This window comes from Cnephaeus nilssonii, assembly GCF_951640355.1.
Source record: "Cnephaeus nilssonii genome assembly, chromosome: 3".
NCBI lineage: Eukaryota > Metazoa > Chordata > Mammalia > Chiroptera > Vespertilionidae > Cnephaeus > Cnephaeus nilssonii.
The window spans coordinates 84,599,658-84,743,836 of record NC_137074.1 but is presented as its reverse complement, the minus strand read 5'-3'; the positions used below and the strand labels follow the sequence as shown (position 1 = coordinate 84,743,836).

The 144,179-nt window shown below is 38.9% G+C and overlaps 1 pseudogene across 1 annotated transcript; it reads left to right on the top strand.

The window, feature by feature from the left end:
• Positions 1 to 30,923: 30,923 nt before the first annotated feature.
• Positions 30,924 to 124,037, top strand: LOC307096753 (60 kDa heat shock protein, mitochondrial-like; annotated as a pseudogene). Its single transcript has 2 exons — positions 30,924 to 31,092; positions 122,212 to 124,037. The product of its transcript is annotated as a 60 kDa heat shock protein, mitochondrial-like (transcript).
• Positions 124,038 to 144,179: the final 20,142 nt, after the last annotated feature.

Genomic DNA, 144,179 nt, shown 5'->3' with positions numbered 1-144,179 from the left:
TGTCCAACTGCCAGTTTAGGCCCAATTTCTGCGGGATCAGGCCTAAACCAGCAGTCAGACATCCATCCCTCTTGCAATCTGGGACCGCTGGCTCCTAACCGCTCACCTGCCTACCTGCCTGCCTGATTTCCCCTAACTGCTCTGCCTACCTGCCTGATCTCCCCTAACTGCTCTCCCCTCCTGGCCTGATTGCCCCTAACTGCCTCTGCCTTGGTCCCTGCGACCGTGGCTTTGTCTGGAAGGACGTCCAGAAGACATTTGGTCTAATTAGCATATTACCCTTTTATTAGTATAAATAATGTTAGCTATGGGTTTCTCATTTATGACCTTTATTATGTTGATATATGTTCCTCCATCACCCAATTTTTTAAAGCTTTTATCATAAAAGGATGTTGTATTTTGTCAAAGGTTTTATTTCTCCAAACACTGAGATTATCATAGTATTATGTTTTAATCTATTAATGTGGTGTATCACATTTATTGATTTGTGTATTTTGAACCATCCATGCATCACAGGGATAAATCACACTTGATGATGCTGCCTGATGCTTTTAATATGCTATTGAATTTGGCTTCCTAATATTTCATTGAGGATTTTTACATCTAAAGTCATTAGGGATATTGGCCTGAAATTTTTTTCTATTATCCTTATCTGGCTTTGGTATCAAGATAATGCTGACCTCATAAATGAGTTCAGGAGTGTCCTCTAATTTTCAGTTGTTTTGAAAAAGTTCCATTCTTCTTTAAAAGGTTGGTAAAATTCAGCAGGGAAACCATCTGTTCTTGGACTTTGCTTTTTGAGGATTCTTTTGATTACTGATTCAACCTCCCTACTCATTGTTTATTTGTTCAGATTTTCTATTCCTTCATGATTTAATCTGGGTAGGTTCTTCGTTTCTAGATATTTATCCATTTTTCCAGATTAATTTATATGCACACAATTATTCATAGTCTCTTATGAATGGAACGTCTCTGTTGAACTCCTGATTTTCCAAAAAAGTTCTCTTAATCATTGGTGATTATCTAAGAGAGTGTTCTCCATGGCCTCTCAGACCATGGCTGAGAGTGGCTGAAACCAGTACAGAGGTCACTGCAAGGTCAACAGTCGGCACTAAGGTTTCCATGTCCATTAGTCAAGGCACAGGTGGACGAGACTCTACTTAGTACCTTGGCATTTGGTGCTGGCTTCCACAGCTCCCACAAAGACACTTTTGTCTGTGAATAGAAGCCAAATTGTTGTTGTGGGGGAGGGGATATATGAATGAGATGTCTTATTCAGCCATCTTGCTGATGTCATTTTTCAAAAATAATATATTAAAACGTGCTTATTAATTTGCAAACTTAATGTTTTCTCTAAAAAAGATAGGTAACCAAAATCCAAAATTTTTCTAAATAAAAATAAAGCCAAGCATTATGTAAGCGCCTTTCTATATTCTATTTAAGATGAGTTTTAAGATAATTATGTGAGGTAGAAGATAATATCTGATTTTACATAAGAGAAAAAAATGCCCTTCAGAAAAGTTAACTAACTTGGCTAAAAGCACCTCTGTGTAAGTGGAAAAGTCAACAAATGAAAACCATGATGATAAGAAAATTAAGAGGTCTTGATTTTCTTATTACCAAGAAAGAAATGTACATACATTGTTTACATATCTCAAATAATGTGTTCACTTCATCTTCTATATCATGTTGCCATGTTGATAATATACTAAAAAATGTAAACTCTTTTTTGCTGAATAGGTAAAACACATCAAACTAGTGAAAGAAACTCTAAAGAGCAAAAGTCAGCTCAATTTATTCAAGAAATAATTGAAAGATTAACAGAACATTCATTTCCCTCAGTTTGGCATGATTTCACCTCTGCTTTTTATTTCTATTCTCATCCTGATGATCAATCATGTTATGCACAGCAACCTGTCAAAATGTGCTATATTAGCAAATATGAATGCTTTGCTCATCTTTCCCCTCAAAGCTCACACATTTTAAAAAAACAAGTGAACTAAAGTTAGAATTTGGAATGAAGTAAAAGCAGAGAATAAATCAAGATTATCTTGCTTTGATATTCTTTATGGTTTTTTTCTATTGGTTAAAGAAGTGTCGGTGATCATGGTAAATTCTCTGTTCAATCAGAAAATTTTTGCATTCTGTATAAAATCATATGTTATAATTTCAACCAAAATAAGGGAAAACATGCATCTTTTATTATGTAAATCCTATAATGACTCACAGCACTCTGTAATAAACAACTGATGTAAACTCCTCTTTAGTTAGAAATAAATAGTCTTGCCCACTTGACATTTGTTCTGTCTATAAACTCTTTCAAGTTAATTTCTTTCATACTAACAATTTATTTTACTCAAGGATTAGTAACTTTTGTCAACTAATGAAAGAATGGCACATACAAACTCTCAAAATGGCAATGATTTACTATACATCTGAAAGTAATAACACCAAAATATTTTCTAATAATATATAACATCATATTAGTTTCAGGTGTACAACATAATGATTCAATAGCAGTAAATATTGGGAAGTGATCACCCCAATAAGTCTAGTTAACATTTGTCACCCTACACATTTAAAAATAGTTTTTTCTTCATATGAGAACTTTTAAATTTAAGCTGTACTCTCTTAATAATTCTCCAGTATGCAATACTATATTATTAACTATAGTCATGTCAACCAATGGTCTTTGGCACCAATTCAATACCACAAGAATCCCCAATTTGGGGTGCAGCAAAGTAAGATATTTTATTCAGTGAGAAACAGATCAATTAGTCTAGTTAGCATGGCTGTGGAAACAGCAGGACTGTGAGTCAGGTCTGGGGCCATGCTGCCCTTGTGCCAGGCCCCTCTCTGGCTAAATAGCTCTGTTGTGTCCCTCCATGGTCAGCTCTGCTATGCACCATGCCAGTCTGCTTTGCACTATACTGTTCTGCTCTGGTCTGCTCTGGTCTAGTGAGACATCTGTGTTTTAGCCCAGCCAGGAAGAGGCAGTCTTCTGTGGAAAGGAAAGGTGCACCCTGAGAGCCAGAGGGGAGCTGGCTTACATGAACAGAAGTCCATACCCCTGATCTCTGATTAGTCTGTCCTCATGCAAATGAGGACTCCGAATTCTCTCAGTTTGATTGGTCTAAAAGGCACTGTGATGTTTGATTGGAGCTGCACAGCTCTGATTGGATGGGGAAGCCTCAGTCCTACTGGTTGACATAGGATTCGAGGAACTCCTTTTTAAGGGATGGCTCAGATGGCAGAAATACAGTGCAGACAGGCAGTTCAGTGCAGGCTTCTCCCTGAAGTTCAGTTTGCATGAGAGTCCTCTGTGTGGAAATGTTTGTTAGGCTCGTATTTTTTTTAATATTTGAGCTCAGTTTACCACCAGGAGCTTAATAGAATAACACCCAGAGGATATAAATAAAAATATATGCTTCCCTATGCACAGGTGACAATGGGGAACAAAAAAGAGCTCTCAATTTTGTTCCAATGCTAGGTTTACTAATTTATTTATTCACTAGAGGCCCAGTGCACAAAATTCGTGCACGGGGCGGGGGGGGGGGGGAGGGGGGAGGCAGTCCATCAGCCCGGCCTGCACCCTCTCACAATCCGGGACCCCTTGGGGGATGTATGACTGCCGATTTAAGTAGGACATCCCTCATCCCTCTCACAATCTGGGACCACTGGCTCCTAACTGCTAGCCTGCCTGCCTGCCTGATCGCCCCTAACACCTCTGCCTGCCTGCCTGATCACCCTTAACCACTTGCCTGCCTGCCTGATTGCCCCTACCCACTCGCCTTCCTGCCTGATCACCCTCAACCACTCGCCTGATTAGCCCTGATCACTCGTCTTCCTGCCTGATTGCCCCTAACTTCTCTGCCTCCCTGCTTGATCACCACAACCACCTCTGCCTTTGCCCCTGCCACCACAGCTTCATCTGGATGGATGTCTGGAATGATGTTCAGAAGGTCATTTAGCTGTCCAGTCTAATTAGAATATTACACTTTTATTATTATAGATTTTGACTTTGGGTAAGCTACTTAACTCCTCTATGTTATCACCTGTAAAGTGAGAATAATATTCACACCTATTGCCCATGATTATTATAGCACAATGAGCAAAAACATGTTAAAAATTTTTGTATAAATCTTCAGCTATTAATAGGTGATTAATATACACTAGTGTGTTTTAGTAATAATACTACCAATTATGTCCTGTGGCAAGCAAGCTTGTTAGATAGATAAATAGATAGATGAAAGATAGATAGATAGATAGATAGATAGATAGATAGATAGATAGATAAATTTATAGATAGCTCTAGATAAACAACTTTGAATATTTCTTGGCACATGGAATTAAAAATGTATTAATAATGTTGAGACTTAAAGGACTTACTAGTAACTGCCTCAAATTGAAAATTAATGAGCTGAAATCTTTACAACAAGAAATCCTTCTTTGTGGTAGTATATTTTATAAGAGTGACCATTTTGTGATAAGTTTAAAGTTTACATAAAATATTAATATATTTTTATGAAAATACTAGAGGCCTGGTGCATGAATTCGTGCACTGGTGGGGTCCCTCAGCGTGGCCTGTAGGCATTGGTCCAAAACTGGCATTCCAATGTCATCTGCCGCTCCTGCTCATCCCAGCCCCACTGCACCTGCCACGGGCTCATGCCCAGTCAGTCCTGATCAGGAGAGGCTCGTGCTGCCACAGTGGTGCTTGCCAGCTATGAGCCCTGTGTCTGGCACCCATCCCTAGGGGACTGGGGGGAGCAGGATGCAATTGGCCCTCCGGGCAGGCGGTGGGATACCTTTGCCAGCCCGGAGTCCGGATCCATCCCACTGACATTTGCGCAGGTTATCAGGAGCCACCTGATGGCTGCTTTTATATTGTTTCTTCCTTGCAGAGCATCTAGGGAGGGCAAGTGGCCGCGGTGCTCAAGGCTGACTTCCAGGAGGTTGGCGGAACTATCAGGATCATGCTGGCGGTGCCGGTCTGTCAGAGCCTGACCCATTATCCAGAGATTGGACCTGCAGGACTACTTAGGGAGTGAGTGGCTGCCGCCGGGCTAGTGGGCCACTGGGACGGATTGGTCAGCTGAGTAACCCTCCCACTGTGGGAACGCTCTGACCACCAGGGGGCAGCTCCTGTGTTGAGCATTTTCCCCCTGATGGTCAGTGCGCGTCATAGCGATAGGTCGACCAGTCGTTTGGTTGTTTGGTCACTTAGGCTTTTATATATATAAATGTGGACTAACACCATTTAAAAATTTGTAGTATTAGTAAAACATAATATTTTGTGAAGTCTCAATTGTCTGCACATGTTTGGAGCTAATAAGTCATTTTTTATTGTAATGCATTTATCCTGATGGTTTTTTTCAGTATTGTTAAAACTACATTTAAAGAATTAATTTAAGAATGGTTGGAAATAAAGAGCAGATGACTCATGTGTAAAGAACCCACCAAGATACTGATGTGTGCCGTAAGATTTTGAGTCTGAGTGTAGTAGCACTGAAGTCAGTTTCAGAAATCGCTGAATCAAGAGCAAGTCTGCATGACTGCTTATGATTAACTCATACCTGTTAATAAACAAGCAGCTCAGCCTGCTGTGCGATGATGATGCGTTTCCTCCAGATCTACAGACTCATGTTCTACATATCAGCATTCAAGTGTAAACCAGAAAGGGCCACCCAAATTCTTTGGAAACTGAAGAGCTGTTAAAAATAAATAAAAGTGCATCCAACATGACAGTCTTGTGTGGATTACTTTTAAGTTTATTGCCTTGAGTGACATTACCTCACCAGATAAACTTTGTGTTGCTCTAATTTCCAGTTGCATATTTATATTCAGGGTCCCCCTGACTTCATCTATTTTGATTTCATTTATACGTGTGTTAAGTGACTTTAAAACTCTATATGCACCTAATGATTTAAGTCCCTCTCCTCCACAAAAATGCCAATTTATTCTCAAATATCTATGGAGTTTGCCTAAGAACAATTGCAAAAACATTTTTTCTCAATATTTCATTCTTTCCCCCCTATAACATAAGTAAATAAAAATGATTTTCTAGGTAGAAACAGTGAATGTTTAATACTTATAATGAAAACAAAAGTTAACCCTTATCCTCACCAGAAAAATAGAAAAAAAAAATCCAGTTGAAAGGTCAAATTATCAGGTTGTCTATTTCCCTAAACAGATGTCTGTTTTTCTACAGAGCATACCTTGTTATTTCTACTTGTATACTTTTATAAGTCCAATGTGGCATGTTACAAATATGTTTTACTTCATTCATTAAGTACTTATTGGGAATTTATTAAGTGCCAGGCACTGGGTTAAGCTCTAGACATACAATAGAATCCCAAATAATAAACAAACTAGCTAGTGTGAGAAATAAATAATATAATTAATTACTAATTAGGCATCTATTGATTGGCAAAAATAAAAGTACATTCAGGAAAACTGCAATGTATCCTATCTAATAAAATAATAATATGTAAGTCGACCACACCTTCACTACACCCACAAAACATGCCCACTAGCCAATCAGGAGCGAGTATGCAAATTAACCCAACCAAGATGGCTGTGGCCACAGAGTGAGCAGGAGGCTTGGGTGGTTTCCCCGGCAATGGAGGAAGCCAAGCTCCCGCAGCCCTGGCCTCCGCTCAAAGCTACAAAGTTTCAATTATAGAAGATAAATAAATCCCAGATACCAGGGCATCCGCTTGGGTCGCTGGCTGGCGTGGTCGGCCTGCAAACCACCACAGGCCCTTCGCCGAGGCCGCCCCACGCCCCAAGGGAACCCCCACCCTGATCCGGGACACCCTTCAGGGAAAACCAGCCGGCCCCCACCTGTGCACCAGGCCTCTATTCTATCTAATAAAAGAGTAATATGCAAATTGACCATCACTCCAACACAACAAGATGGCTGCACCCATGTGGACACAAGATGGCTGCCACAAGATGGCCAGCAGGGGAGGGTAGTTGGAAGGGACCAGGTCTGCAAGGGAGAGCAGTTGTGGGTGATCAGGCCAGCACGGGAGGGCGGTTGGGAGGGACCAGGCCTGCAAGGGAGGGCAGTTGGGGGCGATCAAGCCTTCAGGGGAGGACAGTTAGGGGTGACCAGACTGGCAGAGGAGGGAAGTTGGGGGACACCCAGGCATGCAGGGAAGGGCAGTTGGGGGGGACCAGGCCTGCAGGGGAGGGAAGTTAGGGGAAATCAGGCTGGCAGGGGAGCAGTTAGGCATCAATCACGCTGGAAGGGGAGTGGTTAGGGGGTGATGAGGCTGGCAGTCAGAAGCAGTTAGGGCAATCAGGAAGGCAGGCAGGCGAGCAGTTGGGAGCTAGCAGTCCTGGATTGTGAGAGGGATGTCCAACTGCCCGTTTAGGCCCAATCCTAGGATCGGGCCTAAACGGGCAGTTGGACATCCCTCGAGTGGTCCCAGTTTGGAGAGGGTGCAGGCTGGGCTGAGGGACACAACCCCCCACCCCCCACCCCGGACCTCTAGTACACATATAAAATTGTGCACTGGGCCTCTAGTACACATATAAAATCTTTCTTGTTCTCTTTTTCTTTGTTTAGTACTTATCACTGATTGTAAAATGGGAATTACTGGGTATAAGTTTCAGAGAATTTGTTAGTCTATAAAGGTCAAAGGGGAAAAATTTGTAGGAAACAAATTTAATTAAAGAAGATGACTCTTAGGACAGACTTTTTGGCAGAAAAAAGCCTACATGTTGGGCCCAACTCCAATATGTCATTGCTCCAAAATGTCTGGGGCTTTCCTCTTCATTTTAGTAGTCTGCCAAACACAGTAATTCAGATGAACACATATCTTTTAAAATTAGAAATACTCTTGGCATAATTTTTAATCCCATTAGGGTAAAAAAATTTAAGCTGCATTGTTTTCTTATTAAACTTAGATCAGTAACATCAAAAGATGGAACACGTTGGTGGGAAAGGGGAGTTGCACAATTTTGGAAGTGTGTTAATTCTGCCAAGCATGGGTCAAACCCAAGTTGTAATACTCCAGGGTGTTTTGGGGTATATGAGGTCTCATGAGAAAGCCTAAGAAAATCAGTGCTGGAAAGAGGAAGAAGTTATCACCAGTGGAATCAAAACAAAACAAAAAACTGGCCAGGAAAGAAAGAGGCCATTTTCTCCTCAAATTCTTTCTCCAGAGACAGATATAGTCAGCCAAATAATGAGATAAAGCAGCGATTGGAAAACACTAACATTTAACCTAGTGTATACAATAAAATATGTTCTTAGTCCCAAACAACTGACTTACAAATGCACTTTTGGAATACAATCCATTCATAAATTGTGGTCTCCTCCTATAATTACATTCAGACAAAAATCCTGTGACTCATAAACAAATTAAACAAATAATTTCCTTCCCAAACATCTGTTAGTGTGAATTGCAGTCTTGTACATCAGCCACAAAATGCCTTATAATAACATGTGTGGTACAACCTTAATATACGAACAACATGAAGTCATGAGTTCTTAGTACCTGGTGAGTCAGGATTAACCATTTATTCATGCCTTTTTTCCAAAGATTTTAGTCAGTAGAAGGTAACATCATTTCTTTCTAGGATAATCTGGAGAAAACATTATTTTTGAGGATAATAAACTCTGGGACTATTACTAATGACCTAATCTTTCATTTTATAATATTCTCCCAAAATCCATTTACATTTTTATAGTTGCAATTAATTAAACCAACTTGACTCCAGTGGAAATCGTGATTTTACTGCAGAGAATAAGTCCAATAGTTAATTATTGCCACAGATTTAGGAGGTAGTTGATTACAGATAACCTAGATATAAAGTAGACAAAGGATGTCATTAGATGAAATGTTTAACTAAATTGGTTGATAAAAAGCCAGCCCTTCTCTAAAATTATTTGCCAAACTTAATATTTTAAAATGATAATGAGAAAAAACAGATAATATATCATATGATAATACTTGTTAAAGTTATTCAGTGCTTATGATATTCTAGATCCTGTTCCATGACGATATGGAAATATGATACCATTAATTCTAACAAAAATCTGTAAGATAGGCACCAGATTTATGACAGTTTTAAAATGAAGAAAATGAAGTGGGAAAAGATGAAGCATCTGGTTCAAGGTTACACAGCTAAGTGGCTTAAGTTTACACAGTTCAGTGGTAGAATATATGCATAACATTAACATGAAGAAAAATGCTTAGTGTAATTAATTGTTAAATAAGTTAGATGCTACATTAAAGCATATGTTAGGCAGTTTAGAAGCTTAACTGAGGACTTTAGGATTTTACTTTGTTCCTTTATGTCTAGGAGCTTCTAACTCCAAAGACTATATTGTAGACTGAGATTATTTTTCTATACTCTTATTTTTGAGAGAGTTATTATTTCAAATAAAATTTATTTGGTTCTCTTCAATAAAATGTACTTTTGCAGATACGTAGAAATCCTGTAGAAATTCAGGAAAAGAAAGGGAAAAAAGGTGGAAAGGTAGAAGAGAGGGTGGGAGGGGGAGAGGGGCTGCATAGGAAGGAGGAAAGAATGGATGGAGACCTAGTGAAAGAAAATCATTCAAATTGTTTCATAATAACCATGTCTCTTGCAATGCCATACCCACTCAGGAAATTAAACCAATATACAAATGGCTGTAATGCAATGCGGTATATAATAATTGTCACAGAAAGGATATAAATAAAGGCAGTATAAAAGTACATGCATACAATAATCCAGGGGAAAAAATACTTTAAAGGGTGAATCTATTTAGTTAGTTAAGACATAGAGATGGGAAAGTGGAAACTATATTTAGGGTATAGAACATTCCTTAGCTTATCTAATGTAAACATGAAACCATATAGAGGAAAAACAAAAGCAGGATTTTCAAAAAGGTGTTTGGGGTCTCAATCAGTTATCAATTTCTTTTAATAAATTACCTCAAAAATTACTGACATATGATCAGTCATTTCCTATGTCTCATGAACCATGGGTTGACAATCTGGGTGTAGTTAGCTGGGCATTTGTTCTGCTGGAGTAACTCATCCAGCTGAGTCAAATGGAGACTTTAATGCAGTTGGGTTGTCCAAGACAGCCTCACACACAGGTCCAGTGGTCCCTGCTGGCAGTTGGCTGGACCGCCTAGTTCTCCTCCAAATCTCTTCTCTTTTACCATTAGATGAGATCAGAGTTTTTCAAGTAATGGAGCGTGCTCCAAGAGAGCAGGAGCTCCAAAGTTTCTTAAAGTCTAGTCTTAGGAGGCATACAATGACACTTCTGCAGAATTCTTGTTGGTCAAAGTAAGTCACAAGGTCAATCTAAAGGCAAGAGCTGCGGAAACAGACTCCTCCTCTTGATAGGAGCAAAGTCATATTGCCCAGAGGACGGGAAACAGGTGCATGAAGAGCCATTATTATAACAGGGCCATTACGTGTTTGGGCTTATTACTGAAGTTTTTCCACCAGAATACAAACATGCTACTAAATTCTTCCATTTTCAAAAGGAAAAAAACTTTTGCTTGAACCTCCTTCCCACTCAGATAGCTTATCATTTCTTTTTTGTTTTTTTCTTTATAACAAACCATTTTCAAAGAGTAGCTTGTTCTCACAGTCTTATTTCTTTTCTCCCATTCACTATTAAACCAAATCAAATCAGGCTTTAGTCCTCACCACTCCACAAAAGCTATCCTTGTTAAATCCATCCACATGCTCTACATTGTTAAATCCAGTAGTCACTTCTTGGTCCTCCACGTCTTTGACCTATTACCGACACTTCACATAATTTAACACTTCCTCCTTCTTATTCTTCACTTGCTTTCTAGGACATCATGCTGGTGCCCATGAAAATACACCATTCCTTTATCCTGCTGCAGAGAGCATAATCAGAGCACTGCTTGCCTCAGGATTCCTGGATCTACCCCTGTGTTTGTGGAGTCCATGTTTGCAACAGGTTCCTCCCAACCAATGGCATCAGCAGTAATGAAGGCCTGAGACATGCACAACTCAAATGAAGACTTTGGCTTTAGGGTTTGCTACCACCCAGTTGAAAGGTTCTCAGAACTGCACTGCAGTTTAAGACTCCTCCTTTTAATCCCTTCCTTCCCCACTTTTTTCATGACTTTCAGACCAGCATCAAATCAGAAAATTCTCTTCAGTTCCTTTGAACCCCCATCCTTTTTTCCTTAAAAAAAAATGTTCCTCCAAAATGTCTCTTGTGCATCTAATCCTTTTTTAAAAATCTACTTTTCTGTGGTCCTGAATTAACACACACTCTATGGGGTTTTCCCCTTCTTCACTAGTTGACTCATCTTAGCATATTTTGATGATTCCTTCCTCTTTTGTACTACATGCTGAATGTTGAAATACACCAGAGCTCATTTGGGTCCTGAACTCCACAATCTCTATTCACTCCCTCAGTGATTTCACTTTAGATCTATGACTTCAAGCACCATCTCTATACTAACTACTATCAAGTATATATCTCTAGTCCAGAACCCTCATACAAAATCCACTTTAGTATATCCACTACCTGCTTATCTGAGATTTCCACTTGGGTTTATAATAAATATTTCACTCTCAAAATATCAAGATAAAGTCCAGATCAACTCCTTTCATGAAACAAAAATAAGAACAACTTTCTTTATATCCGTCCCCATCTCTGTTCAACACTCAAAAAACTTGAGGTTATACTTTACTTTGTTTGTTTGTTTGTTTGTTTACCTCTTGTAGCCCATTTCCAACCCCTAGTAAATTCTATTGGCTCTACCTTGAAACATTTTAAAACTCCCATAAAGATTCATATCTTCACTGGTGCCATCCTGGACTGAGGCATTACTATGTCTTGTTTGAATTACTACAATAACCTTGTAGCTTGTCTTTCTGATTCTACAGTTGCTTAATTACAGTTTATTCTCATTATAGTAGCCAAAATGAGTATTTTAAAACCTAAATCTGATCATGCCACTTCTCAAAAATCTGCATTGGCTTCTCATTTCACTCAGAGTAAAAGACAAAGTCTTTAAAATAGTTTTCCAGTCCCTACAAAATGTGCACCATTTTTACCTCTCTGAACTCTTCCACCACTCTCACTTTTAATTCTCCATCTTCATTGACATTGCTATTTCTAGAACATACCAAACCTACTCTATCTCAAGTTATCCTGCCTGGAATGACCTCCAGTTATCTATGGAGGTACACAATTGTATGCATAGCTAACTCTCTTCAAGAATTTGTTCCAACTCCATCTTCTCACAAGTATTGACCTGACCACCATCTATACTAATAAAAGGGTAATATGCTAATTAGACTGGACATCTTCCAGACATCTTCCAAACGTCCTTCCAGACAAAGCCATGGTGGCTGGGGCCGAGGCAGAGGCAGTTAGGGGCGATCAGGCCAGCATGGGGGAGCAGTTAGGGGGCGATCAGGCCAGCAGGAGGGATCAGTTAGGGGGCAATCAGGTTGGCAGGGGAGGGCAGTTAGGGGTGATCAGGCTGGCAGGGGAGGGCAGTTAGGGGGAGATCAGGCTGGCAGGAGAGGGCAGTTAGGGAGCAATCAGGCCGGCAAGGGAGGGAAATTAGGGGAATCAGGCTGGCAGGCAGAGGTGTTTTGGGGTGATCAGGTAGGCAGGCAGGCAAACAGTTAGGAACTAGTGGTATCGGATTGCGAGAGGGATATCCGACTGCCGGTTTAGGCCCAATCCAGGAATCGGGCCTAAACCAGCAGTCGGACATCCTCCGAGGGGTCCTGGATTGGAGAGGGTGCAGGCTGGGCTGAGGGACCCTCCTCTCCCCCCATGCACGAATTTCATGCAACGGGCCTCTAGTATTTAATACTGAAATCTGCCTCTGCCTGCAATAACTACTCATCAACAGGGCACTTCACATTCTATTTAATATACTCCACTTTGAAAAGTAGACATTTTCCATATCCCTAATCACCTTCACACATATTGCATATTGAATAATTTAGTAATTTTAATATCTTTTGTTTATTAACTGTCTCCCTCTTCCAAGAATATAGGTTCTCTGAATAGGAATTTTATCCAATTTGTTCACAGATGTATCTCAAGCATGTGAATGTTGCCTAGCACCTAGTAGTTTAATAAATATTGACTAATGAATGATTATTTATTATATGAATAATATATGATATTATATATAATATATAGAGTTTGTTATTGATAAAATGAAACTTTTAATTAGTCTTTGTCAAATATATGTTTCTCAGGCTAAAATGGCCATGTTTAGTAAAATGTCAAAGCTTACATTATGCAGCATTGACTTATTAGAGTTTAATACAAATCGTTACTTTAACATTTCCCCAATAATTCTAGAACTTTAAGACTCTATAACTTCATTTACATCTTTCCAGAGTTTTTATTGTTTTTGTGATGCATTTTAGCTCACCTATATTTTACAGCACACAAAATATTACTATTCAATATTAGCCAATATTCAGTTAATTTTCACATAAATATTTACCAACATATTTGTCCTTTTCAATATTATTTCTCCTTTCTTGGTATAGTCATATGATGGAATATAATATAATAATCATAATGAGAAAATTATAGCTACACTCAGCAACATTAATGAATCTCACAAACATAGCATTAATCATAAGGAACCTGACCCAAAAGAGAATATACTATATATTTCCATGTACATACAGTTAAAGAGCCAAACTAAACTATGATGTTAGAAGTCAGGATAGTTGTTGTCTGAGGCATAGGTATGAGGGGTTGTGACTAGAATAGAGCATAGAGGGCTTTTGAGATTGTGGATAACCGGTTGGATTCACTTTTTAACCCTTTGCACTCGCTTGCTTTTTTCTCGATTCCTTTATTCTACTCGGGATTTAATTTTTTAAATACCCCAGATTTTACAAAGCGTGGCAGTAGAATAAAAAACTGGAGTTTCTTTTCATACAAACTTATTTATTTGGATTTTTTTATATTTCAAGTTATTGATACATTCAATACAATTCGACATACGAGCTGCTACCGATGCTAACCATGTCAAGTCACACTCGACATCCGAGTGCAAAAGGTTAAAATAAGCATCAAACTGTACATTTATTATTTTACTAAATTTTTGTAGTTATACTTCAGTACAAAGTGCATATTTTAAAAATGAAATTTGAAATACTGTACAACATTTCTATTTGTTAAGTCTTGTTCACAGCTATACAACACAGATGCTAACATTGTCCTTACAAAATTATTGTGAGGAACTATTAAGACAGTGTATAAGGAACACTTTAAAAGTGACAAATGCTATGATTATAAAATAGTATTATATATAACAATAAGCTTATATCTCACTAGAAAAATGATTAATTTGCTTTAATATTCTGCATTCTCTAAGAAACTTCAAATATTCAAATGTATTATATTCTAAATTTATGTACAGAATCATAAATAAATCAAGGGGACAAATTAAAGATTCTCTAACCCCAAACTACTTTAAAACACTTCATATTACACTAATGATTACACAGTCAGAGATGGCTATTTCCTCAATGCTTCTGATTACAAATAAAAAGATAAAGAAAACTAGCCTAGTGTAGATATAAAAAATTAAAAAGTAGACAATTATATAGCTGTTAAAATATTCACATTGTATTTTTATTACAATACTAGAGGCCCAATGCACGAAATTTGTGCAAGAGTAAGTCTTTCTTCCCCTTGCTGCCGGCACCGGCTTCCCTCTGGCCCTGGCTTCATTCGGAAGGACGTCTGGTCTAATTAGCATATTACCCTTTTATTATTATAGATTGGCTTGACATTACTTGAGGTTTTTATTTCATTTCCATAAAGCCATCCTAAAATGCCTCAATGATTATTTAGTAAATATTTATTTAGCTTTATTGATGGAGACTACATATTTCCTGGGTTCTATGTTATGCTGTAAATAGGATTTTAATGGCATGTTAAATTAGAAATTTAGACTGAGATTCTACTGTGATAATGACAACATTCCAATTACTGATTAACACATGAAATTATCAAAAATTGAATACCCAAAACCAGTCTCGTGATATTTAATCCTCTTTCCCACAGCTAGCATATAACGGTTGGGATTTGGAGAAGGACTTAGACAGGTATTATTGTGTTCTGGAGTGTTACCTCTTTGTTCATGGGGGAGGAATAAGGGGCGCCTTTTCCTCTCCTGAGCCTAATGAGGGGGTGTTTCAGTGGGCCTCCTGGAGAGCAAGACACGGGTCCCTGCCATTGGGGGCATGTTGCACTGGTATATAACTCCTGCTGGAAAAATCTAATGCAGCTTCATGCTAACAATATACAAGTCTGGAAGAGACAGTTTAAAGAATGTATACATTTATGCATATTTTCATTTATATATTTTATTTATATATCTCATTTTAAATAATCAATCTACCTTTCTTAGGGAGATACCTGAAAACTGGTATTATATTTTACCTCATTGTAATTGTTATATAAAAGCAAAGCAAATGGGAGAGGGTGTGGAGGGAGAGAAAAGAACAATATAATTAGTATTTTACTAATAAATTGTAGATTTACTAACAAATGTTGAATTTTAAAAATAGTCAATTAAGAGGATAAAGCAAATGAACTCTGTAAACCTCAGAGAGATAAAAAGTCACACTGAGGAACCACTTTAGTTAAAGGAAATTATTTTCCCCAGAATCCTTCACTTGGAATTCTAATGTTCTAATTGAAACAAACAAAAGGCAGTGGGGTCTGTAATCAGCTAGCAGTGGCTGGAGAAATCACCCACATGATCAACCCCACAGAAGACAGAGAGACAGGGGCAAGTGAAGCCTTTATTTTACTTATTTCTATGCTTACAAAAGCCCAAAAGAGAAGAAATTATGGTGCTTGATTTTGAATATTAGCTAGAAAAAATATTACAACACAACAGAAGGAGCTTGTGACAAGTGATGAGTGCATTTCAAATATCTAGAGGGTTTCATTTCTTCAAATAAAAATAGATTCATCAAAGAAAAAAGAGAAAGAACTCGTGGACATGGACAACAGTGTGTTGATTGCAGGGTGTGTGTGGTAGGAGTATGGGGAGGTAGAGGCGGGTATAAGGGCCATAAATGGTGATGGAAAAAACATCTGCTTAAAATATAGATTCATCTGAGTTTCTCTGTGGTAGAAATATCACGTTAACAGTTTTTATTTAATTTTACAGATAATTTTCCAGTTCAACTCTGGCCTGTTGCAACTAAAACTAAATGCAATAGCTATCTCAAACAAACACACACACACATACACACACACACACACACACACACACACACGCACGCACGCGCGCATGCATACATACATAAAAATTACAAAAAGTGAACACATCAAATAAAATTTTGAGATTTTTTAAAACATAGGAATCAACAACAACAAAAATACCTAAGCTATTCCTCACATACCTTTATTTTAAAAATTGTTTAATTTGCACAATATGTCATGCTGAGAGACAGACTTAGACATCAGAATGTCTGAGTAGCAGAGAATCTAGGAGATCGTGAAATCCTACCTCCAACTGTGTTTACCTTATGGTTGGAGGAGATGCGGATGGTTGTGTTTGATGTCTAATGCCATATAGTTAGTTGTAAGAAGAATCATGCTCTGTTGGTTTTGAGATGGTTCTGTCTGTCTCAAGTGTAGGGGAAGGGAGGAAGGGGTGGGGAGGGACAGAGACAGAGAGAGGAATTGTGTTTTATATTTTAGGTCACAGTTTTACATTCATCTTCACATTTTCACTGTATCCCGTTAAACTAGATTTAAAATGAATAAATCATGACTCAAAGTATTTAAGTAAATTTCCATAATTACACAGGCAGAAACTGGTGTTATAAGACTTGCTTCCTGGTTTTCCTATACTGGAAGCCAAGCTCTTTACCCATAGTGCTTTCTAACCCACTTCTTAGAATTCTGTTTTTGTTTTTTTGTTTTTCATTTGTGAGCTTCAGGGAAATCTGATTTGTTTTAGATACTTATAGCACTTAGAATCTTATAAATAGGTGAATACTAGCTAATATGTGGAAGATGGTGTGTCTCTAAAGGGGTTGCATGTGGGAGATCTTTGTGGTGATGGTGTAGTTATATCTTGATTGCACTGGTGGTTATAGGATTCTACACATGAAGGTTTAGAACTTTGCACATATTGTACCAATATTGATTTCCTAGTTTTGACATAATCCTTTAATTAGGTACAATGTATCCATTGGGGAAACTGGGTAAAAGGTAAGGAAGATCTCTCTGTATGATTTTTAAAAATTCCTGTGAATCTGTAGTTGTTTCCCAAAAGGTATTTAAAAAATTATTCTCTACATCTTAAAATCCTGGCAATTGAGGTGACTGCTGACCTCCAAGCCTCATGCTAACCACAGCTCATTTTGACCTTTATCTTACAGACTTTGCTAGGGAGCTTTCACTGTCTACCTAAGATTTGAGGCAAACTAGAAGCATTCTACATTCTGATGTTGATTGCGATGGAACTATTAGCACTACAACTGGCATTCCATATATTCAACATGATAAATATTGTTCTAGGTTGAATTTTGTCCCCAAAATGATATATGGATGTCTTAACTCCCTGTGCTTATGAATGTGACCTAATTTGGAAATTGGATCCTTGCAGATGTAATAAAGTTAAGATGAGGTCATACTTGATTAGGGAGGGCCTAATCCAGTATAAGTGTTGTCCTCATCAGAAGAGGAGAAAAGACAAAATGACATAGAAAGCTAACACCACATGATAACAGAGATGGACACTGGAGTGGTACTGCTACGAACACCAAGGACTAATGGGGGTCACCCAAAGCTAGGAAGAGGTAAGGAAGGATTATTCCCTAAAACCAGCAGAGAAGCATGACCATGCCTACATGTAAACTTTGAACTTCTGGTCCCTGTAACTATGAGTCAATATATTTCTGTTCTTTTAAGGTACCCAGTTCATGGTAGTGTGTCATGGCAGTCCTAGCAACTTAATATATACAAGAGGCCCATGACTGTTCCCCAAAGTACCATATTACTGTGTAAAAGAAAAACGTTCATTTTAGAGGAAATAAAAAGGAGTAAAAGTAGTGGATTCTTAAGATTTTCTGTAAAGCAAATCCTTTAAATATGGCTGTAAGAAGATATTTAAGTATAATTAACATGTGCTTTTTTCATGTAGGGAAAAATGCAAAATAGAAGCTATATCTTTCATAATATTATATATTTCATAATACCTGTTTAGCTGGGTTCACATTTTTTCTAACAATGCAAATCATAGAACAAATATATTTTTTAAACCTGAAACAATATATTTAGTTTATGAAATGCTAGTTTTTCAATCAAGACCTCTAGTTGAATATTTTTTCTTCTACTCACACAGAAGAAAACTATAGACAACTGTAACAATAAAATCAGAGCAATTTTTATATTGTGAGAATGTGTTTGTTAATCAAAGAAAACATCAAGTTAATGTATTGTGTTGTGTTAATGTTTTGCTAATGGGCACAGTCTTGATTATGTGAGCATCTGTTGTGATAAAAAAAAAAAAAACTTTTTCAAAGAATTACTGATTAAAATTACAGCCATTGGATTTGCTAGTTTCATGCAAATCTCTTAAAGGAAAAGGGCCAGGGTTTATATATAAAGAGCCAGGGTTGTAACATCCACAACGACCAGAGGGCAACTGAACACCAGGCAGCACGCACAGCAGGCGATTGGGCTGAACTGCTGACCTCTTGGAGAGAGAGAGACAGGGCTGATCAGCAGCAGCAGCAGCTGCTGGCGAGTCTAAGAGAGAAGAAGGGTAATCAGACCCTGCTTCTCTCTCCAGGCTTCACCAGCAGCCAAGCCTTTCTCTCTCTCCCAGAGGTCAGCAGTTCAGCCCACTGGCCAGCAGCCTGGGGAGGCTGCTGATCAGCCCCACCTCTATGATCAGGCCCGGAGATGCTGACTGGCATAGAAACTGACCAATCAGAACCAAATCTGGGTGAATTGCGAGGAGCCAATGGCTGCCTAGGAGGTGGGGCTTTTAACACTGTCATAGAAACTGACCAATCAGAACCAAATCTGGGTGAAGTGAGAGGAGGCAATGGCTGCCTAGGAGGCGGAGCTTTTACACTGACTGACATAGAAACCGACTAATCAGAACCTACTCTGGGTGAACTGCAAAGGCAGAACCTAAGGTGGGGGCTGAAGAGGGGTTTTAAGGACAACAGTTGTTTGGTGTAAGGTGTAATAAAGTGATTCATTTTTTTAATGACTGGTTTGGCAATATAGTGCATATGGCTGGCTATCAGTCCAGATATAGAGATTATGTGTTTTTGTCTGCCAAGAGCATCTCCTTCTCCTGAAAAAGGCTTCCCACCCCTCATTTAAGCAATCCTATCCTATATAATCTATCTATACTAATAAAAGGGTAATATGCTAATTAGACCGGGTCGACTGGCCATCTTCCAGACATTCGACTTCCTTCTGGACAAAGCCATGGTGGTGGAGGCTGGGCAGAGGCAGTTGGGGGCGAGACCAGGTCAGCAGGGGAGGGCAGTTTGGGGTGAAGATCAGGCTGGCAGGGGAGGGCAGTTAGGGGTGATCAGACAGGCAGGCAGGCAAGTGGTTAAGAGCCAGTCGTCCCAGATTGCGAGAAGGATGTCTGACTGCCGGTTTAGGGATCAGGCCTAATTTGGCAGTCAGACATCCCCCAAGGGGTCCCAGATTGGAGAGGGTGCAGGCCGGGCTAAGGAACCCCCCTCCATGCACAAATTTTATGCACCTGGCCTCTAGTGAAATGTAAATCCCTTCTTTGATTCGCTCAATAAAGGAATGAATCTCTGACAAATATTTGTGTCATATACATTTTGATGGACATTTAAGTACACTTCAAAACTAACCTTTAAGAAATGTTTACCTAAATCATTTGATTCATATCATAAATAATTATTAAAAGTAATGCTGGCCTTGTGATGGCAAAAAAACACCTGTTGATAATTTCTTATAATTACATAAAGTTTAAAGGATTACCAAATGTTTTTGTGTAAATTATTTCAATCATAGTCACCAAGATGGGAATTAGTGGATATTTTTTCCTATGGCAGATGAAACTGCATTAGAATAATAATGTAACTTTAAAAAATGATTTTTTATTGATTTTAGAGAGAGAGGAAGGGAGAAGGAGGAAGAGATAAAAACATTGATGAGAGAGAAACACTAATGAGCTGCCTCCTGCATGCTCCCTACTGAGGATCAAGCCCAAAACCTGGCCATGTGCCCTGACCAGGAATCGAACCACTGATCTCTTTGTGCATAGGAGGACACTCAACCAACTGAGCCACACCAGCCAGGTGTGACTTTTTAAGATAACTAAAATAGTGAAAGACAGAGAATTTAATTCCATTGCTGGTGCTGTTTGACAGTCTTATACTCTAATATGCTGCTATCTGACCAAAATGCCTCTAACTTTCTCTCTTTCTCCAATTATACTTGCTTTCTAGGGACATGTAAACAACACCCTTTATTTCATCATTGTTGCATTGTTTCAGTTATTCCACTGGCTAAATCCCTCCCTAAACACCCCAAAATTCTTTCAACTGGGTAAATTGTTCATTTTACTCTATTATTCTATCTAGACAGCTAATCCCTTAAAACAGAACTTTAAATCTAGAATCACTACAAATTATAGATTTCTAATCTCAGTTGTATCTATCATGCCACTTGTCAATTTGTCTTTTGAGTTGGCCTTCCCTCACAGTCTCTTCCAAAGTTTCTCCTTTTTCAAATGTTTCTGTCCATATGTGTCTTGTTTGTCTATTTGTTTGTGGTTTTTAGGAAAAGAGTGGGAATGGGGAACAGGGCTGGTTTAGGTTTTTTCTTCCTTGAGGTATAATTTACACATAGTAAAAAGCACAAATCTCAAGTATTCAGTTCAATGAGTTTGAACAATTGTATACATGGAACACAAAACAATATATAGAATCTCTCTATTCCTCCAGAAATTTTCTTTATATCATTTTCTAGTAAACACATGCCTTTCATAATTTGATTGAAATGAGGTCAGGAGAGAATGGAAGAAATTATTTGAGACAGAAATTTTACACAACTATTTCGTTAATGATGTTATGCTTGCAATTGGGTAGCCAATGCAGAATAATGAATATTCAAGACAATTTATTTTAAGACGGGCAAAATAACTATGTATATAGCTGACAATGGTCACTAAAGAGAGAAATATTAGTGCAGACTACAGTTGGGGTTATTGAAGAACTGGAATGTATTAAAAGGCAAGAATAGACACATGGATAGACTAGCTTATGTAGGAGTACAAACATTAGGGTCATGGTGGCAAGATGTAAATCAGAGAATGTGGGTATAGATGGAATTAAGTTGGTAGATCCTTCAGAAAAAAATATATGGTATTTCTTTTTTGTTTTTGTTTTTTCTTTCAATGACTTTTAATAATGAAATTAGAAGCATTTCCATCAGCAGAAAATGGGAAGGGAATTATTTGGCATTTGAGAAAAAAAGTTTTCTTGTAGGGGAGTAAATATAACAAAAATGTTTATCAGGATTGTTCATGTTGCACTAAAGACTCATTTTGTGTAATGGGTCATAAATATAAAGAAAACAAGTCAGTATGGTTGTGTTTTACTTCAACAATGTTATGCTGGAAAGATAACGGGTCAATATATGTAGAGAGTTTTATGCAGCTAGCATTGATATTTTCCAGATGGGCATAATAAAAGGTGAGGTCAGAGAATTAAGAAACTGAGGCAAAGGACTGATTACAATGACAAACCATAGGCCTAAATTGGATAAAAGAGAAATAAGGATATTATGTGAGGGGAAGTGAGATGATGGTTGAATCAATGTATGCTTGTAACTTGTAAATGCTTTCAAATAGTCACACTTTGTGTTTCTGTATTTTTATTATAAATAAACATAATCATTTTCCAATTATCAGAGGGTATCTGCTAAGTGACAAAATTCAGGAATTTAGGAAACCCTATAAATTTTATTTTTTAATTGAATATCTTCAAATATTAGACATTTTTGTCTTCATCATTTTAGACTAAGTTATTATAATCTTAACCTACCATAAACGGTCTTGATTGTTTAGCTGTCCATGTGCTCCCCCTTCAATAATATGTTTTGTTAGTGGAAGAACCGCTACATTGTATTTCTTTATGTTAACTTTTTCAGAGTTTGTTTGTTGCTTTATTTCTATCAACAACATAAGCAAAAACAATTTAAAATATAAAACTTCGATTGAACATAAACAAAAAATAGTTTATCCCACCAATGCAAAAATCTTCACTTTTCAATTTAAACTAAACTGAGCTGTTGTCAAGGTCAAAAGTGACTTCCACTTTGCTAAATGCAGTGGTCAATTCTCAGGAGAATATATTGAATCATTTCAAGCTATTAATACAGTTAATCATGCATCATTTTTTATACATTTTTTAAATGTTTTTATTGATTTCAGAGAGAGGAAGGGAGAGGGACAGAGAGATAGAAACATCACTGATGAGAGAGAGTCATTGATCACCTGCCTCTTACATACCCCTTACTGGGGATTGAGCCTGCAAACTGGGCATGTGCACTATCAAGGAACCCAACCGTGACCTCCTGGTTCACAGGTCAACATTCAACCACTGAGCCACACTGGCCAGCCAATCATTCATTATTTTTGAAATGCTTTCTTTCCATGGCTTTTTTTATCCTTCTCTTACTTAGCAGGACACACTTTTCTCAAGAGGTATAGACCCTTTGTTTGAGGGTTACTCAGGACTTATTCTCTTCTTTATTTTTTTTTTGTGTGCATGATAATTTTATTTATTTTTTAAATTTTATTTTATTGTTTAAAGTATTACATATAGTAGTACATATATTTATTCTATAGGTGATTCATCCATTGTCATGTTTTTTTTAAATATATTTTATTGATTTTTCACAGAGAGGAAGAGAGAGAGATAGACAATCAGAAACATTGATGAGAGAGAAACAAACATCAATCAGCTGCCTCTTGCACACCCTCCACCGGGGATGTGCCCGCAACCAAGGTATATGCCCTGGACGGGAATCAAACCTGGGACACTTCAGTCTGCAGGCTGACACTCTATCCACTGAGCCAAACCGGTTAAGGCCATTGTCATGGTTTTAAGTATAATTTATATGATGATGATTCCCCAATTTACTTCTCTCACTCAGACCTATTCCTGTGAACTCTAGATTTATATATTTAAGGTCATATTCAACATCTCCATTTAGATATCCAATTAATGATTCAAAATTAACATGCCCAAAAACAAATTTCTCATTTTCCCTCTCAGAATTGTTCAGTCCAGTCTTCCTTATCTCTGTTACTGACAACTCCATTCTTCCAGGTATTCAAACATCTTGAAGATGTCTAATCTATCAGCATTTTCTATTACTTCCACCATCAAACTATAATCATAATCCAATTACTTAATCCAAAGCCAGCATTACCAACTATTAGTATCCCCCAATATTTATATGTTAAGATCCTAACCTCCAAAGGTCATGGATTAGTAGGCGGGGCTTTTGAGAGGTGGCTATGTTATGAGGCTGGAGCCTTCTTGAATGGGGTTAATGATCTTATAAAAGAAACTAGAGGCCCAGTGCACGGGATTTGTGCACTGGTGGGGGTTTGGCCTGTGGGGATTGGCCCGCTGTGGGAGCGCTGCTCATCCCAGGCTGTGGACCCGCCCCCTGAGCTGCTGCTCCCTGGTCTGGCATCTTCTGTGGAGCCCGAGCACTCGCCTCTCCAGGGGACCCAGTTGGGGCCAGACCCAGGGACAATAGCACTGAGAGGTGACAGAGTAGGCCTCAGTCCTGCGCAGCCACGAACCTGCCTCCCAGCCGCCAGGGTCAGCTCTGCGAGCCCTGTGGCAGTGCTGCACAGCCTGAGGGCATCTGGAGGAGGTAGCAGGGAGCGAGGAGGCGGAGCCTGGGGCGAGGAGGTAATGATCGCAGCCCAGGTTCCTGTCTGTCCTCTGGGGGTTCGCAGCGGGAGCAGCCGCTCATCCCAGTCAGCCAAGCAGCACTCCCACTGTGGTAGCGCACTGACCACCAGGGGGGCAGCTCCTGTGTTGAGCATCTGCCCCCTGGTGGTCAGTGTGCATCATAGCAACTGGTCAACTGGTCGTTCTGCCATTTGGTCGCTGGGCTTTTATTATATAGGATTCCACAGAGCTCCCTAGCCCATTCTGCCATGTAAGGATACAAGAAATCTGAAGCTTGGAAGAGAGCCCTCACCCAAATATGCTGGCAAGTTGATTTTGGATTTCCAGCCTCCAGAACTGAGAGAAATAAACGTTTGTTGTTTATAAGGTATCCAGTGAGTGGCATTTTATTCTATTGGTTTAAATGGGTTAAGACAGAAAATATTCCCAGCCCACAATAATCCTTTATCTGGATTTTGCTATGGCCTTTATGTTCTTGCTTTTTCCCTTACTCCTCTAGAGTCCATTGTCATGCTCCACAATGTAATTCTTTTAAAATATAATTCAGATCATATCACCACTCTGTTAAAAAGCTTCTGTTAGCTTCCCTTCTCACTCAGAGTGGGAAGGAATATCCTTACTTGGGCTCTATACAATGTGGCCCTATCTCCCTTATTTCACTATCTCATCTCCTACTACTCTCTCACTCATTCAGGACTAATATATTAGCCTTCTTGTACCTGAAATACCCCAGTATAATTCTACCTCAAAAACTCTGCTCTTGTTGGTCCTTTTGACTGGGGTGATTTCCCTCATATTATTCACATAGCTAATCCAGACTTCACTCAGGTCTCTGCTCAAATGTCACTTTTCTAAAAAATGCCTCCCTGAAAAACAATTGGTAACCCTTGATCATATGCCCCTGTCCTTCCAAAGCTTATTTAATGTGCTGTACTCAGCTTTTCTCTTTTTTGTGAATTTCTTTATTGATTAAGGTGTTACATATGTGTCCTTATTCCCCCATTACTTCCCCTCACCCCCACTCATGCCCTCACCGCCTGGTGTCTGTGTCCATTGGTTAGGCTTATATGCATGCATACAAGTCCTTTGGTTGATCTCTCCCCCTTCAGCCCACCCTCCCCTGCCTTCCCTCTGAGGTTTGAGGGTCTGATCAATGTTTCTCTGTCTCTGGATCTGTTTTTGTTCATCAGTTTATGTTGTTCATTATATTCCATAAATGAGTGCGATCATGTGATATTTATCTTGCTCTGACTGGCTTATTTCACTTAGCATAATGCTCTCCAGTTCCATCCATGCTATTGCAAATGGTAAGAACTCCTACTTTTTTACTGCAGTGTAGTATTCCATTGTGTAGATGTACCATAGTTTTTTAATCCACTCATCTGCTGATGGGCACTTAGGCTGTTTCCCAATCTTAGCTATGGTGAATTGTGCCACTATGAACATAGGGGTGCATATATCCTTTCTAATTGGTGTTTCTAATCCTTGGGATATATTCCCAGAAGTGGGATCACTGGGTCAAATGAGAGTTTCATTTTTAGTTTTTTGTGGAAACGCCATATTGTTCTGCACAGTGGCTGCACCAGTCTGCATTCCCTCCAGCAGTGCGGGAGGGTTCCTTTTTCTCCGCATCCTCACCAGCTCTTGTCATTTGTCGATTTGTTTATGATAGCCATTCTGACAGGTATGAGATGGTATCACATTGTCATTTTGATTTGCATCTCTCTGATGATTAGTGACTTTGAGGATGTTTTCATATGCCTCTTGGCCTTCCTTCTGTTTTCTTTCGAAAAGTATCTATTGTACTCGGATTTTCTTATCCTGGGTTGTACCCTTGGTTCATTTCTAAAAGAGGAGTTAACTAGCACTCTGGTCCAAGGGACTAACCTAAACTTGGCCTTGAGTCAGACATAGAATATTATGTAAGGTAGGCTTCTGATTCAAGAACTTGAGTCTGACAATACTCTATGGTCAAAGTCAGCAGGTAGCCAGGGGTAGTACTGGCGATCCCAGGAGTGTAGAGGTTCCAATCAGTGGCCAGGGTCCAAGGACACTGGTACCACATTAGCTGTACCTCTCGATACACAACACTGCCATTGCTAGCCAAGGAGCCTAGCCAATTACTCATCATTCAATTCAGCACTCCCATCCTCATGGAGGAATTAAAATGCTAATCACTATGTAATCAAAATACACAGATTATAAAAACATTTGGGGAATTATGTTAAGGCTATGGATCTGAATAATCCTGTGAGTTGAGGGTTCAATCCAGGCATACAGAATGTTGGACTAACAACAGTATGATTAGTTTTAAGCTCCATAGGGCAGGGAATTTGAATTTATATATACACTGCTAATATTGGTCAAGATTATCTGAGCCTGTCAAAGCAAAGTCTGTAAAACAGAGGCCCAGAGTAGGTCTGGATTCTTAAAATCCCTTGTTTCTTTGGGCAGGGTTTACATTTTGGGGGAGGGAAAGACAACTTTAAAAGCCTAATATAATGTGATCAGTACAACAGGAATAAGAAAATATATAAGGATTAAGGGCAAAGACAGTGCATTTAATGTTCCCTAGCAGTAATATAATCAAAATAGATATACTCAAATCTATTTTGATTATATTACTGCTAGGCACTTATAAGTCATACCACAATTATGTGTTAAATTGAAGGTATGATATCTAGGTTAATATTTGTCAGAAATAGTTTTTAAGCATATTAGCAAAATATTAATCTAAAATGTAAAAATAAAAAGTTTCATTTGACTACTTACACATGAAACTCCAGCATGTAAAAAATAATCTCATTTCATTATCAATGATAAACTAGAAAAAAAATATAATGCACGTGGCAAACAAATAGCACTATTAATCTTTTATGATAACATAAATCTTTAACATGAAAACACATGTGCCACAGGAAAATGTACAAAGAGCTTTACAAAGAAATTTAGAAAAGAATAGATATAAATGACCCATGAACATATGAAATGTTTCTAATCTCATGAGTATTCAAAAATGCATGCTAGGCCCAGCCGGTATGGCTCAGTGGTTCAGCATTGACCTATGAACCAGGACGTCACATAGATTCCTGGTCAGGGCACATGCCAGGATTGGGAACTCAATCCCTAGTGTGGGCATGAGGGAGGCAGCCAATCAATGATTTTCTCTCATCATTGATATATATATCTCTCTCTTTCTCCCATCTTTTCTGAAATCAATAAAAATATGGTTTTTAAAGAAATGGATGGTAGAATGATATAAAAACATTTTTTTTTCTTCTACAGCTATTGGTGTCCAAAGGTGACTAGTTAGGGATAATTTTTATTCTCTGCCCCAGTGGCGTAAATTGATACAACTTTCCAGAATTTCCTTTGACAAAATTATCAAGGTATTATGGAAAAGTATTTAAGATGGACACATTTTATCAATCACTAACCAAATTCTTGCTCATTTAATCACTAAGACTAGTGAGAGTGGGTACTAGTCTGTCTTGTTCATCCTTCTCCTCATTGACTAGTATGTTATCTAAAACAGACAGGTACATAGTAAAGATTTGTGGATTAGTTGAATTAATAAAGAAATATTCATTTATTTAAAAACTGTTATAATTGGTGCTAAGGAAAATCAAGAAAGCATGTGTTGCTTTCAAAGATTGTGCAATATCAAGGAAAGGATTATAATGTTTGAAGTCTGACAACAAAGCCATATTGCAAACTTAAATGCTATCAAGGGTTAGGCAAGTAATTTAAATGTGTGAAGCAGCAACGAGTAAGAAAATAACCAATGATGTAACCTTACATAAACTAGAAAAATCAATGCTAAACCTAATCAAATCATACTTTCTTAAAACAACCACAATACTGTGCTACCAAACAAAATATATGTGAAGGTTTATTCTAAGACCACAGGGTATCAGATCTCAACTGATGTTTAGGATATGTTGTTGCATTATTTATAACTTATAAAAATAATTAAAAATCAAACAGTCAATGAATAGTATAGATTCTGAAATATACATGGTAGGCACTTATAGAACTGAGAAAGCACTATTAACCTTATAGTGAAATTTATACTCCAAACGATTGCCAGACAGGAATATAATCTAGGAAATCTCTAAATTTCTTCACTTGTTTGAAGCATATAAGTAATTCGATGTAAAAGTCTTTACTAATTTATGGACTGTATTAACTAATAAAAGTAAACCTAATTTTCCCAATTATAATAATCTATGTGTCCTTGAATCTATATGATAGATTAATTTTATTTGGTTTTTACCCAATGTTTAAAATGTTTGGTTGTTCTTCAGAGGCTTATAGATTATTTACAAGTTTCTATGTTTTAAAAAATCACTTTGGATCCATTCCCATTAACTAATGTTATGTCTTGTTTTGTTATAGCCACTATCAGTTTCCTCTCTATTAGCTATTTGTGTGTCTCAAGTAAAGGAGTACATTTATCGAATATTGAATGAATTCCTTTACCATATTCTTTCAAAGAGAGAAAATAAATGATGAGTATTTTATATTATACATTAAGCCCAGAGCTTGATTTAACTTAGGGCTATATGTACATATAAATTTTCATAGACAAAGTTAATATGTTTCCATTTTTATAGCCCTCTCAAACTTTACAGATAGACGTGAAGGGCTGTTTAATCCCTTCTCTTTGATAGATTTATGAACAGAATATATGTGTACAAAGTCTGACTTGCTGGCTCTACAGTTGGCTTCTTTTTGAATCAGATATTAATTTGAGGAGACATTTTAAGATTTTCAATAAATATTGCACGTTGCTGTTTAACACAAGAGGGATTTCCCTCTCTGAATGAATTTAGTATTTCTGAAAGGTTTCAGATGGTAGAGCATTTATTGGGATGCAAAATTACAAGATGCAGCCAAAAGCAATGGAAACTTCTCTAAAACACTCTGTTGAGGACCCTGCTGAGCTAAAATGTATCCACACGTTTTCCTTCTCATACATAGAAGAACTGCAAATTGCTGGAAACAGCTACTTTATTTCTGTTCTCTGACCAGTGCTTGAATCCCAGAAGACATTCCGGGGGATATGGGCTTGATGGCTTCAGCACACCCTCTGGAGGACTCCACATACAAACCACAGCTGCACCAGGGCCTTTGGTAAGGGATGTTTCCAACCAGAAACACTACTGCTTTCTCCCTTCTACCTGAAGAGAAAGATCCCTTTTGATCAGGTTTGTAGTCACCTCAGGGTCAGAGGGAGAACCTCGCATTAGTCTCGCGCTGGCTCTTCCCCAGGCCTGAGTGGAGTCCATCTGCTTCCCTGCCAGTACTTGTTGAGCAGCAGCATTCACAAGTGAAGGGTCAGGGGAGCGAACAATATAAAGAAATCCAGGTATGACTTGGTGACCAGATGTTTCTGTTGGAGGAGGTAATCTCCCAATCAATTGTTGGAAAGCCCTATATTTGTGTTGCTGAATTAGATCAGTTTTTAGTACCTCAATTTTTCATGCTTGCTCAGATTTGGGTTTATCAATGTCCATGCTTTAGAAGCACATTTGTGGGAGAACAGGTGAACAGAGGGTTCCTGCCTGACCTGAGTAGTTTTCTTCCACAGAAGTTCATCCATGTATTAAAATAAATTTTAAAGGGGAAATTTGAATTTAAATATCTTTAAAAGGAAAAAAATACAGGATTTTATTTTATAGTTATCTTCCTAATATTATGAAACTATGTTCTATGAGCACTTACTTTATCTATAGAAATTTGTTACATGTACATTTCCAAAGGTTTAATAAGTCACCACACACACACACACACACATACACACACACACACACACACACACACAGTATTAGTAACAAAAATCCAAAACATTATCCAAAATGGGTTTCATAACTTTATTTGGCGAAATTTTCCTTTGGTAAGTAACAGAAAATTTCTCTAAATTCCAAAAAGAGGAGTAAACATTACTGATGTTTGAAGATTTACTTGAGGCAAATACTGCTGACTGTGGTACAAAGCACAGTGGATTGAGAGTCAGGAAAAGTAATTCTAATCCAGATGCTGTCACTAATTTAACACAAAGGCAACACCAAATACATCACCTTATACCAAATAAATGTCTCTGACTTCTTTCCTTCAACTGTACTCTGAGGGAATTGCCTAGACTAGAACTTTGTTTTTCAAAACCTGGTTGGGCCCTAGCTGGTTGGGCCCTAGCCGGTTTGGCTCAGTGGATAGAGTGTTGGCCTGCAGACTGAAGTGTCCCAGGTTCGATTCCAGCCAAGGGCACATGCCCAGGTTGAGGGCTCAGTCCCCAGTGGGGGACATGCAGGAGGTAGCTGATCAATGATTCTCTCTCATCCTTGATGTTTCTATCACCCTATTCCTCCCTGAAATCAATTAAAATATATATATATATATTTTTAAATAATGAAAAAGATAAATAAATAAAACATGGGTGGTAGACCAGCAGCCTCTAAACCACTCTGCAGCTTGTTTAGAAATGCAGGCTCAGAGCCCCAGTCCTCAGAACCACTGATGCAGGACCACTGCATTTTAACAGGACTCCCTGTGATTCCTAGACACATTAGAGTTTGATAAAAGCTATATAGAGTAACTTCAAGGACTTCTTCTCCTTCTCCTTCTTCAATAATCCATGATTGCGTGGAATAAAAGCCCATAAAATATTGTTACTTCAGCAAGATGTCCCAATTTAGCTCAAAAGAAGATTTGTGTACTTGCTACTGCAGAACTGGAAGGTAGGTGACCACTGTGGACCTTTGTTTTATCACATGAACATATTTGCATGATGTGTTTATCTTTTAGTCTGGGGAAAAAGAAAGTCACCAGGGGAAGAGATGGAGATGGCAAGAACATGGAGGGAGGTAGATGGCCTTCATTCTCAGTCTACCTTTATGAACTCGTTTGAAATGCTAAGAAAGAGGGCATGCAATCAGAAGTTGAAGACTATCATTATAACCCATGATGCTGTGGCCTTCGGCAATAATTCAGAGCCAGAAGCACCCTCCCCAGTTTCTTCAGGAAGAACCACCAGCAGCAGCAGCAACAGTGGGTGTTGTGGAGCAGCAGAAGGATCTGCTGTGCCCAGAAGACTACCAGGGAGCCAGCATGGCTAGGGAGCGTGGTGCTGGCAGTGAGTCTCCCTCAGATTGCCTTTAATTATTGCACTTGCAGGATGTTACTGGAGCAGAAGAAAATGCATGGAACGGTTTGGGAACACAGAGGCACACTGGGGATGCTGAGAAATAACTGCCCTGTAGTCAAGCACAAAGAGTGAATCCATCTTTCCCTTTCTCACCTGAAAATACTTTAGTGAATGGCACTACCTCTCCAATCAATTGTCCAAGCCTAGAACTAGGGAATAATCTTTGACTTCCTTTTTCTCCACCATTCTCACATAGAGTCAATGAAAAATCGGATCAATTAAAACTCCTAAATATCCTTTATCTTCATGAGGTTACCTCTAATTGTCACTGTCACTTCCCCAATCAGTAACATCATGTCCCATGAGCAACCTTCCAACTGGCCACCTTGAAGCTGGTTTTGTTTTCCTCTAATCAACTTGTCATGGTTTGAAAGCTCATTTTTAATCTTCCCCCTGCATAACTCGTTAGTTTCATTTCCCACTCCCTCACAGATTAGGTGACATTAATGTGTATGAATTTTAGTTTTCAAATGTATTATACTTTTGTTTCAACTCTGAGTATTTCTACATTTTTTCCTGGTCTGGTGGGCTATTCCTTCTCAATTTAGCCAAAATATTACTCATCCTTAAATCTTAACTTAAATGAAGTTGAAATAAACTAGATAAGTTGGACTTCACCAAAAATGTAGATTGTTATGGAGCATATAACAGGCGGAGGTTGCCTCCTTTCAGGGATCCCAGGGTCTCCTAGAGCTTTGCTGGGACCTCAATTAGCACTCCCACTTTAACAATAAACTAGCTAATGGATTTTAAAGTCGACACTGTTTTATCAGAACTTTAATAGGTGGATGATACATTTCCTTCATAGTACAGTTCCTTAATAGAATCATCTCAAACCACTTTTGTTCTGTCAAGCACATGAAACATAAGCTGGGACTAATTATAAGTAATACTGAGTGACTAACCAGATGGAGTACACTAGTACATATTTCTAGCTAATCATACTCCCGGTGTTAATTGTTTGTACATGGCTTTGAGCATGCAATATCAGAGAAGAATAATCAGTTAAGAGTTATCAGAATGGCTTTGTAATAGCTCATCATTTCTGGTTCTTAGCAGACAGCCTTGTTACATAGAAAATTACAGCAGCCCTGTTCTCCAAGCTGATCCTCTTTACCTCCAGTTACATAAACAAGTCTCGCAAGTGGCTTGTAGGCTACTCTCTTCCTCCTGTTTCAAACTTTTTCCCAAAAGCGTCATTTTTTAACACCCCAAACTAGAGCCCTGCACAGATCCATGTTTTCACCTCACATAAGTTTCATGTTTATCTGATGTTTATCACATAATTTTGTACATAAACTTTCCTCAAGATCCAAAATAACATCAAAACCAAATAAATCAATCTCTGGTAGCTGAAATTCTCAGATTTCCCCACCCAAGGTAAATTTTTTGTTAATTTTGCTCTTTTTAGGAATAAAATTATACTATGCGGTACACAGTCAATTTAGAAGAAAAATGACTCACAGTCCTGCACATATCCTCTCTCTCAGGGGACTCACAATTCAAATTTTCTTAAGAGAGACAGAAAGAAACAAAAAAAGGCAGTGCAAAATTTCAGAGTACTGCATCTGTGTCTTTTTGGGGTGCAGGGGAAGCAGGTCTTTACTGACTCCCAGGTGTGTTTTTACCACAAATGGGTATTAGTTCTAACCCCTCCAACATTCACACAGTTTTCAATATGCAGACACATCTGAAGCCAAGTGAGCTTTCCTTGGTCTCTCTTTATCCTGATGAACATTTTACTTAGATTTGCAAGATGGCGTCTTCAGAAATTCCTCTCTTTGAGAGTCCTTTTATTGGACATAATATCCCTCCCAACTTGGAAATGCGAGCAGGCCTATATATTTCCCATTTTTGACTGTTCTGGCAGTTTTCCCTGAGAGGGAGGAAAAACCCTATAACATTTCTTTTGGCCCCCCAAAGCAGAAACATCTGCTGGAGTCATGAGCAGCGTGTTGGCGCTGCTGCATGGTCCCGGCCTGGAGTTGATTATCTCCCAGCTTCACCAGTGTCCGTGCACTCAGCGAGGAACGCACTGAAAGGTTTCTGGGAAGACTCATTATAAATAATGAGAACATGGAAGAAAGGAAAAGGGAAAAGGTTCAAGCTACTTTGGCCCATGCATTTTATGAGTTTCACAAACTAAAATCATTAGACCACCAAACTGCTCAATTAGAAATCAAGATAAAAAAAAAATCAGGCCATTGCTTTCTGTAAATACAGCTGTTTGGCAGACACAAATAAAAAGAATTACAGATTGCTGGGTTGTGCTATTTTCCCATCAGAAAAAAAAAAAGTTAGTTATTTTAAGGAATATTTTGGAGAAAGGGATGGTTGCTGACCTGTCTGTAAGTTGCCAGTGGAATCGTATCTCACAGTGGAGCTGGCAATGAGTAGCTTTTTCTGGCTTGAATGCACAGGCTTTGCTTTTTCTTCGAAATAGTTTAACAGGTGCAAGTCATGTCCTACTAGGAATACTTCTGTATGACAATGTAGTGAACTCTTTCCTAAACTAATTCACTCCACCCAATGTATAAAACTGTTGCACAATTTGGGGTGTGCTGTCAATTCAATCAGTTACTTAACAGATGAAAATAACCCTAGTTCTTTGCATCATCCTGAAACTCTGACAATTTTATTATTTTTCTACCATCGGTTTTTCTAATGTTAACAACTGACAGGGTCAAAATGCTCAGTCATTCTGATAGGATTTGCAGGGGAAAACATGAGCAGATTAGATTTTAAAAGGCCTGATATAAAAATTTCAATTATAATTTCAATCTAAATATAATAGGTACAAAAGGAACGGTTAAAAACTAGTGATCTGTGAGAGTGATCTCTGGAAAAACGCCAGTCTAAGTGGAGGTGACATTCTCTGAGACATGAATTCTCAGGCTTGACTGCATCAGAAACCCCTGGAGAGCTTGTTAAACACATATTGCCGGGCTCCACACTAGAGTTTCTGGTCCCATAAGTCTGGGGTGATGCATTTCTTAACAAGTTTCCAGTTGTAGGTTATGGACCTGGCTTGGGGACCATACTTTGCCAACCAATGTTCTAAGAGAGAGTAGGAAGAGCCAAGTCAAAATCCCGGAATGGCTATCTCTCAGAGGGAGGCTCTTCAGATTTCAAAGTTAATGGACTACTAACCAGCTTTCAGTGAGATCACAAGCTCTCTTTTAACCCTGAATGAAAAAAGATATCTGCAACTGATACCTCCAATAAGGAGGTAATATCAAAAATATATAAAGAACTCATACAACACAACATTGCAAAAAAACAAAACAAAATCCAATTGAAAAATTGGCAGAGGATCTGGACACTTTTCCCAAGAAGCCAGCAGATGTATGAAAAGGTGCTCAACTTCACTAGCTGAAGGGAAATGCAAGTCATAACTACAATGAGTTATCACTTCACACATGTTAGAATGGCTATATCAACAAGACAAGTAAAACAAGTGTTGAAGGGGTTGTGGAGAAAAAGGAACCCTTGTACACTGCTGATGGGGATGTAAACTGGTACAACCACTATGGAAAACAGTATTAAGGTTCCTCAAAAAATTAAAAATAAATCTACCATATAACCCAGTGATCCCTCCTCTGGGTATACCAGAAACATTTAAAAACATTTATTAGTAAATATATATGTATACCTATGTTCATTGCAGTGTTATTCACAATAGCCAAGACATGGAAACAACCCAAGTGTCCTTCAAATGGATGATTGGATAACGATATAGTACATATATGCAATGGAATACCACTCAGCCATAAAATAAGAGGAAAAACTGCTGAGTGAAATAAGTAAGATGGAAAAGGGCAAGAACCATATGAGCTACTCAAATGTGGGATATAAAACAGAAAATAACAAACTCAGACACAGACAGCAATATGGTGGTTACCAGAAGTGGAAGGGAGTGGGGGGAGGATGAGAAGAGTAAGGGGGTCAAATATATGGTGATGGAAGGAGACTAGACTTTGGGTGGTGAGCATACAATGCAATATATAGATAATGTATTATAGAACTGTACACTTAAAACTTATAAAATGTTATTAACTAACATTACCCCCAATGCATTTAATTTTTTCAGTGAGGGAGAGAACTTTATCATCCAGTGTAGCATGAGAGCCCTTACAATGCTCATTGCCCATATCTATCTGAGGGGTCCATTGAGGACAGGTAGCTCTGCTTTGCAAGCACAAGGCTTCAGCACAGCAATCTTTGTGGAGTCTGGGGGCATCAGCAAACTATGTCCAGTCTCCTTACATGAATCTTATAGCTATTGCTCTCAAAGTCTGTCACCTCTCACCTGGGTGCCACGAGGTGGTGGGTGAAAACCCTGACATGAGCTTACTAAATTCATGTGTACTTCCCTTAGGGCCAGCCACACTCACCTCTACTTCTACAATTACCCGCTTCCTCCTCTTCACAATATATCATCCATCTTAAATCTCCACTGAGAGCTTTTCTCTAAATAAACTAAAACATAAAAAGCTGTTCTCTCATTTCCAGGGTTCAGTTGGAGAATCTTAACTAATAAAAGGGTAATATGCTAATTAGACCAGATAGACCGGACATCTACTGGACGTCCTTCCAGACAAAGCCATGGTGGTGGGGGCCAAGGCAGAGGCAGTTAGGGGTGATCAGGACAGCAGGGGAGAGCAGTTAGGGGTGATCAGGCAGGCAGGCAGAGGTTGTAAGGGGCAATCAGGCAGGAAGGCAGGTGAGCAGTTAGGAGCCAGCAGTCCCGGATTGCGAGAAGGATGTCCGACTGCCGGTTTAGGCCCGATCCCTAAACCAGCAGTCGGACACCCCCCAAAGGGTCCCAGATTGAAGAGGGTGCAGGCCGGACTGAGGGATCCCCCCATGCATGAATTTCGTGCACCAGGCATCTAGTTATATAACAAACTCAACCCATTTTTCCTCATAACATACTCTATAATGCATGTATTTTCAAAGCTTCTATTACGTTACTAGGAACATTAAGTTTGTTAAATTATATTATTTATTTAAAAAAAAAAAACTTTATTTATAAAATACTACATATGTTCCCCTTTTACCACCCATTGACCCATTCTAGCCTGCCCCCACCAACCTATTGTCTGTATCCATGGGTTATGCATATATGCATACAAGTTTTTTGGTTGATCTGTTCCCACCAAGCGTCCCACCCCTGCCTTCCCTCTGAGATTCAAGAGTCTATTCCATGCTTCCATGTCTCTGTATTTATTTTGTTCAGCAATTTATTTTGTTCATTAGATTCCACAATGAGTGAGAGCATGTGATGCCTGTCTTTCTCTGACTGGTTTACTTTTCTTAGCATAATACTCTCCGGGTCCCTTCATGCTGTCTCAAAGGTTAAGAGATCCTTCTTTTTTACTGCTGCTACATAGTATTCCATGGTGTAAATGTACTACAGCTTTTTTATCCACTCATCTACTGATGGGCATTTGCGCTATTTCCAGATCTTAGCTATTGTAAACTGTGCTGCTATGAATACAGGCTTGCATACATTCTTTCTGATTGGTGTTTCGGATCTCTTAGGATATATTCCTAGAAGTGGGATAACTGGGTCAAATGGGAGTTACATATTTAATTTTTTGAGGAAACCATAATGTTTTCCATAATGGCTGCACTATTCTGCATTTCCACTAGCAGTGTACTAGGGTTGCCTTTTCTCCACATCCTAGCCAGCACTTGTCATTTGTTGATTTGTTGATGGTAGCCATTCTGACAGATGTGAGTTGTTACCCCATTGTCATTTTAATTGTCATCTATCTGATGATCAGTAACTTTGAGCATTTTTTCAGATGTCTCATGGCCATCTGTATGTTCACTTTGGAGAAGTGTCAATTTAGGTCCCTTGCCCATTTTTTCATTGCATTATTTGCCTTCTTTTTCTTAAGTTCTATGAGTTCCTTATATATTTTGGATATTAACCCTTCATCAGATGTATCATTGGCAAATATGTTCTCCCATGCAGTGGGCTCTCTTGTTGTTTTGTTGATGGTTTCTTTTGCTGTGTAGAAGCTTTTTATTTTGATACTAGAGGCCCAGTGCATGAAAAATCATGCACTGGAGGGGGAAGGTCCCTTAGCCTGGCCTGCCCCCTCTCACAGTCCAGGAACCCTCAGGGGGGGGAAGGCGACCTGGCAATCAGGGAAAGGCAACACCCCATCACACCTCTGTTGCTGCCACTGCCAGCAGCGCAAGCCTCGGCCAGCCCTGGTTACCTGAGCCTCAGGTGGCCCTGGGTGACTGGGCAGCCACCATCCAAGGCTTGCCTGCACCTTGGGCTGGCCCTGGGCGGCTGGGGGGCTGAGGGGACAGGGGGACTCCAGAGGCAGGTGCACAGGGCCCCAGATTGGAGAGGCTGGGTTGAGGGACACCCCACCCCTGTGCACGAATTTCATGCACTGGGCCTCTAGTCCTATATAATAAAAGGCCAATATGCAAATCATGATGCACACTGACCACCAGGGGGCAGATGCTCAACGCAGGATTTGGCCCCTGGTGGTCAGTGCGCTCCCACAGGGGAAGCACTGCTCAGCCAGTGGCCGGGCTCACAGCTGGTGAGCGCAGCATCTGTGGTGGGAGCCTCTCCCACCTCTGCGGCAGCGCTAAGGATGTCCAGCTGATGGGTTAGGCCCACTCCCTGGAGCGGGCCTAGGCTGTCAGTTGGACATCCCCCAAGGGCTCCCAGACTGAAAGAGGGTGCAGGCTAGGCTGAGGGACCTCCACCCCCTCTGCTTGAGTGCATGAATTTTGTGCACCAGGCCTCTACTTGGTGTATAAAAAAGCCATAGATTTCTGGTTGTTAATTTTGTATCCTGCTACATTGCCAACTTCATTTATTACATCTAGTAGTGTTTGGTGGAGTCCTTAGACTTTTCTATGTACAATATCGTGTCATCTGCGAATAATGAGAATTTTACTTCCTCCTTTACAATTTAGATGCTTTTTATGTCTTCTTCTTTTCTGATTGCTGTGGCTAGGACTTCCAGTACTATGTTAATAAGAGTGGTGAAAGTGGACATCCCTGTTTTGTTCCTGTTCTTAGGGGATATGGTTTTAGTTTTTGACCATTGAGTATGATGTTGGCTGTAGCTTTGTCATAGATGGCCTTTATTATGTTGAGATATGATCCCTCTATTCCCACTTTGCTGAGAGTTTTTATGAAAAATGGGTGTTGGGTTTTGTTGAATGCTTTTTCCGTGTCTATTGATATGATCATGTGATTATTTGTCTTTTGATTTGTTTATGTGATGTATCACATTTATTGATTTGCAACTATTATCTCAGCCTTGCATCCCTGGAATAAATCCCACTTGGACATGGTGTATGATCTTTTTAATATATTACTGGATCTGATTTGCTAATACTTTGTTTAGGATTTTAGCATCTATGTTCTTTTTCTTTGTAGTGACTTTATCTGGTTTTGGAATTAGGATAACTGTGGCCTCATAAAAAGAAGTTGAAAGTGTTCATTCCTCTTGGATTTTTAGAATAGTTTGAGGAGAATAGGTGTTAGTTCTTCTTTGAATGTTTGGTAAAACTCCCCTGTGAAGCCATCCAGACTAGTGCTTTTGTTTGCTGGGAGTTTTTTATTTACTGCTTCAATTTCATCAATTATTATTGGTCTATTCAGGACTTCTGATTCTTCCTGAAATACAGGCAAAATGGACAAATACCTAGAAAAAAATTTTAGTTCTTGATAGATCCCATAAACAATTTGTTTTGTTTTTTAAGTTCTAAGTTTTAAACCTCCAAAACTATACAGAAAAAATAATAATGCTAATTAAAGTTTTAAACTTTGGAGACAAAGGAAGAAAGAAAAAAAACAAACATGATTTTATACTGAGGGAAGTTAATAGGCATATTATTATTGTAGAAAACATTAAATATTTTTAAAAAACTAATTCTTCCAAATTTCTAAAGAGCCCTGGCTGGTTTGGCTCAAGGGCACATACCTCAGTTGCAAGTTGCACATTCCTTGTGGGAGGCAACCAACTGATGTGTCTCTCTCACATCGTTTTTTGGTTTTTTTTCTCTCTCTCTCCACCCCCTCCCTTCCACTCTCTCTAGAAATCAATAGAAAAAAATTCACAGGTGAGAATTGTAAAAAATCTCTATAAGAAAAAGTTTTCGTCCTAACTGGTTTGGCTCAGTGGATAGAGCATCAGCGTGCGGACTCAAGGGTCCCAGGTTCGATTCTGGTCAAGGGCATGTACCTTGGTTGCGGGTACATCCCCAGTAGGGGGTGTGCAGGAGGCAGCTGATTGATGTTTCTCTCTCATTGATGTTTCTAACTCTCTCTCCCCCTCCCTTCCTCTCTGTAAAAAATCAATAAAATATATTTTTTTTAAAAAGAAAAAGTTTTCCCAGACTGCATGTGGTTGTATGTTAATATTTAATGTTTAATTTTATAAACAAGACAGACACTCATTTATTAATTTCAGATTTGGCAAACATTTGGAACATTTGCAACCATGCTATATTCACTTGTCATTATTATGATGCTGCTGATCACAGCAATCCTAGTGCTGAATCTTAAAGAGTTCTCAAAATTTTTTAGCACAATGCTCCAAACACCCACCATTTCTGGATTGGAGTTAATAATGTTTGTCTTGAGAAAGGCTTCACCATTTTCAGTCTGTATTTCATACATTGACATTGTTTTACTTAGGCTAAATTAAGATACTATAATAAATATGATATATAACCTTATCCTATATAATAAAACCCTAATATGCAAATCCACTGAATGTCAGAATGATTGGTGGAACGACCGGTCACTATGATGCACACTGACCACCAGGGGGCAGATGCTCAATGCAGGAGCTGCCCCCTGATGGTCAGTGTGCTCCCACAGGGGGAGCATTGCTCAACCAGAAGCCAGGCTCATGGCTAGCAAGTACAGCAGTGGTGGCAGAAGCCTCTCCTGCTTCCACTGCAGGTGAGTGGTTAGGAGCAAGGAGTTCTGGATGCAAGAGGGATATTTGACTGCCAGCTTAGTCCTGATCCCCCAAGCTAAGCCTAAGCCAGCAGGTGGACATCGCCGAAGGGGTTCTGGACTCTGAGAGGGCACAGACTGGGCTGAGAGACCCTTTGCCCCAGTGCATGAATTTTGTGCACCAGTCCTCTAGTCCTAGCTAATAAAGAGAGAATATGCTAATTGACCATCACAACCTCGCAAGATGGCAGAGCCCACAGCCACAAGATGGCAGCACTCAGTCCCCTCAACCCCACCTCATCCAGCCGGAGTCCCCCAGTCCCCTCAGCCCTGCAGGGGAAGGCAGTTAGGGGCAATCGGGCCCGGCAGGGGAAGGCAGTTAGAGGCAATTGGGCCAGCAGGGGAGGGCAGTTGGGAAAGATCATGCCAGCAGGGAGCAGTTAGGCATCAATCAGGTTGGCAGGGGAGTGGTTAGGGAGCTATCAGGCTAGCAGGCAGAGTAGGTAGGGGCAATCAAGCAGGCAGGCAGGTGAATGGTTAGGAGCCAGCGGTCCCAGATTGCAAGAGGGATGTCCGACTGCCAGTTTAGGCCCGATCCTGCAGGGATCAAGCCTAAACTGGCAGTCAGACATCCCCCGAGGGGTCCCAGATTGGAGAGGATGCAGGCTGGGCTGAGGGACACCCCCCATGCATGAATTTCATGCATCGGGCCTCTAGTATGTTATATAATATAATAAATATATTCAGTAATATATATTGCTAGAATGTAATAGGTATTCCTTTCCTTTCAGGTAACAGTCCGAGGTGTTTATTTCTAGTTGACAAGAGGTTCATTAATATTAATATTCAGTCACTCAGGCTCCTTATACCATGTGTCTCCCCTCTAATTGCTATTGACACATTGTCATCTCCATCTAGTCAGCAAAGAGGAGAGAGAACATGGAGAAGGCAATTATCTATCTTAAAAACTCTCTCTTAGAGATGAGTCACTCACTTACTCTCATATTTTATTGATGAGATCTAGTCCTGTGGACTCAACTACAAGAGAGCCTAGAAAATATATGTTAACTATGATCCCAGCAACAATAAGATTACTATAGAAGGAGAAGGTAGATTTGTGTGGAGGACCAATAACCTTTCTGTCCTCTGATGGCAATTTCTGGAATTGTAAGTTTTCATTTCAAAAGACAGCAGTACATTTCCATATTTTTGCACATGTTATTGGAGTATAATTGTGATGCAAGGATTTGGTCAGTTAAAAAGCAAGCATGAGGACATATTTGGAGATATTAAAAAAGATAAAGATGAATAAAAATTTTACAAGCAAATCCTATCTAATAAAGACAGAATATGCAAATTGACCGTAACTCCATGGCAAAGATGGGGGTGCCCACAGCCAATAAGGAGGGAATATGCAAATTGACGCAACAAGGCGCGAGTCGGAAGGCAGCTCTGGCCGGAACAAAGGTGGAAAGGTGGCTCCGAGCTGAAGCGAAGGCGGTGCCGGCAGCCAGGAGAAGGAAGGCCTATTCTTGCACGAATCTTCATGCATTGGGCCTCTTGTATACTAATATTTAGGGTCAAAATTTTACTTCTGAATATATGGGAGCAACAATTACTAATTTCCTAAAATTTATACTGAAATTCAGTTACCAAATTTGCACTGACCATTTAGACATTTAAAAATAATAGAAAGAGTAATGTTTTTTATCCTATCTAATAAAAGAGTAATATGCAAATTGACCATCACTCCAAGGCACAGGATGGCCACCACAAGATGGCCTTCAGGGGAGGGCAGGTGTGGGCAGTTAGGAGTGACCAGGCCAGCAGAAGAGGACAGTTGTGGGTGACCAGGCAGGCAGAGGAGGGCAATTGGGGGATACCAGGCCAACAAGGGAGGCAGTTGGGGGGGGACAAGGCCTGCACTGGAGGACAGTTGGGGGGGACCCAGGCCTGCAGGGGAGGGCAGTTGGGGGGGGACCAGGCCTGCAGGGGAGGGAAGTTTGGGCAATCAGGCCAGCAGGGGAGGATAGTTAGGGGTGACCGGGCTGGCAGAGGAGGGCAGTTGGGGGAGACCAGGTCTGCTGGGGAGGGCAGTTGCGGGGGACTGGGACAGCAGGGGAGGGCAGTTAGGGGTGACCAGGCCAGCAGGGGAGGGCAGTTGGGGGTGATCAGGCCAGCAGGGGAGGGCAGTTTGGAGCGACCAGGCTGGCAAGGGAGGCAGTTAGGGGTTACTGGGCCAACAGGGGAAGGCCGTTGGGGGCGACCAAGCCTGCAGGGAAGGACAGTTATGGGCAACCAGGCTGGTGGGGAGGGCAGTTAGGGGTGACCAGGCTGGCAGGGGAGTGCAGTTAGGGGCAATTGGGCCGGCAGGGCAGCAGTTAGGCATCAATCAGACTGGCAGGGGAGTGGTTGTGGGTTATCAGGTTGGCAGGCAGAAGCGGTTAGATGCAATCAAGCAGGCAGGCAGGTGAGCCATTGTGAGCCAGCAGTCCTGGATTGTGAGAGGGATGTCCTACTGCCCGTTTAGGCCCGATCCCATTGGAATCGGGCCTAAACAGGCAGTCGGACATCCTTTGAGGGATCCCAGATTGGAGAGGGTGCAGGCTGGGCTGAGGGACACACACACATCCCCCATGTATGAATTTTGTGCACCCGGCCTCTAGTATATATATAAAAGCCTAAGCGACTGTTACAACTGAACAATCAGAACTACCGGTCGACCAGTCACTATGATGCACACTGACCACCAGGGGCCAGATGCTCAATGCATGAGCACCCCCCTGGTGGTCAGTGCACTCCCAAAGCCAACCTCCCATTGCCCCTCCTCCCATCTGGCCCCCCTGATGGCTCCAATCACCAGTCAGGCTGAGGGACCCCACTTGTGCATGAATTTGTACACCAAGCCTCTAGTATGTATATAAAAGCCTAGATCAATATCTGGCTAACATACAGAAGGCTTTTGATAAATGTCAACAACTATTAAATAAGAGGAAATAGTTATAAAAATTGGATGAAAATATTAGTTTTATTTTTAAGCACATATTAATGATGTAAAGGCAAATGCTAATATTTGATCATGGAAGAAAAGCAACATGAATGAAAACTCTCAAGTGGTTTTCTATATCTGTTTGCTACACCAGTGACTCATTAGGAAATGAAACATACCCACACCCTACATGTAACACTCTGCCAGCATGGAACATATTAAGCCTCATCAAAATGCTTTTGGAGTCCGTGAAATGCTCTGCTACAGGGAAGGCACACCAGAAACAATTATTAAGTGACTGGGGAGATAAATGCAGCTATTAATACTGTACACCTGCTGTTCTTCCCTCTGCACTTTGATCTAACAGATGATGATTTGTAATGGCACAACCTCAACACCCACCCACCTGTAGTTTATTAGGAAATCAGCCAAATAAGAGTATTGCTTAGCTACCAGCAGCAGGGAGGTAGGCATGCAGAGTCAATCTTTGTTATTTCACGGGTGACACCTTCAACCAGAAATCACCCTTAGCACCTGTGCTGCCCAAGCCAGTGATATGCAAATTAAACATCCCTGTGGACCTCTACCTATTCAAAAACTCTGGATTTTTGGAGTATTTGTATTATTTTTTAAAGATATATAAGTATGTATTATTTTGCACAGTTTATGCCTCACGAAGGTAAACGACATTATGTATTTTCCCTTGGTTCGTATTTTATACACATTATTTAAACTTCATCTACAGGTGGAGCCTTCTGAGATATTTTAACACATTAGAATAAATACATAAGTGCTTCTTCAGCTACAAAAGAGAGGCTGTTAAGTAGTTTTTGTGTCGAACAATGTGGAAAAATCATGGCACGACAAAAATTTCAGTTTTCATAAAGCCTTTGCATTAACTTGGCAGTTTAATTTATTTGATTTTAATAAAGCTTTATTTGCCATCAAATATCTGCACCATAAATTAGCACTGTAGAAGCAGAGACAGTTTTCTGGTTATATGTTCAATATTTTATCATGGAATGAGTGTAGAATCTAGAAACAATGGACAAGGAAACACCAGAAAAAGCACAAATATCAGTCATTTCAAACCAAAACTAGACTTCAAAGTCCAGTGTGCCTGCTAATATTGTTACAGGATAAGAGGGGTCCTCTTCTCTGCTTTATTGCTCATGGAAGTGGGGTTCGTGAGGTATGCATTTGTGGAATATGCATTTCTGGAGATCCCCACAGGACGAACCACAGGTAGAAAGCTTTATTTCCATGTAATTACACCTTGGGTTTCCAAAATCCCATTTCCCTTAGTCCAATTATAGAAGTGTAGCTGGGGCTTCAATAGAGCTAAAATCAGAGCCTGTGCCCAAAGTTTCCTTTCCATATCTGCAGTCCAATACAGCATCAGGATAGCTGCAGCCCATTACTGCATGTGGGGGTTCACATGGCCATGGGCCACACGGGTGAATGTAAGGAATCAGGAATGGGAGAGCCCCACGAGCCAAGAGTCATAGGCTAAGAGCAACAAGAGAGCAAACTCCTTTGTTTAGGGGATTATGTATTCCCAAATTTCCCCACGCTTTCAGTTGGCCACATCCATTCTGGCCAATGCCTTATGTTCCCAGGTGTGACTGACAGCCACGTATCTTCCCTATGTCACCTCAGCTTTACTGGGCACACTTCTATCTCTCCTTTGTTGGATGCCTTCCCCCAATGTTTTGCAGGGAGTAGTCTGGTGGTTCTCTGGGGAATGCAAAGTTGCAGTTTCCAGGTGAAGCTGCCAAAATGGCATGCTTATAGTGTCTAGTCTTCCCCTTGGCTTTTTTCCTATTATTAATAACTAGTGGCCCAGTGCACAAAATTCTTGCACTGGGGGGGCGGGGCTGTCCCCCAGCCTGGCCTGCACCATCTCTAATCTGGGAACCTTCAGGGGAGGTCTGACCCCACAGGGATCAGGCCTAAACCGGCAGTCAGACAACCCTCTCATAATCTGGGATGGCTGGCTCCTAACCGCTCACCTGCCTGCCTGCTTGATTGCCCCTAACCACTCTACCTGCCAACCTGCTCACCCCCAACTTCCCCCCCCCGCCAACCTGATTGCCCCCAACTGCCCCCTCTGCCAGCCTGTTCACCCCCAACTGCCCCCCTGCTGGCCTGCTTACCCCCAACTGCCCCCCTGCCAGCCTGATCACCCCCAACTGCCCTCCCCTCCTGGCCTGATCACCCCTAACCACCTCTGCCTTGGCCCTGCCACCATGGCTTTGCCCAGAAGGACATCCGGAAAGTCTCATGGTCTAATTAGCATGTTACCCTTTTATTAGTATAGATAGGATCTGACATACCACCAGCTTCTTGGGCATCTTCTCCTTCACCTTCACCTCTTTCTTCCTCCTTTGCATCCTCGTATTCTTCCTTGGCACCTTCTTCCTCTTCCTCTCCTTCTTTTTCCTCAGCCTCTTCCTTCTCCTTCTCCTCTTCAGCTTCTCCTTCAGAGGGGGGTTCATCCTTAGCTTCCTCGGCTTTTGCAGCCTCAGTGGTCTCCTTCACCTCAATCTGCTCCTCCTGGACATGGTTGGTGTATTAAGAAGGGAAGGAGCAAGTGGACATCAAGTAGGAACTAGTCTGTAAACCACCTTAGGCAGATCGGCCAAAGACCTGGGAACTCTGGGAGTAGCCGCTGGCTATGCTTCCCATGCTGGTGAAACTGAGCCGCGTCTCCTCACCTTCCAAGAGTTTCCTGTAAACTGCAGCTGCAATGTCAATGTCCAAAGCCATCTTCACATTGAGGAGGTCCTGGTATTCTTTTAAATATCCTGCCATTTCACTCTTTGTAGTTCTGAACTCATTTTCTAATTTGTTGATTGTGTCCTACAAAGCACTAATGTCGACGTTCTGCTTATCCTCCAGCTCTCGCAGCTGCTTCCCAGAGCTTAGTTCATGCCCTGGCATGCTTCTATCTCCAGGGTCTTGGCCTTGAGCAGGCGGCAGCTCTCGGACACCTCGTCCTTGGCAGCGCGTCAGGCCAGCAGGGGGGGCAGTTGGGGGCAATCAGGTTAGCGGGGGGGGGGGGGGGGGGGCAGTTGGGGGTGAGCAGTTCGGCAGGTAGAGTGGTTAGGGACAATCAAATAGATATAAACCAATGGCAAATAAAATAGATATAAACCAAGTGATTTTTTTTTAAGAATCTAAAATAATGTATGATTAATTTCTCCTTTTGAAACCTGTTTTCATTCATAGACAATACTCTCTTCATTATAATTAGAATCCCAAAATCATGTAGTGAGATAATTTGTATCTTTGTGTATGTGTTTTTGAAAGATATATTACCCAGATTCATTGCCAGCGTCACTTATAAACATTTAATACTTCTACATTTTTCTTCTCAAGCTATTTTGCTCTTCTCATAAGAAAAAATTGAATTATTCTTGAATTCACTTTATGATGATTTATCTGGTCATTTCCCTCTTAACTCTGAAATCACTATAGTGGCAAGTTCTTTATAACTTGGTATTCACATGCTTACATGGACATTTCAGTAGTGTCATGAAAAAAAAAATACAGTGATTTAAATCTGATAAACTTCAAATAAGAAACAAACCTACATAGTCTAAATGAAGTTTGTGAGAGCAGTTTTTGATACATATCCACATATGTTAGTCATTGGAGGCTGAGTTCTGCTGTGGAAACAGAAACTGCTCTATTATAGTGTCTAAAGTAACATAGAGATTGATCTCTACATGTCCATCAGAGGATAGCTCATACTGTGCTCCCAGCAATGTTCCTGTCAGTGGCTGAACCATAAGGATTGGGAGTTCTGTCTCTCAGGAAAGGTCTGTAATAATGACAACCTTTATTAAGTTTACTCTACTTTTGCTACAATTTCATTTAAAAATCCTATATAATTACGAGGGAATATGCAAATTGACCATCACTCTGCCACAAAGATGGCGGCACCCACAGCGGAGGTGGGGGGGGTTCTGTAACACAAGATGGCTGAACCCACAGCAGAGGCTGAGTTCCCGTAACATGCCTTAATGAGCAAATCAGCAGGGACCTCAGGCTGCTCCCCCTGCTCAGCAGGGCTTGACGGGGGACCACAGGCCATGCCGCCTTGCCCAGCACCAGGCAGGGGGACTTCAGGCCATGCCCCCACCCTTAGCGCCAGGCCGGGGAACCTGAGACCGTGCCTCCCGCCTGGTGGGGCTTGACGGGGGACTTCAAAGTGAGCCCCCCACTCCAGTGCTGGGCCGGGGGACCTCAGGCTGCTCCCCTCACCCCGGGCCGGGGGACCTCATGCTGCTCCCCGCCACAGGACTTGACAGGGGACCTGAGGCTGCGCCCCCCCACCCAGTGGGGCTTGACAGGGGACCTCAAACCACGATCCCCACCCGGCGGGGCTTGACGGAGCATCTCAGGCCACGTCCCCCACCCAGCAGGGCTTGACAGGGTCCTCAAGGAATGCCCCCTACCCCAGCCTGGGCTGGGGGACCTCAGCCCATGCTCCCCACCCTGGCACCATGCCAGGGGACCTGAGGCTGTGCCCCTCACCCAGCGGGACTTGACAAAGGTGGGACCAGCCGGGTCTGGACCTAGCCCAATGGAGGGGTGCCCACCGGATCTGGGTCTTGTGCGATTTTGAGGTGCACATGGGTCGGCGGGGACTTGACTCTGGGTCCTGTAGTGCGCCCCAAACTCTGACAGGAGGAAGATTTTCATATACATTTTACTAATTTTCTTTCATCTCTGACACTTCTATTATAGAAAAAGGGCAAATAGCAATATTAAAATATTTCCTCTAATTAATCCCCTTTTAATGTGCATGAATTTCATGCACCAGGCCACTAATATTCTGTATATAAAAAGAAGATTATAAATTATTCTTATTTGAGGAACTCAGTTGATCATTTAAAATTTTATCTAAAATTACCTATAGAAAATGTACAAAGAATGCAGTGCTGACATACGTACCATATAGATATAGTATATGAAAGGCAGAGCAGTATGCATTAGACATTTTGAGAAGAACAGAAAAGTTTATCTATCTATCTATATCTATATCTATATCTATCTATCTATCTATCTATCTATCTATCTATCTATCTATCTATATAAAAGCCTAAGTGACTGTTATGACCGAACAAACAGAAAGACCAGTTGACCAGTCGCTATGACATGCACTGACCACCAGGGGGCATATGCTCAACGCAGAAGCTGCCCCCTGGTGGTCAGTGTGCTCCCACAGCAGGAGCGCCGTTCAGCTGACCGTCCTGGCAGCCCACCAGCCCAGTGGCAGCCACTCACTTCCTCAGTAGTCCTGCAGGTCCAATCTCTGGAGACTAGGCCAAGCACCGACGAACCTGGAAGTTGGCCTTGGGCACCACAGCTGCTTCCCTTCCCTAGATGCTCCACAAGAAAGAAACAATATAAAAGCGGCCTCCAGGTGGCTCCCAACAACCAATGAGAATGTCAGCGAGATGGATCTGGATCCCGGGCTGGCAAGGGCATCTCACTGCCCGCCTGGAGGGCCAATCGCATCCTAGCCCCCCACCCCCAACCAACCTTGGGACCTCACCCGTGCATGAATTCATGCACCAGGCCTCTAGTGTTTATATAAATATGTGAAATAATAGATTTAAATTAAAACAGCAATGCAAGAACTAAATTCCAGTTTCAAATTAATGTTTTTAAAATTCCAACAATCAGCAGTTTTCAATTCAGTATGTAAGGAACTTGGAAATTGTCACTCCATCCTAATAACAAATAAAAAGCTGAAAAATCAACAACTCTTCTTAGATCTGTCAGAGAGGTGAGGTCACAGAGCAAAGCACTGCCCTAAAATTGGAGAGACAAAATCATGGATACAGAGAACCAGGATCTGAGCAGAACTGAGGTAGCAAAACCTGAATTATAACAGACAAATGGATGGAGGTTCAGTGTAGACATATTTAAGAGATAAAAACTCCCAAGGCACCCAAACACAGAAGGATGCTCACATTCTTGTGAGATTTTACCTCCAGGAGTTGCAACAGGTACTCATAGTGAAAATCAGAGAAAAACCCTTTCCTGCTGCCACTAAGGGGTGAGGGAAGAACTATTTTGAAGTACTCCAGACCATTCTGTTCTTATTAAGAACACCTTCAATGAAACTAGTTTACCAGAGAGAAAATTACTGGGTTCTATCATAGCCTACCTGACGTGGAAAGGAAAATACCCACTTGAGCCCACTCTAGTCATCCTGTCCCACCTGAAGGGGTGGGAGGGGTCTAAGAAGCACTTGTGAAGCTCACAGTTCAGAGACATGTGTTCACTAAAAGACGCATCATAGTTTTTTTCACAGGACTAGAGAATGCTTCTCCTCCCTCTACACCTCACCACCACATTATTAAAGAAGCATTTACCTCAATACTTTTATCCCATTACGTCATGACAAGCTATCACACAAAAAATTACAAGGCACACTAAAAGGCAAACAACAATTTGAAGAGACATGATAGTGATGTTGGAATATTCAGACTAGAAATTTAATGTAACTATGGTTAATATGGTAAGGGTTCTAGTGGACAAAGTAGACAGAAAGCAAGAAAAGATGGGCAATGTAAGCAGAGAGGTATAAATACTAAGGGAGGATAAAAACATATTAAACATCAAAAACACTGTAACGGAAATTTTAAAATGCTTTTAATGGGCTCATTAGTAGACTGAACACTGCTGAGAAAAGAATCTCTGAGAGTGAGGATATGTCAATAGAAACTTCCAAACTAAAAATACAAAGAGATCAAAGACTGAAAGAAACAGAAAAGAATATACAAAGACTATGGGATAACTGCAAAAAGTATAACCTACATGAAATGAAAATACCAAAAGGAGATGAAAGAGAAAAAGGAACAACAACAAAAAGAATTTGAGATAATAATGATGAAGATCCCCTCAATTAATGTCAGACACTAGAGCACAGTTCCAGGCAGCTCAGAAAGCACCAAGTAGGATAATGGCCCAAACATCTACATCTAGTCATATCACATGCAAACTGCAGAAAATCAAAGATTTAAAAAAGAGGGGGGGAACACCTTACCTATAGAGGATTAAATAATTACATCCTACCTCTCCTCCCTAACCATACAATAAGAAGTGAGTGGAGTAAAAATTTAGTGTTGAGAGGAGACAAAACACAAACACACACAAAACAAACAAACAAACAAAAAAAAAAAAAAACAACAACACCTACCTAGAATTCTGTATCCTGGAAAATTATCTTTGAAAAGTGAAGAAAAAAAATAATTTCTCAGACAAACAAAAATTATAAGAATTTATTGTCAGTAGATCTTCCTTGCAAGAAATGTTAAAAGAAGTTCTTTAGGGAGATGAAGAAGAATATAGGTTAAAAAATGCAGGTGTTAGTAAAAAAAGAAAAAGCACTGAAGAATAAATGAGTAAAGGTAAAATAAAAACTTTTATTCTTATGCTTAATTGATCTAACATACAAGAGTTCATATAAAATAATGATACTAACAATGCATTTGATTATGTATGCTTATATATAAGTAAGGTGAATGACAGTGATGATATCAAAAATTGGGAAGGACAAATTAGGATTACATTGTTATTATAAGGCATCACACTATTTAGGAAATGGTATATACTGTCACTTGAAAGCGGACTCAGGTTAGCTGTAAATTTATATTGCAAACTCTAAGGCAACCACTGAAAAAAAAGTTTAAAAGCACTATAACTAATATGCTAAGAAAGGAGAGAAATGTAATCATATAAAATACTTAATACAACCACAAAAGGCAGAGTAGGTAAACACTGTGCTGGCCTCCTCCCACAACCACATCAAATTTACAACTAGGCTACAGAACAGCCATCATTGAGAACCACCTGAAGTCTACCTGAACAGTAATCTTATAACTAAGGACATACAGAAGAAGCCATATGAAGACTGATAAAAGCGGTGGATCCACAGAAGGGTGGTCCCACACCCTCATGTGGCAGGTCATGACCTATACCATGCCCCCACAGCCCTGGAGTCTGATGCCAGGAAGAGAAGTCCCCATAATGTCTGGATGTAAAAACCAGCAGGTATTGTGGCTGAGTAAGACAAAGGGGTGCTGGACCCAGATGACCATATTTAAAAAAAATGTTTTTATTGATTTTAGAGAAAGAGGAAGGGAAAGGAATAGTATATCTAGTATATAAAGTAACTCTACCAAGATGTAATACATAGAAACAAACACAAGGAGGTATAAAAATGAGAACACAAAAAAGTATGTCCAAATGAAAGAACAAAATAAAGATCCAGAAAAAAATATACAAAACAGAGATAAAAAATATACCAGATGCAGATTGCAAAACACTGGTTATGAGCATGCTCAATGATTAATATTTGTAAAAACTTGAACAAAGATAGAGGAAACATGAAAATGGAGACAGCATAAAAGAGAACCAGCCAGAAATAAAGACTATAATAACTAAAATGAAGAATACATTACAAAAAATCAACAGTGGAGTAGATGAAGCAGAGGAGCAGATCAGTGATTTAGAAGATAAAGAAGAATAAAACACCCAATTAAAGCAGCAAAAGAAAAAGAATCCAAAAAACTGAGGATTATGCAAGGGGATTCTGGGCAAGTTTCAACCATACCAACATTTGCATCATGGGAGTGCCAAAAAGAAAAAATGGAGAGCAAAGAATCTATTTGAAAAAAAAAAACACATAATAATAACAGAAAACTTCCCTAACCTGGTAAAGGAAGCTGGCATACAAGCCCAGGAAGCACAGAGTCCCCAAGCAAGATGATCCCAAAGAGGTCCACACCAAGACACATCATATTTAAAATGCCAAATGTTAAAGACAGAGAGAATCTTAAAAGCAGCATGAGAAAAACAGTTAATTATCTACAAGAGAGCACCCATAAGATTGTAAGATGACTTATCAATGGAAAATTTGCAGGTCAGAAAGGAGTGCAAGAAGTATTCAAAGTGATGGAAAGCAAGGACCTACAACCAAGATTACTCCATCCAGCAAAGCTGTTATTTAAAATTGAAGGAAAGATAAAGAGCTTCTCAGGCAAGAAAAAGCTAAATGAGTTCATACCCATCAAACCAGTATTACAAAAAACAAATTAAAGGGTCTTTTTTAAGAATAAGGAAATAAAACTCAAAAGTCTAAATAATAAAATAGCAATAAATACATATCTATCAACAAGAAATTTAAATGCAAATGGATTAAATGCTTCAATGAAAAGACATATGGTGGCTGAATGAATATCAAAACAAGATCCTTACATATGGTGTATACAAGAGACTAACTTCAGATCAAAAGACACACACAGACTGAAAGTAAAGAGATAAAAAAAGATATTTCATTACAATGAAAGAAATCTGGGGTAGTAATACTTATACCAGACAAAATGGACTTTCAAACAAAGGCTATAACAAGAGACAAAGACACAAAAATTTCAGTTCTGGGTATTTATACAAAGAAACCCAAAACACTGCATTGAAAAGATGTTAGCATCCCTATGTTCAATGAAGCATTATTTACAACAGCCAGAACATAGAAGTAACTTAAATGTCATTAATAGATAAATGGATAAAGAAGAAGTACTGTGTATATATACAATGAAATATGACTGGGCCATAAAAAAGAGTGAGATCTTGTCATCTGCAACAACATGGATGAACCTAGAGGGTATTGTTCTGTGTGAAATAAGACAGAGAAAGACAAATGCTGGATGATTTCACTTATATGTGGAATAAAAATAAATAAACAGAACAGAAACAAACTCATAAGAGAGAACACTTTGATAGTTGCAAGATGGGAGAGGAGGGGAGAGGATGGATGAAAAATGTGAAGGAATTAGGAAGTGCAAATTGTTACAGAATTGTCTTGGGGATATAAAGTACAGCATAGAGGATATAGTCAATAATCTACAATAAAAATTAAATATGTAAATAAACCAAACAGCTGAACAGTGGAATGACCATCCAGACAACCACGCTATGACACCCACTGGCTCCAGGCAAGCCAAGGCAGGTGCGATGCAATTGGTGGCAGGCGCCATCATCACCCCATGATCGTCCCGCAGAGGGAAGCTCAGGCCACTGACTGGTGGGTGGTGGCAGGTGGGCAGGGCTTCCCTCTGCGTGAGCGATCCATCATGGAGCCCTGTGATCGATTGCCCCAAAGAGGGAGGCCCAGGCTTCCTGACCGGCAGCTCTGCAGTGGGTGGGCGGGGCCTCCCTCTGCAGGTGATCGATCTTGGGGCTCATGGACTGCGAGAGAGCACAGGCCGGGCTGAGGGACACCCCCCCCCCCACAGTGCACGAATTTCGTGCACCAGGCCTCTAATATTGTAATAACTATGTAAGGTGTTGGATGGGTACTAGATTTATCAAGGTAATCACAAGTTATGTAAATGTCTAATCACTGTGTTGTACACCTGAAAGTAAAAAAAAAAATAAGTTAAGATGGCAGCATAGGTAAATGTGATACTCTAATTGTCCCAAGACCTCATCAAAATTACAAATAAACCACAGACTAACCATCATTCAGAACTGCCTGAAATCTATATGAATGGAAGACCTACAACTAAGAATATAAAGAAAAAGTCACATGAATACTGCTAGGAGGGATGGAGATGAGGAACTGGCTGGTCCCACACCTATGTGTGGCAGATAAAACTAGGGAGAGATATCTTGGCTCAGAGATTGCCTCTGAGGACCGAGGGTTCACAGATCCACACCAGCCCTTCCCCACCAAGGTTCTAGTGCCAGGGAGAAAAGTCCCTGTTTTTCTGCCTGTAAATACCAGCAGAGATTGTGGCTGAGTAAGATGGAGGCTTCTGGAGTCCCAGGCAGTTCTTCCTAAAGGGCCTATGCACAGACTTATTTGGACTTGGTCCCTCTGAACTCCAGCACCGAGGCAGTTGCTCAGGGAGCACCAGGGAAATGCAGGGAGGAACTGAATTCCCTGGCACCATGGGGAGGACTTGGGGGATAGCTTTCTCTCAGCAGGGGTGCTGGTGGAGGCCATTGTTCCTTTTCTGAGACACACACACACACACACACACACACACACACACACACATGGCCAGCAGGTGGGAGCCATATCTCAGTCTCTACCAAAATGGCTATTACCCCCACCTTGGTGATTCCCAAAAACCCTTCCCCACCCAACTTGTGGGCCAATCCAAGGTGTTTCCAGTGGCTTTTCCATACAAATGGCCTGTCTTGGCTTCTGCTTCAGACTGAACTAAAAACTCAAATAAGCAGCATCTGGCCTCAGCATTCTCCATACCTCTCACTAAGTGGCCACCATATCCAGCACTAGTGGCAGCTGGCTTTGGTTTACAACTTGGCCTCACCTGGCATCTCCAAGCCCAGTACACAGGTAGCAGCCATCTGCAGATTGTGTTGTAGCTCATACTCAGTGGCCCCAGGCAGAACACAAGCAGCAGCTGATGTTTGCCTGTACCTCCTGGGAGGCCTCAGAGACAGAAGGCCCAGTGGACAGCTTCAGACAACATAAAGCACCACCCAACCACCTCAAGCAACATGCTCAAGGGTTAAATTCAGCTGGCACCAGAGCTCCGCGGAAGTCACAACATAAGGCCACTCCACCAAACCCTGGAGATATAGCATTTCTACCTAATACATAGAAATAAACATAGGGATGTTGCCAAAATGAGGAGAAAAACGAACATGTCCCAAATGAAAGGACTTAACAAAACTCCAGAAAAAGAACTGAACAAAATAGAGACAAGTGAACTTAGTGAGAACCTCAACAGCATAAAAAAGGGTATAGAAACCATAAAAATGAACCAGCCAGAAATGAAGAATATACTAACTGAAAAAAAGAAGAATTTATAGGGACTCAACAGTAGAGTAGATAAAGTTGAGAATAAAATCAGTGATTTGGAATATAAGGAAGCAAAAAACACTCAATCAGAACAGCAAAAAAAGAAAAGAGAAAAAAAATGAGGACAAAGTAAGGCGCCTCTGGGACAACTGCAATCATACCAACATATGCATCATGGGCATGCTAGAAGAAAAAGAGAGAGAGCAAGGAATTTAAAAACTATTTGAAAAAAGTAATGGCAGAAAACTTCCCTAACCTGGTATAGAAAATAGACATACAAGTCCAGGAAGCACAGAGATTCCCAAGCAAGATGAACGTAAAGAGGACCACACCAAGACACTTCATAATTAAAATGCCAAAGGTTAAAGATAAAGAGAGAATCTTAAAAGCAGCAAGAGTAAAGCAGTTAGTTACCTACAAGGGAGCTACTGTAACACTGTCAGCTGATTTTTCAACAGAAACTTTGCAGGCCAGAATGGATTGGCAAAAAATAGAGTGATGAAAAGCAAGGACCTAAAACCAAGATTACTCTACTGAGCAAGGCTATCATTTAATATCAGAGGACAGATAAAGAGCTTCTCTGATAAGAAAAAGCTACAGGAATTCATCACCACCAAACCAGTATTACAATATTTGTTTAAGGCACTTCTTTAAGAAAAAGAAACATAAAAAATATGAATAACAAAATGACAATAAATATATATCAATCAACAATTGAATCTAAAAAAAAAAAAACCCACAAAATAAATGAACAAGTAGAACAGAAACAAATTTATAGAATAGTGAACATTTTGAAAATTGCCAGAAGAGAGGGGAATTGGATGATGGGTGAAAAAGGTGAAGGGATTAAGAAGTACAAATTGGTAGGTACAGAATAGTTTTGGGGATGTAAAGTACAGCATAGGGAATATTCTAATAACTAGAAAAAGAATAAGTTAAATCCAAAATAATCTGTTGTCAGATGGGTAGGAGATTTATTCAGATAATCATTTAGTAAGATATATAATGTCTATTCACTGGGGTGTGCACCTGAAACTAATACAATATTGTATGTCAACTGTAATTGAAAAATAAAAACTGATTTTAAAAATTATTGTAAAATAAACATAAAAGGCAGAAAAAAATATCAAAAGGCCAAAATAGGAACAAAGAACAAGGTCAACAAAATAGACAACAGCAATAAATATGGTAGAGATATTAATCCAACTATATCAATAATTACTTTGAACATTAATGGTCTAAATGCACCAATTAAAAGAGAGAAATTGTCAGAATGTGTCAAAAAACATGACCCAGCTATATGTATCTAAAAGAAATCCATTTTTAAACATAAAAACATATACAGGGGTTGGCAAAAATAGATTTACTGTGTGAGTATATAAAATACAAATTTATTCCTGTATTATCATTTATTTATTATTGTATTATTTATTATTATTGACCTACTTTTGCCACCCCTGTATAGATTAAACATAAATAAATGAAGAAAAATATGCCATGCTAAAATTAACCAAAAGGAAAAAGGAATTGCTACATTAAATTCAGAGAAAGAAGACATCTTCAGATATGAAGAGGGGCACTTACATAATTATAAATGGCTCAGTTCTCCAAGAAGACATAAGAATATTTAACATGTATGTTTTTAATAGCAAAGCCTCTAACTAGGTTAGGCAAAAACTGATAGAACTGCAAGGAGAAATATATGAACTTACTACCATTATTGAAAACTTCCACATTCCTTTATCAAAAATGGACAGATCCAGGAAATAGAAAATCAGAAAGGCATAATTGACTTCAACAACACCATCAATCAACTTGATATAATTAATATCTGTAGACTACTTCATGCAACAGCAGAAATACACATTTTCTCAAGTTCACATAGAATAGTCACCCAGATAGACCACATTCTGGGCCATGAAACATATTAAGGTATGTTATTTTAGAAAAATAGAAATTATATAATGATTGCTCTCAGACTACAATGAAATTAAATTAGAAATCAATTTAATTTACAAAAAGATAGATGAAAACATTTCAAAATACATGGAGATTAAAAATCACATTTCTAAATAACACATAGGTCAAAGATTTTGAGAAAATATTTTGAATTAAACAAAAATAAAAACATAACTTATCAAAATTTGTGGGATGCAGTGAAAGCAATTCCTAGAAGAAATTTATAGCATTGAATGCATATATTAGAAAAAAATAAAGATATCAGTCAATAATCTGAATTTCCACCTATATAACTAGAAAAAGAATAAGTTAAATCCAAAATAAGTAGAATAAAAGAAATAATAAAAATAAGTCAATAAAATTGACTGAAAAATAAAGTCTATTTTAAAAAGTAATGGTCACATATGATTGCTTTTTAAAGAATTTCTAAAGATATTTCTAAAAAAAGGCAAGATTCTCTTTTTGTCTCACATAAAAAAATTATTTGAAAATCTAGACTTTTCATTTAAATATTAAATTTCATGTGTAAGTACTTAATTTAATTTTTACTAATACAGGCACTATACAATCTGTAAAATCTCCTCCTAACAAATTAAACCCCTTCAATATGCACTTGCTTTAACACCTACCATTTTCTTGCTCACAAATTTAAGGGTAAAGAATTAGAACAGGGCTCAGTAAGGACAGCTTTTCTCCATCCCACCTATCAGCTCTTATGGTTCAGTTACAGGTTGAGGATTCAAGGCCTTATTCACATGCCTAGAGCCTTGGTGTTGGTTCAGCCTGGGTTCTTTGGTTTTTCTCCATGTGATCTTCTCTCTCTCTCTCTCCTCTGTCCTCTGTCCTCTGTCCTCTCTCCTCTCTCATTCTCTAAGAGGTTTGCCTGCAACTCTCTACATGGAAACTCTAAGAAGCAAGTAAGTAGAAGTGGAAGCCACCAGTTCTTGTCAATGAAACTGGAACAATGTCACTTCCTCTAAATTTTATTGCCAAAGCAAGTTTTAAGCCCAGTTCCAAATAGTGTGGAGGGGAAACAGCCCACTTAATGAGGAAAAAGGCATGCATATGCAGGGAGAAAATGAATTGTTAACAAGTACTGTATACCACAGTATTGCCATACAATTGGATTTCAGACTATCTTTGCTTTACTCAAAGGACTCCTCACCTTAGCCAAGATAAGGATGAGATGTACTAGATAGTGATTTACAGTGTGCTTCTTCAAATTAGAAACTCTTCTGGCAGTATGTGGGATTAAATTGTCTATAATGTTTTTTAATCTAAGCACAGATAGTTTATACCCAGTTAAACCTGTTGCACAACCTGGTGAGGCTACGTGACTGGTGGGGGGTAAAAGATCCTGCTGGTGATACGGAATTTTTGGACTGGAACACATGGTGTTCTCCTGGACTGGAATCCAGATTCTTTATCCACAGGAGTCTAGGAATGAATCCACAGACAGAAGATGGTATAGCAAAGATGGCAACTTATTAAATAACAAGTACAGACTCCCATGCGGGGAGAGGGAAAGAGTCACACAGAATGGACTCCCATGTATGGAGGGGGAAAGGGTCCCACTGACTTCCTGTTTCCATGGTTTATAAAGGCTACAGTTCCTGATATATGGTCTGATTGGTCAATATTCCCTTTCTAATTGGTTACTATAGTGATTCCTGAGGCCCTCCTCGTTCATTGTCCTCCTATTCCTTCTGGGCTTTCTTCTTTCTTCTTTATTTTGTAAATATAGACCGTTTTTGGCTACCTCCAGTTCCTTTGTCTTATGGAAATATACCTGTTGCTGCTTCCTTGTCTTATGTAAATGCAACTGTTGTTGTGCCCTTATCTTATGGAGATATAACTGCACCTGTCTTCCTTGTGCTATGGAAATGTACCTTTCCCAGTCTTCAGCCCTGTGTGTTTTTTGTTTTTGTTTTTGTTTTCCCATGGACCCCAATTCTAAAAATTCCCTAAAACTACCTATATTTCCCCAAAATTTCTGTTTCACTGGAAACTTTCCCCCAAGCTATCCTGAAACTAAGATTTCTAAGACATACCTCCATGGCTCACAATGCAGAGACAAAAATACACCCCGTGTGACAAAGAAAGGAACTGGAGAACTGCACCTGGAACTTTCTAGGGCCCTTGATGCTCTCCTGCATATTCTTTCTCCTTTACAGTATCATTCGTTTTTATAAAAGCCTTATATTAGCACTAGAGAACCGGTGCATGAAATTCATGCACTTGGGGGGGGGTGTCCCTCAGCCTAGCCTGCACCCCCTCTAATCTGGGACCCCTGAGGGGATGTCTGACTTCCGGTCTAAACCGGAAGTCAGACATCCCTCTCATAATCCAGAACTGCTGGCTCCTAACCACTCGCCTGTTTGCCTGCCTGATTGCCACTAACCGCTTCTGTCCGCCAGCCTGATCACCCCCTAACTGCTCCCCTGCTGGCCTGATTGACGCCTAACTGCTTCCCTGCCAGCCCAATCGCCCCCAACTGCCCTCCCCTGCCAGCCAATTGCCCCCAACTGTCCTCCCCCGCTGGCCCGACCTCCCCCAACTGCCCTCCCCTGCTGGCCTGATCACACCAAAATGCCTTCCCTTGCCGGCTCGATCGCCCCCAACTGCTCTCCCTTGCCGGCCTGATCTCCCCCAACTGCCCTCCCCTGCCAGCCCAGTCACCCCAACTGCCCTCTCCTGCTGGCCTGATGGCCCCCAACTTCCCTACCCTGCTGGCCCGGTTGCCTCTAACTGCCTTCCCCTGCTGGCCTTTTCACCCCCAACTGCCCTCCCTGCCAACCATCTTGTGGTGGCCATCCTGTGACAACATGGGGCGGCCATCTTGTGACGATCTGGGGGTGGCCATCTTGTGGTGGCCATCAAGTGGCAACCATCTTGTAGTGACGTGAGGGCATCGCGCAAGGGTGTGATGCCACCTAAGCTTTTATTATATAGGATACTCAGTGGAGTTTTGTAAATTCCTTCAGTTATCCTACCCTATGTAATTGATGCCACCATCATTTTAGACAATTCATTACTCCCTAAAAAAAAAAAAATGAAATTATGTGATTTCTTCATTTATAACAGTCATACACAATTGTCAGTGTGTAGTAAACCACCTATAATCTAACTACAAACTTTTGGTTTAAAACTAAACTTTTCATTTTCTTTCAAATGAAAGGGTCAGAAGTAACAATTTTTATATGAATATTAATTTTACCACAGTTGATACTACAAATAATAATTGCCAAAGTTTATTGAATGTTTACCACAGTCCCAGCATTTAAATCCATTATATAATTTCTTTGGCACCAAATATTATGATATAAATAATGCTGTCATTTATACAGTAAGTTATTTACATTAAACACACAAGGATTTTGCATATACATTTTACAGTGTTACTGTGTATGCTAAGTATAGTATCTCTCCACTGTTTTTGGTAGCTTTTATATTTATCAACATAAGAGACTTTGTAAACTTCTCTTTTCCAAACCATGTTACAATGGGAGAGTTCAAAAACATGTCTCCTTCTTAACAGTTTGATAAGGATAACAAAATTGTTCCTTTAGAATATGCTTCTGCTTTAATAATTTTGCTTTTTCAAGACATATTTTATCCAAAGTATTTTCTTCCCCATATACCATAATGGAGTATTCATTACATTATTAATATTAATTTATCATCTGATTTAAATCCCTAATTTTATGACCACAAGAAAGGGTCCACAATGTCAGAAAATTGAACTCCTTTAGTCATCATCCTCTCTTTAAGTGTGCTCTCCTTTATAGTGTACTTAAATTAATATTTTGTTTTCTTTAAACACATCTTAAATGAAATATTGTCAAACAATTATCAACACATTTTGTTAAATCTCTGGGGAAAAAAATCACTTAGGATGGAATTTTAGTCTCTGCAAAATTTTCAGGCCCTCTGTTTTTGGAGAATGATTCATCATAGTTATGAAAGTTTCTCCTACATTCCTGGGAAATATTTGTGTTTCTTAAATTTTCTAATGAAATCTATTTAAGTCTGATGTTAGTACATGCAAAAAAATATACTACACATAAATACCTATTACAAATATTTGTGGTAAAATCCAAAAGTGAAATTCCATGCAATAATATCAGATTTTATATTCAAAATACAAAGATAATTTTATTAAATTATTAATAGATGATATTAAATTTGAAGTAAAAAATAAAAATGATCTGATCATTATAAATAAAAAATAAAAATTTCATGATTGTCTCATTGGATAATTCATGATTGTCTCATGAATAGAGCAGCCATGCAAGCAGCCACTGCCCAGGACCATGTGGGGAGCAAGCAGCCGCTGCCCCTGACCACACAGGGAGCAAGCAGCTACCACCTGCAACTGTGCAACCATTTGGGGAGCAAGCAGCACCTGCTCATGACCCCCCAAAGAGCTGCAGATGCCCACAACCATGCGAGGAGCAGCTGCCGTCCTGTGACTTCCCAGAGAGGAGCCACCCCATGATCGCCTGAGGAGCAGCCACCACCCGTGACCACACAACTCGCACCAGGCCTTTTGCCGCAGCGACAGGCCCCATGTGACTCAACACCTAGGTCCTTCAGTGAGAGTAAAAATGGGGAGACAAAAGAACACCCCTCAAAGAAAAGAAAAGGAGGAATTGCCAGAAAAGGAACTAAATGAAATGGAGGTATGCCATATGTCAGAAAAAGTATCATATAGTTCATAAACTGGATGGATGAGAAAATCAACAATCTATGTAAAAATCAGGAGGAAATAAAGAGTGACATAGAAGAAGTAGAGGACCAAATTAGCGAATTAGAAGACAGGGATGCAAAACACACCTAATCTGAATTGCAATTGGATAAAAAAAAATCAAAAGACAGGAGAGCCTGAGGGAGCTTTGGGACCACATGAAATGAAGCAACATGTAATAGGGGTGCCAGAGTGACAAGAAGAGCAGCAAGGGTTAGAAAACTTATTTGAAGAAATAATGTCAGAAAACTTCCCTGATTTGGGAAAGAAAAATCACTCAAGCACAGAGCTTCCCAAACAAGATAAACCCAAAAAGACCCACACCAAGACATTCCATAATTACAATGGCAAACATTAATGACAAAGAGATAATCTTAAAGGCTGCAAGAGAGAGACAGAAAGTTACCCACAAGGAACTAGATTATCAAATGATTTCTCAACAGAAACACATCAGGCCAGAAAGGAATGGCAGAAAGTATACAAAGTGATGCAAACCAGCCAAGAATACTCTAAATCCAAGAATACTCTATACAGCAAGGCTATCATTCAAAATTGATGGGGAAATCAGGAGCTTCACAAACAAAGAAAGGCTAAGGACTAAGACTAAGGCTAATAATACCAACCCAGCAGTGCAATAAATGCTAAAGGGACTGTTGTAAAAAGAAGGAAAAAAAAGGGAAAAAGGAACACAGGCAAAAACTGGCTACAAACAAATATCTATCTATATACACTGAGTGGCCAGATTATTATGATCTGTGAACGCATAACAATCTGGCCACTCAGTGTATATATATATATATATTAGAGGCCCGGTGCATGAATTCATGCATGGGTGGGGTCTGGCCAGCCTGGCCAGGGGGAGGGGACACAGGCGGTTGGCAGGCCTGCCTGCTGGTCAAACTCCTGGTCGAGGGGACAATTTGCATATTAGCCTTTTATTATATTGGATATACACCGAGTGGCCAGATTATTATGTGTTCAGAGATCATAATAATCTGGACACTCGGTGTATATAAAAGCATAATATGTTAAGTGCTCAACTGAGTGGTTGACTGACTGGTAGCTATGATGTGAACTGACCACCAGGGGGCAGATGCTCTGGCTGGTAGGTAGCTTTCTGCGGAGGTCTGGCCTATTGGGACTGGGCGAGATGGGCCCTGGAGCCCTCCCATGGCCCCTCACATCCACCAGCCCTGATCTGCCCCAATTAGGACTGGCAAGATTGCGGTGATCGGCCCCAAGTGCCATCCAGGCAGAGGGACCCCACCCAAGCATGCATTTTGTGCACCAGGCATCTAGTCAATAACAACTTTAAATGTAAATGGATTAAATGATCCAATAAAAAGACATCAAGTGGCTGGATGGATAAGAAAACATGATATATATATGCTGTCTACAAGAGACCCCCCACAGAACAAGGGACTCACACTGACTGATAAGTGAAAGGATGGAAAAATATTTTTCAGGCAAAGATATTTTGAAGATGGAAAAAAAAATGGATAGCAATATTTATATCTGACAAAATAGACCTCAAAGTGAAGGCCATAACAAGAAATAAGGAAGGCCACTTCATAATACTAAAGGGATGGATACAACAACAGGATATAACTTTGGTAAACATATATGTATCCAATGCAGGAGCACACAAATACATTAAAAAAAAACAAAAACTTCTGAAGATATCAAGGGAGAGATTGACAGCAATACAATCAGAGTAGGGGACTTTAATACCCAACTGACATCACTGGATAAATCATCTAGACAAAAAAATCAGCAAAGAAACAGCAATCCTAAATGACTCACTACATCAGATGGACTTAATTGACATCATCAGAACATTACACCCCAAAGCTGTGGAATATACATTCTTCTCAAGTGCACATGGGACATTTTCAAAAATAGACCACATATTGGTTCACAGGCAAAGTTTCTCCAAATTCAAGAAGATTGAAATCATACCAAGCATCTTCTCAGACCACAATGTCATAATATTAGAAATCAGCAACAATAAAAACAATAAAAAAATGCAAACACTTGAAGGCTGAATAGCATGATACTAAACAATGATTGGGTTACCAAACACATCAAAGAAGAAATTAAAAATATCCTGGAAACAAATGACAATGAAAACACAACAATCCATAACCTATGAAACACAGTGAAAGCAGTCTTGAGAGGAAAATTCATAGCACTACAAGCCCACCTCAAAAAAAAAAAAAAAAGAAAAACTGGTAATAAATTATCTAACTCTACAACTTAAAGAATTAGAAAGAGAGCAACAAGTAAAGCCCAGAGTAAGCAAAAGGAAAGATATAATAAAGGTAAGAACAGAAATAAATGAAATAGAGACAAAAAATATACAAAATATCAACAAAACCAAGAGCTGTTTTTTTGAAAGGATAAACAATATTGATGGACCTTTAGCTAGGCTCATCAAGAAGCAAAGAGAGAGGACCCAAATAAACAAAATCAGAAATGAAAGAGGTGAAATAACAACAGACCCCACAGAAATACAAAAGATTGTAAAAAAAAAAAAATACTATGAACAACTCCAACAAACTAATCAACTTGGGGAAATGGACATATTCCTAGAAAAATACAACCTTCCAAAACACAAGAATTAAAAAATCTCAACAGGCCAATTAAGTAAGGAGGAAATTGAAGCAGTTATCAAAAAGATTCCAGAAAACAAAAGCCCAGGGCCAGATGGCTTTAATGGATAGTTTTAACAAACATTCAAAGAAGAACTAAAACCTATCCTTCACAGACTATTTAAAAAAATTCAAGAGGAAGGTATACTTCCTAGCTGTTTCCATGAAGCCAGCATTAACCTAATCTGAGAACCAGATAAAGACACTACAAAGAAAGAGAATTACAGGCCAATATCCCTCATGAAAATAGATGTTAAAAACCTCAACAAAATTCTAGCAAACCAGATCCAGCATTACATTAGAAAGATCATAAACCATGACCAAGTAGGACTTATTCCGGGGATGCAACGATGGTACAATATCTACAAATCAATAAACGTGATACATCACATAAACAAATGGAGAAACAAAAATCACAATCATATCAATTGATGCAGAAAAGGCATTTGACAAAATCCAACACCCTTTCCTGATAAAAATTCTCAGCAAAGTGGGAATAAAGGGATCATACCTCAACATAATAAAAGCCTTATATGACAAACCTACAGCCAACATCATACTCAATAGGCAAAAACTAAAACCATTTCCCCTAAGGACAGGAACAAGACAGGGATGCCCATTTTCAACACTCCTGCTCTGCATAGTACTGGAAGTGCTAGCCATAGTGATCAGACAAGAAGAAGAAATAAAAGGCATCCAAATTGGAAAAGAAGAAGTAAAATAGTCATTATTCACAAATGACATGATATTGTACATTGAAAACCTTAAAGACTCCATCAAAAAATTACCAGATTTGAAAAATAAATTTGTCAATGTAGCTGGATACAAAATTAAAACCCAGAAATCTATGGCTTTTTTATACACCAATAATGAATTCACAGAAAGACAAACTTATAAAACAAAACAAAACAATCCCATTTACCATTGCAACAAAAAATTAAGGTACCTAGAAATAAATTTAACTAAGAAGTTAACAGACCTGTACTCAGAAAATTACAGGACACTGAAAAAAGAGATAGAGGAAGACATAAACAAATGGAAGAATATATTGTGTTCATGATTGGTAGATTCAACATCATTATAATATGCATACTACCCAAAGTAATCTATAGATTCAATGCAATCCTCAGTAAAATACCAACGGCATACTTCAAAGACCTAGAACAAACTCTCCAAAAATTCATCTGGAATAAAAAGACCCTGAGTATGTGCAGCAATCTTGAGAATGAAGAACAAAGTTGGAGGGATCACAATAACAGATATCAAGCTATATTAGAAAGCCACTGTTCTCAAAACTGCCTGATACTGGCACAAGAACAGACACATAGACCAATGGAACAAAACAGAGAATCGAGAAATCGACCCAAGCCATTATGCTCAATTAATATTTGACAAAGGATACTAGAGCTCACAATAGAGTCAAGAGAGTCTCTTCAATAAATGGTCTTGGGAAGATTATATAGATACATGCAAAAAAATGAAATTAGACCACCAATTTACACCATAAACAAAAATATACTCAAAATGGATAAAGACTTAAACATAAGGTGGGAAACCATAAACATCTTAGAAGCCATGGCAGCAAAATAGCAGACATTTATTGTAGCAATATCTTTACTGATACAGCTCCAAGGGCAATGGAAACTAAGAGGAAAATAAACAAATAGGTCTACATCAAAATAAAAAGCTTCTGCACAGCAAAAGAAACCATCAACAAAACAACAAGAAAGCCCACTGCATGGGAGAACATATTTGCCAATGACATTTCTGATGAGGGCTTAATCTCCAAAATTTATAGGGAACTCATACAGCTTAACAAAAGGAAGATAAACAATCTAATAAAAAAATGGGCAAAGTACCTGTATAGACACTTGTCGAAATAGGACATACAGAAGCCCTAGAGACATATGAAAACATGCTCTAAATCACTAATCATCTGAGAGATGCAAATCAAAACAACAGTGAGGTACCATCTCACACCTGTCAGAATGGCTATTATCAACAAATCAATAAACAACAAGTGCTAGCGAGTATGCGGAGAAAAAGGAACCCCCTGCACTGCTGGTGGGAATGCAGACTGGTGCAGCCACTGTGGAAAACAGTATGGAGTTTCCTCAAAAAATTAAAAACGTAACTTCCATTTGACCCGGTAATCCCACTTCTAGGAATATATCCCAAGAAACCAGAAACACCAATCAGAAAGGACATTTGCACACTGTGTTCATAGCAGCACAATTCACCATAGCTAAGATTTGAAAACAGCCTAAGTGCCCATCAGCAGATGAGTGGATTAGAAAACTGTGGTACATCTTCACAATGGAATACTACGTTGCTGTAAAAAAGAAGGAATGCTTGCCATTTGCAACCGTATTGATGGAACTGGAGAGCATTTTGCTAAGTGAAATAAGCCAGTCAGAGAAAGATATATATCACATGATCTCACTCATTTGTGGAATATATTGAACAATATAAACTGATGAACAAAAATAGAACCAGAGTCATAGAAACATCAAACAGACTGTCCAACCTATGAGGGAAGGAGGGAGGGAGGGGGTAAGAGATCAATCAAAGGCCTTTTATGCATGCATATGAGCATAAACAATGGAAAAAGATGGGAGGGGATGGTTTTGGAGGGCATGTGATGGGGGTTGGAGGCGGCCGGGGACAGGTCAATGGTGGAAAAAGGGAAACTTATGTAATACATTAAACAATAAAGAATTTAAATTAAAAAATAAAACTGAAAAAAATTTGTTATAAATATAACCCACAGAATTTACTTAGAGGATTTTTTTTAAGGATTATCGTCTTAGCAGGAATCTCTTTGTAATCAATAACATCATTCTTAGTATATATCTCCATAATAATGAAGATACATAACCAATGACTGCAGTTAACATTATTTAACATTATTCTATTAATTCTGATCAATGAATTAAGTCTCCAAATAAATATAAGAAATATGAGTATTAGAAGATTAGAGGAAATGTTATTGTTTGCAGATGCATTTTGACATTCCCCTCATAGAATTGTCATCTTAAAGTTAATGTCTCAAAAAGTTAAATCTCACCCAAAACACATATCAGATAGTATTTCTCTACCAGTCTTCCACATTTCAGAAAAATCACTTCACATCTAGCCACAAGTCCAAGCCAGAAAACAGGAAGACATTTTTATTCTTCCATTTCCTTTATCACCTCATCGAATACATGAGTAAGTCCTGGAGGACCTACCTGTCATACATTGGTCCATTATGATAATCTCCAAAATTGATCTACCCACTTTGACCCTAAAATTCTCCCTTACTTAGCAACTCTAGTGAATTTTATGTCAATTGTAAATCTCTCACTAACACTTTTCAAGTACATTATGTGATCGTGCCTCATTTAGCTCCACTGGACATTCAATCTAGAGAACCCTCTCAGTTATAAATTACTCTCTAAGCCAAAAATGTGTGGTTTTTTTGCTAATCCTCACCCAATGGGTATTTTTCCATTGATTCATAGAGAGAGTGAAAGAGAGGGGGAGAGACACAGAGAGAGAAACATGGATGTGAGAGAGACACATTGACTGGCTGCCTCCCACATGTACCCCAACCAGGGCCAGGATGGATCCTGCAACTGAGGTATGTGCCCTTGACCAGAGTGGAACCTGAGACCCTTCAGTCCATATGGCAATGCTCCATATACTGAGTAAAACCTGCCAGCGCTAAAACAAAAATTTGAAAGAATCCGTTGAAAAAGCAAGAACATCAATAAAATTGAGATAAAATTAATAACACAAAAATTTATTTATATAACAATAATGATTGAATTAGTATTATAAAAAAGGTATTGTGTTCTAAGAACAATTCCATTAGGGAAAGGTATTCTTAAAATTCAAATTGACTTAGAGACAAAAAAAGAATGTGAAAAATAAGAGTAATTATAAAATATAAACAAAAAATATATATAATATAAAAAAGTTTTTTCTAATATTCAATTACAAAATACTTAAGAAAAACCATATTATCTAACAACTGCAAGCAGCAGTTATAAGTTGATTTAACTATTTATTAAAGTAATATTTTAAATTACACTAAAGTCTCAGTGGGTCCATTTTAAAATACTGGCAGTTGCTTTTAGAGAACAATTCTTAGTAAATTGGAAAAAAGCTTTATGACATTCTTTTGAGGAACTTTTACTAATATAATATATAACAATATAAATATTTTATATAAATATATAATAATAAAATATTTTACAGCCCTGGTCAGGTGGCTCAGTTGGTTGGAGCGTCATCCTGTACACCAAAAGATTACAGGTTTGATTCTCAGTCAGAGCACTTACCTAGGTTGTGGGTTTTTTCCCAATCAGGGCACATACAGAAGGCAACCAATCAATGTTTCTCTCTAACATCAGTGTTCCTCTCTCTCTCTCTTCCCTCTTCCTCTCTCTTTAAAATCAATAAAAACATATCCTCAGATGAGAGTTAAAATATATTCTTTTCATAGTGTCAGGAAAGGAAAACTAAATCTAAAACTGTCATTGTTGAATGGCTATAAGGGTCTATTAACCCTATACATTTGAAAATGAAAGGCAACATCGAAAAATTAATATTTATTTTCTGCTGGAATTGTCTGCAATATATTTTAAATATCTTTCTGCTTCTCTGAAAACTCTTAATTTTTAACTGTTTATTTGTTATATTCATTTAAGAAAAATAAGCAATCTTTAAAATTAACAATATGACATAGTAGATTTTTATGAAAATAACATATAACAGTATATAAATTATTTAAGTGAGTTGTTCTAAAAACATAAAAGGAAATTTAAAAAGAAGAAGAAGCCAAATTGAAAGATCAAAGAGAAGAAATATTCTTCTAATTAAGATAATTGCTTTGGCTTTTTGTTTTTCACACATAAAACTTAAAAATATGAATGTAAGATTCCTAGTAAAAAAAACTACAAATGTTTTAGAAGCATTAAATGCTGAATATTTTTCCACTCTCCATGTCATATGCCAAAGAAAGGAAAAGAATGATGAAGTAAATACTGAAGACTAAAAAAGGAATAATCCAGACGGGCATTATTCCAATATCCTGATAGAACATAAGACTCAGGAGATTATTGTATAGAGTGAGGATGCACCTGAAAATACTTTTCAGAACAAATATATAGTGGGAATCAGTTAACAAGAAAATATATTTTCTAAGAATCATTTATAACTTGTCAAATACTCAAGCCAAATCTATATGTACATAAATGAAGCAATATGAACAAGCTACTTTCACTTCTAAAAGATCATTCGGATGGATGGATGGATGGATGGATGGATGGATGGATGGATGGATGGATGGATTTTGGGTAAATGGATAAAGGGATGGATGAAAATGGAAGGATGGAGATATAATCAGAATAAAAAGAAAACATTTATTAACATGAAAATGAGCAAGAGTTTCTTTTGAGAAAAAAGCTTATAACACTCATCTTAAGAACCACAAAAGTACATCCATTAAATAATGTAGTAAGCTACAAATAAATAACATTTTCTCTTTGAGTAAAATATAGAAAATTTAACAGATTCAGAAATAGAATTTTTTCTCTTGAGAAGTTGTGCATTGTTGTAACTTTACTTTTAAAACAACAGAATTTTTTTGCAAATTGTGGTATATATAAAAATGCTAATACAATAAGAAGTCTTATAGAAATTTTATATAGAATGTGCAAAAAAATGCAATTAGAGCCAAAGGGATAATAATGTGATGTTGTGCCAATAAGAATACATCAAGCCAGACTTGTACACCTGACTGTAATTACTTCACTAACACCCAAGGAAATGATTGGTGATTAATGAGAAACAGATGCTAATTTTAAAGCCTGTAAATTCAAATATGTTCAAAATGTGAAGATGTGGTATGCAAAAAAAAAGTACAGGATGCATCATATACCATAAATTATAAGAAAAGAAAAGAACTAAGATGTTTTACAGAATTTTGTGAAACATAACATGAATTGGAAAATGGAAAGCTAACATGAATTGAAATAGTAGTAGTTTGTTGTGTTTTTTTAGTTATTTGAATGAAATCCATTAAGGATAATAAAAACTAACAATTTCAAAGCTACAAGAAATGTTAATGTGGTTCATTTTTGTTATGCCAATTTTATGAATTATGTATTTGTTCAAAAACTAATCTCAACCTTAGTTTATAAGCAGTTGAAATAAATGAAAAATAAATATTTTTTAGAAAGTGCATATTCTGCATGTGACTGAAGTTCCAGTAAGCCATATCAACATTCATGTAAAAAACATGTAGTAGTAAATAATATAGTATAGTGAGAAATACCATTTAAATTGAGGATGGCATTATAAACTCTGATTTTTCTTATTTATTAATCACTTGACAAAATTGCTTTTTCTTAATTTGAGCAAGGTCCCTCCACTTCGCCAAGATCTTAAGGTAGATGACACTGACTTACTTTTTTACCTCAAATAATACCTCCAATTAAGATGCTACTCTGCATCATTTATATCATTAAATTATGCGGATGAGCTTTCAAAATGCTAAGATATTTTACTCCTTAAGTACCTGCACTATAATTATAGTCTTTGTATTAGTAATTGAAGCACCTGCACTATAGTGGACCGATAGTATTAGAAAGAAAGAAACAAACCTCTAATTGTAATAATTCAGAAAAATCATTGGAAAATTTTACTCACCAAAGATAGGAAATATTAAATCATAATTGAGTCAAATAAAGAAAAACAAGGTTTTGAAAATTTGTTCCTTTCTTCCAGTGCCCTGAATGGTCAACATCTATTAAAGAACCTGAGAATGTCCTTTAAATCAAGGTCCCTGCTTTCCTGGGGGCAATAAAATTCATGACATACAAAGAGTTATGAATTTCTAAAGATCCTGGAAAACATCAAGTCCTTGTAGTCTTTTCATATTTTGTCCTTTAAAATATTAGCTCTGCATTTTTATCAATTTCCTTAAAGTTTAGTGAAGTTAATAAAGAAAAAACCATATTTAATATGACTAAAATCATAAAATATATTTCCTAAAGAGACAATTTTAATGGCAACAAGTAAGACTATACCAATTAGGAATCTTTTATTACAATGATATTATTAGGGAAAAAATCATGCTATTTATTTGGAAGGAATACTTAAAAAAAATAATTGCTGTATCAATAAAATAATTGTTTCATCAGTTTCTTTGGCTATTTGATGTTTCATATATTTTGCCGATAGCAATAATATATGCCAAAAAATTTAAAAATTGAATCATAATACAACACACCAACCCAGTTCACTTTTACCAAAGGTAGTAAAATCAAAAGAAAACATAGATTCTCTTTTTTTCTAAACATAATAAAAATAATGCCATATATATTTAAACTGGTTTTTAAAATAGCAGGAGTCATTTTAAATAAATTTTCACTTTCAAAACAAAAAGAGGATTTTTTAAATTAAATGTATCATAAACAATTAGGGTAGAAGAAAATTGTTTGCAATTAAAATGACAATTTATATACTAAAGATAAGACATAAGAATTTTAAGTGCTATATAATACTGTTAGAATTACAATTGGAAGTGAGCAAACATTAAGGGATTTCACAGTTTATCTTAAGAAAATGTAAAATCTATCTGGTCTGAATATCAAAGCACAATTAATTTTAGGTGTCAATATTTATATTTTTGAAGTAATTTTTATTTTGCCAAAAACTTACACACAGATAATTGAAGTAAGTGCAATTTAATAAGACCTTGATGGTTTTGTAAGTTGATCATTTATCCTTTTGTAAATGACATAAGAAAGGCTTACTTTAAAGTTTTCCAACAAAGGCAGAAATATTTACCTCTCATGATTAGAATTAGTATTTCAAGTAAGTGCTAAAGCAAAATACACCTATTGCACAGGAACGAGATGACAATCTTAAATGTAAAAAAACAAAAATGCACCAATACACTAATGCTATCAATATTAACTCACATATCTCAGTTTTACTTGAACCAAGTGATGTGATTCCACATGGTAGCCGATGCACAATAAAACACAGAATTCTCCAGAGATTAATTAAAATTAACTGCCTACACATAAAGACTGGATTCTAGGAAATAAAGTTGCTGAAAAGAAGGCAATGAGACATTCTGTTTATTACGTGCAAAGAAAGTAAAACACTGGGAAACAGCCCAGATCCCTTGGGTGCACATCAGCGGGGTGCACATCATGAACCAAAAATGGGGGGGACTTGATGAGGATCAGGGGTTAGTTTCACCTTTCCTAAGATATTTGAGCCTTTGAGTCTCTAAAACCTCCCTTTTGCTTTATTTTCTAAGTAATTTGTATATATTAAATGATTCTTGTTCTCAGCACCATTTAGTTTTCAAGATTAAATCCATTGATTCTTGAACTCAGCCCTTGGCCAGCTTGAATTCAGATCTTTACTTTTAGCTGCATCATAAATAATATTAATTTTGTGCATAATTTTATTTGGTAAAATTGACAGGATGGCCTTAATGCTCCCCTCAGGTTGACTAAACTTTAGGCAGATTTATTCCTGACTGTGTTCCTGATCTCTCTACTGTTATAGCATTTACTTTATATTTTTATTTTTTTACCAGCAAAATTTGTGTTTTGTTTTGTTTTGTTTTCGGAATTGTAAGTCGTACAAGCAAGCTATGGTGAACCACAGACAAGTTTGAGGAGACAAAGGGAAGGTTGGCTTTTATTAGATTTTAGGATGAAATTGTGGAGCTTTGGCATTTACTTTAGAAAACTTGCAACTAGAAAATTCTCTATCCTTTTGAAATGTAAATTGCCTCCCAAATTCCTGCTTGTTTTACAACCCTGGATATCCTTCTCAAGGACCTAGGACACATCTTCTCAAATGCAGTTATCAAGTAAAATGAAAAGAAAAGCATCAGGAAAGATAGGGCCCCAACTCCCAGTCTCTGTGGAAGGGTAGGAGATTAACTTCAATAAATACCAATAAAGGAACATTGATACTCCAATCACATTGACCAACCTCACCCCAATGTCCCCCAGTATTTTTCCACATGCATTGTAAATGTTTTATATCTATTTAGTTGCCTACCCCAATGTTTATAATGTATGAACTGTACTTTTAAATTAAAATAAATATAAATCTTGACTCCTCAAAGAGTGGAGCAAAATGCAGATACATTCACAGATTTTGCAGATGTAAATAACTACAATACTATACTAAAGAAGCACTTAGAAAATAAGAGGTTTGTGAGTATGGATGTTTTTTATGAGAAAATGAGACATACAAAATGAAAATATTGTCTACTCTTTTTTTTAATATAGTTTATTGATTTTTTACAGAGAGGAAGGGAGAGGGATAGAGAGTCAGAAATATCGATGAGAAAGAAACATCGATCAGCTGCCTCCTGCACACCTCCTAATGGGGATGTGCCCGCAACCAAGGTACATGCCCTTGACCGGAATCGAACCTGGGACCTTTCAGTCCACAGGCCGACGCTCCATCCACTGAGCCAAACCGGTTAGGGATTGTCTACTCTTTTTTCCAAATATACACATGGGTTTTAAATCCCATTCTAGACCTGATGAGATATCATGGAATCCTATGTACACTGATATCAGAAAGGCTTATTTATCTAATCTAATAATAGACAAATATGCAAATTGACCGCACCTTCGCTACGCCCAAGCCACGCCCACCAGCCAAGCCACTCCCACCAGCCAATCAGGACGAATATGCAAATTATCCCAACAAAGATGGTGACTAATTTGCATATCGCGACAGCGTAGAAAGAAGCCAAGAGCTGCAGAAGGGAGCAAAGCTGCAGAGAAGCAAGCAAGCCGGGGGGAGGAGAAGGGAGGAGCGGAGGCGAGGCCGGGGGAGAAGGAAGTTGAGCAGGCGGGGCCAGGGGAGAAGGAAGGAGAGCGAGCTGGTGGAGAAGTTAGAAAAGAAGGGGGGCTGGTGGAGATCGCGGGGCGGGGGAGAAGGGAGGAGAGCAGGCAGGGTGGGGTAGAGTGCAGCAGGAAACCCTATTGCAGGATTTTTCCTGCAACGGGAACGCTAGTAGGTTATGAAATACTGAAAGAGATGTTCAAAACTATAAAATGTAGACAAAGAAGTGTGTGGTTTGAGTGATGCTTTCAGGAAACAATCTTTTAACGAGGCTAAAGCTTGGATATAGTTTCAACAAATAAAATATTGAACTAATTAGTGCTATGAAGCTCAGGTACAGAAAAAAAAAATCTGCTTTCATGCCTTGCATGAATATCTATAGAAAACAGATACTAGTATCTATGTATATGATTTCCCTGTTTTATTTATATAACTAGAGGCCTGGTGCACGAAATTCATGAAAGAGTAGGCCTTCCTTCCCCTGGCTGCCGGCTCCAGCTTCCCTCTGGCACCTGAGACCCGGGCTTCCCTCCGGCCACCCACAGGCACCTGGGATCCGGGCTTCCCTCACAGCCCTTGCTTCGTCTGGAAGGTTGTCCTGAAGGACGTCCAGTCTTATTAGCATATTACACTTTTATTATTATAAATTAGCTGTTTTAAAAAATGTTATACTTTGTCCAACCTTTTTCATTCCACATGGTTTTCATCATCATATTTTATATAATTTTCTTCTCTCTGGCTAGTATTATATTATACTAGAGGCCCAGCACACAAAATTTGTGCACAGGTACAGTCCCTAGGCCTGGCCTGCGATCAGGGCCATCTTCTCCGGCTGCCCGCAGCCAGACCCACCCCTCACTGCCACCACCCCCGATTCCCCATTTGCCATCGGGCGATGGGAGTCTGACGGCCTGGTGAAGGGACAGAGAGGTGGGCCATTCCTGCCCGCTCACTGGCCCCACCCCCACCATGGGTCGCCCTCTGGGTGTGGAGTGACCAGCGGGGCGAGGGGCCTTTGCCTGGCTCCACCCATGAACCTCGCCACCTACCTCTGGTTCCCTATTTGCCATCAGGCAATTGGAGCCTGCTGACCCAAAGGTAGTAAGTGAACCTCATAGTGACTGGTCAAGCAGTCATTCCGGTCATTCCGCTGTTAGGGTCAATTTGCATATTACCCTTGTATTATATAGGATACAGGCCATGTGCATGGGTAGGGGCTAGCCTGCCCTCATGGGGGCCCCCAATCAGGGTTGGGGTCCCCGCTGGAGGGCGGGGCTGGCTGTGGGGAGGGGCCACAGTCATTCTGGTCTCTGGTTGTTCTGGTCATTCCACCATTTCGATTGCTGGGCTTTTATTAGATAGGATTATGTTATGTTATATTATATTACTATACTATACTATACTATACTATACTATACTATACTATACTATATTGTTTATTATACTAGAGGCCCAGTACATGACATTCGTGCACTTGGGGGAGGGGTCCCTCAGCCCAGCCTGTGCCCTCTTGCAGTTGGACAACCTTGACACTGACTCAGAGGCCGGAAAGGCTTCCACCACCACTGCTGCGCTCACCAGCCATGAGCCCATCTCAGGGCTTCTGGCTGAGCAGCGCTCCCCCAGCTCCTGCATTAAGCATCTGCTCCCTGGTGGTCAGTGCGCATCATAGCGACCAGTAGTTGCGTTGTTCAGTTGATTGGCATATTACCCTTTTATTATATAGGAGTAGAGGCCCTGTGCATGAAATTCATGCACGGGGGTGGGGGTTGGTCCCCTCAGGCCAGCCTGCACCCTCTCCAATCTAAGACACCTTGGGGGGGATGTCTGACTGCTGCTTTAAGCCCAATCCCATGGACATTTGGGCCTAAACCGGCAGTAGGACATTCCTCTCACAATCCTGGACTGCTGGCTCCTAATCGCTCACTTGCCTGCCTGCCTGATCTGCCCTAACTGCCTCTGCCTGCTGGCCTGATTGCCCCCAACTGTTCTCCCTGCCATCCTGATCACCCCCAACTGCCCTCCCCTGCAGGCTTTTATTGGTGTAGATATGATCCTTCACAGAAAATTTCACTAACCCTGCTTTACAATAAGGCAGTGGTTCTCAACCTTCCTAATGCTGTAACCCTTTAATACAGTTCCTCATGTTGTGGTGACCCCCCAACCATAAAATTATTTTCATTGCTACTTCATAACTGCAATTTGCTACTGTTATGAATTATAATGTAAATATCTGTGTTTTCCAATGGTCTTAGGTGACCCTGCTAGCGGTTCTCAACCTGTGAGTCGTGACAGCAGGCACGCAGAGTGGCTGGTCCTGTCCCCCGGTGGGGTCGGCCACTCTGTGTGCCTGCCTCTGGTGTTCCCTCTGCCCCACCGGGGGGGGGGGGGCAGGTCCCTGCTGCTGCTCTGAGTGGTTTCCGCTGAAGTTCCCTCAGCCCCACCATGGGGTGGGTCCTGGCTGCTGCTCTGTGTGGCTTCCACCGGGGTGACCAGGCTGGCAGGGAAGGGCATTGGGGACCATCCGGCTGGCAGGATAGGGCAGTTGGGGGCGACCAGGATGGTAGGGCAATCGGGGTGGGGGCAATCGGGCTGGCCAAGGAGGGCAATTGGGGGCTATTGGCCAGTAAGGAAGCAGTTAGGTGTCAATCAAGCCTGCAGGGGAGCGGTTAGGGGGTGATCAGGCTGGCAGGCAGAAGTGGTTAAGGGCAATCAGGCAGACAGGCAGGCGAGAGGTTAGGAGCCAGCAGTCCTGGATTGTGAGAGGGAGTCTGACTGCTGGTTTAGGCCTGAATGTCCACAGATCGGGCCTAAACTGGCAGTCGGACATCCCCCAAGGGGTTCCAGGTTGGAGATGGTGCAGGCTGGGCTGAGGGACACTGCCCCCCCCCCCAGTGCACAAATTTCATGCACTGGGCATCTAGTATCTAAATAATAAAATAATATATATATGAGGGAAAAGATATCATGGTTGTATTGCTCCAAAGAAGAGAAAAGAAATTGGTTACTTTGAGATTCAATTAAACTTCGTTAAAATAAGTTTGAACATTAAAATTTATATATCCTAAAATAATATAAACTATATACAATATCCAAACCAGTAGAGAAAAAAACATTAAAATAAAGAATGAAATAATATAATTAATTGAAAATAATGCAAAAAAAGAAAAATATTCAAAATGTATAGAAAAAATTAACTGATAAACATGGATCAAATACTTTAGTAATTATAATGAATATAAATGAGTTATGTCTTCAATGAAGGTATGAGATGTAAAACTATAGTTTATAAAAATCAGAATATGTTCTTAAACATGCCTGCAATATAAAGATACAGGAAAACTTTTCAAGATGTGGGAATACATACATATTAAGTTTTAACCAAAATAACTCTGGTATAGTTATCTAAATGTCATACCAAATTGTCTTTTCTATTCATGAAGTCGCTACTTAATGACTTGTTATCAAAAAGTGAAGAACAAATAAAATTGGATTCCTATCCCACACTACACAAATTGTTCACGGATTAAGAATTTATGTGTAAAAATCAAAACCATTAAACTCTAATTAATAGGGAAATATAGTTATAAATTTTGGGGTAAGAAAGGTTTTCTACACAAAAAGTACAAAATATAGAGGAAGACATGAATATTAATTCATTAAAAGTAACAATTTCTGGCATGGCCAGCATGGCTAGGTGGTTGAGCAATGACCTATGAACCAGGAGGTCAGAGTTTGATTCTGGTTGGGGCATATGCCCTGGTTGCAAGTTCAATCTCCAGTGTGGGGTGTGCAGGAGGCAGCTGATCAATGATTTTCACTCAACACTGATGTTTATATCATTCTCTTCCTTCCTCTCTGAAATAAATTAAAAATATATTTAAAAAAAAACCACTAAGTTTATGTTTATTGAACAACAAGAAAAACCCAGAATAAGTAGAAGGAAGGAAATAAAAAAGATCAGAACGGAAATAATTGACCTAGAAGCAAACAAACAAACAAAAATAATACAAAAGATCAATAGAATCAAGAGCTGGTTCTGTGAAAGGATAAACAAGATTGATGAACCACCAGCCATCCTCACAAAGAGAGAGGACCCAAATAAACAAAATCAGAAATGAAAGAGATAAAGTAACAACCAACCCCACAGAGATACAAAGGATTGTTTTAAAAAAATACTAAAAAAATAATACAACTCCAACAAACTGGACAACCTAGTCGAAAAGGACATATTCCTAGAAAAATAGAATCCTCCGTAACTCAATCAGAAGAATCCGTAAACCTAAATAGGTTGATAACTATCAATGAAATTGAAGCAGTAATCAAAAAACTTCCAACAAACAAAAGCCCTGGGTCAGATGGTTTCACAGGGGAGTTTTAATAAGTATTCAAAGAACTGAAACCTACCCTCCTCAGACTCTTCCAAAAAATGCATGAGGAAGGCACACTTCCAAGCTCTTTCTGTGAAACCAGCATTACCCTAATCCCAAAACCAGATAAAGACACTACAAAGAAAGAGAATTACAGGACAATATCTCTGATGAACACAGATGCTAAAATGCTCAACAAAATCCTAGTAAATTAGATCCAGCATTACATTAGAAAGATCACACAGCATGACCAAGTAGAATTTATTCAGGGGATGCAAGGGTGGTACAATATCCGCAAATCAATAAATGGGATACATCACATAAACAAATTGGGAGATAAAAACCATATAATCATATCAATTGATGCAGAAAAAACATTTGACAAAATCCAACACCCTTTATTGATAAAAACTTTCAGTAAATTTGGAATAGAGGGATCATACCTCAACATAAAAGCCTTATATGACAAACCTACAGCCAACATCATACTCAATGGGCAAAAACTAAATCCATTTCCCCTAAGAACAGGAACAAGACAGGGATGCTCACTTTCAACACTCCTGTTCCGCATAGTACTGGAAGTGCTAGCCATAGTGATCAGACAAAAGCAGAAATAAAAGGCATCCAAATTGGAAAAGAAGAAGTAAAATAGTCATTATTCGTAGATGACATCATATTGTACATAGAAAACCCTACGGTCTCCATCAAAAAACTACTAGATTTAATAAATGAATTCAGCAATGTAGCAGGATACAAAATTAACACCCAGAAATCTATGGCTTTTTTATACACTAATGAACTCAGAGAAAGAGAATCAAACAAACAAACAAACAAAAAAACACTCCTATTTACCATTGCACCCAAAAAATTAAGATACCTAGGTATAAACTTAACTAAGGCGGTAAAAGACCTGTACTTAGAAAACTACAGGACATTTCAAGAAGAGATAGAGGAAGACATAAATAAATGTAAGAATATATCATGTTCATGGATTGGTAGAATCAACATCATTAAAATATCCATACTATCCAAAGCAATCTACAGATTCAATGCAATCCCCATTAAGATACCCATGGCATATTTCACAGACCTAGAACAAACTCTCCAAAAATTCATATGAAATAAAAAAAGACCTTGAATAGCCCAGCAATCTTGAGAAAGAAGAACAAAGATGGAGGGATCACAATCCCAGATATCAAACTATATTATGCTCAATTATTATTTGACAAAGGAGGCAAGACCTCACAATGGAGTCAAGAGAATCTCTTCAATAAGTGGTGTTGGGGAAATTTGTCAGATACATGCAAAAATGAAACTAGACCACCAACTTACACCATACAGAAAAATAAACTAAAAATAAACTAAAAATGGATAAAGGACTTAAATGTAAGGTTTTAAGAAACCATAAAAATCTTAGAAGAATCCATAGGCAGCAAAATAGACATATCTCGTAGCAGTATCTTTACTGATACAGCTCCTAGGACAATGGAAACTAAGGAGAAAATAAACAACTGGGACTACATCACACTATAAAGCTTCTGCACAGCTAAAGAAAACATTAACAAAACAAAAAGAAAGCCCACTGCATGGGAGAACATATTTGGCAATGTTATATCTGATTAGGTTGTAATCTCCAAAATTTATAGGGAACTCATACATGTTAACAAAAAGAAGATAAACAATTCAATCAAAAATGGCAAAGGACCTAAATAGATACCTTTTGAAAGTGGACATACAGAAGACTAAGAGACATATAAAAACATGCTCTAAATCACTAATCATCCGAGAGATACGAATCAAAACAACACTGAGGTACCATCTCACACCTGTCAGAATGGCTATGATCAACAAATTGACAAATGACAAGTGCTGGTGAGGATGTGGAGAAAAAGGAACTTTCCTGCACTGCTGGTGGGAATGCAGATTGGGCAGCCACTGTGGAGAATAGTATGGAGTTTCCGCAAAAAATTAAAAATGTAACTTCCATTTGACCCAGTAATCCCACTTCTAGGAATATATCCCAAGAAACCAGAAACACCAATCAGAAAGGACATTTGCACCCCTATGTGCATAGCAGCACAATTTACAATAGCTAAAATTTGGAAACAACCTAAGTTGAGTTGTTTAATCAGCAAATAGTGAATTAAAAAGCTATGGTACATGTACACAATGGAATACTATGCTGCTGTAAAAAAGAAAGAACTCTTTCCATTAACATCAGCATGGATGGACCTGGAGAGCATTATGCTAAGCAAAATAAGCCAATAGGAGAAAGATAAATACCACATTATCTCACTCATTTGTGGAATAAAATGAACAACATAAACTGATGAACAAAAATAGATACAGAGAAAGAGAAGCATCAGACAGACCATCAAACTTCAGTGGGAAGGCAGTGGATGGTGGGGGTAGGGGGATCAGGTAAGAGATCAACCAAAGGTCTTGTATGCATGCATATAAGTATAACCAATGGATACAGACACTAGGTGGGGTGAGGGCATGTGCCAGGGGTTGGGGTGGCCAGGGGGATGTCAATGGGGGAAAAAGGAGACATATGTAAGACTATATGTAATACTTTAAACAATAAAAAATTAAAATAAATAAATAAATAAACTGGAGCCAATTTATACTCCCATGGTGTATAAACATGTCTATTTATTTTATCTCATCCTTGACAACAGTATTGCTAAACTTTAATTACTTTTGCAAATTGATAGGGATGTAAAGTGATATCCCAATGTCGATGTAATGTGTCTTTTCTTAATTGTGGGTGTAATTGAGCATATTAAAATCAACCTATTGGACATTAGTATTTTAAAAATTAAAAAATAGTAATAAAATAAGAGGTTAAGTAATACAGATAAAGAAACTAGAGATTATCAAAAAGAAAACATTACACAAAAGAGTTTGTCAACAATGAGAGAAGTTTGAAGAAATGTATGCCTGAGAAAACAGATTGATACAGTTTGAAAAAAATATGCAAAGAGAATAGGGCTTTAAAAAAATGGATATAAAACATAAGAAACAGCATGAAGAAGCAAAGGCTAGCCTTATTTTTTCAAATATTTTTACTGTAAAATTAAGAATACATGTATGCTCACTCACCTTGCATGTGGTCTGTCTTATTTTCTGTGTCCAGAAGGGATCTCTGACCTTTGGCATTTGGCACTGGAAGAGCAATTCAAAAATTAATACTGGGATTTTCCATTTTTGATTAGTCATTTCATGTTTTTAATGGATTGAGCTGGAATAAAGCTAAATAATTTCCAAGTGAAGTTATTTCCCTAGAAGAAAAATAATTTACTCAGAGGGCAGGGTATAGCAACTATGAATCTTAACAGTAAAACTAGTGTTTTTTGGTATTGTTTTACTTTCAAAAGTTTTATCACTGAGAGGTTAATTTTCAGATTTTTAAAAAAGTAACACAGTAAAAAAATAATTTATATTGATGATTATAAAATATATAGAGATCACTATATACCCTAAAAATAAAGTATGCATAGAAAGTGTGTTGTGAACAGTTTTTTGTGCCTATCTTGATATTTAGGGGAATTTGAATTTTAAAAGATTTACATTTGCATCTGATAAGTATCAGACTTTACATCAAATCATTGACAATAAATTATTTAGCTGTCTTGGATTATGGAAGAAGTCATGTGCAAATTACTAGCAAATAAGTATATGGAAAAGTTGTAGAAGATCTTCTAAATTATTTTTCAGGTAGATGTTAGTACTACTGTAATTAACTTCAAGGTAATAGAAAGACCACGGTTCACTTATATTTCTTTTTTATAATTAACTAGAGGCCCGGTGCACGAAATTTGTGCACGGGGGGGGGTGGTGGAGGGTCCCTCAGCCCGGCCTGCACCCTCTCCATTCCAGGACACCTCAGGAGATGTCTGACTGCCGGTTTAGGCCCGATCCTGCAAAAATCGGGCCTAAACCGGCAGTCAGACCTCCCTCTCGCAATCCGGTACTGCTGGCTCCTAACCGCTCACCTAGCTAACTGCCTGATAACCCCTAACCACTCTGCCTGCCTGCCTGGTCGCCCCTAACTGCCCTCTCCTGCTGGCCTGGTTGCCCCTAACCACTTCTGCCTTGGCCCCCGCCACCATGGCTTTGTCTGGAAGGATGTCTGGAAGGATGTCTGGAAGATTACCAGTCTAATTAGCATATTACCCTTTTATTAGTATATATATATTTGACAGTATACTAATTTTTCTGGTTTATTTTCTTGACATAGCAAGGCACTTCAAAAAGGTCTGCTTCTCATAAGAATTTTTGTTTTATCTCACTTATGATTTACTAGAGGCCCAGTGCATGAAATTTGTGCATAGGTAGGGTCCCTAGGCCTGGCTGGCGATCAGGGCTGATCTGTGGGGTGACCAGTGCTGTGATCGGGGGGCCCCTGCTGACACCTGCCGTGGCCGACCTGGCACTGCCCGCTTGCTGACCCCGCCCCCTGCTAACGCCATCACCAGTTGTCTCCCTCTGTGGGGCAACTGGCAGGGCAATCCGGGGGCCCCTGCTGGTACCCACCTTGGCCAACCTAGCACCGCCCGCTCATCGTCCCCGCTCCCTTCCGCCGCTGCCAGTCGCCTCCCTCTGCAGGGTGATCAGGGGCCCCTGCTGGCACCTGCCTTGGCTGGCCTGGGGCCTGCAGGTGGGGGGAAGCTCCTGTGTTGAGCATCTGCCCCCTGGTGGTCTGTGTGCATCATAGCGACCAGTCATTCCACCAGTCGTTCCGCCGTTTGGTCAATTTGCATATTAAGCTTTTATTATATAGGATGATAGAAAAAGAATAGTTTCATACACATTAATGCCTTACTGTCCAGGTAAACCCTTTAACCAAGATCCATTGAAATGATTTTCATTTTTAAATTGCAAATCTGCACATGAAAAAATTAATAAAGTATAATATTCTGTACTGAACAAATGCAAAGAGCTCAGACTTCTTAATTTGTTCTACTTTCAAAGCAAATGGCCTTTAATCAATAATCACCAAATATATTATTTAATGCCAACAAGTAGTTAAAACCCAGTTAAGTTACCACATTCAAAGTTCAGACACTTCTTTTTCTTTTCTTTTGTTTTATATTCTTTTATGACCAACCAAGGATCCACAACTTTACTTTGTGCTAAACTCTCCAATATCTAATTAAACTTTTGACCATTGTTTAGGAAATAGGCATAAAAGTGTTAAATATTATATTCAGACCATATCATTTTCATTTTTTCCTACACAAGCGATAGCAAGGAGGTTTATGAATGCATACATTTTCAAACATTGTTTCAGAAGATGCAACACAATTGCTTTGCATAGAGAAGCATTCACTGGTTTGCTTTCATTTTTGTATGAAAGCCAGTTTTACTTTTTCCCTGCAAAATTTATAGACCCAAAATAATTACGAAATGCTCCTTTGAGATTGGTCAGAATTCTGAACTAAAGTAAATTCTTCTGTGAAAAGAAAGAAAAACTCTAAGATAATTTCTGAAATTTCTCTGCTTGACTGTGTCCATATTTCAAATTCTATTAAACTCCTAATGATATTTTTGAGAGAAAATGTTTCAAGATTACCAATTTATATACCTATGATAATAGTTACCCAGACCAAGCATTAATATATATATATATATATATATATATATATATATATATATATATACATATATATATATATATATATATATATATAAAACCTCTTCTGCTATTTATACAGTCAACTACAATCTCTGATAGTTAACGTACTGTCATCTATTATATACTCTGTAAATTACTTCAATATGTTCACTTAAAAATATCCATTTGACAGGGGATGTCTTAATATAGACAGTACTTAGTACCATGCTAAGTGAAAGTAGCTTTTTCTTTACCATTTATATAGAGAGCCATTAATTCACATTATTAGTCAAATCATTTGTTGACAAAATGTATATTCACTCGTATTTTCCTCCATTGTGAATCTTGAGCTATTATATTAATTGTCCATTTAAACGGAAGTAGCAATTGGTTTCCCATTTTATTGCGATGACTCTTTTTTCCCCCCCATTGGCCCTATAACATTTTAACCTTAGGTTAATAAATATGAGAAACAATCTAAATGGAAAGATTAATTTAATGTTAATGTCTTCTAGGTATTAGATATTTATGCTCTGTTGGGTAGCAAGTAAACATTAAAGGAAAATGAAGACTTAAAATACTGTTTCATCACCCCATTTGAACCAACAAGGTACTAAAAGAAATAAACAAAAAGGAAAAGAGATGGAACTAAAATGTAGGAGTGACTGTACTATATTTGATATCACTTTGTTCTTTGGACATTCTGTTTATTCAGAGAACACTAATTCTTCCAAATCACGAAAATTGAGTTATAGTATTTTGTTAATATTGTTTTACTGGGGATTCTTTTAATTAAGTACTCGAGCCTTTCAAACTATCAAAATTACTTAAAAAATATATGGAGTTTACCCTAGGGCCAACAGGTAAAAATCTATAAAGACAGGCTAAAAACGATTAAGTGCTCTCTTGGGAAGAACATAATTAAGAAAGATTTCAATGAAATACACAGAACTGAACATGATAGAAATTATGTCAGGCAGACTATTTTCCACTTAAGGAAGATAACAAGATGAGAGTTCAGGACTGGGGAAAAGGAAATTCAAGGCAGATGTCAGGAAGTACTTTTTCATAAAATGGATCACAAATACCTGGGAAGAAGTCTAAATAGGAAAGTTAAACTAAGTCTAAAGGTGAAGTAAAATAATTGGGTGTAGGGATTGGAAAAACTTTAATACATATTTAAATGTGGATTATGAAATAGGAGAATACATAATTATGTTACAGTTTAACATACTTCTTTTTAACTTTAATTAAACAAACTCAGTTATAAACAAATCAAACTAATTACAAATTATGTAAAGAGCAAAAGAAAGGCAGTGCTAGTACTAACTTAACAAAATTAACTCTGACTTACTACATGTAAATCATTAATTCTATGACGCTGCCCTTTTTATTCTGAGCGACAATTTCAGTACCTCCCACCAGGCACCAGTGCTCTATCTCTGAGTTTTTTTTTAAATATAGTCATTGTACATAGAGTGACAGAATCATATACTTTTGAGAACGGCTACTGTCCTAAAGATCATTAAATTAAATTCCTTAAACTTCACAGAAATTCAATGAATACATATTAAATTGCAGAGACAAACCTTAAATCAGAACTTCTAACCCCTTCTCGTAATTTCATATCCAGGAGGAACTCAGAACCAACAGGTACAAGCCTCTTTTCTTACCTATTCTTCCAAACTGTCTTGATCTCCTATTTAGCACATTCTAGCTTGAAGCCTAGAGTCATATATTCTAGGAAGCACTTATTCTTTTCTCTAGGGAATAATTTTTACAGAATATAATCTGGGCTTTTTCAGTAGACAAAATTAGAAACTAATTCATTTAAAAGAACAAAAACACAAAATTATGAGAGCATTCTGATATTTCCATTTCATATTAAATATAGTCAATTGTTTTGATTTTTAAATTATCTCTTCTTTTATACATTGAAAATCTTAGCTTCTTACAATACTGGCATAATTATTTATTTGCTTCATTCTCAAAACACACACACACACACACACACACACAAATTTTCAGGATAAGTATATCAATACTGCAACTAACAATATATCCCATGGATGCATTAGTTTTCAGAATACGGTCCATTGATTATGCAAGTCCAAATTTGTTGTAAAAAGCATTTAAAGTTGTTATTTTCTCCATGCAGTATGTCAGTAATTTGAAAAATAGATACATTTTTTTATAGTTGGCTACTTTTAGAAATTTTTTTCCATTGGAATTTTCCTTATCAATTCCATTTTATTTTTTGTATGTTTAAATATTTTACTATTTCAAAATCAATATCGAATAACAAATAATGTTCATAGAAATACTAATCCCATCCTGTCTTCTCCCCATGCTCTCCCTCCACAAAGATGATTTATTAATGTTTTTCTTTATGCTTAAATGTTGCATTTTGCAATTTGTGAACATACATATAGTATTGCAGTAACTCTATTTATCCAGTTGTCAAAATCAGAAACCAGAGAATCATATTTTCTGCTGTTTTGTTTCTTCTCTTGGATTTCTTAAATCTGTTCTCTCTACAACTTACGCATGGTGGGTTGTTGTTTTTCTGTTCACATCTAGTAGCTATCAAACTATACCTGCCAACAATCATTTCTCCCTCCAAAGCACCATCCACAGAACCTAGAAAGTTATTTTATTTAAATATTATATCTTTTCCAAATTGCCTCCGGATCCAAGATTCAAACTAAGATCATAAGACTAAAAACTAAATCCCTTTTCTGTTTCAAATATTTGTCTTCCTGAGTCAAAGATGTCTTGATGCCCAGGGCATTTTGGAATCATTTTTCTTTGCTATCAATGTACCTATGTTCAAAGAAGGTGAAACATCTTTCATATTACATAAAATTACATAATTATATAGGGTGTCCCCCCAAAAAATGTATACACAGTGTAACAGCTGATAGCTCACTTTTGAAAATGAAATGTATTTTAATAAACACTGCCTTTATAATAATTCAAACTATTTATATATATTTTGGGGGATGCCCTATATAACATAAAAGAAGAAAATATTGCTATGAAGCAAAAAAAATAATGTTTTGATTTTAGTTTTATAATACATATGTAGTGATAAAATTAGCAAGAATTATCCTAAAAGAAAAAGTATCATTTTTCAGCCACTTGTCTACTACAGAATTGCCTATATCCATAGCATAGCACATTTAGGATAGATACATAAACATCAGTGCCTTGGGTTCTAGATCTAAGATCTTACCTAACATTCAGATAAACTGAGATCTCACATAAACATGGAACTATATAATAGAATGCATTGAACTCACCAAGAAAACACTTTTTTCTACAAACTTATTACGTACTTCTTTGATATATTTCATACCTTATCATTAAAGCCTTGAACAAGGGACTTCCTAATGAGCAGAACCATCACTGATTTAGCAAAACTCTTGTGATCCATGAAACACAAATATTTGTGGGTCTTTGATTGAAGACCTTAGCCTAAAGCCATTTTTTTCAATTAGAGTTGACATTCAAGTAGTTTGAATTGGCAATTGCAAAATAATAATGAGGATGCAAAGTACTACATAAGGAATTTAGTCAATAATATTATAATAACTATGTATGGTGCCAGATGGGTACTAGAGTTATGGGGGATCACTTAGTAAGTTATATATGTCTAACCACTATGCTATTCACCTGAATCTAAAGTCATATATTTAAAAGGGCATAATTTAGTTTTAATATTTGTGGTGTGTTTGTATCACCAACACTCGTTTTACTGTTCATAGAATTTTCAAATTAAAACAAAACTGAATATATATACTTAGCCTAATATTAAAGTTCTATTGACATTTTATTTGAACTATTCTAACCAGTCAATTAAAACCCTTGGAAATCAATATAGTTATGTACCAATTCCCCTCTATAAATACAAACCATGTTTATCTAATGTATTTTGGGCTTATAAAAAGTTATAAAAAAAGTGCCTATATTGGAATTGTATTACACACTTGGTCAATGTGCAATAATTATATGTTAATTACATACTTAAAATTCATTGATTCAAAATGGGTTTTACTAACCATTAAATTCAAGTAATTATGCCAAGCTTTGGGGGATAGAGGTCATCAAAATGAATAAAACTGCATTAACATTCTTAAGAAGTTTATAGTATAGAAAGGGAGAAAGCATAATAGTAGCTGTACTGCAAAGTAGTATAAAACAAATACTATGAAATTCCCTTGTCCTGCTTCCCCACAAAAAAACAAAACAGATGAGGAGAAAACAAAATTGCTTAGGAGTTTCATGGTTGAGTTTTAGTTCTTAGAAGGAAGAACTTGCAAGAAGCAGCACAGGAAACAATGTTTACGGGAAAACTAAAGGATGGAGGAGGCATTAGAGTTGGATAACAATATTGTGGAAGAAGATTGCAGATCAAAGAGACTTACTTCAAGGACAATGACGGTGAATGCCAAAAACTGAATGATACAGTTAGTAGAGGGAGGATGGTGTTGAGAAAAATATTAACTTTCAAAGTGGACTAATTATGGAGTTAAATTTCAAATAAAATCTCAATACATTGTTCAAGGTCTTGTTAAAATTCTAATTAAAAGTGAGTGCCTATTGCTTTCTGATGAACCTCTTTCAGAAAAAAATATGGGTCAATCACTATGGAAAGATCTGAGATTTACCCTACTGGCCAGTTAAGTTAGCCTGCCTCAGTTTCATGGGTTCAAGTACAAGACACAAACCTGCTGGGTCTGACACTAAGAACATAATGATTCACAGTGGGAGCAGCAGCAAGAGTGTCAGTATATTCTTAAGCTGGTTTCTCAAGCCCTAATTCCTACAAATAGATAAAGTTTTTCTTCATTAAGTATTTAGATCCAAGATGATACCTACCAGAAAACAAAAAACGTGACACTAAGTCCAATTACATGTTTTGTGAATAAAGTTCCACAGATAACTTTGATTTACATTCTTTGTTAAAAATCATTCAATAAAGAGTAATTGAAAAAAAGTTTAGTGAACTTAAATAGCATTGGAAATATATCAATTGTTGGTCAAGTATTCATCATAAGTAAACCATGTATGTATCCAGCACTGTGCCAGAGTAGAAAGCACAAAAGAAGTCTTAAATGAAATCATTTTATAAAAATTTACATTTTAACTGGAAATATACAAATGTGAGTCAAATTAGAAAAAAATAAGTACTTGCAACACAGATACAAGTATAATGTGTGTGAATAAAATAATAATCTATCAGATTATGGTTTATTAGTTAGGAATTGGTTATCATATGTTCAACAGAAGCTGCTTCAACATTGCAGCATTTATGTTTCTACCTTGCATGTAATGAGAGGCAACACACACAGTCATTAAAAGTATCCACCCTGAAAGCATAGCACCTCAGTTGAAACCCAGCTTTTTGTCATAGGAAATTTTATTTTAACCTTCCTAGGCTTCTAAGTCCTCATCTATAAAGTGAGAATAATAATTGCATCAGATTTATGATTGGTATGAGATTAGAAAGTCAATGTAGGTAAAATTATTATAGAACTATCAATGACAAAATTACTTAGTATACTTTAGTTTTCACTGTTATTTCTAGGTATCAAGTGCTTTTCCCTTATCAAGATACAGGTATATAATTGTGTTTTTACTTGACTCTTTTCCTTACAAGATGGTAAATACCAGGAGATTAGGTACTGTATTGGATTTATCATATCTGTGATATTACTTAGGAAGAGTTAGGCAGGCGGAACTGTAGGGAAGAAGGAGGGGAGGCAAGCAAGACAATTGTAAAAATTGTGACTGGAAATGCTCACTTCCCTTGAAAAATTCAAATTATCTCAAGAAGACAGATATGCATGCATTTAATTAAAATATAGTTGCATCATTTTGTTGAGGAGTAAGAAGAGGTGTGGAGTGGAGATGGCTATCTGAAGAAGGGGAGATTTGGGGAGGTGGTGGATGGGAGGGGATTCTGTGCAAAAAAATAGCATAAACGTAGATATGGAGATGTAAAAATGCATAAAATCTATAAGGAAAAAATGAGTTTACTGTGGCCTCAGTATTTCGTTCATGGGAAAAATTGAACACCAGAACATGAAGCTGTAGTGGCAATTTAAATCCAGACTAGGACTTGATATGTCATTAAATTTTTTATATCAAAGAAGATGAACCTACGTGTTTTTGTGTGTTTTTTAAATTTGTTTGTTTTTTTTTTTTGCTTTTATGTATTTATGCATGAATTTTTAAATTTCTTGTATTTTTATGGTTGTTTTGAAGAAAAAGAAAGATAAAAGGCCTTGCTGTAATTTTGCTAGGTTTAGGTAATTTTGTATGGTAGGTATTTATGTTCAAAATAAGTATGTGTAACATGTTTTATTACTCTGCCATTGGAAATTTGAGCCAGTCCCCATGCTACAAGGCCCTCTGAATAATTAAGACATAGGGCTGTGATTCAGTAAATCACTGTGCGAGCCAGGGGTTGAAAAGGGCCTCAGGTTTTTCTACCCCCCCACCCCCAACCCTGTTGAGTCCCCTCTACAACATCGCCACCAAGTGGCCACAGAACTCTTGTGGGAGGAGCTGGCCTGGATTGACTATACAAATAAAACGATAGAGATCTAAACTTTAGATGTAATCAATAAATAGTGCTGTGAGTCAGTTAAAATATGTACAATAATGATCATTAATGCCCTCAATTCGTAAAGAAGACTCATCTTTTTCCCCCGAAATACATTATGAAGATTAAAAGTGAAACAGCTATTTTCTAACCTTAAACATCTTTATTTTTAAATATTTCTTTCCACACACAATAGTTTGGACAGAGGACAGGGAGAGGGAAAAGCAGCCAGGAGTTAGCATAAACAGAAGTACAGCAGAAGGAAAGCAGGACAGAAGGGAGTGGATTGGACAACACACTGAAAAAGAGCTAGTGTGACCCTGCTATCTACCTTTGCATTTTATTTTTATTCCAGGGATGAGCACAACTTTATTATTAAAGATTTATGTGTCACAAGTAATGTTGTATCAGCTAGTGTTTTTAGCAACCCAAGCAATAAACACTTCAATATTTAAAGCACTTGGCAAAAAATAAAGCAGAATTCAAAATGTGTTTAAAATAATGATCACAAATAATGAAGTATGTGCTGCTTGTTCCTAAATACACACAGAGTTCTGGCTTCTTATGCCAACTCAATGTTCAGGAAGTAATTCTATTAAACTGATGCTACAAATCCTTACTGTTCTCATAAAGCACCTATAATAACACAAACAAAACTAAATAACATACTTGATTCAACTCTGAACCAAAATAAAACTTTCTGTGGAGAAAAGAACATAAATTATTTACTCTATGGGAACAGAAAACAACAGTACTCATTCCTTACCTCAAAAAGGATAGATTGTTTATAAATAACAGAATAATATCCCCTCTGGAGTTTGCCACTCTGAGAACCTCTTTTCTAAGTCATTGTCACTGTTATAGAGGAAACCACCAAACCATAGGTAGTTTAAAATGTGGCCACAAGATATGTCATGTCCAGATACTGCTGCCAAGATTCTATTCCACACACATCAACATTATTTTTATTAATTTGTATCTTTTATACCCTGCTTTGTTCCAGAGTCACACACATGCATACCTGTACTTATTTGTGCACACACACAAATACCAAAGTGATTTTGTGTATAGTTGGGTGACCAACAGTGAAGAGAAAATGAGAGGAAAATTATAAAACCAGGCCCAACAAGCCTACCAGGTGGTCCAGTTATATGCTAAAAGCAGGAGGTGATCCTTAGATAAACCTAAAAATAGGCTCTGAGACCTTTCTTCTCAGACTCATTGACCATAACAATTATCATCTCCAAACTTCTCCTCACTCTGCCTGTGCTCCATGCTTCAAGGCTGCCACCCAGGTCCTTACAGTCATTTACTCAGTTTGTCAGAATGACTGGATGCCTGTTGCTCTTGGCTGCCCCTCCCGACTAGGAAAGTCAGTGTCGCTCCTGAACTGGGTGCAGGAGAGTGCCCTGGAACGACTGGCTCATGTTCTCCCTTTGGAACTACGTAAAGAGTACATTACAGGCTCCCCTCCTAGACCCCACTGTTTATGTGTCTGAAGTGAGTCAGCTCAGCATCCCAAGCTCTGACAACTAGGCCTGCAAGCTGTCCGTTTGCCTTTGGCAGAGTGGGATTTGTTTCAATATTCCAGTTACGATTTATTCTTGAATATTACTACATTACGACAACAACAAAAAAGTAGTTGTTCTTTTTTTCTTTCTTTCTTTTTTTGGGGGGAGGAAGAAGGGCAGATGCCTAACCAAATAGAACCAAAGCCTTCACATTTTAAGAAATAAATCCCCACTCTGTAATTTCCAACTCATTTGGTGCACTGGAAAGATATTATCAATGTAGCCTGTGATTAAATACAACTAAAGATTAGGTAAATTTTACTGAAAACAAAAAATGCAATCTTCTCCAAGTGATTTAAATTACAGTACCCCATCCAAATAGAGTCCCTACAAATATTTATTACTATTTGTCAAATGGTAAAAGCCACTGATACAACAACATTTGCAACTTCACCGCACTTACATTATGTCAGTCTCAGGAGTTTTCACATAATTATCTACTTATCCTTACAAAAACCCTATGAGAAAACCAAGGCACAGAGAGATTGTGTAACTTGCCTGGTGTCACACAGCTGGTTGGTAGCAGAGCCAGGATGCATGTACACTCTGAATGATTTCATCCACTAGATTATTCTATTTCTCACAGAGGTGTGACATGTCTATGCTTACACATCTTCTAGTATTAGGTTTTAGTCTAATCATCGTTCATTTTGACCCCAGAGCCAGGCCATTGTAGCTGTATTTGGATAGTACTTATTTGATCTGAAATTATTTAGGTAGACTCACAAAACAAGAAGAGAATTAAGAATAGGTATGATACAACTCTTTTTTATAGAATTAGAGAATCCATTTGAATATTCTGTGCCTTGATTTCTTCATTTATAAATTTGGATTTTGCATATAACTTGTTTCACATTCTCAAAAGGAAACAGCATGGATGTGATTACATAACTCGAGATATTAAACTCCATGAAAGATCACTGTTGTATAAAGTAGTTGTCAAATTGGTAGGACATCTCCCTAAGGATTCTGCTTTATTTTTCTGAACTGGTGAAGTACACGGACCATGGGCACAGGATCCCCTGGGAGGCTGCAAGAATGTGATTATGGGACCTCTACTTAGACCTACTCCCTCAAAATCTTCGGAGGTTTCCCACCAGATTATGCAGTTTATTAAGCTCCCATGTGATTCTTTTTTTTTCCTTTAAATTTATTGGGGTGATATTGATTAATGAGATTATAAGTGTACATTTCTATGATACATGATCTTCATATTGCATTGTATGCCTACCACCCAAAGTCAAATCATCTTCCATCACCATATATCTGCCCCCCCTTTTCTACCCCCAACTTCCTTCCCTCTGGTAACCACCACACTATTGTCTGTATGAGTTTCAGTTTGATATCCCACATATGAGTGAAATAATATATGATACTTAGCTTTTTCATATTAACGTATTTTGCTTAGCATACTATTCTCAGGGTCCATCCATGTTGTTGCAAATGGCAGTATTTCATCTCTCCAAACTGCTGACACGTTTAGTTCACCTGGGAGCTTTGAAAAGGTTAAAGTAAGTGAATCAGAAACTTGAGTAGGCATGGGGCCTGAGCATCTGATATTGTTAGAGCTCACCAGCTTCTCCACTTCACCTGAGCACTCACTCAGGCCTGAGAATCACTGCCTGCCTTCAAGTCCATAGGAAACCCTGGAAAGGGGAGTACACCCTTTCTGGTTTCCATAGTCCAGGAATGATCATTTCTTCACTAACTATACAAAAGATCATCTTTGCCAGGATATCCTTTTCAGCTTGTGCAAATATTACTGTTGAAATGTACATTCCACCCTTACTTTCACAAGAATAAGTGCCTGGAAGCTAATGTATTGATTTCCTTTTTACTGTTACAATGGGAGTATCCATGGTCCAACTAGATCAAGCAACAGTAAACTTGATGTCATGGCTTTTGAGGTTGTTTATATTTGTGTTTGTGGAGTTCCCTGCCCTGACAGTATATGAACATACAAGGGAATGAAATGCTTTTACATACCCTAATCTGCAAGCCCCAGTTATGCTCTTGAGACTTAAGTACTACTCATGAGTGATGCTATACATCCCTTTAAATCTCCTCACTCTTTCCATATGGAAATGATTTGCTTAAAACTGTTCCCTAGGGACAGAGAAAAAAGAGGAAATTATTTTTAAATGATGTTGGGATTTTTACAGAGACATACTGTAAACTGTATACTCAAGTGACAATTCTGAATGGACCGTGATGACCCAAGACTTTAATTCTGTGATTTAGTGACATTCACCTCTTAACTTCCCAGTTCAACAAATTCAACTTCAATAGCATAATGAAGCTGGATGCCACACTCAATGCTGCTTTCAGAATGTATTTTAGGGAAACTGATTTAGGCCCTTTTTATCGTTGGGAAATACGATTTTCTGCTCTTAACTTTGAAAATGAAAACAATATGTAATAAGATGAACACAGAAATGCATAACAAAAATGAATGGGGCTTAAGAACCAATTGGCTCGAAACATCTCCCTGAGTCACTCTTGGCAAAAGTTATTTGGAGAGAACAGCTGACGATCAATAGAGAAAAGTGAATATGGCATTGGACAAAGAAATATCACTTCAGTTTCTGCTAGTTATCTTAGCTTAAAAGCTTTAGGAAGCATCACACTACAGGATAATCCAGGGGATGAACTGTGATGCCTTGCACACAACTGAAGGCAAGTCAATTTTGTAGCCAACAGAGACACCCATGCATTTGAATAGAGCTGAAGGTGTGTTCACAAATGGTACCTTGGGGATAATAACATGAGCTTTCTAGGCAAGGTAAAAGTCCAGTGGCTGGGGTTTTGATAGCATGAGTTTCACTTAATGACAGTAAAGAATAACTTAATACACATTGTTGCACATTGTCCTCACTATTCTGCAAGAAAAATGCAATATAGTAAACAAAGGCAAAACAGACCCATGTATGGTTAGGCAAGGGTATGTTTCCAAAAACTTGATGTTCCTTTCTCTCCATTTTAGTTACATGATATTGCTCCATGCCACCAAGTGCCCGGTACCTGCCTAGTTAGGACTAATAAATCAGTGATTTCTGTGATGACCAGGTATGTTATGCAACGCCCCATTCCCAACCAGCAGAATCTGTCTATAGTGACCATTATTAGACTCACAGTCTATACAAAGGTAAATTGAATTTGGCCATTATATTTAAAAAATGTACAACTCAGAAAGTGCTGCTACATGATGAGATAAGGTGCCTGCTTTAGAAAATAAATCAATGTACCACTTCCTTCATCAAGGAAATCTTTCCAAAAAAAGTCAGTTGGATCTAAATGTGCTTTGTAATGAAATTGATTTACATCCTAATACAATCTTCTTATCTTGTTGCACACCAGTAGCAAATAGTTCACAACCTTGGGAGCCATCTGAGGACTAGATTTTGACTAGCACTGCTTAACATATTCATTTACATCTATAATGCCTATTGTGAGTTAGAATGGGAGACCCCCAAAACCTGTGAATGTGACCTTATTTGGAAAAGGATGTAAGTGAAGTATCTTAAAATGAGATTATCTAGGTGGGCCCTAAATTTGATGTCAAGTATCCTTACAAGAGACACAAGAGAAGATGCGGAGAGAATTCAGAGAAGACCAGGTGAAGACGTAGGCAGGGATTGAGTTATTCAGCCACAGCCAAGGAACACCTGCAGCGGCCAGAAGCCGGAAGAAGCAAGGAAGGATTCTCCCCTAGAGTCTTGGAGGAAGTGTGGACTCCAGAACTGAGAGAATAAATTTATGTTGTTTTAAGCCACTCAGCTTGCAGTAATTTTTTACAGTAGCCCTAGAAAACTAATACAATCCTGTAGTTTTGTATTGTTATGTTAACTTCCAAACATATCATCATAAATATTTTTTAGGAATATATCTTTGGGAATACATCATATGTGATATATTTAATATATCATTTGTAATGTTTTTATATACAGTGGAAGACAATGTCTCAACAAGAAATTAAAATTTAGTTGCTGCAATTCATAATTTTAAACTTCTAATAATTAATCAAGCAATGGACTCACTCCCATTTAGCCCAAATCCACTTCATTGTCTTCTAAACATTGAGAATTAAATTAGCCTCTAGTCATAAATATTTTTATCATATTTTTTGTAAGTGCAAGAGACTTTCTCTCTTCCACAGAAATGTCATTCTGTGAATTATAATAAGAAGAAATTGAACAAGGAATTTATGCTATGTGTCCAATATTGTTGAGTTTCTCTGATTTCTACATGTAAATATTTCTAAACATATAGAAATACAAATACATATACTGATATCATTAAGGGCAAAATCTGAGAAGACATTAACACATGAAATCATAATTTAAGTGAAAGAAATTCCCTCAGTATTCTCTTTCCGAGTGCAAACTGATTTGGAAAATGATTGTGAGAATGCCCTATAATTAGCCCACCCATTTTAATTTGTTCTCTTCTTTCAAAAGGGAAGGAATAGTTTGAATCTCATCACAGTAAACCACAGTACAAGCTCTGGATTTCTAACCCACGAGGAGTAAAACCCTTTCAGGGATCTCTCACCAATATCACTTTTCCCGTTATCAATATATGAGCCTTACAATTCGCTATGTGGAGTAGCACCTGCACGGTATATGTGCATTCACTGCTGGAACTGACAAAAAGTGACTTGCAGTTACCATGTTCCTGTTAAAATTAGCTGGGCTCCTTCTGTCTGGGAAACATCTGCTTTGAGTGATACTGTAGCAGCTGTGATGATCTAATAGTAAGCTAAGCACTTTAGTATTCAATTGTACAAAAGGGGCTTTGAGGAGAATGATAAATGACCTAAATTAGATGACTGTTTTTAAGTACCTAATTTTAACCTTCCCCATAATGAATGCTTTTTCCTCAATGCTTTTTTGCACCTGTCGCTCTTGGAAAGGGAGTAAAATGTGCCTGCTTGTTGTTTAGTTCACATTGCATTCTCGACAGATTGTTAAGCAACACTTGAAATGGAACAAAACATTTTTTTGGTTACCTCTATTTCCCTGTGGTCTTAAAGGGCACAAATACATTTCTCCAGAGATGCACATGTACTATAGAAATAAATATTACATGAAACCTTTACATAGCAAGCATCATTAAGAAATCATTTCATATTTTAACATCTATTTTATTTTTAGTCTAATCTACTTTATTTTTAGTCTAAACATTTTTTTCTCTAAACGTTTTTACATACAGAAAAGACAGTTTTTTGATTTAATGTTATATTTACATGTCTATATTGCTAGGTAAATGTGTTCACTAGGTAATATATGATTATTAAGAAGATATTTATCCATCCCATTAAAATTACAAGGGTATGCCCAAACCGGTTTGGCTCAGTGGATAGAGTGTCAGCCTGCGGACTGAATGGTCCCAGGTTTGATTCTGGTCAAAGGCATGTACCTTGGTTGCAGGCACATCCCCAGTACGGGGTGTACAGGAGGCAGCTGATCGATGTTTCTCTCTCATCAATGTTTCTAACTCTCTATCCCTCTCACTTCCTCTCTGTAAAAAAATCAATAAAATATATATTTTTTAAAAATTACAAGGGTAATTGGGTTCTAGTCTTCAAAAGATATCCCTTCCATCTCATCCATTCTCCCCACCCCCGTTTTTCATAAACACATTGGAAACAGAATAATAAAATTAGTCTTACCATCTTGAAAGCAATGGTATAGTAATATCCAGTACACAAAGTACATTCAGAACCACATCGTATCTTTTTGTTCCTCTCATTAAGATCACTGAGCTAATTTCCCCCATAACAGATAAATGATACAAGGTTCAGGTAGTTTAATTGCACGCACAAGGTGAAATATAAACTGAAGCTCAGGCTTGTTTTGATTTTTTCTTCATTGGTGTTATTGCATGCTCTTTCTACTACATACAATTGATAGAGTCCTTTTAGAATAGTTTCAACCGTTGGTCAAAATGTTGTGCCTTCTATGTGTGAAATGCATAAAATACACCAATCTCTTATTATTTTCTTTATTAAATTACTTTTTCAAAATTATCAAAGTAATACTTGCACACACACACACACACACACACACACACAAACTGGTAAATAGTACAATGGTGTGTGAAGAAAGCTAATATATACTCTCCCCAAACCCTTGCATTTAAATCCCTGTCTCCAATGCTATCTTTGCCCTACTCTAAAAATCAATACTATCTTTGCCCTACTCTAAAAATATGCGAACATCTACACACATGTATATGATTTTATTTTTAACCTGTATATTTAAGAAAATGCAGTAAGCCCTGGCTAGTGTGGTTCAGTGGTTGGGCATTGTCCTGTGCTCCTAAAGGTGGCCTGTTCAATTCCTGGTTTGGGCACACTGCTGGGTTTCAGGCTCCATCCCTGGCCTGCAGGAGACAGCCAGTTGATATTTTGCTCTCACATCAATGTCTCCTTCTCCCCTCCTCTCTCTCAAATAAAAAAAAAAAGGAAAAAAAAAGAAAAAGAAAAAAATTTAAAGAAAATCTATTAATACTATAGCCATTACTTTTCAACTTGCTTTTCTCTCTTAATCATACATAACTGGCATATCTCAGATGAGTAGATAAAAATCTTAACCTAAGATATGCTCTCAATTTAGACCCCAGCTGGCATTTACAGAAGTCTATGGAGAGGGAGATCCTCTGGCCCACTGAACCCTCAACCCCTACCCTCTAAATGTCTTTTTAGCTTCATCCTGTGTTGTCAAGTCAGGTCACGACACCTAGTGATCCCTGGGATAGGCCAGGGAGAGGGACTTGTATATATTAATTTACTTGTTCCTATCTTCTTGCTTGGCATTTAGAGGACAACCTATATCAGAAAATGCCTTAGTTCTGGTTATGTATCTCCCTCTTAATGGACATCTTCTAGTAAAAGTATTACTATAAGAAACATTACATAATAAAAGTATGGATATGCATACTCATTCTTTAAATTTTATATGATAGTTTCTCAGAAGTGGGATTGTCAAAAAAATTTTTAGAATTTATCAGTGTACCCTTTTGATCCAGCCTATCAAATAAGTGGTATTGCTTTTTATAAATTACTAGTGGCCCGGTGCACGAAATTCGTGCACGGAGGGGGGTGTCCCTCAGCCCAGCCTGCACCCTCTCCAATCTGGGACCCCTCGAGGGATGTCCAACTGCCCATTTAGGCCCGATCCCAGTGGGCCTAAACGGGCAGTCGGACATCCCTCTCACAATCCAGGACTGCTGGCTCCCAACTGCTCGCCTGCCTGCCTTCCTGATTGCCCCTAACCGCTTCTGCCTGCCAGCCTGATCACCCCCTAACCACTCTGCTGCCAGCCTGATTGATGCCTAACTGCTCCCCTGCCAGCCTGTTTGCCCCCAACTTTCCTCCTCTGCCGGCCTGGTCACCCCTAACTGCCTTCCCCTGCAGGGTTGATCGCCTCCAACTGCCCTCCCTTGCAGGCCTGGTCCCTCTCAACTGCCCTCCCCTGCAGGCCTGGTCACCCCCACTGCTCTCCACTGCAGGCCTGGGTCCCCCCCATCTGCCCTTCCCTGCATGCCCAGTCATCCCCAACTTCCCTCCTCTGCCAGCCTGGTCCCTCCCAACTGCCCTCCCCTGCTGGCCATCTTGTGGTGGCCATCTTGTGTCCACATGGGGGCAGGATCTTTGACCACATGGGGGCAGCCATATTGTGTGTTGGGGTGATGGTCAATCTGCATATTACTCTTTTATTAGATAGGATAGAGGCCAGGTGCATGGGTGGGGGCCAGCTGGTTTGTCCTGAAGGGTGTCCCGGATAAGGGTGGGGGTTCCCTTGGGGTGTGGGGCAGCCTGGGTGAAGGGCCTGTGGTGGTTTGCAGGCCAGCCACGCCCCCTGGTGACCCAAGCAGAGGCCCTGGTATCTGGGATTTATGTATCTTCTACAATTGAAACGTTGTAGCCTGGAGCGGAGCTAAGCCTCCTGCTCGCTCCGTGGCCGGCAGCCATTTCTCTTGGGATTGATATATCTTCTATAATCGAAACTTTGTAGCCTGGAGAGGAGGCCTAGGCCAGCTTGGGCTGCAGAAGCTTTGCTTCCGCCATTGTCGGGGGCAACCCTTGCCTCCTGTTCTTTCCAGCTCCATAGCTGCCGCCATTTCTGTTTGGATTTGTTTACCTTCTATAATTGAAACTTTGTAGCCTTGAGTGGAGGCTTAGGCCGGTAAGGGCAGGCAGAAAGCTTAGCTTCCTCTGTTGCCGGGGAAACCCAAGCCTCCCTCCTGCTCTCTATGGCTGTAGCCATCTTGGTTGGGTTTGTTTGCATATTTGCTCCTGATTGGCTGGTGGGCATGGCTGGTGGGTGTAGCGGAGTTAGGGTCAATTTGCATATTACTCTTTTATTAGGTAGGCTGTCAGTCTTAGAAAAAATTTTCATCTCATTCTCACTAAGATTTTTATTCATCTGATTACTAATATTTACTATTTAGATTTGCTCTTCTGTGATTTATTTACTTATATTTCTCCATTTTTTGTTCTTGGATTTTGATAATTTGTCAATTCGACATTAAAGATATTAATCTTCTGTGCTGTAAACATATGTCTATGTATCTTATTTATCCGTTGACCCTATTTGTGACATGAATGTTTTTTTCTATAGTTAAATAATCCTATATTTTTTTTTGGGTTTCTACATTTCTGGTCTTGTTTTAGAATTCATTTCTGCCATTTTTCTTAGTGGCTTAGATTTATTGAAATATTTCAATTATTTTCATGTATACCTAATGTATTATTAGGTGCTGTATAATAGGGTCTATTTTTCTCTTAGCGGGGCAGTTGCATAATGTTCTTAAAGAGATTGCTAAAACCTCCAATGTAATTGTTGTGAGAATCAACCCACCATGGATTGTCCCTGTGGATTCTTGCTGGGTATGCCAAGAATGAAAGGCTCTCACTGCTCTGTATCCAGACAATTTCTTAGGGGTGCACTTGCAGGAACAATCTAGAGGGATGAGGCCCTCTCTCCCTCTGAGACAAAGAGCAAGTTTACTTGCTCCTCAGAAAAGTGGTGGATTCCTCTGACTCAGTCTTCCTGTTTTGTAATACAACCCATAGCAAGGGCAGGCCTGCACCTAAGTTGTCTACTTCATCCACATAGGACTTGGAAGGTAAAAAAAAAAAGAAGGAATTCTTACCACTTGCAACATCATGGATGGAACTAGAGACCATTATGCTAAGTGAAATAAGCCAGTCAGAGAAAGATAAATATCACATGATCTCACTCATTTGTGGAATATAATGGACATCATAAACTGGTAAACAAAAATAGATACAGAGACATATAAGCATAACCAATGAACAAAGACACTAGGGGGTGAGGGCATGTGCCAGGGGGTGGGGAGATGTGCTGGGTGGAGGCCAATGGGGGAAAAGGAGACATATGTACTACTATTTGTAATACTTTAAATAATTAAAAAAATATGTAAAAATGTTCATATTGTTGCTGGGACATCAGGGGAAAAAAAATCCTTTTTCCCTCATCCAAGAGTCTCATGTCATTGTCCAGGATCTATCCTATTTAATAAAAGCCTAATATGCAAATTGTTCCCTCAACCAGGAGTTCAACTGGGAATTTGACCACTCGCTATGACATGCGCTGACCACCAGGGGGCGGCACAGAACATGGTGGGCGCTGGCGACCCAGCGCTGGCAGCTGGAAGCAGTGGAGGTGCTGCTGGCCCCAATGGGCCTTGACGAGAGCGGGAATGTGGTAGGATGGTGAGACAGGTGAGCGGGCAGTGCCAGGCCAAGGCGGGTGCGAGTGGGGTCCGATCGCCCTACGGATCATCCCACAGATGGCAAACTGAGGCAGTGGTGGGGGGTGGGGCTGCCACCTGGCTCCCAGGCGCTAAGGGAGCTGGGTGGGGGCACGATGACTCAGGTGGAGGGGGACACGTGGGGGCGTGAGGACCCAGGAGCTTCCCAGGGCCCAGAGGTCACCTGGGACCTGCCCTTCCACGCCAGACGCTTGTGCTTCGATTGCTGTCCAGGCCTAGGAACTGCATCCATGCACGAATTTCATGCACCGGACCACTAGTCCTATCTAATAAAAGAGTAATATGCAAATTGACCATCACTCCAACACACAAGGTGGCTGCCCCATGTGGTCAAGGATGGCTGCCCCCATGTGAACACAAGATGGCCGCCACAAGATGGCCAGCAGGGGAGGGCAGTTGGGAGGGACCAGGCCTGCAAAAGGGAGGGCAGTTAGGGGCAATCAGGCCAGCAGGGGAGGGCAGTTGGGAGGGACCAGGCCTGCAAGGGAGGGAAGTTGGGGGCAACCGGGCCTGCAGGGAAGGGCAGTTGTGGGGGACCCAGGCCTGCAGGGGAGAGCAGTTGGGGGGGGGGGACCAGGCCTGCAGGGGAGGGCAGTTAGGGGCAATCAGGTTGGCAGGGGAGCAGTTAGGCATCAATCAGGCTGACAGGGGAGTGGTTAGCGGGTGATCTGGCTGGCAGGCAGAAGCGGTTAGGGACAATCAGGAAGGCAAGGAGGCGAGCAGCTGGGAGCCAGAAGTCCTGGATTGTGAGCGGGATGTCCGACTGCTTGTTTAGGCCTGATCCTGGTCGAGGGGTCCCAGATTGGAGAGGGTGCAGGCTGGGCTGAGGGACATACACTCCCATGCACGAATTTCATGCACCGGGCCTCTAGTTAAATAATAATAGCCTAATTTGGCTTGTAACTAGAGTAAAATCCCATATCTAATAACAATGATTTAGATAAATGTATACACACATACACAATCATCCTATATATTAAACATGTAATATGCAAATTGACCATCACTCCAACACAAAAGATGGCTGCCCCCATGTGGTCAAAGATGGCCTTCACCATGTGGACACAAGATGGCTGCCACAAGATGACCAGCAGGGGAGGGTAGTTGGGAGGGACCAGGCCTGCAAGGGAGGGCAGTTGGGGGCGACCAGCCCTGCAAGGGAGGGCAACTGGGGGGACCCAGGCCTACAGGGGAGGGCAGTTTGCAGGGACCAGGTCTGCAGGGGAGGGCAGTTGGGGGGAACCCGTCCTGCAGGGGAGGGCAGTTAGGAGTGACCAGGCCGGCAGAGGAGGCAATTGGGGGCAACCAGGCCTAAAGGGGAGGGCAGTTAGGAGTGAGCAGGCCAACAGGGGAGGGCAGTTAGGGGCAATTTGGCTGGCAAGGAGTGGTTAGGCGTCAATCAGGCTGGCAGGAGAGTGGTTAGGGGATGATTAGGCTGGCAGGCAAAAGTAGTTAGGGGCAATCAGGCAGCCAGGCAGGTGAACAGTTGGGAGCCAGCAGTCCTGGATTGTGAGAGGGATGTCCCAGATTGGAGAGGGTGTGGGCTGTTCTGAGGGACACACACACCACCACCCCTGTCCACGAATTTCATGCACTGGGCTTCTAGTCTATATATATAAAAGGCTAATATGCAAAGTGTCTTTTCAGGAGTTTGACTAGGAGACCAGGAGTTCAATCACTTGCTATGATGTGCGCTGACCACCAAGGGGGCAGTGTGGAATAAAGGAAATCCATGATTGGCTCTGATCACCAGCCAGGCCTAAGGACCCTACCTGTGCACGAATTTCATGAACCGGGCCTCTAGTACATGTATAAAGATGTAAGCTCACTGATTATATTTTCAAGATCTTGTGTTCTTAATTATTTTTATATCTTCTAATTTTGAGTGTATATATAAAAATATGTGTATATAACAGTGTTTAATAAATTCTCCTTGAACATATATATTTAACCCTTTGCACTCACTTGCTTTTTTCTCGATTCCTTTATTCTACTCGGGATTTAATTTTTTAAATACCCCAGATTTTACAAAGCGCTGCAGTAAAATAAAAAACTGGAGTTTCTTTTCATACAAACTTATTTATTTGGATTTTATAATATTTCAAATTATTGATACATTCAAAGAGTAATTTTAATCTCGACATCCGAGTGCAAAAGGTTAAATGCTACATTGTTTCATCCATAAAGGGTCTCTGACTATCATCTCTTTTGTGAGTGTATCTTTTAATATGAAATAACTTTATGTTCTTCCTGTTATAAATTACGGGTTTCTTTATTTTGAAATTGTTGTTTTCACTTTGATTTAGGTGTGCTTCTTATAACAATTACTAGAGGCCTGGTGCATGAATTCATGCATAGGTGGGGTCTGGCCAGCCTGCCCCAATGGGGGAAGATCAAGCCAGGCTGGCTGGGGGGAGGGGCCAGGGGCAGTTGGTGTGTGGGGGGACTGATAAGGGGCGGGGCTGGCCATAAGTGGTGGGTGTGTGGGGGGCTGATTAGGAGTGGGCTGGCCAGGGGGTGGGGCTGCGGATGATTGGCGGGCCAGCCCCACCCCCAATATGGGGGAGCATTTGGGTGTGGGGCCAGCCAGGGGGAGGGGCCGTTGGCAGTTGGCATGGGGGAAGCCGATCAGGGGTGGGGCTGGCCAGGGGGCGGGGCCATGGACGGTTGGCCAGCCAGCCCCACCCCTGATCAGGGTGTGGAGGGCTGATTGGGGACAGAGATGACTGGGGGGAGGGGCTGGGCTGGGGAAGGGGCCTCGGGCAGTTGGCCAGTCAGCCCCACCCCCTGGTCAAACACCTGGTTGAACTCCCGGTCGAACTTCTGGTCAAGGGGACAATTTGCATATTAGCCTTTTATTATATAGAATATTTCTGGTTCTTTTTTTTTAAATCAAAGGAGATATACCAAATGGGTGAAGGTAATGTAAAGGTACAAACTTCCAGTTATAAAATAAATAAGTCATGGGAATGTCATGTAAGGCATGTAAAAAATTTGATAATTTCTACTTATTGCAATCATGCTGAGTAAATTATTATACTACTAGAGGCCCAGTGCAATTTGTGCCCAGAGGGGTGTCCCTCAGCCCCACCTACACCCTCTCCAATATGGGACCACCCAGCAGATGTCTGACTGCCGGTTTAAGTAGGACATCTCTCATCCCTTTCACCATCTGGGACCGCTGGCTCCTAACCACTTGCTTGCCTGCCTGCCTGATTGCCCTTAACCATTCCCCTGCCAGCCTGATCATCCCCAAATGCCCTCCCCTGTTGGCCTGATCACCCACAATTGCCCTCCCCTGCCTGTCTGATTGCCCCCAACTGCCCTCCCCTGCTGGCTGCGAGGCTGCAGGGACCAGCCTCCTCCTCACCGCGCCCTGCCTCTGCTGTGCGTGTGGCCATCTTGTGATGGCCATCTTGTGACAGCCATCTTGTGATAGCCATCTTGTGACAGCCATCTTTTGACAGCCATCTTGTGATGATGTTAGGGGATGATGCATGAGGGCGTGATACCACCTAGGCTATTATTAGTATAGATTTGTTAGATATGAGCAGAGCAAGGACAATGGGCCAGGTACAGAAACTCACCAGGGCAGAAAGACCCAGACACCTAGCAAGGGACAAAACTCAGAAAAAAAGAACCTCACCCCCAGGGTAACCTGTCCTCCCCTAGCATATCACTGGTCACAGGGTTTGGACCCCTGATCTTTCATATCACTGGTCAGGTGGTTGAGACCCCTGACCTTTTCCTCTCTAAAGATCTAGGTCTCAGTTGTATTTCAGCTCCTGGCCCAGAAAAGCAGCAAAACCAGACAAGTGATGCTGTGGTTGCCTCAGAACCAGTTATAATGACTAATGACTCCCTTCCCTGGCACCGACCAATCAGTGGATCCTGAAAGAGCACACCTGGAAAGCTGATGAATATTCTATTGAGACCTTCGCTGGAGCCCTCCCCTAAGATTTCCACCTGCAAGAAAGAGATAAATATGCTCAGGACAAAAGACCAGTGCTCACTCTCCCTCCAAGGAGCACGCCTGTGCCATTCCCCCAAAGGCACATGTCCCCCAACCTCTAAGGGACCCCATGAGACTTGCAACCAGGGGAGCAATGGGCAGTGACAGCTCACTCTGGGCTAACCCCCGTACCTGTCTTCAAGGCCCCCTTTCCCTGACTTCTCAGTGAGCCCAAGCAGCCATGGACCAGTACCCTTTGGCTCAGTGCTGTTTAGCCCTTCCCTTTGGATAGCCCCAGCCCCCACCCCTTTTCCTTAAATAAATTCAGCTTTTCTTTATTCACGGTCTCGGATAGCTATTTAGACTACCCATGTACCACTGACTTTAACCTTTGACTATTACTTCCATTTTTAATTAATTAATCCTAATTTGGTTACTAATTTTACTAATGTCTGTTACTCCTTAATTTTTTTCTTCTTCCTACATTTTAATTTTATGGATTAATTAAATTTATTTTTATTACTTTTTTCCCTTGATAATTTGGAAATTTCTGCTATGCTTTTTACTTATGCAAATGGCTATGTATTAGTCTGCTCAGGCTGCATAACAAAGCACCATAGACTAGATGGCTTAAACAACAAAAATTAATTTTCTCAGTTCTGAAGGCTTGAAGTCCCAGAGCAAGATGCTGCATGGCCAATTCAGTTCCTGCTAGAAGCTTTCTTCCTGGCTGGTAGACAGCAGCCTTCTGGCTGCATTCTCATGTGGTAGAGAGAGAGAAAGCAGATTTCTGGTGTCTCTACATATAAGGCCACTAATCCCATCATGAGGATCCAGCCATTATCGCCTCATCTAACACTCATTACATCCCAAAGGCCCCCTCTCCAAATACTATCACTTTGGGGGTTAGGGCTTCAACATATGAATTTGGGCTGGGCACATTCAGGCCATAGCACGTTACTTTTCCATTTCTTGCAGTCATATTTAAAATTTTAAAAATAATTATATGAAAAAAATATAAAACAATTTCAGTTAAGATGCTTTACTTATCTATTTCTTTCCAAATCCACTAGTAACAAACCTTTATACTATTTTTATTCCCCCTCTCTGCCCCTTTTAACCCTCTCAAATATTAAATCTTATTACTTATACTGTGATGATTAATTCTTAATTCTAAGCCCTTGAGATTTATATTTGCAATGTGCCTCTTCTTTTTCAAAAATATTTAACCACCCTTAAAAGGTATGCAATCTTAGCCATGTTATCATCCATTTAAAGGTATCTATACATAAGAGTCAATGCTTGTTATTAACTGTTAAGTTTACACTTGTTTAGAATATCCTTCAAGTATTTTCTTAGATAACATGGTGTTTTTTACTAAGTTATAGTCATCTTTCTTTTGCACTGTTCTGTAAGTGATTTTCAAATAAAGAAGCCAATATGTTTTAATGTTGAATCTGGAATCAGATTCTGTTTCTTCCCATCTGAGAGACACTTTGGAGTGTGCCTTAGTTTTTTCATATGCAAATTGAAGACAGTAAATGGATCTAACTCAAATGAATGAAATATATCACATAAAACACATGAAATGATGCTTAGCATATTGAGCACAATAGAAGTGTTAACTTATCTTGACTGGGATTAGAATTTTTTTTTACATGTTTTTTCTTTAACCCACTGGTTCTCTAAATGTGTGTTTTTTTTAATGATTTTTTTATCTTTATTGATTAAGGTATTACATATGTGTCCTTATTCCCCCATTACCACCCTAACTACCCTCCATGCGCCCATCCCCTCCCCCCCCCCCCCCCCCCCCGCTCATGCCCTCACCCGCCTAATATCTGTGTCCATTGGTTATGCTTAAATGCATGCATACAAGTCCTGGGTGTAGAATTTTTATGATAAACATTTTCTAACAATAACCTGCAAATATTCTACCCATATATAGCTTTGAGAGCCACAGAGAACTATGGTGATAAACTGATTTTATCTTGGCACTTAGTATTTAGAAGCTGAGTAATGACTGTAGTTTTTTTCATTAAACTGACCTTGTTTTTAGGGGAAGTCCTTAAAGAATATAGACCCATCTATCCAAGAGAGAAGAGTTGTCTTCTGTTATTTGTGTTGATTATATGCTACATAAAAATTTGCCTTTTATTTTCCAAATATACTTGGTGTAAATTTTTAACCACTATTTTATTATTGATTTCTAATCTAATTGCATATATTTACTAGGTCAAACTTTTCAATGTGCTGTTTTACATCAATGAGAATTACTTATTTTTAACTTTTTGATTAATAATTTCTGAAAGGAGCATATAAAATTTTTCAACATAATGTTAAATTTACCTACATTTTCCCTGTTATGTCTTTTCTTATTTTCTATAAATTTAAACAAATACATTATTTTACTCATAAATATGACACTTTGAGTTCTTTATTATTTTTCCATTATACAGTATCTCCTATTTGCTTAAATGATTTTCACTTTACATTCTAATCTTTTTGATACCGATATTGCAGCACTAACTTTATATTTTAGCCATCTCTTTATTTCTACATTGTTTGTTTGTATTTCTATGTCAATACCTCAATATTATCTTTCTATTAAATACTTATCTTTTCCATTAAGCCTGGTAAATGAATTATTCTTTTAAAGTTTTTATTTTTTATTTTTATTATTTTTCCTGTTACTTTTAATTTATATCCCTCTACTTCTCTTGGTTATTTCATTTATTTTCTTAGAGGATTTTAAACACCCTTTGATATATGCTTCTCAGATTAGTATGATAACAGTCAAATTTTCTTTAGAAGCAAGTTCTTCCATGTTTTGCCATCCATGAGCTCAATGCTCTGGGACTTAGTCTGAAAGGTTAAGTTCCCAGGAGTCTGCTTTTGCCTAAACGTACTGAAGTGTGTGCAGTGCGGGGGACACCCAGGGCTGCTTCCTTTTCCTCTCCCTATGCATGCACTTCCCAGTCCAGTGGTTTGACAGTTCTTCCGCTTTCCTGTCATGGTCCCCGATTCAGAACCAGATCTAATATTTGTACCTTGAGGACTGTTCACCCATGATAAACCAAATCCACTCGGGAGTTGGGGTGTGGGCTTGCCCAGATCCTAGTGTGTGGACATGTATGTCTCTATTCCCTCATGCCATGTCTAGTAGATCGGTGCGAGTCCCTGCACTCAGTAGTGGTTGCAGTTTGTTTTAGCCTCCCAGCCTAAGCAGGAGGGCTCTCACATCCTGGTTTCAGGTACTGAGCCTGGTACTTTGTCTGTCCCCATATTAGAAGAGCCACCACATAGAAGGAGACTCTTGATAACCACTGGCCAATTGTGCCCATGGCCAGGCACTCTGATTCCTGTCACAGGTTTTCTTTTGTTCCATGTCAACGGGGGTACTTAGATTAAAATATATATATATATATATATATATATATATATATATATATATATAGCCATATCTCCCTTTGAATACTAAAAAAAATGAAGTAGAAGTGAGTTTTAGAACTCTAAAAGTTATAATGTTTTTTAACTGGAAGTGCTTAATTAACTTATATTCTTCCTTTAGTGCTTCTATTAATAAATGTATTTCATGCTTTCTACCCCAGCTTTGAGTATGCCAAGATCAGAACAGTTTAAAATAGCTACAAGATGTCTTAGTGTTACTTGTACTAATACCTTGACGGTCCCAAAACAACATACCTTCATTCAAAATGAAAAGACATAGCACACTCTGCCACATACTTTTTCTTTTTTGCTTCAAAAATTTCATCTTTAAATACCACAGCCTCTAGCATTGGTGGTAATTTAAAAATAATAATAATTGTGGAGGACTAAAGCTACATCCTCATTTGTTTCTCATTAGATAAAATAAATAGATAAGCAGCTATTCAAAAGTTTTTTGTCAGTCCTGGCCATGTGGCTCAGTTGCTTGGAACATCATCATCCCATACCCAAAGGTAGCAGATTGGATTTCCAGTCAAGGTGCATAAAGGAGGCAACCAATTGATGTTTCTCTCACATCGATGTTTCTCTATCTTTCTCTCCCTTCCTTTCTCTCTAACAAACAAACAAACAAAAAACAAATAAACAAACAAAAACATATCCTTGGGTGAGGATTTTAAAAAAGAAAAGTTTTGTCAGTATAGGCATATTTGACCATTCAAATTAACACTTTTTATAAAAAATACTATTTGGTCAAGTGTTTAATCATCCCAGTCTTCAATAAAGATAATATTAATTCTTACTATGGTCACTGAAAAAAATAAGTATGAGTCAGGCAGCAGTAATCACTTCACCAACCTTCTTTTTGCTATTTATAGTCACTGTGTCCTCTTTCAGTTAGAGCAGATATATTTTCTCATTAAAGATATAAAAAAGCAACAACAAAGAAATATATACAAAGATAATATAAAAGTGAATCAAAGTTTCTTGCCCCTTAGAAAGCATATTAAATTTACAAAACATAAGATAAAATCTTAATATCTGATCTTGCGCTAAAAAGAATTCCTGTATTTCACTGAAGAGTTCTTACTTTTTAAAAATGTATTTTCTGAGTCACTGAATGGATATACTTTTCAAAGAAAATGTCATATTGTTCTACCAAGAGATTTAAAAAAGTACAATGGTATTAGGTGAACATTAATAAATTAATTTATAATTTGGATTGCTTTGTAGTAAAGTGTGTAAGAGGACAGCTTTGTGGGCCAGATTGCCAGGTTAAATCCTGCTTCTCCCATGTAACAGAATATGACCTTCAGTGAGTCATTCCACTTTTCTCAGCTTTGGTTTCCTTATGTTCCAATGGAAAAAATAATAGTACTTATAAGACTGTTGTCCAAAATAAAGGGCTAAATATATTTTAAAAACTAAGAACAATAATTTGCACATAGTTAATATTATATAATCACTAATAATTTAGTATATTTGTACTAGAGGCCTAGTGCACGGATTTGTGCACTTTGAAAGAAAATGAATTAGAAGAAATATTTTAATATCGCTATTCGCCATTTCTCTATAACTGAAGTGTCAACCAAATTTACGACGAACAATAACAGATTGGAATACATGTGATTGGCTCCAGTGAGAGCTTTATATGTATCTTGCATGCGCAAGTCAACTTAGCCTTTTATAGATATAGAATAAACTTGCTTAATTAGACCTGCTTTCTGATTTAGCTAAACTTTTTCCAGCCCACTGAAGCATCCCAACTTCTTTCAGTTAATTGTCAGCAACACAGCAGTAAATATTAACACGAAACAGATTATTATTGTAGATCACAAAGGGAGAACAAAAGGGTAAATATTTAACTGCAGCAGTGTTTGACTATATTCTGCTCAGTGAGAAAATTTGAAGTCATTTTCAAGGTTCACCATTTCTCACTTCTTTCAGTCAGGTCAAGTTTCTAAGCTTTCTAAATCTCCGTTTTCCAGCTAATGAAAATAAAATAGGATTCTATTGAGTCTCCTATCTACCTACTCCAGGACTTCTGTGAGGATCAAATGAGATGAGGCACGGGAAAACGCTTCACAAACATTTGGTTAAAGTGTAAAATGTTTGCACCTGGCTATAAAGCAAGTAGTGTTCCTGGGCTGAAGAAACTCCAAGGAGGCTAGTCACTAGGGAGAGGAAGCCAGGCATTGCTACGTGACATCATTACCTGGCACCCACAGCAACCGTTTCCGCACTGGGCTGGGCTGGGCTGTTGGCCACATTTTGCGCCATGGGTGTCTGCAGCATTGGCTACAATTTGGTGGGGTGTCGCTCTGGGGTGGTGGCAGGGCCTGTGTCACACTTGGGGGAAGCTGAGTGTTGGTTTGTCAGTTCCAGGTCCATGGTGCTGGCCAGTACTCGTCAAGGCAGCTCTTGCATTGAGCATCTGCCCCCTGGTGGTCAGTGCGCATCATAGCTATCAGTCAGATGGTTGGAGGGACACTTAGCCTTTTATATATAGACTAGAGGCCCAGCACGCAATATAGTGTGGTCCCACCCACCTGTGCACACCCTGCCCACCCACCCGCTGTTCCGCCCACCCACCGGCCACTAGCCTTGCTGTTATCAGAGCCTGTGGGCTGTGCGGGAGGGCTCCATGCACCTCATGGTGACTGGTTGTTTGGTCGTTTTGGTCATGACACCTCTTGGCCTCTTATTATTATGATTAGTAAAGGAAATAAAAGTTCTTGAAGTTTGCAAAATCATGTGTGTTACTAATTTTATGAATTTTCTTATCAAAGATTAAATCTTTAGTCAGTGCTATCCAATTTCAACATGAAATATCCATTTCTCACTGGTACATCTATTTTGACCTCTGCCTCATTTTGTTTGATAAAGTTTGAGAACTTTATACTTATAAAGTTAAAAATAGAAAATATCAACATAAACTCAATCATTTTTGCCTGATTTAGATATATTTCCCTTTATCTAAAACATAAAATAATAAAGATAATAAGAATATATTATTTAAATTAGTATTTATTCATCAGAGTCTATAAAAATACTAGAGGCCCAGTGCATGATTAAATCATGCACGTGTAGGGTCCCCTAGACCTAACCTGCCATCCAGGCCATATCCACTGCCCCGCAAAGCCTAGCACGCTCCATGGACACTGCTATCAGCCTGCTCCCCGCTTTTGATGGCAGGGGGTCCACTGGTGCTGGAGCGGACACACAGCTCCCCGCTTTTGATCACGGGGGAGCTGGCTGTCTGTCCGCTGGTGCACCAGGCCTTTCGAAAGCCTCTGGCACAGCAAAGGCTTTTGAAAGGCCTGGTGCCAGAGCAGACAGACAGCCAGCTACCTGGCTTTCACTCCCCGCTTTTGATGGTCCGCAGCAGGACGTGGGCTCACTGCCCCAGAGGCCCCTTCTGTGCCGCAGCACAGCCATGGCGCAGACGCTGAGCTTGCACTGCCGCTGGTGACGCGAGCTCAGCGTCCTGCCGGCCCAATCGGCTACCCCGGCCACCCAAAGTCCCGCCCCCTGCGCCTCCCGCTGGCCCAATCGTGAGCGTAGCGGAGTGATGGTAATTTACATATTACCATTTTATTATGTAGGATTAATACCCAGTCTTGAAATAATGACCCCTTTATAGTATATTTACTTTATGCCATATTTGCTTTTTCAAATAACTACTAGAAATTTATGACATTCTGTGACACAATTTTGAATAAGTGTCCAGTGAGGGTTAATTTTATTTCTCAACCTGACTGGGCCACTCGACACCAATAAATCTGGTTAAACATTATTTCTCATTGTGTCTGTGAGCATGTTTCCAAAAAAGATGGGTATTTGAATTGGAGGACTGAGTAAAGCAGACAGCCCTGACCAAAGTGAATGGGTATCATCCAATCCACTAAGGGCGTGAGGATCAAATGAGATGAGGCAAAAAGGAGGGGGAAGGTCAAGCTCATTCTATGCATGATTGCTTTAACTGGGACACTGGTCTTCTTCTCCTGCTGTTTGTGCTCCTGGTTCTCAAGCTTTCAAACTTGGACTAGAATCTACACCATATGCTTTCTGATCTCAGGCCTTCAACTATAACACTGGCTTTTCTGGGTCTCAGATTTGCAGATAGTAGAGCATAATCAGTGAGCCAATTCCTTATAATAAATATCAAAATTAAAGCAGTGCTCAAAGGGTAATGAAACAAAGCAATACGGAAGCTAGCTTGAAGAAACCCCCACCCAAGTCTGGAAAAAGTTGACCATCACAATGTATTAACAATTTTATAAAACTTCATTTAACTGTATACTTAAAATGGATAGATAGATAGATGATAATTAGATAGATTATAGACAGATAAATAGATAATAGGCAGATAGATAGATAGATAGATAGATAGATAGATAGATAGATAGATAGAAAATATATAAATGTATTATAACCATGAATACAATATTATTCATGTTTTCACATAGATAAAACATCTAGTAAATAAAGAGAGAGAAAAAGGGAAAAGAAAAAACTTATCCATGTAGTATAATACCAAAAAATATATGTAGAAGGAATGCTATAATTACCTACTCACCATCTTGCAACCACCACAGTAATAATAATTTCAGAATATTCAATAAAATTAATAAATGAATTTAAAAAAGTTTATTCAATATAATTCAAAAATTAATTCAATAAAATACTTATATAATTTGAAGCTGCTTATCCACAAGTTATCCATAGATATAAAACCCTAATATGCAAATAGACTGGATGGTCGAACAACTGAACCAAACAACTGGTCACTATGATGTGCGCTGACCACCAGGGGACGCGCGTAGAACATGGTGGGCATTGGCTGTAGCAGAATGGTGGAGCAGGTGAGTAGGGGCACCAGACCAAGGCAGGGCGCCAGTCGCTGTCATCAGGACAAGCCTCTGATGGTTACTGAAAATTCTTTGCTTCCACATGCCGCGGTCCCGCTGGGTGCTTGAACCTGCTGCCGGCCCCTGGCCCCTGCCCTGATCATTCAGCACTGTCAGTGGGTGCGAGCAGCAGCTGCTGGCCCTGATTGCCCCTGAGGGCTTCTTCACCTCCCCCTGCTCCTGAGGGGCAATCGGGGCCAGCAGCCACCATTCACACCCACTGCTGGCACCAGACCCAATCTCTCTGCACTGTCAGTGGGTGAGAACAGGGCCGGCGTCATCAGCGCATGGGAGTGGCGGTGGCAGGATCAGGGCTGCCAGCAGACAGGGGAGCAGGGGCTGTGGTGGGAGGGGATGGGAGGGGCGCAGAGGACGGGTCGAGACCCAACCCTGTGCCCACCACAGCCCACAATTCCTTTCAAGGTGCATGAATGCATGCACTGGGCCCCTAGATTGTTAATAACAAGAAAAATAACAAAGTTACTTTATCATGCAAAAACTTGACAATCACTTTTTAATTGAATCTACATTCTACAGTATCTGCTAGGATGCAATGAAAAGAACACAGTATCCAAATCTAAGATAGACAACTTGAAGCAACACTTGAGAAAACATCAGACAAATATAAATTGAGGGATATTCCACAAAATTACTTTCTCATATCTTCAAAAATGTCAAGGTCATGAAAGTCAAGAGAAGATGAAAGAGTAGGAGACTAGAGAGCCATAACAACTGGTGCATTGCATGATCAAGGATTGATTCATAGGGCAACTGACAAAACATGAATGGAGCTCTCTGGGTGAGTGGTCTGCAGTTCCTTGTGCTATTCCCACAGACATTTTGTAGATTTAAATTATTCCAAATTATATTTTTTGAGAGATAGATAGAAAACTCACAAAAATAAAGTTACCTACAATTGTAGGGGAAAGGGGTAGTGCATATGGAGAAACAGAAAAGGAACTGGACAGAAGCTAGAATTATCTGCATATAATACGTATGTAGATATGACCTGGAATTTTGAACATATACAAAGCAAAATTGGGTTTTTTATAAGCTATCCATAAACATTGAAAGCAAAATGAAAGGAATGAACCAAATTGCATATCTAGTGGGATAATCACAAAATAACATTAAAACACAGAGATTTGACTATTGGTATATCCTAGAAAGAAAAAAAAAACTTTAAAAAATATTAAGCTCTTCTCTGTAGTTTGTTTTTTGTGATAGTGATGTTAATTTTATTCTGAGTTAGTGTGTATGTATGTGTGGGCCATGGGTTAAATTAAATGAGTAATTGTGTTATTGTCATAGAAAACAGAGAAAAGAAAGATATAAATGTAAGACAGATGAGTTTAATAACATCTCTCTGGTTCTTAATTTAAATTGGAAATGATAATAAGAATTAATGATATGTTTTGTTAAAATGTGCATATTTTATAGCTGAGTCTACAGAAAAGACCATCCAGATACCATTCTGACTAAGAATTGGGATCCTTGGAAAACTGTAATGGAAAACCTGAGTCAGGAAATGCCCAAGATGAGTCTATACCATATTGTCATAGTAGAAAACAAGGAAACTATCAAAACTGCCTCTCAAATGGACTCAAGGGCCAAAGCCTGAATTTTTTTTTCTTTTATATTTTTTTGAAAAAAATGTCTATTATATAGATAACTGGATTTGTTTTCAATAAATGAAATTATTTTCAAAACTTTTTAGTATAAATATAGCATTTTTGATTAATCTTACTTTTTTAATTACATGATGTTTCCTCCTATCATGTTCACAGATTTTCTCTAAAATATAATTATGGTTTAAAGCAATCTATCTAATAAAAGAGTAATATGCAAATTGACCATCACTCCAACACACAAGAAGGCTGCCCCCATAAGGTCAAAGATGGTTGCCCCCGTGTGGACACAAGTTGGCCGCCACAAGATGGCCAGCAGGGGAGAGCAGTTGGGAGGGACCAGGCCAGCAGAGGAGGGAAGTTGGGGGCGACTGGGCCTTCAGGAAAGGGCAGTTGAGGGGAACCAGGCATGCTGGGGAGAGCAGTTGGGGGGGACCAGGTCTGCAGGGGAGGGCAGTTAGGGGCAAACAGGCTGGCAGGGGAGCAGTTAGGCATCAATCAGGCTGGCAGGGGAGTGGTTAGGGGATGATCAGGCTGGCAGGCAGAAGGGGTTAGGGGCAATCAGGAAGGCAAGCAGGTGAGCAGTTGGGAGCCAGCAGTCCTGGATTGTTAGAGGGATGTTTGACTGCCTGTTTGACTACCAGGATCGGGCCTAAACAGGCAGTCGGACATCCCTCGAGGGGTACCAGATTGAAGAGGGTGCAGGCTGGGCTGAGTGACACACACCCCGTGCACAAATTTCATGCACCGGGCCTCTAGTTTATACATATTTAGGAATATATTATGTGTGTGTGCTCATGTGCGTGTATAAGTGTATTATGTAGGGGGAAAATGTATATCTGAGTAGTGATCAAATAAGGAAGATAGGGGAGAGCCTGGTTTCAATATCCATCTAGACAAAGATCTACTCTCAACCTCCAAGATCACAGTGAGTATAAATAGGCAGGTGCATCTCAGAAAGAGCAGAATTCCCCTGCTTCTTTTGATTGTTTCGGCCTTAGACAAAAAGTAGATATTTTGTCTAAGAAGATTTCAAGTGAGGATGTGATGGTGGGGGTGGGGTGGCTCTGCGCCTGCAGCTGCAGAGCTGACCATGTGAGCTGGGACAGATGTAATTCACAGCCAAATCCTAGGAGCCTATAGCATTAGCAAAAGCTGGCCCGTGGATTGGCAATGAACATAACCAGATCAGAGTTATAGCAGCTACAGATTCCTCCATTGCAAAGAGCAACTCAGGTGGACCAGGGAATGCAGAAGTAGAGGGGAAGTAGAGGTCCCACCTCTCTCAGGCAATGAAGATGAATAACCTCTTTTACTCCTACTTCCACCCCCTATTTAGCTGAGACAAGCAGGGTGTGAAGGAGGTTATGTAAGAGACTGGACCACGGAACATTTATTGGTCTAAATTTACAATATAAGATTAAAAATTCCTCCCTCTCCCACAGTAAATTATGGGATGGAACATTTGAAGATGATCAAATCAGTCACATAGAATAGAAGAAATCTCTTTTTTGGCATGTTTGAATTGTTGTTTGATGTTTATACCAGTGCTTCACCACAGACTCCTAGGATTTCTTTGGCTGTGACTTTCATCTGTCCCAGCTCACATGGTCAGCGCTGCAACTGCAGGCACAGAGCGGCCTCACCCCTACCATTGCACTCTCACTTGAAACCGTCTTAGCCAAAATGTCTACTTCTTCTTGCCTAAGACCTAAGAAATAAAAGGAAGCAGGAGATTTCTCAATCTCAAGGTCTCCCTCTGCCATCAACATGCACCATTAAATTGGTAAACTGACACTCCAGGTTGATACAGGTGCTAGCTTTGAGATCACACTTTTTCAGAATTCTTAAAATGGAACAGGGGTACAAGTCTTTAACTCTATCTGTTGTATCACCAACATGTGTCTAATACTCTTCTATCTTGGATGAAGAAAATTAGGACACATATATGATCACTTTGCTCTCATGCTATTTACCTCCCCAACTTTTCCTTTTTACAATCCAATGGATCAGCCTATTGCCTTGCAACACATCCTCTTTCAATCACATAAGTTAATCATAGTCAGAAGTTTCTTTAAGCTCAGAGAGACACAAAAATTGAGAAGTTTCTTTAGATGGTACCATAACTTGAAACTATACTGTCTTATAATTCAAATTTGAGTATGAAAATTACATTTAACTAATAATATTTCTTTATCTTATTGAGCCCTTGTTCCTACTCTGACAGATGGGTACCTCAAGTTTACTAGGATGCAGGTCTTATGGATAAAAAGAAAAAATAGAAATGCAGAGCAAAATATGAAACTACTAGAGGCCCAGTGCATGAAATTCATGAATGGGCGGGGGTGTGTCCCTCAGCCCAGCCTGCACCCTTTCCAATCTGGGACCCCTCGAGGGATGTCCGACTGCCCTCTCACAATCCAGGACTGCTGGCTCCCAACTGCTCACCTGCCTGCCTTCCTGATTGCTCCTAACCGCTTCTGCCTGCCAGCCTGATCACTCCCTAACCACTCCCCTGCCAGCCTGATTGCCCCTAACTGCCCTCCCCTGCAGGCCTGGTCACCCCTAACTGCCCTCCCCTGCAGGCCTGGTCCCCCCCCAACTGCTCTCCCCTGTAGGCCTGGGTCCCCCACAACTGCACTTCCCTGCTGGCCATCTTGTGGTGGCCATCTGTGTCCACATGGGGGCAGCCATCTTTGACCACATGGGGGCAGCCATCTTGTGTGTTGGAGTGATGGTCAATTTGCATATTACTCTTTTATTAGATAGGAGGATGGCCCCTTTACCCTTGTTTAGTATAATAATTTTGAGCACTATTTATCAGCTACAACAAGGGAAGTTCTGATCAATACTTCATTGTGATAATTTTAAGTTCTTATTTTTGTTACAGTGTTTTGTGAGTAATAAAAGTTGCTCGTTTGTCTCTTTCCTTTTTACTAGCATAGCACATAATAGTCCTTTAATGGATAAAAATATTTTCCTACAACCTAATAACTTAAAAGATTATTTTTCTAAAATTTTATATTTAGCATATTGAAAAAAAGAACCATGGAAATTTTAGAACTGATAAAAACCCAAGATATAATAAAATTTAATGTCCCTCCCAAATATTTATTTGTTGTTATGTAAACAGCAGGGCAAATTTCAACTTTCTGAGTGGTTAACCTGGATTTTTTTCTTAATGTAAATCTAGAGAATGTTAACAAACTTAACTGACCAGCTAGCTATACTGAATTTGAGATGTCCTTTAATGTTTTGCTATAAATATAAACTGCATTGAATGATAAATGCAGTAAGATTAATTAAAATTAATAGAGAAAAAAATAATACAAACTAGTATTGAAAGTAATTCACTTGCCTGGTTTCTTTTAAGAATATCTCTGTATTTCCTGATGGCAGTGAAAACAATTTTTAGTTGTACTAGTTCAGAATCTAAACAAAAGACTATTCCATGAAATACATGATCATTTATAATTGTGGCTGAAGAAAAAACAAAATTCTGGTAAGAATTCTGCTGATTAGAAAATTAAGTTAGCAATAAAAAATCATATGTTGATTGTATTACATTTGCAATGAAAAAAATAAGAAAATTATTTTCTGCTTTCCCATAAAATATAAAAAATATTGTAACTAAGCTTTTTACAGCCTTTGCCTAAATCACAACTATAAATCAAAAGTATAAAAAGAAATTTGCTGATGAATTTATAGGAATTTTTTTAAATTCAGTAATGTTGCTTTTAATGGAAACCAATTGAAATGCAAGAAAATATTACAGCTTCAGGCATATATGTAGCTTATATACTATGTTTGTAAACATGTTCTGAATATAGATAATGCAATAAAAAGACAGAGTTTGCAAATATCATTGATCAAGTTAATAAAGCTAGTTAATCAATTTGCACATCTATAGTATTTGTCACAAATGGTACTAGGTGCTGAATTTAGAGCTATGCCCTCAAGAGGTTTAGAAAATAATAGCAGTGCAATGTAATAAGTGTACTGAGCAGTTAATCAGTTAAACTAAAAATCTACTTAAAATGTAATATTCAAAATCTCAGAGTTACGTGGGAAAGAAAATAATTTATGTTAGCCTAAAAATTGGCCAAAAGCAAATTGGCTACCCAGACATTTAAAAAATACATAAAAGCAAGTATATTAAATCACCACTTTATACACTTTAAGTATATGAAATTTTGTTTGTCAAGTATACCTCCATAAACCTGGGGGGAAATAAAAGTAAGTAGTAAGCATGCTTCTTGAAGCTAAGGTGCCATATGAAGCTAAGGCTCTAGATACAAGAAACTATAGACTCTCAGGAACATGTCCTGCATGCCTTTCAACAAAATGCCATATCATATTATTTTCCTCCCTAAAGACATAAAATATTACATAAGCATATGAAAAACAGCACCTGCTTTGCTAGAATAAATCTGAATCTGACAGATGAAGAGTAAGGACAAGTGTGAAGTCTCCAGGAAATATAAACTACCAGATGTGCTGTTTGCCAACCCTTTTACCCCATGAACCTATGCTCTGACTGCTGAAGTCATCATCATCCTTTGAAAAGAATGGCTCACTACCCATCTGCTTGGAAATTAAAATTATGATCATACAAATATTAGTTATTAAATTTTGAGAAGTCAATGGACATTCCACAACTGTTCAAATATAACTATGTTTTGTCACCATAACAGAGTTCTATAGATGTAAGATAGAAAAAAAACTTCATTTCTGCTATTGCAGACATGATCTTGGAAAGATTTAATTCTTCACTATCCTTATTATTAAAATATCACTGATTGGATCTTAACCCCTACATTTGTTGTTATATTCTTAGTGTTGCTTTTGTAAATGTATCTTCTGGTATAGAATTTAAATTTTGGATAGGGTAGAAATGTGGTCTGAAGATGGAAGTGTTTGGAATGTCTCAGGTAAATAAATGCTAAAAGGTGTGTGATACTGCTATTCAGTCTTTTATGTTTTCCTATGTGAAATTAAAATTATGATTGTGATTAATTATAATTATTATTAAAATTAATAGAGAAAAAAATAATACAAACTAGTATTGAAAGTAATTCACTTGCCTGGTTTCTTTTAAGAATATCTTAATAATTAAAAATTATATGTGATGATTCTAATAAAGGTAGAACCAAGGAAAGGTCAGTGCTTTAGGGTCTTTATTAAGAATGTCTAAAATGGTGAGGTATTCTGTACTGATTGCAGAAACACTGTAATCCACTTGAATCTTAAAATTCATATTGAAAATAATTATTTCCTAATGTTGCACAATGAAGCGTTGAACATGAATTTCTCTTGGAGAGTCATAACTGTTTCCATATGCAACATACATCTGGTTAGGAAACAGAATCGTTCCATGCCCATTTATCAAAACCAAGGCCTTCTATCAACTGGCTACTGTATTTTTCCAAGCTCAGCTCTCATTACCACCCAACATGTCCATTGTCTTCTAGGTACCATCCAACTGGAGGGAATAATAGTTGCTGAAGGTGATTGACTAGGGCTTGACCTATGGCTGTTAGGCATGTTATGTTTGTAGTGATTTGCCTACCCTCTTTACTCTTGGGAATAAATGCAAGAGAATCAAATTAGCCTAAGGGTATTGTGACTATATGTTTCAGAGCAGGGTTTTGCCTTTCATGAAACTTATTTAGAAATCCGATTTCCTAAAATTTTCATGCTTCCAATTTTAGTATCTTCTACTGTCTTAGCAGCATATGACACTGAGAAATGGTATTAAGTAAATACAAAATGGATTAGAGACTTAAATGCATAGCTCAAAATCACAAAACTCCAAGAAGAAAACATAAGCAGCAAAATATCTGACATTTCTCTTAGCAATGTTTTTGTAATATATCTCCTTAGGCAAAAGAAATTAAAAATAAATAAATAAACTAACGAGACTGCATCAAACTAAAAAAGGTTTTGCACAGCCAAGGAAACCATCAACAAAACAAAAAGACTACCTACTAAATGGGAGAACATATTTGCCAATGATACATCCAAGGAAGGGTTAATATCCAAAATATATATTTTTAAAAACTCATATAACTTAACACAAAAAAAATGAACAATCCAATTTAAAAAGTGGGCACAAACCCTCACTCGCTGCCCGCTCGCCCTGCCACCCCGCAGAAATGCTTTGATTACACAGTCTTTTGCCAGATTAGGCCCGTGTCTAGGGCACTGACTCCTCATCTCACTTGGGCTTATGCCAAAGATGTAAAATTTGGTGCAGAGGCTCGAGCCTTAATACTTCAAGGTGTAGACCTTTTAGTCGATGCTATAGCCATTACTATGAGGCCAAAGGGAAGAACAGTGATTATTGAACTGAGCTGGGAAAGTCCCAAAGTAACAAAAGATGGTGTGACCATTGCAAAGTCCATTGACTTAAAATATAAATATAAAAATATTGGCGCTAAGCTTGTTCAAGATGTTGCCAATAATACAAATGAAGAGGCTGGGGATGGCACCACCATTGCTACTGTGCTGGCATGCTCCATTGCCAAGGAATGCTTTAAGAAGATTAGTAAAGGTGATAATCCAATGCAAATCAGGAGAGGTGTAATGTTATCTGTTGATGCTGAAATTTCTGATCTTTAGAAGCAGTCTAAACCTGTGACAACCCCTGAAGAAATAGCTCAGGTTGCTACAATTCCTGCAAATGGAGACAAAGAAATTGGCAACATAATTTCCTAGGCAATGAAGAAGGTTGAAAGGAAAGGTGTCATTACAGTAAAGGATGAAAAACACCGAATGATGAATTAGAAATTATTAAAGGCATGAAGTTTGATCGAGGTTATATTTCTCCATACTTTATTAATACAGAAAAAGGTCAGAAATGTGAATTCCAAGATGCATACATTCTATTGAGTGAAAAAATTTCTAGTGTTCAGTCCATCATACCTGTTCTTGAAATTGCCAATGCTCACCATAAGCCCTTGGTCATAATTGCTGAAGATGTTGATGGAGAAGCTCTAAGTATGCTTATTTTGAATAGGCTAAAAGTTGGTCTTCAGTTTGTAGCAGTCAGAGCTCCAGGTTTTGGTGACAACAGAAAGAACCTGCTTAGAAACATGGCTATTGCTCCTGGTAGTGCAGTGTTTGGAGAAGAAGGATTGACTTTCAATCTAGAAGATGTTCAGCCTTATGACTTAGGAAAAGTTGGAGCGGTCATTGTGACCAAAGATGATGCCATGCTCTTGAAAGGAAAAGGTGACAAGACTCAAATTGAAAAACGTATTCAAGAAATCATCAAGCAGTTAGACATTACAACTAGTGAATATGAAAAGGAAAAACTAAATGAATGCCTGGCCAAGTGTCAGATGGAGTAGCTATGCTGAAGGTTGGTGGGACAAGTGATGTTGAAATGAATGAAAAGAAAGACAGTCACAGATGCCCTCAACGCTACCTGAGCTGTTGTGGAGAAAGGCATTATTCTGGGAGGGGGCTGTACCCTGCTTCAGTGGATTCCAGCTTTGTACTCATTAACTCCAACTAATGAATATCAAAAACTTGGTACAAAAATTATTAAGAAAGCATTAAAAATTCCTGCAATGACCATTGCTAAGAATGATTTTAGTGTTTGTCATCACCCAATGAGAAGTGAAGAAGTCTTTCTGTGGCGAGTAAGAAGTCTTTCTGTTGAGGGATCATTGATAGTTGATAAAAGTATGCAAAGTTTTTTTAGAAATTGGTTATGATGCTATACTTGGAGATTTTATGAATATGGTGGAAAAAGGAATCACTGATCCAACTAAGGTTGTAAGAACTGCTTTACTGGATGCTGTTAGTGTGGCTCCTCTGTTAACAACAGGAGAAGTTGTGGTCACAGAAATTCCTAAAGAGGAGAAGGACCCTGGGATGGGTGGGATGGGTGGGATGGGAGGAGGGATGGGAGGTGGCATGTTCTAGCCCTAGAATAGTGCTTTACCATCATTACTGAGAACTGTGAGAGGAAGCTCAGGGCAGACTCCTCACCTATAACTTCAGAGAAGTCAGGTGAAGGAAATGATTGAAGAAAAGGCTAGCTGATGTTCAAGAAAATCACTCTAACCATCAGTTACTGATTTCAGTTGACAACATACAATGGTTTACTGCTGTCATTGTCCATGCCAACAGATAATTTATTTTGTATTTTTGAATAAAAATACATCTGTACATTCCTTATAAGTGCAAGAGCCATGTACCAATGTACTGCTTTCAACTTAAATCACTGAGGCATTTTTACTACTATTCTGTTAAAATCAGGATTTTAGTGTTTGTCATCACCCAATAAGAAGTGAAGAAGAAGTCTTTCTGTGGAGAGTAAGAATATTTGTGTACAAAGTAGAGAAATATCCAATTATGTGACCTTTGTGTAATAAAAATTTGTTTGAAGTTTAAATAAATAAGTAAATAAATGAATAAGTAAATAGTGGGCACAAGACCTGAATTAGCACATTCAGATGGCCAATAGATATATGAAAAAAAAGATGCTCCACATCACTAATCAACAGAGAAATGCAAATGAAAACCACAATGAGGTACCACCTCTCACCTATCAGAGAGACTACCATCAATAAGTCAACAAACAGGAAGTGGTGCTGAGGATATGGAGAAAATGGAACCCTCATGCACTGTTGGTGGGAATGCAGACTGGTGGTGCCCCTACAAAAAACAATATAAAGGTTCCTCAAAAAATTAAAAATGGAACTGTCTTATGACCCAGTGATTCAACTTCTGAATATATGAGAAGAAACCCAAAACACTAATTCAAAAGGATATATGCACCCCTATGTTCACTGTAGCATTATTTAAAACTAGAGGCCCGGTGCACAAAATTCATGCACGGGTGTGTGCTTGTGTGTGTGTGTCCCTCAGACCAGCCTGCACCCTCTCCAATCTGGGATCCCTCTCACAATCCAGGACTGCTGGCTCCCAACCACTCGCCTGACTGCCTTCCTGAGTGCCCCTAACTGCTTCTGCCTGCCAGCCTGATCACCCCCTAACCACTCCCCTGCCAGCCTGATCGACACCTACCTGCTCCCCTGCCAGCCCGATTGCCCCTAACTGCCCTCCACTGCCAGCCTGGTCGCCCCTAACTGTCTTCCCTGCAGGCCTAGTTGTCCTCAACTGCCCTCCCTTGTAAGCCTGGTTGTCCCCAACTGCCCTCCCCTGCAGGCCTGGTCCCCCCCAACTGACCTCTCCTATAAGCCTGGTTGTCCCCAATTGCCCTCCCCTGCAGTCCTGGTCTCCCCCAACTGACCTCCCCTGTAAGCCTGGTTGCCCCCAACTGCCCACCCCAGCAGGCCTGGTCCCCTCCCCCACACTGCCCTCCCCTGAATGCCTGGGTCCCCCCAACTGTATTCCCCTGCAGGCCTGGTCCCTTCCAACTGCCCTCCCCTATAGGCCTGTCCCCCCCCCCCCTGCCAACTGCCCTCTCCTGTAGGCCTGGTCACCCCTAATTGCCCTCCCCTGTCAGCCATCTTGTGGTGGCCATCCTGTGTCCACATGGGGGCAGCCATCTTTGACCACATGGGGGCAGCCATCTTGTGTGTTGGGTGATGGTCAATTTGCATATTACTCTTTTATTAGATAGGATAGCCAAGATATGAAAACTACTCAAGTGCCCATCAATAGATGAGTGAATAAAAATGTTGTGGTACATATACACAATAGACTATTACTTGGCCATAAAAAGAATGAAATCATACCATTTGCCACGGCGTGAATGGAACTAGAAGTTATTTATTGTGCTAAGTGAAATAAGTCAGGTAAAGAAAGGCCATATGATTTTACTTACATGTGGAATCTAAAGAATAAAATAAATGATCAAACAAAATAGAAACAGGCTTCTAGATGCAGAGAACAGACTGATGGTTGTCAGAGCACAGGGGGTTGGAGGACTGGGTGGGAAAAGTGAAGGGATTAAGAAGTACAAATTGGTAGTTAAGAAATAGTCATGGGCATGTAAAGGCACAGCACAGGGAAATAGTCAATAATATTTTAATAGTTATGTAGGGTCGCAGGTGGGTACTTGAAATATTGAGGGGGGCGGGGATCACTTTGTAAAATATATGGTCTAACCTCTATGCTATCTACATGAAACTAATACAAAATAATGTTGCATGTCAATGATAACTGAAAAAATAAAATATTTTTTAAAAAAAGTTTCCAGAGAACCTGACTAGCAAGAGTCACTACTCATTTGAGTAAGTCAGACTGTATGTTTCTTTGTACTTGTTTCTGAAAACTCAAAATTTGCCACTGCATGCACTTTTTAATGGTTAAATAAATGGTTTGAAACCCCAGAAGAAGTTAGATCACATAGCTCTTGGAAGACTATCTTGTAAATGATAGCAGGAATTTTTTTTTTTTTGTGAGCTTTGAAAATAAAATAAATTATTTACCTGTAAAAAAATTAAAATGAAACAGCCATATTCTGCTATACAGGTGTGGCACAGAGGAGTGTAGTGTAACCAACTGAGGTAATGAAGTGAGAGAGGGGCAAGAAAGTTGAAGATGAGTGCAAGGGAGTAAATATAATGATGGACTAAGAAATGTAAGCTGATAAGGAGAGAAATCAAGATGAGAGGGGAGTAAAAGAAAATAAAGATGTGGTAAGATCAGATGAAGGGACTGAGGAAGAAAATTGGAAAATTGATGGATTTATGAAATGAGAGAGAGAGAGAGAGAGAGAGAGAGAGAGAGAGAGAGAGAATGAGAGAGAGGATGCCATTGGCATATGGTGGCTAGGTTATGATCCCATGATAGGTATATGATCCCACTGTTATTGCAACAACACAGGTAATGAATATTGTCTTGTATCTGATATTCAAAGATAACGGGTCGGAGAGAAGAGGAAGGGAAAATGGTCTAGAAACAGCAATTTGTATCAAGGGCAATATCCACCCACTTTCAAGCCTAGTGGTATGAGAAAGGACCGCGAAGGAAGCAGCGATCTCAAGGGAGACAAATTGCTGTTAGAGCAGGAAGTAAAGGGAACATTCAGAAAAAGCTTGAAAATATGGGGAATTTATTTTTTACAAATGGACTGTGTGCTCCAGAGGACTTTCAGAAGTCGGGAATGGCTAAGCGATAAAGAGAGAATTGCAAGTGTGGACGGTCTTCAGTGACATTGAGTGCAGGAGATGGGGATGACCTGGGCGTTTGGGCTTCCTCACTTGTATAATCAGGACAGAGAAATGTTGATATTATTTCTGGTGGACTCAAGACAGAGTGGAGGCAAGGCCATAATTCTTGGAGAAAAAATGAGATTAATATAGTCAATGGCCTCCTCTACCATCTTGTATTAGGAAAAGTAGAAACTAGAGAAGGGAAAATCTTACACCCTGAGGCTTTCCTTCATTCCTGTGGATGGAGGCTTGGAGGTCTAGATCGGGGCCTTCTTACTTTTTGACTCTTACAGATTGATTTTCCTCCTAAGTGACCTCAACACCACTGCCTGAATAACCATGGACTATCTAAATGGTTGTTCTTCAACTCCAGTAACCAAGTGGTAGAGCCAGGATTTCTTTGAACTGCACTCATCTCCTATGACATGATTACAAGTTTTCCTACAATTTGTGTTATTTCTTTTTTCCACTCTGAAATTTCTTCATGTTGATGAAGTAACTCTATTATCTTTTTACTCACATAATGCATGAAAAGGTGACCGTCCAAATTCAATGACTATTCAAAAGAACAACTCCAAACTGGCCAGCATCTTTCTAAGACAGATAGAATAATGGAAGACATAGGGGATCGTTTTATAAGCCACTAACCTCTTTATATCTGCTAGAAGAAGTATTATTGTGTAGCTATCAGTGAACGGTAAGTGAAATTTAAAGGTACAAAAAATAGCTTAAGCATGAGAATGGGTATCTACTCACATTTTTTAGATTCAATGACAATATTACCACCAAAAATTTTGGGTAGAACATTGCAATTTACACCTTAATTTCATGTTTGATTCTTGCACAATACTGAATACCTGTTATTTTTACTGCTTTGCCAATAAGAAAAGTGGATTTCAAAGAGGTTAAAGGCTTACAAGTGCACTGTGCTGAAACTCCAGCTTTCTGATTACATTGTATTTACCTTTTCAGAATAGTCAATACATTGAAAGGAGAAGGCAACTTAGAGTCTGAGTCTTCTGGATCCCAGTCAGCAGTCCTTAACTAGAACTCTGTATGCAAAGGAAAATTTGGAGCATTTGACATAATTGATTTAGTACATAATATTTAAATTTCTAGTTTTCTTTTTATTTGAGTGGGCCAGCTTTATAATAAGTGCACTTGTTCTCTCTCTCTCTCTCTCCCTCCCTCAGCTAATATATTTCCTGTATGATTATTTCATTTTGTTCTATTCTATTATTTTATTATTTTGATTTAAAATTGTAAGCAATAGATGTGAATGGTAATAGACATACAGACTGTTTTTCAATGTCTCTAGAAATTCATTTTAAAAATCTCTGGAATGGCTGATTTGGCATCATAATGTTACTTATACATGTCTCAGGGGTGTATATAATTTAGAAAATGTTGACATGGAATTTGCATATAGACAGTATTTGGATATTAAATATATTAATTACATTCCATGAATATATCCCCATTTCACTTTAATTGTGGCAAGAATATGATTATTCCTGTACTTATAAAATACAAACAGACTAGTCCCCTTTTTTAAATTTTGCATTACTACAAATAGTGGAGAAATATATTTAAATATACTTATCAATGCATTAGATAAAAAGTAAAATAAAATTTTATGATAAAATGTCCTAGCTTTATCTTGATGTAAAGATTTCTAATATATAACCACTGTAACTTTGAGAACGTTGAGACCCCTATTAAATGTTAAGGTGACTACCAGGAAGTGGTTCATTGTAATAGCCTACAAAGAAAAGAAATACATTAAATAGGAGTGCCACTTTATGGTATTTTTTTTCTCCATAAAACCATACAACTAATTCACTTTCACTCAAATAATGAGTAAATTATTCATGAATAGGGACTTGAAACACGCCAACTTGAATATTTGAGAAATAAATTAATAAGTAAACCACAGTTTAATCATCTACATGATTAAATTAGTTTGAAGGTGTTCTCTTTCAAAAGGTAAGAAATATATGCAAGGTATACCACACTCTAATGTTATTAATTTTGTTTCAAATTCAATGGGGGTTCATAGTCCCATTCGAATATTTTTTGGATAGTAAAAACGCAGGATTTACACTTTCTCAATGTTCCATTTCCATAGAATTATTAGGAATCAGAAACATTACAATTCAACCTGCTAGAAGAATCTTCAAGTCTGCCAGCCTATCCATTTGGACTCATTGTTCATATAGAAAAAAAATATTAATCTCTTCTAATTCAGGAACACTATCATTTTCCAGTACTTTCTGAATTCTTTTCCCACCCACATAAAATCTAATACAATGTAATTTCTCCTGGGACAATGAGTTTACAATATATATGTAACCATCCGCAAGAAGGAACATGATGTCTACAATTTAGCAACAAGCCAAAGATGATAATAAAATCATTAATTCTATCAATATAAATGCTAATAGAAAAGGAAAATTGGATCTATGCCTGGTCACATTTTCTCTGATAGGAAATTAGAGAAGAGAAATTAAATCTGACAAATCTTTGCCCTTATAGACCAACATCAAAATTGTAGTGTAGAGTACACAATAAATGGCAGAATGCTTCTTCATTATACTGTGCTTTTGTTAAGCCAGGGTGAATAGCATCTGCCTGGCCAACAAAGTGATCCACTACACCCCAGAGCAGCAATTTTCAACCTTTTTCATCTCATGGCACACATAAACTAATTACTAAAATTCTGCAACACACCAAAAAATATATTTTTGCTGATCACACACACACACACACACAGACACACACAAACACACACACAAGTATTTTGATTCATTCACACTGGACAGCTATTGTTGTGTTGGCTGTTGTTGTTGTTGTTGTTGTTGTTTTTTATTTGACAATTTAAAGGAAAAAGAGGTCAGTGCTCCTAACTAAATAGTCAGGTATTGCATGTTTTAAAAATTATTGTAGCCTACTGTTGAAAACCACTGTCCCAGAGGAATCCTTAAAAAATATAGTACAAAATAAAGGCCATAATGTGAGCAAAAATCAAGCTGACAAGCCTACACTAATTATCTTGGGTATTACAACACTACTAATGAAGCTGCAGTCTGAAAGATAATAGAGGTGAACTCATTAGCAATGCCTTGAACTAATGTTTATAGGGAGAGCATTTATTGCCTGCCAGTCCTTAACATAGCTCGATATTTACAGCAGCATATTAAACAGGGATCTAACTTGATTTGTGAGCATTTTTTAAAACCACTTGGTATAAATGACTTCATTTGGGGGAAAACAAATATAAATAAATTGGCGAGCATATAAGACTTTAAGGACAAAGATCATGCAACTGGTGAAATACTAGTAACTATATTTAAAATGTTTCACTTTTGAAAGAACTTGAAAGTATATCCAAAGTCAGCCTTGGAAATTTTTCCATTAAACTTTACCCATATAAATGAACAAAAAGTCTATAAGAGATATTGAGATATATTTTAGCTTTTACTATATCGTTTGATTATTGTTAGTGAAATTTAAACTTATTTTAGTAAAACCAATGAAAATATTTTCTATTATTTTATACTTAAACAATAAATGACTTCTGTGTTTAGGAAATAACAATGGCCTAATAAGTATTACCAGGTTCAGTTGGTTACTTTTAGTTTAGTTTGCTTGCTGATTTGTGTGTAGGGCATAATTGAATTAATCAGGAACATATCTCCTTTATTTTGATTTAGCAATATATATTTTCATTTCCTCCTTCCTTAGCTCTGCTCATCTTACAGAGGCACACATACATATATGATTAAGAATCTATGTAAATGTCCAACAAGAAGCCTCATCAACTTTGAAAAGGCACCATTGTCAATGACTATGTGATGGCACTCTAACAATATTTTGTTTCACAAATATGTAATATGTAGTGCTCTCTCCACTTTCCTGTAGATCTTTCCTGTGGAAATTGTCCTATAGTAAATTTGTGCATAAATTTTATTCTCATTTTATTCAAACTATAGAGTAATCATTCATCTGTTGTTCAGGGTCTGCCGGTCAGCCCCAGCAAAAACTCAAAGACCTAAAGTAACCACAAAGGATGTTCTGAAATTAAAACTTTAACTAAAAGCAGTTACGGTGGGTAGTCACATCCTAGACCAGTATCTTCCCTGACAAGGTCAATCTTTACCTTCACTGGGCCTATTGTCTTTTTGCATCTACAATAACATATCTTTGGTTAGGGTAACTTGTAACCTCCCTTTTTTCTGGACTCCTCAGGGCACAACCAAATGCCCTGGGCACCAGGACAGATACCACAAATTCCTTCATTGTTATTGTTACCTTATTATTATCATGTTAATGGTTGACTATTAACTCTCCTGAACCCACCTAAGTAAAAGAAGAATGTGTCTATCATTTTGCTTTTTATCCAATCCCAGAGTTGTCCCCTGCTTTGCTTTCTCCCACCTCTCTAGCCTATCATTAATGGATTCCATGTACAAAACAAGGTGCAGAACTGCCATTCTCCAGAGCACTATCCCAATATGTTGAGATTCTGCTCACCGGAAATTGCCGACAGTTTGGCTCAAATAAACTCACAAAAATTCTTTACAGGTTTGAAATTTTCTTATGTTAAAATAACAAATGCACTTCAAACAGCTGTTTGTCCCTATATGGATCCAGGAGGCAAAAAGCAATGAAATACATTATGAACAATGTTTACAAAGAAATCAGATCTAGTAAGCTCTTCTAATCATCCCTGCAAATATTGGCATATTTTGACATTGTAGTTTTAACAAATGCAAGAATCTGCTACAGTTGATTATCTGCTTTGCATTTGAAAAGTTTATTGATCACTTGACGTGAATTAACGATGCAAGTTTCTTAATTGGTCAATCAGAAGCAGGAAGCTGAATGTATGTTTAAAAAGAAGAGCTTCTCTTTTATTGATTTCCTCATAGACACTAATGAGATTATCATTTAGGGTAATTTTGCTTCTTCTACTGATTGAAATATGATTGTACAATATTGACTTTCCTTGATAAGAAAATGCAATTGAATTATTAAAACTCATTTTAATGACATGGGATTTGCTATGTAGTTTATTGGAGACAGTCTTGATTATTTTAAGGAACTATATATTTTTTTTAATCACTAAAAGCTTTATTTTCTACATAGGTGGTCTGAGACACATTGGCTTTATTTGTAAAGTCTTGTCATTTAAACTTAAACTATAAAAGACACTAAATTCAAAGCATTAGACCTTCTCTAAAAGGACAATTCTTAAAAATTCCTGAAAACTATGATTGATTAACTCCAAGGTCTTGATGACTAGGGGGGAAAAACAAACAAAACAAAAAAAAAGTGCATTGTAAGGAAATTAGAAACCATAGTATTGAAGACAATAGAATTTTTATGTCCTTTGAATTTTTACTTCCTTTTCTTCTCTTTGTCATTCACTGTTTTTATCATCTATAACACTCTTGACTGCATATGCATTTTCAAAAGCATCCACATGTCTCATTTCATTTGTATTCCAATTTGAGGGAGGTGTTACTTCCAAAGATCTTATAAACAAAAGTATAAAATATCAGGTGATTGGATATTGGCTTTAAGTCAGAGTTAGTTGATGAGAGACCTGGAATCAGACCCACAGCTCTTTTCCTCCCTAGATTGCTTCATGGTCCATTCCAGGCTCTTTTCATCAGTCTACAAATGGATTAAAAGTTACTAGTGTGCTGACCTATATATGCATAACATATGTAGATATTTATATCATACATTTATAAACAAATATTGTTATTATTATTTCTAGTTGTTCTACTTCAACCCATTTTAATGTATACTTATTTGCTCAAATTGTTCATAATCAGCATTTACTTTCAGATGTGATTTGAAATAAATAGATAGAAATTAGATTGTCATATCATCTCTTTTAAGAAGAGCTACCATTATGGTATGCTAAATAAAAGGCTTTCTCCCAGCGATAAATTTTTCACTTTGTTTTTGTTTCTAGTACAACTATATATTCACTATGTGGTAGAGAGGGGGGGAAATGAGAATTTGGCCAAAATTCTGGTATCCTAGGGTCCAGCACATGTCCCCACAGCATAGAGCAGACATAAAATTAGTTCATTACTTATATTCTTTGTGCTTCCTATAAAGCGGAAGAAGCTAGGGGGAGCTCTGGACTATTCTAATTGCTTTCTAGTCACTACTTTACTGGGTCATATTTATGCTTATTAAACACAGTTAATTGAATCACAGAAATCATTTTATGGCATTCATCAAGGGGGTCACTCATCCACTCACCACATTAAGTTATTTCCAGAAGCAAATAGGTGAGTTAAAAACATTCCTAAAACATAGAAGAAGCGATCTCTGAATTCAGGATCCAAAGCCATTGTAGATAGTTGACTACCACAAATGGGATGCAAAATAGCCACAAATAAAATATTGGTATAATTAAACCCCAATTTCATAATGCCTTAATAAGACTTCAGATGACCTCTACGTTGTATATCTAAACGACAACGCAATAACTGAAGAACTGTTACCCTTAAAGAAAATCATTTTCTTTACTTCCATTAAAAAGCCAAAGTCCTCTTATTGTTGAAAAATCATATTATAATATGGTTTATTATATCTACTTGAATATGTTAGAGATCAAATAACAGCTCCATTCTTTGTTGTTGTTTTTTATTCAACTAATATTTATTGAGTTCCTACTCTATTCAAGTATTGCTTGGGATCAATCACTGAATAAAACAAAGATCCCTCTCCCTTCATGTTATATCATGCAGACTAGCAAATTCATATTTGATATATCTAATAAAGCATATGCTGACAAAAGGTGGTATACAGGCCATCACCTTGCCTTTGCTAGCAAAGCCCTCATGTAGAATAAATAGAAAGTTTCTAGATGTTGTAAAGCAGAGATAATGGGAGGTGGCATAAAATTTCTTTCAGATACATCAGAAGGATTGCATAAGTATGGTGAATTGAGAATTTGAGGACTTTAAAATCCCCGGAAATGCAGGCCTTTTTGACAGGACTTCCTGAATAGCAGAATTATTCATTTATGTTGCATAATTATTTTTTTTTTTTACTACATGTGAAGACCTGACCATTCAAGGCAGTGTGAGGACAACTATTTGTTCAGAGTTCCTCAGACCTGGAAGTTTACACCTGCAAGGCTTGCTGAATACCAACACATTCCATTTGAAAGACAGAAGGCAGACCCAAGGAATCTGCTCTCACTCATGAATGCTATATCCTTTATTATTGAGAATGCCTATGAGTAGAACTAGGAATGTCTTTCTAACATCCTCAAACCTAGTCCCATTCTTCTTGGACCCAGTGCATAAGACATAGAGTTAGTCCATCCTCCAATTCTAATGTTTTAAGGAAGATGCATATATTATTTCTTCTCTAACTTTCCAATTTCTTTGCTGTATTTTCCTTTTATTTCTGGACTTGAGCTGCCCTCTTAGTCAATATGCTGAAAGTGTAATTATTTTTCATATTAGAAATCATCTATCTCTAAACCAACTACTCTTCTATATCTTTTATGCGTCTTGTGTTTCATTTGCCTATAATAGTGTTTGAAGAATTGGGTTCTGTTTAATTATAAATAAAAATGTTTAAAAAGAACATTCAAATGAGGTGCATGCTTATGACTTCTTGCATAATAATAAAAGTCTTATTATTAATAATAATCATTGGGGTAACGTAAAGAGAGAAAGTCCCACAAATAAATGAACAAAACCATAAGAAAAAATAAGTAGTAAATGCTATCTAATAAAAGAGTGATATGCAAATTGACCGCACCTCTGCTACACCCACAAGCCACACCCACCAACCAATCAGGGGCGAGTATGCAAATTAACCCAACCAAGATGGCTGCAGCCACCCAGCGAGCAGGAGGCTTGGGTTTCCCTGGTGAAGGAGGAAGCCAACCTTCCTGCACACCCTGGCTGGCCCAGGCCTCCACTGAAGGCTACAAAGTTTCAATTATAGAAGATAAATAAATCCCAGATACCAGGGCCTTCGCTTGGGACGCCGGGGGGCATGGCCGGCCTGCAAACCACCACAGGCCCCTTGCCCAGGCCACCCCATACCCCAAGGGAACCCCCACCCTGATCCAGGACACCCTTCAGGGCAAACCAGCTGGTCCCCACCCATGTGCCAGGCCTCTATCCTATCTAAGAAAAGAGTAATATGCAAATTGACCATCACTCCAACACACAAGATGGCTGCCCCCATGTGTTCAAAGATGTCTGCCCCCATGTGGACACAAGATGGCCACCACAAGATGGCCAGCAGGGGAGGGCAGTTGTGGGCGTTCAGGCAAGCAGGGGAGAGCAGTTGGGGGGACCAGGCCTGCAGGGGAGGGCAGTTAGGAGTGACCTGGCCTGCAGGGAAGGGCAGTTAGGCATCAATCAGGCTGGCAGGGGAGTGGTTAGGGGGTGATCAGGTTGGCAGACAGAAGCGGTTAGGGGCAATCAGGAAGGCAGGCAGGCAAGCAGTTGGGAGCCAGCAGTCCTGGATTGTGAGAGGGATGTCCCACTGCCTGTTTAGGCCCGATTCTACCGGGATCAGGTCTAAATGGGCAGTCGGACATCCCTCGAGGGGTCCCAGATTGGAGAGGGTGCAGGCTGGGCTGAGGGACACCCCCCCCCCCCCGTGCACGAATTTCGTGCACTGAGCCTCTAGTTTTAATATAATTGCCACAAGAAACAAAGCTCACCAAATCGGATTCTTTCTCCCATTATATTCTAATCTACCTTTATAATTTTCCAATATCAAATGCAAAATGATATTGAAATGATTCTTCTCAAGTTTGTAGGATAATGAATTGGGGTTGAATATCAGTTCAAAGGGAATCTTCAGTATTTCCATTGAGGCAATCTTGCTGATCAGAAACATTTGGTGCAAATAGTAATCAAGCTTCAAAATTATGCAAAACATTCCCTGTTTCTCAAGACTTTCACTGAATTATTTAAAACTCACTGGTGGAAACAAGCACCAGCTGTGGTGTGAAGGGGGTAGGGACTTCTAAATAGGCACAAAGGCTTGGCATGCTCAGTGAGTATAATTCACATAGTTGCACGCCCTTTTTCTGGCTGGACTCCGGTGAAATAACACTGAGACCTAACTGTGAAATACACATCATTTACCCAAAGAGAAATTTTCTGTATTCAATTAAAAAGTGTTCTGTCACAGCGTTTTGCCATCTGTTTAAAACTTTCAAGCAATATTACATAATTCCAGTTCATTTGTATAGGTTATGTATTGAAATGACGTTAACTGCATAATGTATTACTGACTAAAATGTATAGCCATGGCATAATCCCAAATGGCACCAAAGCAAGAATTAACATCATTCCCAAATGATTGTCACTTCATGGATAGTAGTTCATGATCATTGGGTCAATAAAGTTATAATAAAGAGGAAAGCAAAAATAAACAGTTAAGGAGCTATTCCACGACTAGGTATTACTTTCGGTTATACTAAAAACGTAGTGGAGACAGAAGAAACTTTGCTGTCTTGGCCCAGCTCTGTCATATAGCAATACGTAACAAAATTCCTTAAGTCACCAACTGCAGCTATTGTGATGTTCCTGCCTTTGATTCTATCAAAACCCCAAGGAAGAATGAAAAGGAGCAACAGAAATGGGAATACATGTTAACCTGTCTGTTATACTTATATTACTTTATTAACCTCTGATCTAAAGAAACACCTATCAATTATGCTTTAAAGACGGCAGGAATAGTCTAACATCTTTTATCTTTCTTCCCCTCAGATCACTGTATTTTTTTTTTACTAAAAGTAGGTACTAGTTCTGTGATTCACATATTTCTCTTGAGTTGGGAGATAGGTAACTTTAATTCAATGTACATATATCAAACTTGTCTGATGAATGCTTGGGACTTCGGGATACCCAGAAGAATAAAAATGGGCCTTGTCCAAAAGGAATTCAAAATCTTACCAGTTAATATGTGCACTTTACTGATCTAGACACCCGAAGCTATTGGCCTTTAAAGATTGCTTATATTGCTCATTAATTTTGTGATAATAAACAAACATTTTAAAATTAAGCTTCTTAGCAATATATATTGAAACAGATAAGGAATATATTTTTCATGTTGACATGTTAGAAAATTTATTCCTCTGTGAATAGGTATAAATCTGTCAAAAGAGGTGACAAATGTTTTCAGACCTCTTTGGATATAAGTGACCATGAGAGGAAAAAATAGTCAAGCTTGGGATATTACTCAATTAATTTGAAGATGTTGTTTTTCCTTTCCTGAGTATGACTTGCCAAATCAACTTCCTGCTTTGTGCCTTCTCTCCCTCAATGAAGACAAGAAAAATAAGAACTTGAAAGGAATAATGAAAAAAGAAATCATTATTGGAAAGAGAGTAGGCACCTTGGACATCTTAAATGGAAAATATGGCAGGAAGATCTGGTAGCAAAGAAAGCTTGGGACAGAGGTAAGAATTAGTAGATAGGAGTTCAATGATAATTAGCTCTATTCTCAAAACCATCAGTTAAATAAACACTTGGGATGCCTTTTTTTCTCTTTCATGCAACAAAAGGAAATGACTCTATTATATGTTGTTTTCCAGAGCATGTGTTTAGTCACATATGAGAACTTTGCTTGAAATAATATGGCCTTATTGAAAACACGAGCAGGAAACAAGAAGTGTTTATGTCTCAGATGAGGATTGTCATGAATGTTTTGCACAATTTCACTGTACAGTGTATCTGCTCTAAGTGTATGTGACATTCTAAACTGCCTGTGGGAAAGCATAAAACCAAAGAGAAATTAAAGTAATTTCTAACTAGAGGGAAAGCCTAAGCCTTCACTCATTTATTTTAGTATTATGAATAAAATTGTGTTGCTATATATATAAATACAAAATTGTCCAAATCAAGAGCGAACTAAGTATTTTTATTTTCCAAGCATTATACATTTGCTGTGTTCTTTTCAACTTTTAAAAAATAAAGCATAGGCTTATTGTGGTAAAAATAGTAGAAAAATACTTATATTTATATAGTATGTTAAAATTTTCAGATGTAACGTATCAATGTCTTAGTTTTACTGATAAAAACTGAAGAGATTAAATGATTGGCCCAAGGACCCGTAACTAGAGACTGGCAATTTCAGGACCCAACTCAGGGCTCCTAACTCTATGCTCAGTACTCTTTTCCACCACAAATGTGAACTTCGTTGCTCTTTTTCTTCTTATTTTATCCACCCCCTTTTAATTGTTTTTCTCTCCAGTCTTTGCAGGCTTTACCCCCTCATGCAGGGCAAAATAGTAGATTGCTTAAATACGCTAAGCCTTGGCCAACTGAAACATTATCCTAGAAAAGTAAACCTACCCCTTTACACAGTACTAGAGGCCCAGTGCATGAATTCGTGCATGGGTGGGGTCCAGCCGGTCCTCCCCGATCGTGGCTGATAGGGCCAGGCCAGCTATCCCCACCCCTGATGGGGGTCAACTAGGGGTGGGGCCAGCCTGGGGAAGGGTCCGCTGGCCATTGGCTGGCCAGCCCTGCCCCTGGTCAAACTCCCAGTTGAACTCCCAGTTTAACTCCTGGTTAAGGGGACAATTTGCATGTCAGCCTTTTATTATATAAGATTTCACATATTTTATGTTAACCTTTTGCACTCCGATGTCGAGTGTGACTCGACACGGTTAGCATCGGTAGCAGGAATCGAGAAAAACGCAAGCGAGTGCAAAGGGTTAATTATTTAAGAACTAGAGGCCCAGTGCACGAAATTCGTGCACTCAGGGGAGGGGTTGCCCTCAGCCTGGCCTGTGCCCTCTTGCAGTCCAGGAGCCCTTTCGGGATGTCCAACTGACAGCTTATATAATAAAAGGCTAAGGGGAGCGGGCCTAAGCCAACAGTCGGACATCCTTAGCACTGCTGCAGAGGGAGGGGATGCTCCCACCACCGCCGCTGCACTCGCCAGCCATGAGGCTGGATTCTGGCTGAGCAGCGTTCCCCTTGTGGGAGCGCAGTGACCACCAGTGGGCAGCTCCTGTGTTGAGCATCTGCCCCCTGGTGGTCAGTGTGCATCATAGCAACCGGTTGTTCCACCATTTGGTCAATTTACATATTAGCCTTTTATTATATAGGATGCCAGAAAAGACCTGTCAAAGTAGCTATCTGACTATACAAATCACATTTTTCCCTAAGGAGACAGGCACCATTGGAAGAGAGCTAGATTTAAATCCTGAAGGTCACGCATGAGCTTAGACAAATATATACAAAACTAGAGGCCCGGTGCATGAAATTCATGCACGGGGGGGGGGGGGTATGTCCCTCAGCCCAGCCTGCATCCTCTCCAATCTGGGACCCCTTGAGGGATGTCTGACCACCCGTTTAGGCCTGATCCCACCGGCAGTTGGACATCCCTCTCACAATCCAGGACTGCTGCCTCCCAACCACTTGCTTGCCTCTGCCTAATTGCCCCTAATGCTTCTGCCTGCCAGCCTGATCACCCCCTAACCACTTCCCTGCCAGCCTGATCAACACCTAACTGCTCCCTGGCCAGCCCGATTGCCCCTAACAGCCCTCCCCTGCAGGCCTGGGTCCCCCCCAACTGCCTTCCCTTGCTGACCTGGTCTCCCCCAACTGCCCTCCTCTGCTGGCCTGGTCACCACTAACTGCTCACAACTGTCTTCCCCTGGAGGCCATCTTGTGACAGCCATCTTGTATCCACTTTGGGGCAGCCATTTTGACCATATGGGGGCAGCCATCTTGTGTCTTGGAGTGATGGTCAATTTGCATATTACTATTTTGTTAGAAAGGATAGTAAACCCCTCTCTACTTTTTTTTTTTTAATGTCCCATAAATTCCCACTCATTTAGTCCCTTTGGGTCTTATTTTTTCACCCTCCCTATGTATCTGATCCTTGTTTTACTCCCAGAGTCCTATTTTGCTCTGTTTTTAATCTGTTTCTAAAAATACATTGTAACTTCATATATTAGTGTACTGCATTTTTTTGCTTCTTATTATACTCTTTCCTCCAATCATTAATTCAGTAAATATTTGCAATATAGCAAAATATATGCCATGCTCTGGGGACAAAATATTAATATCATATTTTAAAGATTTTTTTCCCAAGGTACTTTTCTCTAAACTGAAGAGAAATATAAATACAAGTTGATGTGCAACTTGTTAATAGACAATGCAGAAAAAGCTTACAAAATACAGTAAATATAAGAACTTTGTGAGAGGAAGGATGTGGATCAGGTGTTTGGGAGTTAGTATTTGTATATTAACCTTAAAGGTAGAATCTGAGATTAGTAATACTGACATTCCAACGACAATTGGCACAATATGTGAAGTCACAAAATCTGAAATAACACTATAATTTTTGAAGAATGACTTGACTATAGGTTCATTTTTGAAAGTGGCAGAAGATAAAATTCACAAGACACATAAGAACCAATTGCAAGGAGCCCTTTATGGCATATTAAGAATCAGGTCCTGCCCTAGCTGGTTTGGCTCAGTGGGTAGAGCGTCAGCCTGTGGACTGAAGCATTCTGGGTTCAATTCCAGTCAAAGGCACATGCCCATGTTGCAGGCTCAATCTGCAGTGGGGGGGCGTGCAGGAGGCAGCCAATCAATGATTCGCTCTCATCATTGGTGTTTCTCTCTCTCCCTCTCTCTTCCTCTTTGAAGTCAATAAAAATAAATTTTTAAAAAAGAAAAATAATAATCAGATCTTTTACTCAAAGATTTTTAAAAATGAGGATAATGTAATCAGCTATAATTATTTTATAAGCAATAGTTTTGACAGTGTAGAGGATGGATTAGAGAAGGAAAAAATAGGAAGCAGAGGAAAAGAATTAGGAAGTAGTTACACACATCCAATTATGCCATGATGAAAATCTTAACTATGGCAAAAGTTAAAAGTAAACAGTAGGTACAAGTGCTAAAGCAAATCAGAATATAGGTTTGTAGGTTTGTTGATTCTAAGAAAATGATAGGCTCAAAGAGAAAGTCACAGGCTATATGAAATTTATAATTCAGTAGGATTATCAAAGTGAATGACTGTCACTTTGACTGACATTACAGAGGTACAGGACAAAATGTGATGAAGCTGTTCTGAAGTGGTGGATGTCACATGTCATCTAGGATAATCTAATATATAAAAGCCTAAGCAACCATTATGACCAAACCACTGGAATGACCAGAACCACAGAAATAACTGGAACGACTGGTCAACTGATGGCTATAATGTGCACTGACCACCAGAGGGCAGATGCTCAATGCAGGACCTGCCCCCTGGTGGTCAGTGCATTCGCTTTGTGGGAGCACTGCTCAGTCAGAAGCTGGGCTCATGGTTGGCGAGCACAGCTGTGGTGGTGGGAGCCTCTCCTGCCTCCACAGCAGCGCTACCAAGTGGTGGTGGCGGCAGGTGCAGCGGGGCCAGGATGAGCTGCAGCAGAGCTGCGCCCGGCCCGGCTGGGGCTCCTCCCTCGCCATCTGCCACTTTGGCAATGCTACTTCCCTCAGGGGCATGTCAGACTGCCAGGTTTTGGCTTAATCCCTGGGGATCAGGCCAAAACCCTGCAATCCGACATCCCCTGAATGGTCCCGGATTGCAAGAGGGCACAGGCCAGGCTGAGGGACCCCACCCGTGCACTAATCCATGCACCAGGCCTCTAGAGTATGATAGAGAAAGTGAAGCTTGCAGGTGGTAAAACAACTGTGAGTCAGAAATTCTTGGTTTCTGGAGAAAAATGTCCCAGTGAAGAAAGAATACCTTCTCTGGTGGAATTCTCAGGCTTAAAGGAAATCTGCCATCCCTTTGTTGTCTAAAAAAGGCACCTCTGGCCATAACACATTAGCTAATGCAATAGAGCTAAGGGTACCATCAGCTAAACTGCGAAGAGTTAGGACTGCTGAGTTCTCTTTAGAAGGGAGATACAAGTTTGCACCTTCCTTCACACAGAAGCCACAGAACATTATTCATTTAAGAATAAGGCTGAACATAGAGATTAGCATGACACTTCAGGAGATGATTTAATTCAGAAATCTTACCAGCCCCTGCTCCCCCAACCAGAAGTAGTCTCTCAAGAGTCACTAAGAGAAAAATCTGTAAAATATCTTAAAGCATTTCAAGAGGGAGCTGCCAGGGTAGAACTAAAAATGAGATTGCTGGGATAATCATGTCAAGAAGTAGACTCCTGCAGAGATCCAACTGAGGCAAAAGCAAAACAGATGTGTTTGACAGATTGGAAAATGGCAGCAAAAGAATGAAACATTGAATTTGTACATTTATTTTGTAAAAATCAGCTTCCCTATGGGTTTTTGCTCAGGGACTTCTGAGTAAAGTAAGAGAACTTGTTAGAAAGAAAAATGGCATTGTATTTTAAGGGCTTAGGAAAAAAATAATTAATTAAATAAAGCTAGTTTAAAATCATATACTTTAGAAGTTACTTTGGCATCATTTAGTCTACCAATATGGAGGATAGAAATGTTAATAGGGCCCATATGACCAAAAGAATAACTTAAATGGGACAGGCGAGAAAGATATTGTGTATTAAATAGTTACTATGGCCTAAACACATTGCTAGATGTTCTACATATGTTTTCTCATTCAATCTTCATAAAAGTCTCATGAAATAGGAATTATTCTCCCTTTTACAAAGGGAAGGTGATTGAAGCTTAGAGAGGTTAAGTAAATGCATTTATTTATATAGTTATCTTGTCCTAGAAAAGATTTCAAGGGTATGAGAAAGATTAATGACTCATGATTTCTACAATATGACAAAAACAATAATAATTTTGAAGTGATGAGACAAATCTAAAAAAGAAGGGTGGGATGATGTAAAGCAAAGAGAACATAAAGCTTCACTCCTCACTAAATCTACAAATTGCTTATTTGGACACATCTCTGTGATACTTAACGCTAAAGACATGTGATACTTTCTCTTTTTGTGACTCTAATTCTCTCAAGAGAATTATTTCTTAGAATTTCTGGAATAGCCCATTAACCATAGTAATTTCCCCAGTCTTTTGTTCATGGGGTTCTTGTGGTGATCCCAGAGCAGTAGGAAAGTCAAAGAAGTACTTTAGGACTGGTTACCCATTTAATGGTGCATATAAAGCAAGTTGACTTTTTAACCAAGTTTCCACAGGATTCTTGACAGGTCTGTGGCTGAGTCTCCAGTGGATGGGAAATTATATTTGACTTAGGGGCAATAAAAAAATCTGTGTAGAAGACACAGAAATATTAAGGGAAAAAACCCTTATTGTTACTTTTAGAAGGCATTTGTGTCTGATCCATCTACTGAAAATAAATGATGGACTTTGACTTAGGGGAATACTAAATAAGTTTTAAAACTGGTATATGTATTGGTATATATCAAAGAATAAAGCACAAGGGAAATTACAAAAGATTGAACTGAATGGTAATATAAACAAAACATATCAATAATGGTAGAAGGCCACAAAAGCAACACTTAACAGAGAAATTATAACTTCAAATTCAATATTAAGAAAGAACACAGCTTTCAAGTTGATACTGTTATAATAACTTATTATTAAACAGAAAAGGAGTAAAGGGAAGAGTAGATAATATAGGCATGCCATTTACACAGCTTTGTTAATTTAACTCTCACCCAGTCTGTTCCCCACAGATCAGTGGAGGAAGGGACTAGACAAAGGCCGTTTAGATGCATGCCCAATAAGGTCTAAGTTAAGTGGGAAGGTTGCCCATCATAACACCTGCGAGTGAGTTGGTGGTAAAAATAGGCATAGCACCGCAAGGGCACAAAACCTGAATATTGAAACTTGTGAACACAGGAGCCTCGCCCTCTCGGGCGCACTGGGTTCCTGGCTCTCCACTGTGCCCACGTGGCCCGAGGCCATATGGACTGACACAATGCACTGATGGACTTTAGTTAACGGGTGCTGAACTCCACTGGGCTGCAACA